At 38.8% G+C, this 144,179-nt stretch overlaps 11 protein-coding genes across 16 annotated transcripts in view; 4 read left to right on the top strand and 7 right to left on the bottom strand.

Moving 5' to 3' along the window:
- LOC141605170 (uncharacterized) overlaps positions 1 to 5,476 on the top strand; it is a 7,762-nt gene extending 2,286 nt beyond the window's left edge. For 3 of the 6 annotated variants that reach the window (XM_074423840.1, XM_074423841.1, XM_074423842.1), the window contains 4 exons: positions 1,627 to 1,684; positions 2,047 to 2,178; positions 3,139 to 3,257; positions 4,994 to 5,476. In XM_074423840.1, the coding sequence (XP_074279941.1) occupies positions 2,076 to 2,178; positions 3,139 to 3,257; positions 4,994 to 5,107 (336 nt within the window). In that variant the 5' untranslated portion in view covers positions 1,627 to 1,684; positions 2,047 to 2,075 and the 3' untranslated portion in view covers positions 5,108 to 5,476. Of the gene's footprint in view, positions 1 to 23; positions 62 to 1,626; positions 1,685 to 2,046; positions 2,179 to 3,138; positions 3,258 to 4,993 lie in introns of those variants that run through there. The other 3 variants (XM_074423845.1, XM_074423843.1, XM_074423844.1) reach the window with 3 other exon arrangements.
- A 323-nt stretch (positions 5,477 to 5,799) lies between these two features.
- Positions 5,800 to 10,578, bottom strand: LOC141605169 (cytochrome P450 CYP82D47-like). Its single transcript, XM_074423839.1, has 2 exons — positions 9,502 to 10,578; positions 5,800 to 6,575 (listed from the first exon to the last, which is right to left on the bottom strand). The coding sequence occupies exons 1-2, from the start codon at positions 10,432 to 10,434 to the stop codon at positions 5,949 to 5,951; spliced, it is 1,560 nt and encodes a 519-aa protein (XP_074279940.1). The 5' UTR covers positions 10,435 to 10,578; the 3' UTR covers positions 5,800 to 5,948.
- An 18,521-nt stretch (positions 10,579 to 29,099) lies between these two features.
- Positions 29,100 to 30,461, bottom strand: LOC141607115 (uncharacterized). The gene is made up of 2 exons (XM_074426473.1): positions 29,979 to 30,461; positions 29,100 to 29,660 (listed from the first exon to the last, which is right to left on the bottom strand). Exons 1-2 carry the CDS (start codon positions 30,459 to 30,461, stop codon positions 29,100 to 29,102), a joined length of 1,044 nt encoding a protein of 347 aa, XP_074282574.1.
- A 9,591-nt stretch (positions 30,462 to 40,052) lies between these two features.
- LOC141605161 (calcium-dependent lipid-binding protein-like) lies at positions 40,053 to 46,647 on the top strand. The gene is made up of 12 exons (XM_074423831.1): positions 40,053 to 40,208; positions 40,309 to 40,437; positions 41,667 to 41,768; positions 42,033 to 42,083; positions 42,864 to 42,984; positions 43,229 to 43,350; positions 43,491 to 43,589; positions 43,683 to 43,763; positions 44,223 to 44,305; positions 44,402 to 44,627; positions 44,896 to 45,060; positions 46,040 to 46,647. The coding sequence occupies exons 2-12, from the start codon at positions 40,333 to 40,335 to the stop codon at positions 46,331 to 46,333; spliced, it is 1,449 nt and encodes a 482-aa protein (XP_074279932.1). The 5' UTR covers positions 40,053 to 40,208; positions 40,309 to 40,332; the 3' UTR covers positions 46,334 to 46,647.
- Positions 46,648 to 55,307: 8,660 nt separating this feature from the next.
- LOC141605168 (uncharacterized) lies at positions 55,308 to 62,556 on the top strand. The gene is made up of 5 exons (XM_074423838.1): positions 55,308 to 55,683; positions 57,260 to 57,311; positions 58,041 to 60,732; positions 60,896 to 61,051; positions 61,901 to 62,556. Exons 2-3 carry the CDS (start codon positions 57,293 to 57,295, stop codon positions 60,701 to 60,703), a joined length of 2,682 nt encoding a protein of 893 aa, XP_074279939.1. The 5' UTR covers positions 55,308 to 55,683; positions 57,260 to 57,292; the 3' UTR covers positions 60,704 to 60,732; positions 60,896 to 61,051; positions 61,901 to 62,556.
- A 5,995-nt stretch (positions 62,557 to 68,551) lies between these two features.
- LOC141605167 (early light-induced protein 2, chloroplastic-like) lies at positions 68,552 to 69,584 on the top strand. Its single transcript, XM_074423837.1, has 2 exons — positions 68,552 to 68,882; positions 68,983 to 69,584. Exons 1-2 carry the CDS (start codon positions 68,652 to 68,654, stop codon positions 69,325 to 69,327), a joined length of 576 nt encoding a protein of 191 aa, XP_074279938.1. The 5' UTR covers positions 68,552 to 68,651; the 3' UTR covers positions 69,328 to 69,584.
- A 12,774-nt stretch (positions 69,585 to 82,358) lies between these two features.
- On the bottom strand, positions 82,359 to 85,444 carry LOC141605166 (1-aminocyclopropane-1-carboxylate oxidase homolog 4-like). The gene is made up of 3 exons (XM_074423836.1): positions 84,808 to 85,444; positions 83,318 to 83,639; positions 82,359 to 82,747 (listed from the first exon to the last, which is right to left on the bottom strand). Exons 1-3 carry the CDS (start codon positions 85,332 to 85,334, stop codon positions 82,487 to 82,489), a joined length of 1,110 nt encoding a protein of 369 aa, XP_074279937.1. The 5' UTR covers positions 85,335 to 85,444; the 3' UTR covers positions 82,359 to 82,486.
- Positions 85,445 to 86,701: 1,257 nt separating this feature from the next.
- On the bottom strand, positions 86,702 to 88,921 carry LOC141605165 (1-aminocyclopropane-1-carboxylate oxidase homolog 4-like). Its single transcript, XM_074423835.1, has 3 exons — positions 88,304 to 88,921; positions 87,196 to 87,517; positions 86,702 to 87,103 (listed from the first exon to the last, which is right to left on the bottom strand). Exons 1-3 carry the CDS (start codon positions 88,828 to 88,830, stop codon positions 86,846 to 86,848), a joined length of 1,107 nt encoding a protein of 368 aa, XP_074279936.1. The 5' UTR covers positions 88,831 to 88,921; the 3' UTR covers positions 86,702 to 86,845.
- Positions 88,922 to 108,530: 19,609 nt separating this feature from the next.
- On the bottom strand, positions 108,531 to 115,154 carry LOC141605164 (uracil phosphoribosyltransferase). The gene is made up of 11 exons (XM_074423834.1): positions 114,672 to 115,154; positions 113,324 to 113,402; positions 112,802 to 112,860; positions 112,603 to 112,680; positions 110,924 to 111,005; positions 110,358 to 110,406; positions 110,122 to 110,183; positions 109,209 to 109,276; positions 109,067 to 109,122; positions 108,926 to 108,973; positions 108,531 to 108,808 (listed from the first exon to the last, which is right to left on the bottom strand). Exons 1-11 carry the CDS (start codon positions 114,936 to 114,938, stop codon positions 108,757 to 108,759), a joined length of 900 nt encoding a protein of 299 aa, XP_074279935.1. The 5' UTR covers positions 114,939 to 115,154; the 3' UTR covers positions 108,531 to 108,756.
- Positions 115,155 to 116,765: 1,611 nt separating this feature from the next.
- LOC141607114 (uncharacterized) lies at positions 116,766 to 117,923 on the bottom strand. Its single transcript, XM_074426472.1, has 2 exons — positions 117,691 to 117,923; positions 116,766 to 117,303 (listed from the first exon to the last, which is right to left on the bottom strand). The coding sequence occupies exons 1-2, from the start codon at positions 117,921 to 117,923 to the stop codon at positions 116,766 to 116,768; spliced, it is 771 nt and encodes a 256-aa protein (XP_074282573.1).
- Positions 117,924 to 122,663: 4,740 nt separating this feature from the next.
- LOC141605160 (lysophospholipid acyltransferase LPEAT2-like) lies at positions 122,664 to 131,493 on the bottom strand. The gene is made up of 14 exons (XM_074423830.1): positions 130,895 to 131,493; positions 128,742 to 128,922; positions 128,479 to 128,538; positions 127,286 to 127,449; positions 127,130 to 127,193; positions 126,364 to 126,432; positions 125,514 to 125,609; positions 124,977 to 125,021; positions 124,804 to 124,874; positions 124,646 to 124,712; positions 124,061 to 124,108; positions 123,791 to 123,901; positions 123,638 to 123,685; positions 122,664 to 123,049 (listed from the first exon to the last, which is right to left on the bottom strand). The coding sequence occupies exons 1-14, from the start codon at positions 131,347 to 131,349 to the stop codon at positions 122,873 to 122,875; spliced, it is 1,656 nt and encodes a 551-aa protein (XP_074279931.1). The 5' UTR covers positions 131,350 to 131,493; the 3' UTR covers positions 122,664 to 122,872.
- Between the last annotated feature and the right edge of the window lie 12,686 nt (positions 131,494 to 144,179).

Raw genomic sequence — 144,179 nt, 5'->3', positions numbered from 1 at the left:
CCGTGCAACTTTGCACGGGTTCTAAACTAGTCAAGGCATCAAGCAATACCCATTTTTTCAGGTTTCGCATTTTCTATCTGATTTCATGATTTTTCATCCATTTTACTGAATTTTGTACAAACCCTTTTGTAACTGCCTCTTGATCTGCAAAACCCATGTCTTGAATTTCCTTGAAAGTTGCTATTCTGATTGAATTTGATGGAAATGTGATTAATTGAGAAGTTAGGGTTGATATTTAGGTGATTATTATGCTTAGGTTTCGTTGTGCATTGGGGGTGAAAATGTGAAATTAGGAATTGGGTATATAATTTAGCAATAGAAAAAAACTTGGGTGAGAACTTTCATGTGATAAATTTTGAGTTGAAGAGGTGAGATATTGAAAGTTTAGGTTTAAAGCTCGCGCTTTGATCTTTAAAACCTCATGATTTACAAAATGTTGATAGCAATTGGTATTTCAATGTATGCGCCATTATGGATGACTCCCTCCGTCTCGGTCATTTGTTTACCTATTCCATTTTGGTATGTCAGTCAATTGTTAACCTTTTATTTTGGGAATGCCTTTGATGGGCAATTTGATCCCTCACCCTCGATTTGGTCCACTTGTCATCCAATAATTGACCCTCTCCTTTTTTCTTGGTCTTAGTTCCAAAACCAAAGGTAAACAAATGACCGGGACAGATGGAGTATATGGTTGAATTTTGGTGTGTTAAAATTAGAATGCTGTTGTGATCCTCTGCGACTTCTGCGAGTTTGAGGTACCTGATACTTGCAGACTTGCACTTGGGTGAGCTAGAGATCCCATTTTTCACTGAATTGACATTGGCACCATTGCTCGCACATTCAGGCCAATTTCATTTCCATCAGTTGTGCTTGTATTATCCATTATGCTTAGATCAAACCTATGATTTTTTTGAGTCCTTGTGACGGATGTTATGGTAATCTCTCTAACTGTTTGGGATCCCTGGGAGGGTCAAGGATTCACACAGTTTTACCTTTTACTATGTCGGGTAGTAGAGGATTTGATTCAGGAGGAAAAAATATTTTAGTGGAAATCGTTAGGGTTAAATACTATGTGTCCAGATGCTCAGATGACTGCTATGAGTAGGCGTGAAGATGCATTTTTCGATTTGGTAAAAAATACTACGCATATTGCAAGTTTGTAGTCATCAAGATTTTGATTTCCGTAGGCTTATTGCTTTACCTATACATTACTTATGACTGAGTCTTAGAGTCACCAAGATGTTGATTTCCTTGAGCCTGTTGTTTTACCAGCTAATTTAACACACATGTAAGTAAATGCTTTAGCTTTAAATGTCATAACCATGTCCGAGTGTTGGAACGGTGGGACACTGTTACAAGCGGTAACTATAAAATTTTATGTAGCAGACTAGCAGTAGCACTCGGCATGATAAGAGGAACAATTTCATAAAACCGTCAGTCAGTGAAAAAAATGGGTATATTACTGCACTCATGGGTCCAACTAGTTTTTGAAAATAGGTGCAATTAAAAAAATTGAAAAGTAGAAGTGTGAGACTTAAAAAAAGAAAAAGAAAATCAGACCTCCATATTTCACAAACTTTCTCATTTCATAAACCCTTCTCATTTCACAAACCCTTCTCATTTCAGCTGCACGCGGGCGACCACCACGTGAAGATCTGTTCGTGAATCCCTGTAATTTCCACCGGTAAGAACCCTATTTTTGAACTTAACATCGTTTTTTAAGTAATTGTTGTAGAATTTGTTTTAATAGTTTCCAGATAATTCAATTGGTGTTTAATTTACTACCCTTGATTCCAATTATTAGCATCTGTTGATGGGTAATGGTTTGAAATTATGAAGTAATAGCATTCTGTTGGTGGATTTAAGATTTATACTATTCCAGTTTTGCTGACAGTGGGATATTAATTCCCATATATCTATGTTGCACCTATGATGGCAGTTAATGCAACACTATGCGTATTCATCAAATCACTACTATTCCTTGATCAATCTTTATTTTATTTTTCCACTCGTCTACGTGTTTATGCTAACACACTCTACAATTAGAATAAATCCAAAAGAAGAGATCAGAAAGTATGGCGACGATGACTGACACTGATGAAGGAGGATACTCTACAACGCAGCCACGCCCACGATTATCATGCACCCCTTGCTTTGACGCCCTCTGGTTTTGCTACTGTATTTTTTCACTCTCCCTCTTTTTTTTTTTTTTTTTTTTTTTTTTTTTTTTTTTTTTCCTGAAGAAATTTCCCCTAATTTTTGACATATACTCCTATGAATCAACAATTATGACATTTTGATTGCTACTCTATATGTTCTATTTCATGTATCGATAGATGATTTGGGCGGAAGTGCGGAACATTGCTGCAAAATTTGATTACATGAAAGTTCATTATTCATTTCTTCATTTTTCTTATTTTTTTTATGTTTTTTCATTGTAGCGTTCCTACACATTTGTAAATTTAAGCTGCCATATTTGAAGTTGTTATATTCCAAGTTAAATTTTTCCTGCTAATTGCTTGATCGTCATTAATTATTGAACTCGTTTAAAGGATTGAAGATAGTTATGTGAATTGAACTCGATGCTGTTTCCGACGAATCTATATAGTAGTTCTACTGCCGAAATCCATGTTCTTGGTGGTTATTTGATATCTTTAATGAGTGTGTTTCTGGGAGAAGTTCCTATGGCCGAAAATAGGTATTTTTTTTTTCCCGAATTAGCTTGGTAGGGAGTAGTTGTTTAAAGCTCTTTCTAAAGAAATGCATCGACTAAGTAATGGCTTCGTGAATTCCAGATGTTGGAAATATATAGATCCCCTTAAAAAGGGTTAAACAGATGTTGAAATGAATTACATTTCGCTCATGTCACAAGAATAATCATCATGTTCAGTGAAGGGCCATGTAGAGAACATTTTAGCATTTAAACTATTAGACTGTGTAAGAGAAACATCTAGCTACGTAATTCCCCAGCCCCCTCCTGAATGTAAATGTGTTTTTCTTAGATTCATCTTTCTACCATAAGTATCGATTATCGATATAACTCTTACATTTCAGTATTTCACATATCTATGCTAAGTTTATCTGGAAGCCACTTCTTTCACTTTTCTGTTCAAAGATTGTTTGTGTCTGTTTTTGCAGCCCCAGTTCATCAACTGCAACAATATTATCGGCTTGGTGTTCTTGATAATTGCTCCCAGAAGTGGAGTAGTCTATATGACTGCTTAAAGTTAAAAACTAAGAGTTCTTCGGAGCAACAGGTTTGTCTATAAAATATTTTTCCTATTTACCTATGTCTCACAGTCTGAAAGTAATGTTTTGCACTCTTTGACCATATCCACTGCGATTTTTTTCTCCGTATGTTTGGTCGTTATCTACAACATGTTAGAGGCTTCAAGCCTAACAGTTCACTTGGCTTCGTATGATTTCTTGTCCTTGAACTCCTCAAGGGGATCAGAAGTACGGAGTAGTTCTTTTTGAGAAGGAACCACCTGTTTCAGGTTGCACCATGATCAAAGCATTGCTAAAAGCCTAAAATGTTGCATTTGAAAAAGGGGGATACTTCTGAATTCACAGTTTATATCTGATCAGTTTTAACCTTGTAAAGCTCATATGGGTGATTAGTTTAAAAAACGCACCTATAGCTCGAGTGTCGGTGAGAGACTACCTAAAATGTCTAGGCGCGCCTTGTAGAGAAGGCGTAATTACTAATTAGCGAGGAACAAACTATGAAATTTCCATATTTTGTTCACTTTTGGGTATTTTATATGCCTTTCTCTTTCCAACATTATCCCAAACTTTTACTCCTTGACATTTTCCCTCTTTTACACCAAATTTTATTTTGAAGAAACAAGTCTCTTGTATGATGTAATTTGCGCGGTGTATACTAAGAAATTGGCTGGATTGTCATGGCAAAATAAGATTTGTTTATATATCTACATATTTAGTCTGCCCTCATCTGCATACACTTGAGTTCATGAGTTTCTGTGCTAGATTGGATATGTATGAGATTAAGAGCTTGTTTGTATAAGGGGATTTGGAGGGATGAGAGGGAGGGGGAAATATACAAAATCCCTAGTTTGAATAACAAATGGTTAAGGAGGAAACTTAGGGGGAGGGATTTGGAGGGATCTGTTTTCCCTCCTCCAAGCCTAATCAAAATCCCTCCAACATAGGAGAGATTTCCTCCATTCTCCGGACCTTCCCTTCCTTTCCCTCCACTTTTGTTATCCAAAAACACCCCAAGGGAATACATTCGTAAAAGAAGTACTATATTAAAGTCAAGATATAATTTTGGTGCTTTTTTTGGGTTTAAAACTATCACCTTAATTTTGTGTTAAGTGCATTTGCCTACAATTCCTGCTGCTAAGATATGAAAGAGTAGAACCTATATGATGGTTTTCAAACTTTCTCTGTGGTACCACAGCCCGGTCTTTATATCTGCCCCATATTAAACACGATGCCTAATTATCATATCCTCAGGTTGCCCCTTGTACTCTTTTGTTGATTGGTGAGAACTTAGATTCCCGTAAACTTATGCTAAAAAAGTCCTGTGAAATCAAAATCATATTTTGTACTTGCTGTCGAACTTTATATTTATAGAAAAAGATCTTATGTTTCCTATTTTCATCATGGGTTACACGAGACACCCCCTCTATTTTTCAACTCAGAGGTAAGACTATCTTAGGTTTTTCATCATGGGTTACACGAGACACCCCCTCTATTTTTCATCATGGGTTACACGAGACACCCCCTCTATTTAAGCATTCGACCACCATCTTACCTCGCTATAGATTGGAGCACCTTTGAGGCATTGGGGTTATGCTGTTTTTGGTGGGAAGGGTGAGATTGTTTGAAGTATTTAGGTTTTCATTTTACTACTAGATTTTGCTTTTGTAAACAATTGTTTGGTTCAGCGACTACATTGTGGAATTTACATTATTTAATACTTCCATAGTTACGGTCTGTTGTATAAGAATTACATGTGGTTTTGCAGGAAATCTTGAAAGCTCGAGAGAGTGAAAAACACCATATATGGTCTTTCCGAACACCTGAAGAATCAGCTGCTCAGTGGCAAGAGTGGTATGAACATTTGGATAACCCCGAGTAACTAACTCTGCTTTCCAGTGCTTCTCAATTCTCATCATCTGCTTCCAAGTAAGAAAAGTTTTCGGGGACAGATTTTTTTTTTTTTTTTTAATATGTTTCTTCATCCGACAAGACACCACATCGGACACATACATAGCTCAGAGCAGAGGCAAATCCTCATAGGGCCGATAGGGGGTCGAAATAATGTTTCTAATGAATTTAGTCATTTGTTATGCGTTTAAGGTTTACGACTTTACGCTGAATTTGCTTATTAGCGTTAGGATTATACATCATCCTGTATTCGGAAAGTGACCTAGATTGTTTTATTTTTTGTCTTGTAACCAATGATATTGAATATCGTGGCATATCGATTGTGGAATTGATTGTCGCACTCTGATCTTAGTCATGTTACCATAAATGTGGCCGATGCTACATCTAAACCTTCTACTCCTTTTGGCAGTGACCGTGATGTGGTATCTCAGCCTATTCAATACCACATCTCAAATTATCTTAGGAGTAAAACTTCGTTGTCGCTGTCGTTGTTGGCTGGTTTCCTAGTTTGTCTGTTGTTTCTTTTGACTTCGTAGTCATAAGAGACGATAGCTTGCTTAGCATGTATCATGGGATCCTTCACTATTTATTTTTTGCGATCATTTGTTCGTTATGTACAGTTGAACCCGAGCTTGTTGGGAAACCTTTCAAATGATCACAAAATATACGAATCTGGTTTATTGAATAAACGGAGTATCTACTTTTGTTTCCTAAAAGTATATTACACATAATGCGAAAATACAAGAACGGACTTTTCTTATACGTTTATACGTCACATATAATCTCGACGAAACTAGCAACATAAACAATAGTTAATTAGCATATAATTTAGACAATAAGCTTGGTTTAATGAGAACAGTAATCGGATTAGTCTTCACATTTGTTAATCCAAAGCTCTCACTCATATCAATTGGTGCACCATTAGGACTCACATACTCGAATCCATGCAACACACTGGCTAAGGTTAAGTGCACCACTCGTAGTCCAAACGATATCCCAGGACACATTCTTCTACCCGCCCCAAAAGGGAACAACTCAAAATGTTGTCCTTTAACATCAATATCTTTGTGAGTAGTCAAGAACCTCTCGGGTAGAAACGCTGACGGATCTTCCCAGTATTTCGGATCTGTGAATATCTTTGACAAGTTCACGATAAGTTGTGTGCCTCTTTTGATGTGGTAACCCTTGATTGTGCAGTCCTCGATGAATTCTCGAGGACCCATTAGTGGGGCGGGTGGGTATAGTCTTAAAGTTTCTTTTACAATTGCTTGGAGGAATTTGAGCTTAGGAATGTCATCCTCACAAACTTGTCTTTCTTTCCCAACTATTAAATTTAGCTCTTCTTTAGCCTTTTTTAAAGCTTGAGGGTTGTTCATAAGCAATGAGAATGCCCATGTTAATGACACTGTACTTGTATCAGTTCCTCCTGCAATCATCATCTAAACAAAGTGATTTTATAAGTTGGTATCATTTTGGAAAGTCAACAAATCTTTGACTTGGGAGTACCCATTTTTTAATTGTTATTGTTTTGTTTGCAATCTCAAACTATTTATTGGTTTAATTCATAGTATTAGACTGAAACTATTTTTTTATATAGAAATTAGAACACTATCCAAATCTTTGACTTGGGAGTACCCATTTTTTAATTGTTATTGTTTTGTTTGCAATCTCAAACTATTTATTGGTTTAATTCATAGTATTAGACTGAAACTATTTTTTTATATAGAAATTAGAACACTATCCAATATTTGCCATTTTACATAAAATTAGTTTTGGTACCTGACTTCGCCCCAGCTACTTTAATTTATCTTTTAAATTTGTTTTATTTGAAATAAAATTGCTTTGACTTGCCTAATTCATGTATTTTGTAATACTCCCTCCATTATTTATTAGATGACGTCCTAGCATTTTTGTTTTTTTACTAAATAGTTGTCGTTTTAGGCTTTTGTTATAACAATATCTACAATTCCCAATGCTTGTGTACATGGAATCTCTCATTCAGCCAATGAAACGCAAGGGAAGAATAGGCAAGTGGTAAGTTTGCACAATTACACATGACCAAAGTGAATAAAGAAAGATTAAAAAATAGAATAAATGCATGTCTTGATTTATGTGAAACAATGTAGAACGTCATATAATAAGTAGTGGAGGGAGTACAATTTTGTATGCCATTTAGGCCTTATTCTTTTGGACTGAACTAAACTGAACTCAATGGAGTTGAATTGAACTCAATGGAGCTGAATTGAACTGAACTGAAGTAAGTTAGACCGTGTTTTTTTGGACTTAATTTCAGCTCATTTCAGTTCAGCTCAACTCTATTAAGTTCAGTTTATTAAGTCAGTTCAGTTCAGCTCTTCTCTTCACAAATTTAACTCTTACTTCAGTTAAGTTCTATTAAGTTCAATTCAGACAAGAGGGCCTTAATTTGTGAAGAGAAAAGCTGAACTGAACTAAACTGAGTGAAGCTGAATTGAATAAAGCTGAACTGAATTGAAATGAGCTGAAATCAAGTTCAAAAGAACAAGGCCTTAGACATGTCAAATTCCGACCCAACCTAACTCGTTTTTCCAAGGTCATGGCCTGGAATTTTCGACCAGGGACCCGAACCCAAAATGTACCGCAATTTTAAGGTCGAAACCTGGTCCGAATGGGTCGGCCCGTTGAATAAGGGTAAATCAAGAATTTTTTTGAACTATCAATATTTATATAGTATTATATTTGAAATAATAATTAAAAAATTAGGAGTATTATTTATAATCCTTAAAATTACAAATACAGATAAAAATTCAATTTATATAACTTTTATAACATTTATTAATAAAATAATTATTAGAAAAACTTTTTTTATAATTATGTCAATATAGTTAATGTAAATATTGAATATGATTAAAATATTAATTATAAATATGTTATTTTTTTAAAGTATTTTTTTGATTAAAAAATTGTAAAAAACGCGTTAGAAACTATTTTTTGATCTGTATTCTAACCCGACCCCGCCCCACCCCACTCGTCTGACAGGTCTACTAAGGAGTATGTATTCCGACTCTTATTCTCTCGCGTACACGTATTCGATACTCGACTCAGACATAGGTATGACACTTTGATAACTAATTTTATAAGCAACTAGCCATTGTATGTTGTATGTGTGTTGTTCATACAAATAATCTAATCTGACACTTAGCCTCTGTTCTTTTGGACTGAAATTGTCTGAACTGAACTTAATGAAGCTTAACTAAACTGAACTGAACTAAACTTAATGGAGCTGAACAGAACTGAGCTAAACTGAACTGAACTTATCTGAACTGAATTGAACAACAACAACAACAACAACAACAACAGACAAATTTGTGTGGTCAAAAATCAACTACATGTAGGGTCATGTATATTATGTGGTCCAAATTAATTTCCTTAATTCTTGGGCCAAAAAGAAAAGGGAATAACATATGAAATTGGAGGGAGTATAATAATATTATTCATTAATAATAATAATAATAATAATAATAATAATAATAATAATAATAATAATATATTAATATAATATAATAATAATAATAATCTAATAAGATATATACAAAAAAGTAATATAATAATAAATATAGTAATAATAATAATAATAATATATTAATAATATAAATGATAACATTAATAATAATAATATAACATATTAATAATAATAACTAAAAATAAATAATATAATAATAATAAATAATAATAATAATAATAGGTCTAATATAATAAATTATTAATATAATAATAATAATAATAATAATAATAATATTAATATTAAATATAAATATAATAATATAAAAAATACAAATTAATTATTAATAAATATAATAATAATAACGGTTTTGATACATACAGCCCATAAGGCGGTATATAAGCATTAAATTTTATTAAAATTCTCTTATGTTTTCCATGTAAATTGGAATCTTACATGTTATTTACAATAAGTGGTAAGTTAGATTCTCTTGAAAGTTTAAATTAGCATTTAATTAGTATAATAAGTATTAAGTTAGATTCTCTTGAAAGTTTAAATTAGCTTTAATTACTAGGAAAATTTAATGCTTATATACAGCCCATAGGGCTGTATGTATCAAAACCGTAATAATAATTACAATCGTAAATAAATTAATATAATAATAATGATATCAATAAAAATATAAAATAAGAATAATAATATTAATGTTGAAATAAACTAATATGAACTGAAGTGAACTGAAAGGAGCTGACTGAACTGAACTAAGCTGAACTTATTAGAACTGAAATTAAGTCCAAAAAAACATGACCTTAATCATGTACCTATATCAAATATTTCTATTCTAAACGAGTATGAATAACATCAAGTTAAGATATAGGGCATACCAGACAAGTAGACTTGTTGATAGTATCAGCACTATAGTTGCAATCCTTAGTAGCATTATGGTCAAGAACTGAAAGCATGACATCCATAAAATCTTGACCTTCTTTACTTTTATTATTCTTTTCCTTGTGTTCTTTAAGCCATCCTTCAATTATGTCATCAAGATCTTTAAATACCCTTTTCATATCCTTCTCTTGTCCTCCCAAATCCAACCATCTCAAAAACGGGAGCGCGTCTCCGATCACAAAACTTCCCACATACTCGAAAAAACCCCTTACTGCTTTTTGAAATCGTAACCATTCGTCACTGTTTACATTCAATTGTTTGCCGGAAATAATCCTAAGCATTGTTTTCAACGCGAAGTCCCCAAATAATTGTTTCATATCGACTGTAACATATTCCGAACTATTCTTATTTTTATTCCACGTATCATACATATTTTTCGTTAATATATTAATTTCTGACTTCCAAACATACGAAAGCATGGACACTCGATAGTTCGAGAGTATCTCGAGCACAACTATTTTACGCATAGTTCGCCAATACGAGCCATAAGGGCTAAAACCGAAAATGGCATAATTATAAGACATTAACTCAGTTGCTATGGATTTTGGTCGTCCTGACGCGGCTTTATCATGTGTTAATAGACACTCCTTAGCCATTTCTGACGAGCTAATCACCACGACGTCTTGGACACCGAGATTTATAGTGAAAATCGGACCGTATTTATCAGCGAAGGTGCCTAAGACTTTGTGTGGCAATTTGGAGGGGTTTAATAGTGGAAGGTGACCGATTATTGGCCATGAACCTCCAGCTTTAGGTGGTTGTTTACATTTTGTAATTCGCTTGTAACGTATAATTAGTGTGAAGAAAATTATAAATGCAAAAGCTAAAAAAATTGAAAGGATTGAAGGGTCGTGCATAACGGATTCCATGGCTTATTTTTGTGGTGCTCTTTGTTTTTGATGCATGTATTTGGAGGACGCACTGTCCGTTTTATACTCTATCAAGCTACTAAGCTAGTAGACCTGGTCAATGGAAGAATTTTCGTGCTTAAATGGGGCGATTTAATAAAACACAAATAGTTCGCACTGTCCCTTTTTATCACTTAGCTTGGAGACGTGTAACCTTAGTGCTTTAAGAAGGACTTATAATGGATAATAGGCCCAAGTTTGAATCTTCCCACTTTCAGTAATGTACTTCTCTTGTAGTTTTGTATGAGTAGTTTTAGACTAAATTTATCTATAGACCGAATATGAGTCTTAACAACAGTAAAAAAAAAAAAAAAAAACTTGCTTTATCATTAAAACGTAACTCAGACTTTTTTATTTATTCCACTTTATCCCTCAAACCTATCAAAAGTATCAACAATTCAACAACAATAAATGGAGCTCACTTTTACACACACAATACACTATTCACGGGTCTTAGAGTGGGTCTTGCATTTCCAAGACTCACCATCAGACTTCTCAACAGTAGTATTAGCTTTATGCATAAATTCTACAAATCTCATGCAAGTCTAAGGCTCAAAGTGTTGTTCATACCAAGTTTGGTACCCGGTTAAACACAACCTTAACACCAAAAATTCTAGTAGCTAATGCCTAATAATCTAATATATACTTCCTCCATACCAGACCAATGGTAACATTTCTCTAATACGGTCGTACCACATCAATGGTAACATTTCTTATTTGCCCGCAACCAAATTATCCTTATACCCATTTGATATTTACACAAAATGTCATTACATATCCCACCTACCAACCCACAATTAAACCACAATTACATATTCCACCTATTTTTTTCCATTTTACCCTTATTTTTATCCTCTTTTCTTAAAAAAATCATTTTTTACCATATTATCATTGGTCTGATATGAAAAAAGTTTGTGGTTATCTTACCATTAGGTATTAGGTATTACTTATTAGGTATTTGTTACTTTGTTAGAGATTGTCCTTAGTTTGCTACTTTGCTCCTCTAGTTTATCACTGTTGGACTCACACATATGAATAAACTACACAAGCCTTATTTTTGCTTGGGCCTCGCCTCACTTTGTTACTAGAAAATCTCACCAAAGTTTTCAAAATTAATTATAAATTCAGGAGGGGTAATACTCGTTATTGGAATTTAAGTTTCGTCAGCATTAAATTTGTTATTGTGATTTATACTTTATACTAGAGGCGACAATTATTGACATGATCCGAAAACACGACACGAACCCGATACGAAGTTAGCGAGTTAGGGTTAAGACATTGTGACCCATTTAAGTAATTGGATTGACAAAACACGACACGAAACTTAAATGGGTCGGGTTAGGGTTGATGTCTTTTGGCACGAAGCTGACACGAATAACTCATTTATTTAAAATTGTCATAATATATTTGGGTTAAGTCGATAATTCAACAAAACAACTTAAAAATTAGCATTTTGATTCATCTTTTTTTGGGATAATAGGTTTATAAAGTGTAGTTTATTGTATTAGTTTATCGGGTTAAACGGGTTAAATATGACCTCCTTAAAGATAAATGAGTTAAACAAGTCGGGTTGGGTTATAGAAAAATTAGATTGGTCGGGTTAGGGTGGGTAGTGGTGACCCGTTTATATTGACACGAACAGGAACGCGACCCGACTTGATTGTTTAATATTGTAGCATCTTCCTTTGGTGTGAATGTTAATGGACTCGTAATGTAACACTACGGATTCTCTTTGGAGTCTACTCGACCGAGTAGAGCCTACTCGGCCGAGTAGTACTCTGGGTACGTGTTATTTTGGTTCTGCCGAGGAATACTCGGCCGAGTATAGTGAATACTCGACCGAGTATTGGACACTCGGCCGAGTATGCACTTACTCGACCGAGTGTCCGGTTTGGCGGAGTGTTATTTCGACGGTTCGATTAGGGAATGTTTAGGGTATTTTATACAACCGCGTCAGTTTCTAATATCATTTCCTAAGCATTATCATTTCTACGTTAACCTAATCACACCCAAATCATTCCCTAATCCTCCTCTTAAGCATTTCGTAGCGTCATTGTGTGGATAATCGTCGTGGTCTTTGCGTATAAGTTCTCGTTAATCGTTGGTAAGTTCTATCTTCATGATTATTTGTATTGTTGTGAGTTCTTTGTACATTTATATGAGAAGAAGGTTTTGAGAATTGTACAAAGTGTAATCGTGTTGCATGATCATTGTATAGGAGAAGACTTCGTAGAGGAGCCTTTTTGATTGTTCGTGTTTGCATCTTTTTGTTGTTGCTAAGGTAGGGTTTCCCTACTCGGTTCTCGTGCTTTACATGACTTGTTGTTGTAATTATCGTCGTCTATTGATCATCGTAGAATGAAGGTTTTTGTGGATTGTGTTGGTGTGAGGGGATTGAGATGACCGTAATGTCATGTGATTGTGATTGTGGTGGAGTCACTTGCGGGAGTGGCTTCACACCCTAGTTCGCCCTCCGTGGAACCCGCCACGGGAGGGGATGTGCACATTAAGGGACGGGGATCGTTGTCGCTCGTTGAGGAGCTGGACTAGGTGGGATCGGTGCGGTCACCCATCGGCGGCGAGGATTACCTGTTGCGATGGGTAATCTGGCGGGGCTACACACTTTAGTGTGTAGTCGGTTACTATGTGAGCTTGGGTGATTGGGAGTTGATGATGATCAGACGAATATTGCATTTGTTTGTCTTGTTATTTGCATAATACTGACCCCGTTGTTGTTTGTGGAATCTGCGGTGATCCATTCGGGGATGGTGAGCAGGCTTGACAGGTTTTGCTAGTGAGAGCTTGGGGATTATCTTGGGAGATTTGCCACCACGAGTCATAGCATCACCGTCTGAGTTTTAGCGAGTTTTCTTTTAATGTTAAGACTTTGAAGTTGTATTTCGTTAGACAGTATTTGGTTTTGGATATTGTAAACTTTGCATTTGACATTACTTTAATAATGATGCTCAATTCAGACGCTTTGGTATATACTAACCTCGGGAAACCGAGATGGTAACGCACTTTCATGGTAGGGTGGTCCTGGTAAGGCACCTTGGTATGAGGGGGTGTTACAAAGTGGTATCAGAGCCGAAGATTCCGGCACCTAAACAAATGAATTTAATGAACCTAGGGAGTCTAAATAAAATAAACCCGGGGAGAGTTGTTTGGAGCTACCGCAAAGACTCGGGAGACGTCCCGGAGTCGCACATTGGCCCTTACTAACTCGAGCCGGTAACATGGGGGGGGGGGGAGTGTGAGGTGAACTAGGCTTTGTCTGTGCACGTATGTGAAGATACATGTTGGTAAAAGTCGATAGTTGCATATATGTGTGATGAAGTTCTTAACTGTTGTGATGGGAAGGAGTAGTAGATGAAACGGGTTGTGATTTCAACGTTGGATTTAGCATAGGTGCAAATTGGATGCTGATATGGTTACAATATGGTGTTAAAGTTTTAATATATGCATTGCATGCTGACGTGATTATAACATGGTTTTAAGTCCTTAAGTATTTGCTGCGGGAATAATGAGCATGATAGGGGAATCGTAATCTATAAATCTGTTTATAGCGTAACTCGGCCGAGCAGGGCAGGTACTCGACCGAGTATGGAGTACTCGGCCGAGTAGCCAAAAACTCGACCGAGTGTTGTTTGATGGAAAGTAGCATTTGCTACTGTTTGTGATAACTCGACCGAGTATGAGTGTATACTCGACCGAGTAGCGTCCACTCGGCCGAGTGTTGTTGCACTCGACCGAGTGTTCTTTTTGTGTTTTGACGTTTGTCTCTGGAGTCGATACTCAACCGAGTATCTGGGAGGGTACTCGACCGAGTTATCTTTACTCGACCGAGTATGATGTATACTCGGCCGAGTGCTCTTATGGCGGAAGGGTGTTAAATTTTGAGCATGTGTTTACGTTTCTTTCATTCTTATCGGCTCACCAAAATGCCGCCCAAAAGAACTCCGCGCAGATCCAAGCTTCGAGAGATGACTCTTGATGAGGTTGCTCGCATGATTGAGCAACAAGAGGCTCTCCTTGAAGCTCTCAAAAATGTGGGAAAAGGAAACGAGAAGACGATGGATGCAACCCAGCTTAGCATCAACATTGCTCGTTTCCACCCTCCCACATATGACGGGGTAGGTGAACCAAAGCTGCTCGAGAAGTGGCACCGTGAGATTGAAGCTCTCATGGAAATGGTTAAGTGCCCCGAGGACATGATTGTTGAGCAGGTAGTGTACTACCTAAGAGGAGAAGCTGCAGTTTGGTGGCAGAACGTCAAGGATGATGCTAGAGCTTACTACCAGGCGGAAGGGGCTATTCCGTGGTCCTGCAGGTTGAAGAGTGCTATGAGAGAGAGCGGTTTGTGCCGGAGCATATCCGACACAAGATGAGATCCGACTTTGATTCTTTCACCATGTCCGAGGAGATGATGAGTCACGATTACTATCATCGTTTTTGGAGCTATCTCGTTATGTGGAAGATATGCGGCTCGGGCAAAGAGGTTTGGCTCTCCGCTTTGAGAGGGGTTTGTCTGCTAAGATCGTGAGTCGTATGCCGGCTGGGGTTGCTACTGACCTCAAGGAAGTGTATCTGAGGGCGGGTCAAGCTGAGAGAATGGTGGATCTCTCAAGGGAGATCGAGGAGAGGATCTACGAAAAGAGGAAGGCCGATAGCGGGAACAACAATCACCAACCAACAAGAAAGGGAATTTCAATCATGCCAAGGCTTTCTCTAGTGGAGCTGGTTTCTCTGGAGGTTCTCGTGGTTGGGGAAAGAATGGAGGTCGGGCTGTAAGTGACAACACCAACCTTACGTGTTTCAACTGTGGTGGGATAGGCCACAAAAGGCGGGAATGCACGAGTTACAAGAAGAATGGTTCAGAGCTCGATCGGAAATTTCTCTCGGGGCCGACTCGAGTTTTGCTAGCAACCGACCGGGAGGTTCATAGGGCAATAGAGGTGGACGGGGGTAACCGGGCGGTTACAACCGCGATGGTGGTGGATCTTATCGCGCCGAATAACGGTGTCACCCAGGATTCGGCGCCTAAGCCAAGTACCTCCAATGCTTGATTCGGGGTGGAGGACGGAAGAATAGTGGAAAGCTCTTCATGATGGATAAGCAGGAAGCACAAGATGATGCTCATGTAGTTACCGGTACCTTTCTTGTTAATAATGTACCGTCCTTTGTTTTGTTTGATTGGGGCTACACATTCTTTTGTGTCTAAAGGTCATGTTTGTGTCTATGGGTTTGGGAAAGTTTGAGGTTGTAAAAGATGATGTGTTCATACCTTTGGGGAGTCTCGTGTCGTGTCTCAAGTTATATAAGGGTATATCTATGGTGATTGGAGGGGTAGATTTACCAAGAGACCTGTTAGAGTTTCCTAAGGATGGGTTTGAGGTGATTGTCGGGATGGATTGGCTAGGTAGGTATGATGCCAGGATAGATTGTAGACAAAAGAGAGTGTCTTTAAAGGGTCCCAAGGGTGCTAGGGTGTCCTATAGAGGGTTTGTGGTAAAGCCTAAGTGTAGGTTTATAGCAGTTATGACTTTAAAGTCATGTTTAAGGAAGAAGTGTCCCTTAATTCTTTGTCATGTGAGAGATCACCGAGTAGAGCCGCCGACAACTTCTGAGATTTCCGTGGTGAAAGAATTCGAAGATGTCTTTCCTGAGGAAATACCGAGTTTGCCTCCCAAGAGGGATGTCGATTTCAGCGTGGAGCTTAAGCAGGGAACGGGTCCTATATCTAAAGCACCTTATCGTATGGCACCTAAAGAGTTGGCTGAGTTGAAGAAGCAGATACATGAGTTGTTAGACAAGGGTTATATCAGGCCTAGCGTGTCACCGTGGGGAGCCCCAGTTCTTTTTGTAAAGAAGAAAGATGGGAGTATGAGATCGTGCATTGATTACGAGAGAGCTTAATCGGGTTACTGATGAAGAATAAGTATCCGTTGCCGAGGATTGATGATTTGTTCGATCGCTAAGTGGAGTGGTGTGTTCTAAGATTGATCTCGAGGTCGGGGTATCATCAACTGAGGATAGCGGATGAGGATATTCCTAAAACAGCGTTTCGATCTCGTTATGGTCACTACGAGTACGTAGTGATGCCTTTTGGGTTGACCAATGCACCAGCAGCTTTTATGGATTTGATGAACCGGATCTTCACACCATTTTTGGATAGGTTTGTGGTTGTTTTCATCGACGATATCCTAGTGTATTCTAAGACTAAGGAAGAGCACGAAGAGCACTTGAGGATAGTTCTGCAGACTTTGAGAGAAAATCAGCTCTATGCCAAGTTATCCAAGTGTGAGTTCTGGTTAGAGGAAGTGGCTTTTCTGGGCCATGTAATATCCAAGAAGGGGGTATCTGTGGATCCTAGTAAGATTGAGGCCGTTACCAAGTGGGAATCACCGAAGAATGTTGCTGAGATTCGGAGTTTCTTAGGCCTTGCCGGCTACTACAGGAGATTTGTGAAAGATTTCTCTACCATAGCACGGCCTATGACATCCTTGATGAGGAAGGAAGTCAGATTTGTTTGGGATGAGAGTTGTGAAACGGCGTTTCAGACCTTAAAAGAACGCTTGACCACAGCTCCTATCCTAGCCTTGCCAGAGGGTTGTGAGAACTTTGAGGTCTATACCGACGCTTCAAAGAACGGTGCAGGTTGTGTCTTGATGCGGGGAGGGAGAGTGATAGCTTATGCTTCGAGGCGATTGAAGCAATATGAGGAGAACTACCCTACTCATGATTTGGAGTCTGGGTGCGATTGTGTTCGCTCTTAAGATTTGGAGGCACTACCTTTATGGCGCAACTTTTAAGGTGTTCTCTGATCATAAGAGTCTAAAGTATATCTACACTCAGAAGGAGCTTAACATGCGACAGAGGCGGTGGATGGAGCTGATTGGAGATTATGATATGGAGATCATCTATCACGAGGGTAAAGCTAATGTTGTCGCAGATGCATTGAGTAGGAAGAGCGTTCATTCGCTATGTACATCTATGTCCTTGCTGAAGTTGAGAGATGAGATGTCTAGATTGGGAATCTTTATGATTCGAGAGGGGAATACCATCGGGGATTTGACGATCGAGCCAGAGTTGTATGAAAACATCAAAAGTAAGCAAGAGCTTGATCCTAAGATCCAGGAGTGGAAGTCAAAGGTAGAGAGTGGAGCAGCTTCCAGGTTCTCTATACATCCAGATGGGAGTGTTCGTTTTGATGGGAGATGGTGTGTTCTGACGATGCGAGTTAAGGAGAATGATCTTGTCGAGGCTCATTGCACTCCTTATTCGATTCACCGGGTGGTGACAAGCTTTTGAGAGACCTTAAGAAGACTTTTTGGTGGCCGAACATAAAGAGAGATGTAGCTGAGTTTGTGGCTAGATGTTTGACCTGCCAAAGGGTCAAAGGTGAACAAAGGAGACCCCAAGGTAAGATTCAGTCTTTGACAGTGCCCGAGTGAAAGTGGGAGTCGATCTCCATGGACTTTATTGTGGGGTTACCTAGGTCACAACAAGGTAACAACATGATTTGGGTGATTGTGGATCGGTTAACCAAATCAGCCCATTTCGTCCCCATGAAGGATACTTGGTCTAAGATGCAGCTGGCATTGGGTTACGGAAAGCATGTGGTTCGGTTACATGGTATTCCGAAAGATATCGTTTCTGATCGTGATGCGAGGTTCATATCAAAGTTTTGGCAAGAACTGCAAGAGTTGATGGGTACAACGTTGAAAATGAGTACTGACTTTTCATCCGCAACCGATGGTCGACGTAACGGACCATCAAGACCTTAGAAGACATGCTAAGGGCATGTGTTATGGACTTTGGGGGCAGTTGGGAAGACAGACTTGATTTGGTCGAGTTTTCATACAATAATAGTTATCATACAAGCATTGGGATGGCACCTTTTGAAGCTTTGTATGGCCGAAAATGCCGAAGTCCAGTTTGTTGGGATGATAGTTCCGAGGCAGTGGTTTTAGGGCCACAATTGGTTCAAGATATGGTTGAGCAAATCCAGTTGATTCGCCAAAAGATGAGAGCGACTCAAGATCGCGGAAGAGCTACGCCGACTTACACCGCAGGGACATTGAGTTCGCGGTAGGTGACAAGGTGCTTTTGAAAGTGTCACCTATGCGAGGTGTTATGAGGTTTGGGAAAAAGGGTAAACTAAGCCAAAAGTTTATAGGTCCTTATGAAATTCTGGACCGTGTTGGCGAGGTAGCCTACAGGCTAGCTTTACCACCAGCTTTGGATAGAGTGCACAATGTTTTTCATGTGTCTCAACTCCGGAAATATGTGAGTGATCCGTCGCACATCCTCGAGATGGAGAACATCGAGCTTGATGAATCCTTGTCCTATGCCGAGATTCCTAAGGAGATTCTTGATCGCAAGGTTCGTAAGACCCGGAATGGTGAGACGGTCTTACTCAAGGTCCTTTGGTCTAATCATAATGTGGAGGAAGCCACATGGGAACCTGAGGAAGCTATGCGAGAACGTTTTCCTAACCTTTTTGATCAGGTATGTTTGGTTACGGGGACGTAACCGTTGTCTTTTAGGGGGGGTAGGAGATGGTCGCGATGGTGTTTGTTGTGTTTTCTTTGTTTGGTTCGAGTCGGGAGATGAGTTTGGGGTAACTTGTTGTGATGCTTGTATAGTTCCTTGGAGTTGTCTCATATAATTGTTATAGTCTTGTGACGTAGTGTTGTGCTTGCTTGTGTAGTAGAGTGTGAACTTCGGGACGAAGTTCTTTTTAGGGGGAAAGATTGTAACACTACGGATTCTCTTTGGAGTCTACTCGACCGAGTAGAGCCTACTCGGCCGAGTAGTACTCTGGGTACGTGTTATTTTGGTTCTGCCGAGGAATACTCGGCCGAGTATAGTGAATACTCGACCGAGTATTGGACACTCGGCCGAGTATGCACTTACTCGACCGAGTGTCCGGTTTGGCGGAGTGTTATTTCGACGGTTCGATTAGGGAATGTTTAGGGTATTTTATACAACCGCGTCAGTTTCTAATATCATTTCCTAAGCATTATCATTTCTACGTTAACCTAATCACACCCAAATCATTCCCTAATCCTCCTCTTAAGCATTTCGTAGCGTCATTGTGTGGATAATTGTCGTGGTCTTTGCGTATAAGTTCTCGTTGCACTGTTGGTAAGTTCCATCTTCATGATTATTTGTATTGTTGTGAGTTACTGTACATTTATATGAGAAGAAGGTTTTGAGAATTGTACAAAGTGTAATCGTGTTGCATGATCATTGTATAGGAGAAGACTTCGTAGAGGAGCCTTTTTAATTGTTCGTGTTGCATATCATTGTTGTTGCTAAGGTAGGGTTTCCCTACTCAGTTTAATGTGCTTTACATGACTTGTTGTTGTAATTATCGTCGTCTATTGATCATCGTAGAATGAAGGTTTTTGTGACTGTGTTGGTGTGAGGGGATTGAGATGACTGTAATGTCATGTGATTGTGATTGTGGTGGAGTCACTTGCGGGAGTGGCTTCACACCCTAGTTCGCCCTCCGTGGAACCCGCCACGGGAGGGGATGTGCACATTAAGGGACAGGGATCGTTGTCGCTCGTTGAGGAGCTGGACTAGGTGGGATCGGCTGCGGTCACCCACTGGCGGCGAGGATTACCTGTTGCGATGGGTAATCTGGCAGGGCTACACACTTTAGTGTGTAGTCGGTTACTATGTGAGCTTGGGTGATTGGGAGTTGATGATGATCAGACGAATATTGCATTTGTTTGTCTTGTTATTTGCATAATACTGACCCCGTTGTTGTTTGTGGAATCTGCGGTGATCCATTCGGGGATGGTGAGCAGGCTTGACAGGTTTTGCTAGTGAGAGCTTGGGGATTATCTTGGGAGATTTGCCACCACGAGTCATAGCATCACCGTCTGAGTTTTAGCGAGTTTTCTTTTAATGTTAAGACTTTGAAGTTGTATTTCGTTAGACAGTATTTGGTTTTGGATATTGTAAACTTTGCATTTTACATTACTTTAATAATGATGCTCAATTCAGACGCTTTGGTATATACTAACCTCGGGAAACCGAGATGGTAACGCACTTTCATGGTAGGGTGGTCCTGGTAAGGCACCTTGGTATGAGGGGGTGTTACACGTAACTCTTACAAATAAAAAAAATAGAATATTATAAAAGTTTAATTTATACTCTGTAAGAGATTGCCCTAATAAATACTTTAGTATCTAAGGGGGCGTTTGGTTAAAGAAAGGGAAAGAGAAATGAAATTAGAAAGGGTAAGATGGGGAAAGGTAAGGAATTACCTACAACTTAACTAGTTGTTTGGTTACATTAAGAAAATAAAGTGTGGTGGGTTGTGGTTTGTTTTGGTGTGCGGGTGGTGGTTTAGGTGGGTGGATGTAGTGGTGGTGGTGGTGGTGGTGGGGCGGTGGTGGTGGTGGGGCGGTGGTGGTGGTGGTGATGGCGTCATGTTGGTTGTGGCGGTGGTGTTGTGGTGGTGGTTTATTTGGGGTGGCTGTGGTTTTGGTGGTGGTGGTGGTGGTGGTGGTGGTGGTGATGTCTTAATGGTGACTAGTGTAGTGGGAGTTGTAAGTGTGGTGGTAGGTAAATAATGTGGTTGAAGGGGTAACAAGGTAATGAAATCTTGTACCTTGGGGGGTGGAGGGTAAGGAATTAGATGGATTGAGGGGTAAGGGAGAAAATTTCATTCTCTTTGTTTGTGTCAAACAAACACTAACAAAGAAAATCAATTACTTTGTTTCCCTTTTCCCTTTCCCTTTCTTATAAACTTTCAACCAGACGCCCCCTAAATGTGTATATATTTCTTTAAAAAAGTTATATGGATATTTAGTCACAACATTAACCTACTTTTTTGACTTTTTACTAATTATTATGTCGTAGTTTATTACCATGGTATATTGGTATGGTCATGGTCATTAACTTTAAAATCACAAACACAATTTAGCCTTATTAAAATTTACGATTGTGAGATTTTTTTTTATTCGATGAGAGATTTTTTTTTTAAGGTAAGAAAACTAGGTTGATCCTCTAGGATATGATCAACCTATCTCATCTTTTCGAATGAGGGAGGTAAATTAAAGCCACCGGCTATCAAACCACCTCGAAAGAGTTGGACATGAATGTCCAATAGAAACCATGAAGTCAGCAACCTTATTGGCTTCACGAAAGCAGTATTTAATTATCACTTCATCGAAAAAATGAAGGTCTAATTTCACATCCTTGATAATATTAGAAATTTCCCAAGGATTTTGCCAAGTACCTCGGATTGAGTTAATAACACATAAATTATCACCCTCTACAATTAACTTTGAGATTCCTAAGTATTTAGCTACTAAAATACTTCGATGAGAGAATTAGTGGGCTTTCAACATCTCTAATCGAGAAAATTCTTCATGCTAGATAACATCACGTTACTGTTACTACCCTCTCGATCACGATATAATATTTTGTTTTATACGAAGTTTATACTATGAAAAATCAATGCAAGTCATAGGATCACGATATATACTCCTCCATTTAACTCCACACTACGCATTTGCTATTTCACGTTTGTTAACGCTTATTTTACGTGGTAAATATCTTTAGTTACGTATTTGCAAAAATTATATTCCCTCTTATTTACGGTAAACTTCCCATTTTGACACACAATTTAAGAAAACACACTACCCACTATATAAATAAATTTAGACCACACAAATACACTATCCACCATACAATTAAATTTGGACCACATAAACACTAACAAAAAAAGGAAATAAGGAAGTTATTGTGAATAGACGGAAAAAGAAATAAGGAAGTTTATATTGAATAGGAGGGAGTAAAAGTTAGATATTTTTACTCATAAAGACGCATCAAACAAGATCTTACATGAATATATATATTTTCACTTACGTATTGAGAGAAAATCGAAATTAAGTCTCACTTGTGAATATTGTACTCCCTCCCATTCATCGTAATCTTCCCATTTTATTTTGGCACAATACTTTAGGAAAAATATTAAAATAAGAGTAAAAGGGTTGTGTGGGTTGGTGATAGGAGAGAGAGATGAATTATTAGTAGTTAAATAAAGAATTGTGGGGCCAAAACATAAAGGAAAGTAATAAAATAAGAGTAAAAGAGTTGTGTGGGGTTTGGTTATAGGAGAGGAATGAATAAAATAAGAGTAAAAGTTTCTAAAAATAGAAAGGGGAACATTAGTTGAATAATCCGTTTCGGGAAAGAGGGAACATTATAGTGACTGGGAGGGAGTATAAAATAGAAACAGTAGGTCTCCCTTGTGACGGGTCGGATCTTGCGACGGGTATTATGTGAGTGGAAATGAGTAGAGGGGACAAGGTGGGCACCCACCCCATGTGCTCCTTCTCTCACCCTTATGGGTTTTTTGTGAGACGATATGGTACCCGTCACAAGTTTGTGACGGATACCCTCCGTCATAAGGGTGAATTTGTGAAATAGAAATATATAGTGTTAGAGTTGAATTGAGGGACTACTACCTTAAATTCTTCACAAATTCTTGTTTCAGACGGACATTTTTTGTCTTATTTATCAGACGGATAAAATGTTGGCATTTTTAAAGAAAACTAGTTTTTATACCCGTGCAATGCACGAGATCATTTATTTTTTTTTTCTACTTTATACTTTCTGTTGTCGGGTAATCGATAAAGAAAGCGGAAATATTCCATGCCAATTTCAACATAAACATCTATTAACTGTGCAATAAGTCTCCCTTGTGACGGGTCAAATATCACCCATATGGGTAGATAAGACGAAAATTAAAGTGTCGAGGGAATTACAAATGATTTGTCTTATCCACCCATGTGGGTTTTACTTGAGCCGTCACAAGCTTATGAGGGATATCGGCCGTCACAAATAAGAATGTGTTAACTGTATAGTACCTCCGTATCTTATACTCCGGTACTCCCTCCACTTTTCTATTTTCACCCCATTTCCCTTTTTGGCAAATTATCTATTTTCACCCCATTTCTCTTCTTTCCTTATTTGGACTACCTTTTTCATTCTTTAATCATTCTTTTCACCCTAATTACATCTCTATTATTACTTTTTCATTCTTTAATCATTCTTTTCACTCCACTTACAACTCTTTTATTACTTTTTCATTCTTTAATTATTATTTTTAATATGCGTGTAGAAAGAAATGGGTGAAAAAAAAAAGTGGAGGGAGTGATTTTTTGTAACTTGAGCTTAGAGAGTGATTTTTAAATATTGAAATGCAAAATGTATAATTCTTTTTTTTATTCAAATGAGTGTACTATATCCTGGAGAGAATTGAATCTCAATTTCGTGGTTGAGATAAGAGAGCTCTTAAGTTTATTTTAGTGTTCCGTTAGCCTCATTTATTTGTAATAAATAAGACCGAGAGAGTATTAATTAATGAATTTAAACATCCTTCTTACAAAAGGTAAGGGATAAATACGGTTTCATTTACCTCGCTAAATCCAGGTTTTTTATGCATGATGTGGAGTGTATCATAAGATGAGATAGTCAAGTTTAGTGAAGTTTAGTGAAGTAAGAAATGCAGAATTGAAAGTAAATAAATGAACATTAAAATAAACGGTTTTTCTATCCTATGCCCACTAGGATAGGAATTGGACAAATTGTGTTTCAAGTTATTACACCGCCTGGTAGTTGAACGTGTATGAGAGGATAGTTGAAATCAATCTTTTAATATTTCATCTTCACAAAGACTTTGGAAAGACGGTCTCTCAATAATATTATTGAAAGACCTCTCACACCTCTCCCTCATGATGGGGTGAGCAAGTTAGAGTTTTGTCATTTCCCTTTTATGTATCTCACTAAATTAGTGAAAGACGGTCTCTCACACTCACAAGACTTACTGATTTATTTGCACAAAATCTCATTTGTGATCCGTCACAAGCTTATGACAGATATTATTTCCTCTAACAAAATACCTTTAGAGAAGTGAGTGGGGAAGCACATGGGAGTGCCCCACCTTGTCGTCTCTCCCTTTTTGTGAGAGGTCACAAACTTGTGACGGGATTAGCCTGTCACAAGCAAGACGCTTTGATTTATTTGATAGGCGGCCTAAGCTTGTTGTATATTTCTATTTAAGCATTTTACTGGAACTCCATTCAGAGAGCTTTCCTACGTTTATTATATTCGGCCAACATTGCCTTGGACTTATGTCTAAAAATTTCATCTATGATTGGTCGACCAACATCGGCTTTGGTCTAAGTCTAAAAATTCAACTAAAATTTGTCCGATAAAATGACTTGTCAAATACTACTTACAAAAGATAAAAAGATAGCAAATGATTGCATTAAGGAATTGCATAACTTTTTTGTCCTTTATCTTTCCATGAATGTTCATATAATAATTTGGGTTATTTCATTGCTTTATCTTAGCAATCCATGTGAGCCCAAATGCTTGTTAACTCCTGAAGTTAAATCAAGAAATAATATTTAAACGTGAGATAAGATTTACGGGGAGAGGGACAATAGAATTGAAATAAATGTAGTATTTTATAAGCATCATCATACACTATAAGCTCTCTATGAAACGTGTGAAACTTGGTATCTCTACAGAAATAATAGACTAAAAAATTCTAAAAATCCAAAAATATAGCAAAAATACAAAACTGTAATTCAACAATATCTTATCATTATAATACATTTCCTAAAAAAAAACACATTATCATACACGGAGTAGAAATGTAACAAATTTAGTGCCTCTATGAATCATTCTGGAGTTTTTAGTATCACACAAATTATTGAAATAAGAACAATTTACCATAATATATTTTACAATAATGTGCAGACTGATCATCCCATGCAACCACTTTCAGCTTTATGAGAACCACGTATGATGCTAATAGGTTAGTATGGAGTATATGACAAAAACACAACATTACGATTGTTGCACGATGATTAATCTCACAACTATGCATGTAAGGGGTTTAAATACTACCCGGTAGTTAAAAAATGACTAAATACTTATTATCCTATTTAATGTAAAATATTTATTTGCAATTTATTTGTAAGGAAGATGAAGAGTAAGAAAAGTTACATAAATTAATGGAAAAGAAAATGGACCGCCATGATTACATGAAAGAGAATAGTTAATTGCATTCATACTGGTTAATTGAGAATTAAGTTGCAGCGGGTAAGCGACCCTTAACATTTTGATTTACAGACAGTGCGGAGTTTTTCTGAAGTTGTGCAATTTAAGTGTGCAACGTGGCACATCATTAGCTTAGAATTTCTTGCAATGTGGCGTTTTAAGAATTTCCTCAACATGTCTTTTTATAGTATTTTATTGATGTGGCATTGCGTTAATCAGACGTGGCATTTTACAATCACACGTGGCTTTGTTGACGTGGACTTTATGAGCCATTTTAGTTTAGGCTTTTAATAGTATTTTATAGATTTAACCAATTAATTCACAAAATGTTATGACTAGATGTGTCATTTTTTACCCTGAAAATGATGTGAACAATAATGGTAACATGTTATCAAAAAATAACAACATTTTATTGTAAAAATGATGACATGTTACCCGTCTTATTTCAGACCAAAAACAATGGTCTTAAGAAAAACGGACCGTAAATTCTTAGCCTTACCTGGTGGGCTATAGACTTGTAGTGTAGTACCAGTACCACATCACATTTGCAGCGTTAGCACTTAGTAGGACGAATTTTCTAAACCTTTTACAATCACAAATTCCCATTTCACATTGCCAATTTCCTCTAAAGGCTACAACTGAGTTTTTTATATTTTTCTTCTGTCCCGGTTATTTATTGTCCTTTTTTATATTAGGGTGTCTCACTGAGTTGTTGTCCTTTCTATTTTAAAAATACATTTAATGAATAATTTGATCATTCACACTTAATTTGTTCCGCATGTCCTTTAGTAATTGACCCATTTCTCTTTGTTTGGTATTTGTGCCAAAATCAAAGGACAACAATTGACCGGGACAGAAGGAGTACTATTTGTTTTTTTGAAACCCAACTGGGTACATTCATTAACTAGAAATAACAAGTCGATCAACGACCTCAGGCAGTTTATCGACCCAAACAATTCTACCAGAACCTACAGGCGCCACATGTGCTAACTCATGAGCCACCGAATTGTTTCGTCTACTACTAAAAGACCAAAAAACAGAAGAAAAAGAAACACAAAACCGTAAAATATCGTTTATAATGAAAGAAAACAAACTACGTCCTGTCTACGTTGCCTCAAAGCTTCAATCACTTGCGAGCAATCACTTTCCACAATTATACGATCATGGCCTTTGTCCACCGCTACCTCGAGTCCTTCAAGGATTGCCACTGCTTCCGCCACATGAACCTCCCAAACCTCCCTCCGACTATGCGCCATTCCCCAAAGCACCTTTCCCTCACTATCTTGGCATACGGCACCAATACCGACACCCACACCATCTTTCACCCCCGCATCAACATTAAGCTTCACCCAACCCATATCAGGAGCCCGCCATCCATCCACCCGCACCCCATCGACCAACTGCTGCCCTCCACTCCTCTGAGCCCACACCATCGACTCCCCTTCAATCTCCTCCACAACCCGCTGCACTCTCCTTACCACATCGGCCACCTCAACCCGTCCTCCCTAAAAAATGACCCGGTTTCTCGCCTCCCAAACCGCCCAACACACAACCGTCATTAACCCATACTCCCTCTTCCCCAACCCACGCCAACACCCCTCCACCCAATCTCACACCGAGATATCCCCCACCCCCTCTTCCCCCAGCAGCTCCACCTCCTCCCACACACCCCTTGTAATCCCACAATCCCGAAACAAATGAAGACTCGACTCAATTTGACATTGACACAACGGACACAAGACATCATCTTGACCGACTCGATTATATAAATTTACCTTTGTAGCTAAAGCGTCGTTGCACAATTGCCAAAAGAAAAGCTTGATCCGAGGCCACACTTGGACCTTCCACAAATTGTTTCATAGTCATTTGCTCTTCTCCCAACTCGACGTCTCCATCTCTCAACATCCTCCCCCACAAGCAACTTGTATGCAGACCGTACAGTATATTCACCATCCCGCTCCAAACTCCAGTACCACGAGTCCTCATACCCCTGACGACCCAACCGAATATTAGAAACCCGCTCCTGTTCGAAAGGCAACAAGCATTCCTCCAATTTTTCCACATCCTAAGCACGGCCATCACTCGTCATCAACTCGGCCACCGTCATTTCCTCCCTTCCCTCAACCCTCGGTGATAAAACATTTCCGGTTTGGGTGCCCCCTATCCAAGCATCCCGCCACACCAACGTTCCTAAGCCATTCCCAATGCATCGTCGCAAGCCCCGTATCACTACCTCACGAGCCCCTAGAATCCCGCTCCAAGTGTAGCTCGGATTGTTACCACACCCCGCGGTCAAGAAATCACCCTCCCCGTAGTACTTCCCACGCATAAGACGAGCCCACAAACACTCCGGCTCCATCAACAGACGCCAAGCTTGCTTCCCCAAAAGATCACGGTTCAAAGCATCAAAATCCCGAAACCCCATGCCCCCCATACATTTCGGGGTACACATTCTTTTCCACGACACCCATGAGATTTTCCTCTTCTTTCCCTCCTCTTGGCCCCACCAAAACCTCGACACAATCGCTCTAAGTTCGTCACAAAAAGAAGCAAGGAGTTTAAACACACTCATCACATAGGTAGGGAGTGAATTGGCTACCGCCTTTATAAGAACCTCCTTACCCGCCCTAGACAAAATTTTCTCGCACCACCCTTGCAAGCGTTTATAAAGTTTATTGCATACTATATCCGTAATTGGCTTCTTTGACCGACCCGCCACAGTTGGTAAACCAAGATTACGTTCTTGCTCCTCCACGGTATTCACCCCCAGCCTCGCCGCGATACGACTCTTCCTCTCATCCGACACCCCACGGCTAAACGACACCGTCGTTTTATCCAAATTTACCTTCTGCCCCGAAGCCAACTCATAGCGACCAAGAATGTTACTTACCTCAGCTGCCTCCTCCTCGCTCGCCTTAATGAAAAAAATGCTATCATCGGCAAATAATAAATGCAATATAACCGAAGCATGTGACGCAACCCGTAACCCATGGAGTGAGCCAGCTACAATCGCCCTTCGCATCAAGTTAGACAAGACCTCCGCACATAAAATAAATAAATATGGAGAAAGCGGATCACCTTGTCTCAAACCACGAGCCGGCTGGAACACATCCTTCACATTACCATTAATAAGAACAGCTGAAGAAACCATCGTAACACACGTCATAACCCTATCCACCCACTCCCCATGAAAACCCATGACTCGCAGCAGCTGCTCCAAAAAGTCTCATTCGACCCGATCGTAAGCCTCTGTCATATCTAACTTAACCGCCATATGCCCCTCCTTATGCCTCGAATTCTTCATAAAATGAAACAGCTCGAACGCAATAAGAACATTATCCGTAATTAAACTTCCGGGTGTAAACGCACTTTGATTCTCCGACACAATATTATTCAAAAACAATTTGAGCCGGTTTGCCAAGATTTTCGAAATCAGCTTATACACCACATTACATAAACTAATAGGCCTGAAATCACGAATTTTGTCGGGCGCCTTCTTCTTCGGGATCAAGACAATATGAGTATGATTAAGACCATTTAGCATAGGTGCTCCATTCAACACGCCCAAAACCGTACTCGTCACCCAACGGACCCACAATATGCCAATATGTCTGATAGAAAAGGCAATTCATACCATCCGGTCCAGGAGCCTTAAGAGGGTGCATTTGATTTAGCGCTTCAAGAACCTCCTCCTCGCTATAATTCCGTGACAACAACAGATTCATTTCTTCCGTAACCCGCCCCTCCATGCCCTCGAAAACCCCATGAAAATCACGCTGAGAAGAGGCCGTAAATAGCTCAGTAAAGTAGTCCGTCGCAACTCGTGATACAACTTCATCCCCACTCCTAACCACGCTCCCATCATCCACTAGCTTACTGATATAATTTTTTGCCTTTCTCTGCCCCGCTTGTTTGTGGAAAAAGCTCGTGTTCTTATCCTCGTCTTTGAGCCAAAGGGCACGCGATCTTTGCCTCCAAAATTGCTCCTCCTGTCGGCACAAATCAGCGACTTCCTTTACCAATTTCCGCCTCTTTAGAACCTCCTCTATAGAACGGCCACCCTCATTCAGTCTCGCAATTTGACTACGCTTCGACGCAATGGACCACAATTTTTCCAATGCTCACACACTTCCAGGCATGTAATTCCGTCGCACTCTCATTTAAGGCTTCCACAAGATCAATGCCCCCACGTTCAAAGCCCCTCAACACCGCATCCTCACACCCCTCGGCCCCCACCCAAATTTGCTCGAATCTAAACCTCTTCGTCTGCTGCCCCACACTATCCCTCCTATCCAAAACCAACTTCAAAGGAGAATGGTCCGACCACTCCCGCTCCAAGTGCCTTAGCCGAGCATAAGGGAACTTCTCCAGCCACTCGTTATTGCCCATAGCTCGATCAATTCTACTCTGTTGTTATCATCCCCCGCTTGCCCATTATCCCAAGTGAAAGCATATCCCTCATAACGGACATCAACCAAGCCACACTCATCAGCTGCTTCCCTAAAATTGTTCATTTGCCATTGAGCTCCTTGCCCTCGTCTCATCTCATTAGCATATAAAATTTTATTGTAGTCCCCGATGCACATCCAAGGTAACGTGGATTGTCTCCCCAAAACCCGTAAGAGCTCCCATGAAAGGTGACGATCCGCAACCATAGGCCACCCATAGAAACCAGTAACCCGCCAGTCCCCATTCTCATCCCTGATAATAAAATCCATATGATGGACCGAAGAAGAAACAAACTCACATTTAATCTCCTTGTTCCACCAAAACGCGAGCCCTTCGGACCTGCCCACGTTATCAACTGCCATATCAAAATAACAATCGAACTTCGCAAGAACAGTCCGCATTTCACGACCACTGAGTTTCGTCTCGCACAGAAAAACCATGGTCGGGGCCTCCCGTCGTAACAAGTGACGGAGCGCACCAACTGCATCGGTGTAACACCCCCGCACACCAGAACGCCTTACCAAGGACCATTCCAGTATATGACGGTGTCACCATCTCGGTTTCCCGAGGAGGTAGATCAAATTAGACAATACAAGAACTATATTATATCATTAGAATATCTGTTACAATACCATTCTATTCAAGGTCCCTAAAACTAAAGTTCAATTACAACACTTGTGATTCTACATCTCTAGACCAGTGGCGTGATGACTCGATCCCTCCAATCCCCGCAGCAGTGATCAACAATACCTGCTAAACCAACTGCTCACCATCCCCGAATGGATCACCGCAGATACCACAAAACAACACGGGGTCAGTACTGACTAATCAAATATAAGATAAGACAATAAAGTAAACAGCTGATCATCCACCATCTCAACCTTACCGCATCGCACCATAACCGACTACACCGCGAAGGATGTAGCCCTGCCAGGTTACCCATCGCAACAGGTAACCCTCGCCACCAGTGGGTGACCGCAGTCCATTCCCACCTAGTCCAGCTCATCAACGAGCGACTAACACTCCCTGTCCCTTAATGTGCACATCCCCTCCCGTGGCAGGTTCCACGGAGGGCGAACTAGGGTGTGAAGCCACTCCCGCAAGTGACTCCACCACAATCACACCCTCAGCATCACAGCTGTCACACCACCACGACATCATCACCCCCAACAACCATACTCCGATGATCAGTAGACAAACACAAATTACAATACAATCATAATCTCAAATCAATTAACAGTAGACTGAGTAGGGAGACCCTACCTCATCGCAAAGCATGAAAGACTTCCATCTACAGCCACGCACGACTCCAATAAGCACCCTAACAATGATAACCATATCCTATTACACGACTATACTCAAAGAATCATTCAAAAGGGCACAAGGCAGCAACTTACCTAACCTTGCACATCGGTGGCGACATAGACAACCACCACCCACGTCCTCCTTGCTCCGCGAATCCCGACATTCCCATGGTAGGGGTTTAGGCTAATCCCTTTAAGGTATGAGGCTATGGAGTGATAGAGTAGGGAGATGGTCTAGGGTTAGAGAAAGAGAAACTGTCGAGGAAATGAGAAAATAGAAATGAATCTCGCGAACTCGCATTTATAATAACGCGTTGACAGCAGCCATACTCGGTCGAGTATAGGAATACTCGGCCGAGTAGACTCCACTCGGTCGAGTATTGGTGATACTCGGCCGAGTGGCCTCAGCTAGGTCGAGTAACTAACCTATACGTCTCCTATTACCAGTCTGATCCCTCACCCAATCATTCCTAAGGTTTGTTTGGTCAACAAGGTCGGTCAACAACGCTCCTACAAATCCTGGGTGTTACAATCTTCCCCCCTTAAAAGAACTTCGTCCCCGAAGTTCAGCCCGTACGACACTCCCCGCAAGATTACGTACCAAGACCTTAACCACCTTCACAAAGGTACACAAATTCACACTATCCATACATTACCATCAGCCATCTTATTCAACAACAATCGCTTATCACCGCTACCTTTCCAAACAATGCTACTCACAACTTACACATATACATACGGAGATTAGCGAAATTCCTATGCCTTATTTTGCCAAACCTGGCACCACTATTATCGACCCTAAGACACGTATGCAACCCATCCTCAAAACAGTATTCAACCCTATACTTACACAAGTATGCAATTTCAACACTTTACACAATGTAAGAAAACCATACACAAATGTAAACTACCACGTTCCGTACGCTTATATTAAATATACAAATGCAAAGCGATACACCCTTGTAAAGTACATAAGTACACAATCACCACATTCCGAACACGTATACCAATTATCATCAACTGAATCGAATCTTCATATTACTTGACACCCTTGCGCCATATAATTTTCATATTAATTGAATACAACATAGATGCGGCTTAAAGAAACATAATTGTAATCCAGTAATTCCGAATGTGAACACACCTAACATACATATGATTCCCAATATTTCATAAACTTAAATACTTACACATAAATAAAATACATATTTCATAAATAAAATACTTATCATAAAAATTGAGTTGAGACATCCGTGTATATTATAATCTTCATATTACCCGAATACAACATAGCTACCGCTTCAAGGAAACATGAACATAAATTCCGAATGTTAACTACATACATGTGATTCCAAAGTCATAGGTATAAACACATATTTTACATAATTAAATACTTAATTCCGCGACATTACTCTTCCCTCCTTAAAGGAACTTCGTCCCCGAAGTTCACTACCAACCAAAGCTAATACGTAGTATATCTCCCTTTATGACATCGCACACTTATGACTTATAAAGACCGAGACATTTCGGCACCCCACTACAGTATAACGACTCAATATAATTAATGAGAGTCTTATGCGTAACTCGTTGAGGCATTTATCACTGCAATAAAATATATACCCATATAAAAATTATTACCATTACTACACTGGCTGCGTATGGTGCTACCTTTCACATAATTTAATGATTCGAGTCTTCCTCCCCTAACCACTTAAGTTCCCGACAACCAAGCAATGTCATAAAACGAAACATTCTCAATCACGTATCCGTGATACAACTATCATTCATCTATGCGGCATGTTATAGTATAAAATAACAAAATAAGATATGAACCACTCTCTCATACAGTTATCATATAACCTTCACCTGTGCCTTCTGTTACATCAACATTCGGCCGAGTATGGAGGCTACTCGCTCGAGTAAACAATACTCGGTCGAGTATATTTGTATACTCGGCCGAGTGAGCTCTACTCGGTCGAGTACTGCTTATACTCGGCCGAGTTTCATAACCAGAGAGCGTTTTAATCGACATTACTTAGAGTATTCACAATCAACCTGCACAAAATTCTTCGCAGCAATATCAAGCACAACAAACTCCTACCACAGTCGACATTCAACACATTTGCCTACGATATTTAAGTAACTAACGGCCTTATGGCCAAATACAGTCATCCAACGAGAGATACCAAATTCCGAAAGCCACATCCAAAGAAGAAGCAATAAATCCGACACAACAAAACAAGTCCATCACTACTAAATAAGTCTAACATCCAAGAAATCAACTAAATAGTCTAACAACCTAAGATCAAAGAACGAGGACCCTCCTCCATGTCATCACCACCACTGCGCGCTGAAGTACCGCACTGAACTCCCCGCACTGGAAAACTGCTGCTGCCGAGTAGTCCCCTCCCGGTGATCGCCGGAGTTGGCTCCCACGGTCTGCGAGGTAGCCAAACTCGGTCTCCTCCGGAGGTCTCCGAAACTCGGGTCCACCCCATAATCGTGGAACACTCCCGTATCCACTCCCGGTCCTCTCCACCATACAGTGTGCCAAATCGGTCCCGATGCCCCGATTAAGGGTCATCTCGTGTAGGTTGCGGAGCACCAAAGTAGAAGAGATCCGCTCACCGGCCTCATGAGGCCGCATCCTAGGGTCATGCACCGTAGGGTATGCGAGTGAAATCGATAAGGGTGGTAAGGGTAGGAGTCGGGGGGCGAGTAAGAGGGCTCGACACAACCGGGTCTACCCTAGGCCGCCTAACTCCACGACGCTCCCTAGGTGGGGGAGGTGTGCCGCCGCCCCTCATGTACGGTGATGAGGCTCGGGTAAGTCCGGGAGAATCCGTGGGTCAATCGGGTAAGGCGGGGCTCGGGTCTAGGAATGCCACAAGGCTCCCACTCGGCCAAATGATCAACAACGGGGAGATGAGCGGGTCGGAAGCACCATCCACATAGTACCTCTCACCCTCCAAGCATACGACCCATCATCCATCTTCCTCAACCATCGGTTCGACGCCCGATCTTGGGCGTCCATGGTGGGTACAACCTCAACATACTCATTCCCCTCGGGAGGTGGGGCCTCAAAGTCGGTCGGTCGGCCGAGCTAGGCGGGTCACTATGGCCCCGCAAGCAATGAATCGGGTCTCTCGATCGTGCCACGCGCTCCGGACTAGAGCACACTATACCAGGAGCACCTTTGTAGTAAAACGGTTTCGGCGGTGGAGGTTAAGGTAAGACATAAGGAGCATGACTTCGTGAGAATTGAGCTTACTCACGTCCTCTCTCGAGTACAACAAACAGGTCATCATCCTTAGAAACATACGAAGGGACACGTCTTTGAATGTCATTAATCAACATGGCACCGACGCTAGGGGCGGGTCCGCCGGTCAAATACGGAAGGTGCGAGGTGCGCCACTGTTCTTGGCCACGTCACTAAGGTAGTCATCATCCTCGGCCTCTAAACCAAAAATGGTCACCAACTCGTCAAGGGTAAGCTCATGATCCTCATTCATGAGACGAAAAGAGACGGTCTTGCCCTTCCTATCATACACAAAAGAGCTCAAAAACTCTAAGGTTAAGTGGGGGTAGGATTTCTTTCTCAAGTGATACAACCCCTCCATGCCCAAAATCTTGAAAATGTGAACTATGTCCTCCTTAACCCCCAGAGTCTCAAGGTACTAGGGTTGACACAACGGGTGGGGCGAAAAGGACGGTGCATAAGAGCCACGAAAGCCTTACGATGATCGAAGTTAGCAAAAATTACCGATGGATGTGCCTCCACCGGCGGTACAACCGGTCCACTGCTACATTGCCCAGCCTCTAGTTGGACATTCGCGCGAGGTCTCTTGTTGGGTAAACCTCTAGTTTTCACCATACTACAAGAAAATCATTTTTAACAAAGGATTGACACTTGAAAGTTCTTAGCACAAAAGACGGTCTGTTTTACTTGTAGCACGATTTTAGAATGAGGTTTCTAAGATAACTATCAGAAAATCACCAACTACTTTACAATTCATATGGTTCCAAGTTTTCAAATTCTTCAAATCAAAGGATACTCATCAACAGTAAGGGAAATTTCGTTTTTGCTAACCCTAGAATTCAGAAATTGAATTTTACCTCATGAAATTAATCAACCAAAATATACACAAGTTCTATATGTGGTCAAATTCGAAAATCAATACGTTTAAGACAGAATTTCGATTGTTTTTTAACAAGAAATTGAAATATAGCATGCTAATACACAAAGTCTTTGAAAACAATTAAGGAATTTGAGTTTAAATCTTACCTTAAACTGATTTAGGGCAATTAAGAACAAGTGTGATTTTACCCAAGAGCTTGAGAAAGGATGAGTATGGAGTTTTAGAGAGAAGGAAAGGTGAAGATGGGAGGCGGAAATAAGAAAGAAAAACACGAAATTAGGGTTTTTGTATAACCCGCAAATGGCCTGCTACAGCAATACTCGGTCGAGTGTTGGGAATACTCGGCCGAGTGTTCACTACTCGGTCGAGTATTCAGTATACTCGGCCGAGTGTACACTGCTCGGTCGAGTACCTTTCTTACTCGATCGAGTTTTGAAGAACAGAAGCGATTATTATTTTCACATTACAGACACACGGGTATTGTAACTTGGTACTCGGCCGAGTATGATCCACTCGGTCGAGTTTTCCGAAAACGAATAAGGAGTAGTAACTTTTCGTTATTCCTGCAAGATTAAACAATATCGTTCGGAGTTCCGGACATCCGACTCGTCACTATTAACGCTGATTTCTACCACATTAACACACATCACATAACATCCATCATCGGAACAATCATCATTCCTACCTTTATTCCTCCCTTTCCCCACAACTATCTTATTCTATCTTTATATCATACTAACAAACTAACTACAGTACCTGCAAAGTCTAACTCTTATGTCACACCATCGTTAATTCCGCTAAACACCAGACATGTCCCATAATCATATTTGTAACATAGTAATTCAACACATAACACATTCATCGTGAAACAAATTGATTAATTTGTCATTGATCACACATTGCAATAATTCTATATTCACTTCCACTTTTCCACACATATATCTAACACATACCACTCTAATAATAGATACGCACATAATAGATGCACACAACATACATCACCTAGCAATCCACGACTTACACTAGCTACCCTTTTTCCGTGTCTGGCTTAAGTCCGATGGGGCCATGATTTTGAAATGAGGGCGCCTACTCACCCAAAATCTAGCATCGGCTGGGGCTCCCAACGTACATACACCAGGTTCATTTTAATTGACACCCTATGTTCATTAATTTCGTTAGTTCAGGTTCCAAAACCTGGCTCTGATACGACTTTGTAACACCCCCGCACACCAGAACGCCTTACCAAGGACCATTCCAGTATATGACGGTGTCACCATCTCGGTTTCCCGAGGAGGTAGATCAAATTAGACAATACAAGAACTATATTATATCATTAGAATATCTGTTACAATACCATTCTATTCAAGGTCCCTAAAACTAAAGTTCAATTACAACACTTGTGATTCTACATCTCTAGACCAGTGGCGTGATGACTCGATCCCTCCAATCCCCGCAGCAGTGATCAACAATACCTGCTAAACCAACTGCTCACCATCCCCGAATGGATCACCGCAGATACCACAAAACAACACGGGGTCAGTACTGACTAATCAAATATAAGATAAGACAATAAAGTAAACAGCTGATCATCCACCATCTCAACCTTACCGCATCGCACCATAACCGACTACACCGCGAAGGATGTAGCCCTGCCAGGTTACCCATCGCAACAGGTAACCCTCGCCGCCAGTGGGTGACCGCAGTCCATTCCCACCTAGTCCAGCTCATCAACGAGCGACTAACACTCCCTGTCCCTTAATTTGCACATCCCCTCCCGTGGCGGGTTCCACGGAGGGCGAACTAGGGTGTGAAGCCACTCCCGCAAGTGACTCCACCACAATCACACCCTCAGTATCACAGCTGTCACACCACCACGACATCATCACCCCCAACAACCATACTCCGATGATCAGTAGACAAACACAAATTACAATACAATCATAATCTCAAATCAATTAACAGTAGACTGAGTAGGGAGACCCTACCTCATCGCAAAGCATGAAAGACTTCCATCTACAGCCACGCACGACTCCAATAAGCACCCTAACAATGATAACCATATCCTATTACACGACTATACTCAAAGAATCATTCAAAAGGGCACAAGGCAGCAACTTATCTAACCTTGCACATCGGTGGCGACATAGACAACCACCACCCACGTCCTCCTTGCTCCGCGAATCCCGACATTCCCATGGTAGGGGTTTAGGCTAATCCCTTTAAGGTATGAGGCTATGGAGTGATAGAGTAGGGAGATGGTCTAGGGTTAGAGAAAGAGAAACTGTCGAGGAAATGAGAAAATAGAAATGAATCTCGCGAACTCGCATTTATAATAATGCATCGACAGCAGCCATACTCGGTCGAGTATAGGAATACTCGGCCGAGTAGACTCCACTCGGTCGAGTATTGGTGATACTCGGCCGAGTGGCCTCAGCTAGGTCGAGTAACTAACCTATACGTCTCCTATTACCAGTCTGATCCCTCACCCAATCATTCCTAAGGTCTGTTTGGTCAACAAGGTCGGTCAACAACGCTCCTACAAATCCTGGGTGTTACAATCGGGGTGGCCCAATCGTCGACAGTTAAGACCGAGGATACTCATTGGGCCCGGCGGGGTTGAGCTCCCTCAACCTCCGCCTCAGGTACAATGACGCCCCCGTCTTTAGAAACTTTCGTTTTCTTTCCTCCCTCCACCACAACCCCCTCGTCCTCCCTGCTCCTCTTCCCTCCTACCGTGACCAGCTTTTCCACCGTCCTTCCACCTCTAGCCTCCCCCACCTTCCTCACCCAAGTCCTCGTAGCTCCCTGTCCACTACTTCCCCCACACTTCAGACCACTCTCCTCTCTAACAATCTGCCCCCCGTACCCCCTGAACAGTTTGAGCATTTTGCTCAAACTCCCTAGCACTCCCCTCCTCCATTAACTCCACACCTCCTACACCCTTCTCCCCAGAGCCATCGACCCCATCTAGAGCCTCAACCCTCCCTTGAACTTCCCCTACGCCAGCCTGATCACTTCCCACCCCCTCCACAGGACCTCCCCCCCTCCCTTCGTCTTTCCTCTTCCTCATCTTAAAGCTCACAGCAATATGTTGTAATTTATCTATGATCTTCGCCACACCAGCTTCTTCTTCACTTCTGCGAACCTCATCGAAAATCGGTTGTAAAGCTCGAGCAGCTTTCCCAGTACCCTTCTTTACTGTCTTCGTAATTCTCCATGGGGATGCCCTTAACCATCCACCAAATTGTAGCTCCTCCTCATCATAAGGCCCCTCCTCACAATCTTTCTCACCATGTCCTAGCCTCCCACAGTCATAGCAAAAAGTCGGTAACCTCTCGTATTTAACATCAAAAGACACCTCGTTCCCAGTTGGCATCAAAATAGAAATCGTTTTCTTCAATGGCACGCGAACATCATGAAGAACCCGAACCCTAATCGCCCTATCCATTTCTGGATTTGGCCCAAGTTCCATATTGATATACGTCCCCAACATCGTCCATATCCTCCTGACATTGCCTTCGTTTTTCCTCCCCGAAATTGGTAAATCATAAACCCTCGCCCACAGTGGTAATTGAAAAAGAGGAATGTCAGTTAACTTACCCGTCGTCGTTGGCTCATTGAAACACCAGACAAATTTATCAAAATGCCATGGTTGATTCTCTAAAACCTTCTCCTTATCCCGCATAGTTCCGAACCAAAAGACGAACAACTTCTCCTTCGCATCAATGACATTTCCAATAATAGGCTTCAACGGGTTCCATAACTTAATCATCGTCTCAATAGCCGCCTTCACATTGATCGATTTCTGTGCCCAAATTCGCCCAACTAGCATGAGTTGTCCCCTTGCTTCTTCCTCCTCCGTCCCTTCATCCCATTGAAACGTATCTGCAATCCTTCGGTCCTCAGCAGCCATAACTCCCTTCCCCTTGTCCTTCGATGTCGCCATCAGAACACGCTAACCCTAATGACCAGTGCAAACGACGCAAAAACGAAACAACGACACGACACAACAAACGAGACACGACGCTGCCACGCTCACGTAAACGCGAGAGAAGCCTCAAGACACGAGGAGAGAACCAAGACCTAAACCTAGACCTAGACCGAGCCCTAGAAGAGAAACCCTAGAAAGTTTATTTCAAGACCTGAAGGAGTACTATTTTTATGGTTAGATGTAACTATTTTTAAATAATACGGAGTAATATTTTGGTAAATTGGTCATATTACCATATATACGAAAATTCGTGTACTTAAAACCATAGTATATCGTATCATATCCGTATGTACCGTCTTAAATGAGAACAAGTAGCAACTCTCCGACACGTTTTTTTTTTCACAAATTCTCATTGAAGACATGACATATCCGTCACAAGCTGAAGACGGATACCATTTTACCTCACAATGTACCCACTTTTTCTCTCTCTGCAACACTATTCATGTGGTCCCTTTTCTCCACTAACCCATTTTGTTACCATTTTATCTCACAAAATATCCGTCACAAATGGTAATCCGTCACAAGGGAGACCAATTGTTTTTTTTTTTTTGCTGCATCTCTGGAGTCTGGACTAGGTCTGTCCGAATCCCCGAATACGGGACCGTCATTTTCAATGCTGATTGAAAAATAAAAAGAAACCGTCTCTTTGCTGTCAAACTCTTCAAACAGTTTACGTTACGTTGATTCCTTGCTCTTGATCGAAACACACATCTGTCACTTACCCATTTCAAATTGTCCCTTTCTTCTATCTGGGTACCCCTTATTTTTTCAATTTGACGCGTGTCTTCCTTAAATTTGATCATTTTTTGCATATTTTTATTGTTTTTACTTTACAGTTTTCAAAAAATTTCAGGTAAAATTTGAAGTTCAAGTAAAAATGGGGTTAATGTCGGGAGTTATGCTTGGAATAATTTCTGGGTTTGTGTTAATGGCGGGTTGGAATCGTATGATGCAGTATAGAAGTACTAAACGTGCCACCAAGGTTTCTCTTTTACTTCATTTTATTCTGTAAATTTTGCTTTTTTAAGTTCTGGGTTTTGTGATGCTAGTATTGTTTTGATTCCTTTTTGCTTAATTATTCGAAAGTGGATAGCGGAACCAGGATTTGAAGTTAGGGGTATGAGGTTGAAACATTTCAGCGAGGGCGAAGTACTAATGTAATAGTAGAAAAAAGATCATAAATTTGAAGTAAAAACTTTTATTTTCTCATTGTTCCTGAGTCAATAGCGGAACCAGGATTTGACGTTAGCGAGCACGGGGTGAAAATAAAGTAGGTAGAAAAAGATCATAAATTTGAATTAAAAACGTCAATTTTGGGGGCAACCGTCCCTGCTAGCCCCTGCCTGGTTCTGCCACTCTTTCACAAATGAATAAAAATATAAAAAACATATGAGACAGAGGGAGTATGGATTTAAGGATAATTGTTCAAATCTGTTGCTTTTACACTCTAAGGCCTAATAGGGTTTATGACTTCAGAGTTTAGGTGTGTTTATGGGAATTGTGATCCACTTGAAGGTGTGATGACAGTGTGGATTGTTTTCGCGTGTATTAGAATTTGATTAGGTTATTGTATGTATGGTGGTGCAATGGGGTTTTGATTTTTGTGTAATGTGACTCGATTAACTTTGATGAAGGAAATACCCAGGTCTTGATTCTTGAATACACTGTGGGGTGATGGGTGTTACATTACGAAGGGTTTATTGTTGTTTTGCTTTGAGATAGGAGTAGCATATTAAGTATAGAATGCCTTTCTGGAATTTGAAATTTGATCGTAGAAACAGCAGATATCGTAGATTTGTAGTAGAACAGTTAGGTCATACTTTAGCTTTTAGACTTTGTTGCCTGATATTTGCTTTCTCGTGCTAAAGCCTATGTTACTGAAACTCGGTTGACTGTATCAGTTGTGGGTATCTAAGTGTCATCTGAAAAGAAACAAAGGAAATTGAAGTGTCGGAGTAACATAAGTTGAAGCTACTTAATTTTGTATATAAGCTATTCTGTGTAAGTTGTTTATTTCTGTGCATGGAGCTTGACAGCTTGTAGATAATTTCGGTGCAATTTGAGGTTGAAAAGTCACAGTAATGCTTTTCTCATTAGAATAACAAGCATCAACAGAAGTTAGTATTACTGGTGTTTGAGATAAGAATTTCCTGATTATTGGCTGGATTATATGCATTTTCTAGTCATATACCGACTATATTCATCATGCAGGCAGCTGATTTGAAGGTCCTTGCATCCCTTGGCAGAGAGGAGTTGAGGAAAATTTGCGGCGATAGTTTCCCTGAGTGGATATCCTTTCCAGTCTACGAACAGGTTTTTACTATTTCTCGCCTTTTTGTTTTTCTTTTTTACTCTGAATAATGGATGTAAAATTGTAAACCTAAGTTTTGCCACATTTGGTTCGTTTAATGATCCTCCAAGATTCGGTTTTCCATTAAATAACTGGTAACCATAGTAATCTGAAAAATGTTTCCACCAGCCTGAATGGATGTAGAAATTATTTACCATCAGAGAAGCGCATAAATTCTGTTGTACTTGATAATCTGAATTCTGATCTATTCTTGTCCCTTCATTCAGGTGAAATGGCTTAACAAGCTGCTGAGCAAGTTATGGCCGTATATTGCTGATGTAAGTTTCTTGTTGAAGCATGCATTACAATTTTCCAGTCATTATCCATGTTGAAAATGAATGTCTTTCTGTGGAGTGAGAACATTCGCAAAAATTCCATTTTATGTAATTTGACATTTTTATTCTTGCATGTTTTGAATTGGTTTGACAATGATGTTTTGAAGCGTACTGTGGAGATTCAGAGAAAAATCCTTGCATCTGTGAAATGAAGTTCTTCGTTGATGTACTGGACACGTGTTCCACCATTTATAAAGTAGATAAAATTTAATGGTGTGGACTTGACCAAATACCTTAATAAATTGACTCTACTAATGTAATGAGTAGAGTCAATTTACTATTAACGATGTCATTGCAAACCAGAGGTAACTTTGATATACTTGAGTCTCAGACCCATCAGTGAGTAGATTAACTTGGCCACAAGCGCCGAACATGTCAATCTTAAAAACCTATAAAAGACGATGTCAACTCTACAGTTTAACATAAGAAGTATGGTCTTACATCTTAGCCCGGATGATTATCAATCTACTCTCAGCACAGGCTTTTACCGTATGAGTGCATGACCTTTCATGAGTTAATACTCATTATTCCTTTCACTCTTGACTCTTGAACCTAGTAATTTGCCATAAAAAACTGTTCGTGTATGAATACTCGAGACTTGCATGTTATTCAAACCATGTTATTTGCCAGTTTTTGTTCAGCATCTTCAATCTCCCCTTTTGTTAGAGGCATACTGCTTAACACCACTTGTTATCTCTGTTGCATTTGAATCAAAAATTTTAGGCTGCAGAGTTGGTAATTCGGGAATCTGTTGAGCCTCTTCTGGAGGACTATCGGGCTCCTGGAATCACGTCACTGAAATTCAACAAACTCACTCTTGGCACTGTTCCACCTAAGATTGAGGGTATGCATCGACTAATTTACCCCCTTAATTTAATTGTCCGCGGGTATGCATGATTGCTACTGTATGATGTCTTGAATTTTGTATATCTGTTATTTCTGCTGAAGGAATAATTCTTGTGTGTGGATTACCCTCGTCAGAGGCCTCAGAACCACTCAGTGGCCGTGTGCTTGTTTAAGCTCATCTACTGCATTAGTACTTATTTTTTGTTGTTATTTTTACGTTGGCATTAACATAACCACTGCAGGAGTCCGTGTCCAGAGCCTCCAGAAAAGTCAGGTAATAATGGATATGGATCTTCGATGGGGTGGTGACCCCAATATCATTTTGGGTGTTCAAGCTGCAGGTTTTGCTTCAATACCCATTCAGGTTCGCATATTGATTTGTCTCTTTGTTTTAGTTAACCCAAGTTTGTGTTATAGTTCATTGTTAATATCTTTTTAGTGTTTGTTCACGCACGTGAACTTCGATGTATGTGTAATTTTTTGAGACTTGGCTGGTGTCTGCAGTTAAAAGATCTTCAAGTTTTCACTATCGTCCGTGTTATATTCCAACTTACTGAAGAAATTCCTTGCATCTCTGCTGTTGTGGTCGCTCTACTTGCTGATGTACATTTACCTTTCTATTCTTTTTTCCTTTATTTTGTCGCAGCTCTCTCTTTTTTAAATGTGTGATTATAACAGTGTTTTTTCTATGACCAGCCAAGCCCTCGGATTGATTATACTCTAAAAGCAGTTGGTGGAAGCTTGACAGCTCTTCCTGGCATCTCTGACATGATTGACGTAAGCAATTTCTATAGTTTGATCCTTTTGTGACATTTGGACATTTGTTTATGATTCTCTCACCCGGAAACAAGTTTTAGACTCAGTTACGGATCCAGAGTTTAGTGGAAAAAATCTCACACTCATAATATAGCGTTAATAGGGAGACACTTTTAACCAAGCGTCTGAACTCTGAAATTTAAGTTTTGATCTACATTGGAGGACACTGTTCTGATCATGGTATTAGATATCGCCAATTGGTTCTGTAGGTTACAAGGATCGCATTTAACGACCGAGATATCATTAATTGGTTCTGAAATTGTCTCAAACCGAGATTTAATGCCATGGTCCAAACTCGCGGGTTAAAGTCGTTGGTGGCTTAGTAGAATCTAGACGTCGTTGTGCAAACCACTGATTATGTTCCTGAGCTTTATGTAGTTTTTTTTTTTTTTTTTTTTTTTTTTTTTTGCCATTTTGCAGGACACGGTTGATACAATTGTGAATGACACTCTTAAATGGCCTCACAGGATTGTTGTCCCTATTGGTACCTCCGTTGATACAAGGTATCTCTAATTCGTTTTCCTTAGCATCAACGCACAATTTCCAAATGTTTCACTCTATTTAGGTCACAATTGCTAATTTATCTTTTTATTGTGCAGTGACTTGGAGCTTAAACCTCAAGGCAAATTGACCGTCACAGTTGTGAAAGCTAATGATTTAAAGAACAAAGAGATATTTGGAAAGTCAGATCCTTATACTGTCATATATATCAGACCACTTTTCAAGGTAAAAACAAAGGTCGTCGAGGATAATCTGAACCCAATTTGGAATGAAACGTTTCATGTGATCGCAGAGGATAAGGAGACACAGTCACTCATCATTGAGGTTTGGATTGTTTTATCTCCATCTTTTGTTTCTTACATAATACATAGTAATAGAGGAAACAAATGATGGTTTCAACATAAAAATGGTGACAATCAGATATTCCATCTTCGACATTTTTCTTTTTGAGCCTTCAAATAAATTCACCCCATTTTTATTTTGGCTAAAAGACTTTTTTCCGAGTTTGATCCCAGTGCACAGTTGGTGAAGGCAAGAGGCCTGTCATAATTTGATTAAAAAAAATGTTTTGTTAATTCTTTGCTTGTTGCAGGTCTGTGACAAGGATATTGGGCAGGACAAGGAACTGGGATTCGCAAAATTGCCTTTAATAGATTTGGTTCCCGATACTCCTACAGAAATCGAACTGAGATTGACCCCATTACTCGATATGTCTAAGACCAAGGACAAGAAGGATAGAGGAACTATTACACTCCAGGTGCCACAACTTTCTCTAAATATCCTCTTGTAAAGTTCCATTTGTGTTTATTGTTTTTGAAGCTAACGATTGAGTTTCCTAAGATTTATCTAGCTCCTGCCTTCTGACATGGATGTTATCTGATAAGTAAATGTCTAGATGCATATACCATCTAAGTAAATGTCTAGATACAAGCGTAACTTTCCTACCGCATGGCCATTTTCCGACTTCTTTCCCGCCTGCCTTCTTCCCTTTAGAGAGTTAAGAGTAGATAACTAGGTAGTATTAGTTTCTCCTGATTCTTCATACTGTACTAGACAATGAGTGATTTGACTTTTAGAGTTGCACTAATTGTTTTGGCACAAATTCTCATTATAGACGGGAGATATCCGTCTATATTTATAGACGGGCCAAATATCCACCCACTTTAAGCATAAGACAAGCAATAAGTTGCATGGTGGGGCCCAAAAATGTCACCACTTTAAGCATATTTGACCCGTCTTTCACTTTAAACGGATATATCCGTCTATAATGAGACTAATTGTTGTTTTGGAGGCGTGATTAATGGAGGTAACTCTCACGAGGGCCGAGGGGTGTCCAATTTGACACCATAGAGGATTTGTCGTTGGTTTTAAGCAACTTTGCCTCTTGATATCTTGATGATCAATATAACAACATTACCTAACTGTTACAATGCCTCCACCGATGACACGCTAAAAGAGATGAATGTAAGCAGCCCACTTCTATCCCGGTTTTTTTAACACAGAATTGTTTTTTTGGATAACCATAATGAGAAGTATGTTGTAAATTGCATTATATGATTGTTAATTCACAACTTAATATAATGTGCACCAATTTAGTGGATCATTTGTTTTATTTCATTATAATCAAGTAATCAACCACATAAAACCGAGTCATAACGTTATGCTCGGTATCAAATAATTCAGTAGAGTCAATCTTGTTGAAGTACTGAAGAGGCTATCTTGGATTAATCCTGTAGGTGGTTTATCATCCATTCAACAAAGAAGAACAAAATGCTGCCTTGGAAGCAGAGAAGAGAAGTGTCGAGGAGAAAAAGAAGATGAAAGAAGCGGGCTTGATCGGGAGCACTGTGGATGCACTTGATGGAGCTGCATCACTAGTTGGCTCAGGAGTCGGAATGGTTGGGTCAGGCCTCGGTGCTATGGGAAGTGGTATTAGTAAATTCATGGGTCGGACCATTACCGGCCATTCCACCTCAAGGCGAAGTGGATCCAGCACTCCTGTCCACCCTGTCCCAGAGAATGATGCATAAACAATCACCCCAGTGAAGTTTGTACAGAGACCGACCGATAGAGCCCATGTAGTACTTTCATGCCTTCGCCCCCCAGTTGAAATTTTCGAAGTTTTTAGTTAAATTTTCCAAAAAAAATTCGAGTGGTACTTATATCATTACTCATCATCCCCCCCAAAATTTTTCGCCCCCCTAATCTCAAATCCTGGCTCCGCCACTGTGTATACACTTTAGGGGTAATTTTTTTCCACTGCGTTTATGAATTTTTCCGATACTACCCCTTACAATTTGACCCTAGCTAGTTGGCACTTTACAATGGATATGGTAATTCAGAAAGCAGTACCATTTTCAGTTACGATAAATGAGGTGTATACGCTATTTATGAACCATTTTTGCCATATTAACAACAAAGAAGTCAAGGGGACTAGCAGCGATGTTCGCCTAACTCCCACCCGGCCACACCTCTCCCTCCCCCGGACAATGAAAATTTGAAACTTTTGGTCCAAATTTTCAATGTTCTTTCTTCATTTATCTTATGGCATTATTAGTTCGTTCAGTCTGGAATTTTTTATCCCCCAATTATTTTCACACCGCCACTGTTAAATAAAACCGCCTTAATAAATTAGTAGAAGGGAGCATTAAATACAGAATTCCCCACCAAGAAAAATGAACCTAATGCGTACAAACATTAAAGAGTGATTGTCATCTTATTCATCTATATTTGATTACTATTTCAGCTGCACCTTGCTGTCATATTGAAATTTGTAGGGGCTGTGCCCCTTGTTTGGACCAAACAAAAAATCAGTTGGTTTGATGCAATAAGACGAGATTTTGTTAAACAAGTTACCAAAAACTGTAAGTCTGTAACACTGACTGTACCATTGTGGTGCATTTAACTATAAAATAGTTACATATGCTCGTCTGAAACTTTAGATGAAAAATGACCGTCTGAAACAAGAATTTGTGAACAAAAATATCTTCATAAAATCTTCTATTAACTCCAACTACCTAACAAACAAATCATTTGAGCCAGTCTAGATCATAGGTTAGAGATCTGATTGAAATATGAACTTGGTCTTAAGACTTGATTGAAAGCTCGTCGAGTTAAATAATTTGAAGTTTAGAATTGATTCGAATAAAAAGCTTGAGCTTTTTTCGGCTTGGTTATATTTATCGGTTTCTTTGTCATTTGACGGTAATAAGAAGCCCCGACAAATTTTTGAGTCGGAATTTTCTTGAGTTCGTGTGCTGTTTTTAATGGGTAATGCTAAATACAACTCACTAGGTTGTATTTAAACATTAAATACCTTCTAATTTGGGTATTAATTTAGGAATTAAGAACTAAATTACACATTAACCGATACAATTAATGCATATATTAAGAATTTATTTCCTCTTTTGGTTTCTTAAATACAACCCAGTGGGTATCATTACCCATTTTTAATTGGGTGAAATTTCGCTATAAATGGAATTGAGATTAGCTTAATCGAGCTTCATTTTTAACTTTTGAAATATACTTAGGATTCAGTTCAACTCATTTACCCTTCGCACTTTATATAGAGCCCGTGTACACGCTACCCTCGTCCTAATCATTTATTTACATTTCATTAAAATAATTTTTACAAAGAATTAAAAAAGGTAAACAAACAATTGGAACGAGAAGTAGACAATATACTACTACTATATTTATTGAGGTGGGTTATCACTTGAACAAATGATCATGTGTGGATTATTAATACTTGCCTTAACAAAAACATAAAAAATCAGTACACACTAGTACACTACCTAAGTACCTAGTCTCTCCCTCACTTCACTTAGTTTTTTCAGCATGTCATCCCGGCAACTCCCACCACCTGCGCTGCCGCCACATTACCACCACCACCGCCACCACGTAAAACAGAGCCTAATAGCGCCACTCGTGGCGACAGGATTATCATTCACTCTCATCCTCATCATTGCCTTCCTATACCGCAAGCTCACACTCAACCACACCTCTGAAGCCCCAAGTGGCGAAACTAAGGAGACTAGCAGGGACCGTCACCCCTAAAGCAATCACGATTTTGAAACTTCTAGTAAAAATTTTGATTATTTTTCGACCACTAAATACAAATCTTTATTCTACCGGCACTGTGTTACGGAGGTTGACGATAAGGAGCTTCTACAGTTCATATGTAATAGAAGCTTCTGAACTATTAAGTGTGCTGAGCTCGGAGGCTCTGATTCATATGTTTTTTTTTTTTTTTTTTTTTTTTTTGTAATGTATGCTTTAATCAAACGTAAAGAATTAGATGAATCGGAGGAGAAATTAAGTACGGTAGCTTATAATGTCGGGTTATTTGATCTTTTAGATTACCTGGTTTTATTTTGTGGATGACCATTTTCAATAGTTATCATCATCTGCATAAGTAGCATAAGAGATCAATAATGCAAGGAGATTGTAGATCAAGGAATTACGTTAATACGGAGTACAATGTTTACTTCATAATTTAACTTGATCGACCCTCTAATTTAACTTGTTCAGTTCATTTCATTTACAATAAGTTTGTTTTAATACTCCTATATATGGGAAATATTTTAACCAAGAATAATATATCAATACATTTCTAAATAAAAGTCTATATTTATTCATGGAAAATGAGATAGCGACACCAGGTGTTACCGAATTTCGGTAACACCATGGACATTTTAGTAATTTTTCCATTATTTTCATTTCCCTCCATAAGAACTTAAAATTCAAATTAGTCTTTTAATAAAGGGTAATATAGGAATATTTCAATACAATTACATCCCGAAAAAGCTTCGATGATATCTTGTTCACCATTTTCAAAAGATTGTTAAACTGGATGCATCAAAGAATGATATAGGGCTGGTCTAAAGCAATAACATAGCTTCATTAATTCCTATTTCTAAACCTGTTTGACTGCAAATTAATCAAATAATCAAGATAGTTATCAATTTCAAAATTTTTACGTTGAAAAAGACGGCTTGATGGCATCTTGGTGAAGTCCATAAATTGGAGATTGATTGCGGTAATGCCTACGAGAAGATGTATGATACTATGATTTTGTATTTTGATGATAGAAAATGTTTGATTTAATTCAGAGAAGATGAATATAAAAAATTACACTTCTATCCTTCTACAATTGGCACAAAATGAAAACGGATTCTGAGTTTTATTTAATTTTTTATTATATTTAATTAGGGTGTTACTGAAAGTCGGTAATACCCGGTGTCGCCCTAGCACTACCCTTTATTCATAAATATGAAAGGATCAAAGGTCACTATTTTATTTGTAAAATAATGGAGTGTTTAGTAACCATTTTCATCGTATCAGTTACTTTACAAAAGTAAATAAACTCTTATAACATTCATAAACAAGAACAAATCTAGGTGTACACCTGCATCTTGGTGTCGGGAATTTATTATTCTTATAAAAAAAAATCATAAACATAATGCTTACGTCCTCTATTACAAATTCACAATAATTTGTGTAATATTTCTTATTTTGGTGTATAAGTGATTTTTATAAATTCTTATTATAAATATGTATATTTGTCCTCCTCATACTATAATTGGTACTTGTGATTTTCTTGCTTATATTTGTCAAATGAGTTATCTCTAAATTATTAGATTTTTTTGCTAAAACAAATGTAGAATTAAAGTTTTTTTTTTAATGTTCTTTTTTTCTGGTCTTCCTTTTGTATTTTGTGACGGGTATATATCCGTCGCAAGCTTGCGATAAGTTAAGTATTACTTCCTTCATTTACCTATTTTCTTCCCATTTTCCATATATGACAATTTATCTATTTTCTTCCCATTTCTATTAGATAATATATGTGTGTTATATATTGGCCTCGTCCAAGGCCCGTTTATCTAAATGTAACCCTAGTCGTACTGTACTATATATTGCCATGAGAAGTAATGGAAGAGGCACGATATTGATTCGATATTCTTAACATGGTATCAGTGTCTTTTAAAATATCACAATTAAAATCTTAAAAAGTAAAACCCTAGCCGCCATGACCAACGGCGAGGGTCCGAGTTCGAAAATTGACGCCTCTTCCCCATACTATCTCGGTCCTCAAGACCGTCCTGGTGATTCCATTACGCCAATTCGACTTACCCTAAATAACTTTGATGATTGGGTACACGACGTGAGTGTCGCCCTCAAATCTCGTCGAAAGTTCGTTTTCGTTAATGGTACCATTAACGAACCCAAGCCCCCATGTACGGCGGATGATTGGGAAACTATTCATGCCATGCTTGTCTCGTGGCTGACACATACTATTTCTACTGAGGTACGTGCTCTTCTTCCGAAATACAAAGATGCCAAACGATTATGGGATGACCTCCATGAACGATTTGGTGTCGTCGATGGGTCTCGCATCCAGCAGCTCAAGGCCGCCCTTCGTGACTGCCGACAAACCGAGGAGATGTCGGTGGCCGTGTACTATGGGACCCTATGTCAATTATGGGACGATTTAGACACACACGAACCGATTATTACTTGTGATTGCTGTTCGAATTGTACCAGTGGTAAGCAACACACGGATCGTCGCGAGTCTGACCGTCTCCATCAATTTCTTCTTGGTCTTTTGCCAAGTAAATATTCTTCGCTTCGTTCTGTTATTCTCGCTCAAGTGCCTCTGCCAACTGTGGCTAGGGCTTTTAACATGATTTCACAGGAAGAAAGGGTACGGGGTCTCGATCAAGCGAAGGAACCCGTTACTGAAGTCTCAACGTTTAATGTTAAATCGCGGTTCGATGCTCGACAGCCGCCTAAAGACCCGTCTCAAATGACGAGAACAGAACGGCAGCAACTTCATTGCAGCCAATGTAATCGAAAAGGACACAACCGGAGCATGTGTTTTGACTTACTCGATGAAGTTCCGGACTGGTGGTACGAATTGAAAGGACTGAAGCCTCCGTCCACTCGTGGTGGTAAAACTAGTCGTGGCCGTGGGGGGGGCAGAGGGAACTCGTTTCGTTCCCGTGATGAAGGCGGCAGCAAGGGAGATGGTTCAACTACCTCCTCGGCTAATAATGCCGTCCCTGCTGCTACTAATGGAGAATCCTCGCAAAGCGCTTCCGCATCGTTAGTAAACGTATATGGTACTCCATCGCATACTCATTCGGGTAAGTGGTTAATCGATACGGGCTGCTCTTATCATGTCACAGGCAACCTCGCACTCTTGGCGGATGTGAAAAGTATACCAAGTCGTAGCGTGGGCTTACCTGATGGGTCGATTGTGCGAGCTTCTCAATTGGGTCGTGTGGCAGTGACATCCACATTGATCCTTGATTCTGTTTTATTTGTGCCAAAACTCCACTGCAATTTAATTTCCGCATCGCAATTATGTGATACTTTGAATTGCGAGCTCATTACTAATGCACATGTTTGTATTATACAGGACCGGGATACGAGGGAGACGATTGGCATGGGTGAAAGGCAAGATGGACTATACTACGTGCGCAAGGACAACGAGACAGTGGGTACAGCTGCAGTTGAGCCGTCTTTAAGCTTGTGGCACACTAGATTGGGTCATCCGTCTGAGAATGTTGTTAAATTACTTCCTTTCTTACGAACTAGCAAACAAACTTTATCAAAACCATGTGAGGTTTGTCATCGTGCTAAACACATTCGCAACAGTTTTTCTTTGAGCAATAATAAAAGTGTGCGTGCGTTTGAACTAGTTCATTGTGATTTATGGGGCCCATACGATGTTCCGTCTACGTCTGGTGCCCGGTATTTTTTGACCCTAGTCGATGATTTTTCGAGGGGGGTATGGTTATATCTGTTAAATGCAAAGACAGAGGTTTATCACAAATTTTTATCATTTATCGCACTCATAAAAAGACAGTTCTCAGCTGAAATTAAAATTGTGCGGAGTGACAATGGTACAGAATTTCATACTTTAAAACCATACTTTGCTGAACATGGAATCTTATTTCAATCCTCGTGTGTGGGTACCCCTCAACAAAATGGGAGAGTTGAGCGCAAGCATCAACATATATTAAATGTAGCACGGGCTTTACGATTTCAGGCAGGGTTGCCCATTCAATTTTGGGGCGAGTGTGCCTTAGCCGCGGCATTTGTCATTAACCGTACCCCATCCCGACTTTTAGATGGTTTAACCCCCTACGAAATCCTCTTTGAAAAATCACCCAATTATGAGATTTTACGTGTATTTGGGTCGCTTTGTTTTGCCCATAATCAACGATCCAAGGGTGACAAATTTGCCAGTCGGAGTCGGAAATGTGTCTTTATGGGTTACCCAGCTGGACAAAAGGGGTGGTACTTGTATGACCTTGAACGACGCGAGTTCTTTGTGTCTCGGGATGTAAAATTTTATGAGGAGCAATTCCCGTTTCTTGTGTCTAGCCGTGACCCTACATCCCTTTCTCCCCATTCGGATACGGTTGTTACTAATGATATTTATTGGGATGAGGAGCATGAAGAGCCAGCAACCGAAATTCACACACCACCCAGTACGCCCACCACAACCGCATCCCCACACCACTCGCCTGAAACCCCCAATACCGCAGCTGATGAAACGCCCATTGTCACGCCTCCACCAGTTCTGGGTCGAGGCCAACGTACGAAAATTCCCAACAAGTCCCTGCAAGATTATGTGACCCATTTCTCGGATGACGACAATGATGATAATAGTCCATCTCATGCCTCTCGCGTCCATGTGCCATCATCTCCCTCAGGTATCTCTTATCCTTTAGCTAATTATCTGTCTTGTGCAAAATTCTCGTCTCCCTATCGTTCATATTTGGCAGCTTTGATGACCCACACTGAGCCTCGGTCCTTTAAAGAGGCTGTCAAAGATGAAGGTTGGCGACAAGCTATGCAGTCGGAAATGCAGGCCCTTATTGATAATGATACTTGGACAATGACTACTCTTCCTCCGGGTAAGAAAGCTCTTGGGAGCAAATGGTTGTATAAAATCAAATACAAGTCGGATTCCTCTATTGAAAGATTAAAGGCCCGGTTGGTCGTATTTGGGAATCATCAAACCGAGGGGGTGGACTATGCTGAGACTTTTGCACCCGTAGCCAAAATGACGACGGTTCGCAGTTTTCTATCTGTTGCCTCTGCAAAGAAGTGGCATCTCCATCAGATGGATGTCCATAATGCCTTCCTCCATGGTGACTTGGAAGAAGAAGTTTATATGCGACTACCACCGGGGTTCAAATCCTCATCTCCTGGTCAAGTGTGTCGCCTAAAGAAATCGCTTTACGGACTCAAGCAAGCTCCTCGATGTTGGTTTGCAAAGCTTGGGTGTGCCCTTAAGCAGTACGGTTTTACTCAAAGCTATCATGATTATTCTCTATTTACATATGTGCGAGATTCGGTACGGTTGAATGTGTTGGTTTATGTCGATGATCTTATCATTTCCGGAAATGATTTGTCAGCGCTTGGAAAGTTTAAGGCTTACTTAAACAAGTGTTTTCATATGAAAGATTTGGGTGAATTGAAATACTGCTTGGGTCTCGAAGTGGCAAGAAATTCTGATGGCATTTTCGTGTGTCAGAGGAAATATGCATTGGATATTATCTCGGAAGCAGGTCTCCTCGGGTGTAAACCGGCTCCTACACCTATGGAGCAGCACCATCGTTTGGGAAGCTCAGATAGTCCCTCTCTCGTGAATCCCGAGCCTTATAGGCGCCTGGTTGGGCGTCTCGTGTACTTGGTGGTGACTCGGCCTGACATTGCATATGTCGTACACGTTCTCTCTCAGTTTATGAACGCACCACAGCAAGATCATTGGAATGCCGCGCTGCGTGTTGTTCGATTCCTGAAAGGCACACCCGGACAAGGTATTTTTCTACCCGTTAATTCTGATATGCAGCTCTCCGGTTGGTGTGATTCAGATTGGGCGAAATGTCCGCTTTCTCGTCGTTCAGTCACTGGTTGGTTTGTGTTCTTGGGCACGGCTCCTATTTCCTGGAAAACTAAAAAGCAACCCACGGTCTCTCTCTCGTCTGCAGAGGCCGAGTACCGTGCTCTTCGGGCACTCACGTGCGAACTTACATGGCTCAAAGGCTTACTTGGAGACTTGGGCGTGTCTCACTCGTCTCCTGTTCCAGTGCATAGTGACAGCAAGTCAGCTCTTCACATTGCGCAAAATCCTGTCTTCCATGAGCGTACCAAACATATAGAGATTGATTGTCATTATGTTCGGGACGCTATTCAGTCTGGGCTTATTGCTCCCTCGTTCGTTTCTACCAAGGTCCAGTTAGCCGATATTCTCACTAAGGCTCTTGGTATCTCTCAGTTTGTCTCCTTAGTTAGCAAGTTGGGCATATTAAATCCATATGCTCCGACTTGAGGGGGGGTATTAGATAATATATGTGTGTTATATATTGGCCTCGTCCAAGGCCCGTTTATCTAAATGTAACCCTAGTCGTACTGTACTATATATTGCCATGAGAAGTAATGGAAGAGGCACGATATTGATTCGATATTCTTAACAATTTCTCTTCTTTCCTCATTTGTCATTGCTTTTTTATTACTTTTTCATTCTTTAATCCCTCTTTCATTAATTTTTCATTACTTTTGTTACTTTTTCATTAATTTTTCATTTTTTAATCCATTTTCTTAATTGTTGTGCAAAAAAAATAAATGGGATGAAATTAGATAAATGGAGGGAGTATTTATTTGTGTAGATAAGAGCAAAAGCAGACAGTCTAGGGATAACAAACTGTTTTATCTTATCTAAAGCACATAACTAATAGTTAACCTGTCCCAAGTTTGTGACGAATAGGTAGACTTAGGGGTGTGAATGAGACGAGACAGCTCGCGAGCAACTCGAGATCGGCTCGATCAAAGCTCGCGAGCGGCTCGAACTTGTGTGATTGCATAAGATATTGGTCATATTTTATAAAATATTTTATCATGATTATATTTTTGTATCACACGTATCAAATGTCTCGCTGATTTGCCAAACATTTTTATATATAACTTTCGAACCTTATTATTGAAAATATCGGAACAAAAAAATAGAAAAAAAAACAATTTTATATAAGCTCGATTTGGGCTCGAGTTTGGCTCGAGCTCGCGTTAAAGTTCGCAAGTTTTATAACGAGCGCATTTTTTTCAGGCTCGGATAAGCTGGAGATCGGCTCGAACTTGAGTTTTGGTTCTTGACCACAAGCCAAGCAAGGCCAAGCTCGGGCTCGACTCGGCTCGTTAACACCCCTAGGTGGACTTGCTGATTTTGTTTTACAAAAGTTACTCTACCTGACCAGTGACCACAACTCCACAACCTGGCATCACCTCATCCGACATTCCGACAACCGATTTCCGCAACCGGCGGCTCACATAATTCCGGCGCCGCGCATCGTTCTTCCCCAAATTCTTAGTAAGTCATCGACCTTTCTTATCCAAATCCCCAGATTGCTAATTTCATTTTCTATTTGATAAATTCGATTGAGCAATAGCTTTCTTGTTTGGGTTGTGAATGTTAATTACTGTAGAAACCCTAGTTTCGAAATTTCCAATTGATTCCTTGTCTATGAATTGATAATTTCGGAATTCGCAATTTAAGAACCCTAATTTCAGGCTGTTTTACTAAATTCAAACTAGTCATAGGAGTATATTTTTAGATTGATGAAGAAAGACAGAAGTTGAGAACATTTTTGAAATCGGCGAAGGAAGCCGTATAAACCTTGTTCATCATCTTCGCCATTGTCCGAGTGAATCTCGTATAGCTCATAATGTAAATGAACAAAACTCCACTCTAATGTAGACTGAGGCGTTGAAGGTGATAATGAGTCTCCTTTGTTATCTTTTCGAGATGAACATTAATAGAACTTCACCGCTCTTGTTCTTTTTCTTTTAAGCATCTACAAAGTATCCTAGATACGGAGTAGTAAAAATTAGAGAGGTATCACCTCAAGAGTCAAGACATTGAGGGAATATTTGTTTAACTAGGAAGATTTTGAAATATGAGACTGTTCAATGAAATTGAGGGAATTGCTTAGAATATGTGTTAGAGGAATTAGATACGGAGTATGTGTTAGAGGAATTAGAGGAATTGCTTAGAGTACGTGTTTGAAATACAGATTATTTAAAAAAAAAGAAATTAGAGGAAAATTTGGTTGAACCAAAAGATGGGTTAGAGACAGATGACGGAGAATTGCTTTGAGTATGTGTTTGTTTCTTGTCAATTAGATATTTTCTGAGGGAATATTTGATTACCTATCTCATATGGTTTATATTTGGGTGGTATTTTTTCTTGTAATTGTGTTTTTTATACACTCAAATTGTTCAAAAATTTAATTTAAAAGAGAATAAATTAAGGTATGAACCAGACTCAGACCACTTAAAAAGAAGCTGGTCATATTGGCAGGCCAAATTGATTGTGCGACGGACACTTAAGATAGTATGGGCAAAGGTCTTCAGGTTTTCCCCAAGGTTAAACTCCGTGGTCGCGTCTATTCTTACGGTGGCTAAGAGAGTGAACTTTATTTAAAGATATAGATAAGTATATAGGTAACTAATTTCAAGACTTTACCTTAGGGAAAGTGATTTCGAAGGTTAAAATGAATTACAGGTTAGTTCTTTAAAATTACCTCTGTACTTCTCTAAATTCTTACTCCCATAGGACAATTAGTAGCAAAAACCCTAGAAAAATTGAACACGAAATTGAAAGAACAAAAATTAGATTACATTACACAGTAATCAAGAGCTGCAATTGTTGCCCAATTATTTGGTAATGCATTCCCCCAACTCAACTCCTTGCTCACACCGCTTTTATGCTCTTGGATTTTGTCTTATGCAACCAATTTAATCACCTTTATCTTCACTTGAATCCACTTTTGCACTTCAACTCTTGAATTTTGATGCAATTGTGACTGCGGTTTCTGCTTTGTGGAATTCTTTATTATATTTGTTTCGATTCGACTAACTTAATTGTTGATATTGTAATATTCAAGGTGGAGTAGCTGCTCACTAATTCAAAGGTGGCCATGATATGCCGTTCGCGAGGTACATAGGTTAAACTTTTGGCTCATTGTTGTATCATGGCTATGGCGTTTCTGATTCTTTATTGATTGTTCATTTCAGTGTGGCAAATAAAGTTTAAAGTAATGTCTATACTGTGAATCTATGATATTCAAAGATGATAGTATATAACTTATTTTTTGCAGCTACAATGCTACATTTTGTTCGCAGCGGCCTGTGTATGTGTGTGGTGTGGTGATGGTGAAGAAATTGAGCTTTAAATTACACAACTCGTGTATATATAAAATATACAATTGGTCTCCCTTAAGACGGACCATTTTGGTCTGAAACAATAAGATGGGGTTTTGTAACCATTTGACAGTCAAATGTGACCATTTTTGGAAAACAAGTTACCATAAGCTATAACACTGGCTCGACCATTGTGGTTACATTTGACCATAAAATGGTCACAAAATCCCGCCTTATTGTTTCAGACCAAAATGGCCATCTAAAACAAGAATTTGTGATAAATATATGAGAGCTTGCAAACCACTCACAGTCAGTCATCTGATGTGTTAACCAGGAAGGATAATTTTTAAGCCAAATTGCTGGCACAAGGGTCTGATACTGTGGTCTGAGACTTATGAGCTAATTGTTTAATTCATTCATGTTCTAACTGTTTAAGCCAACCCTTTTGGGCGAAATTGAGCTTATTTTCGAATTCGTCCATTGTCTATCTCTTTTGTTTTTAGTAATCTCATCTATGTTTTGCAGTTATTGTTCATTTGAAGCCCGGCGTATCCTATGTCACCTGGATGGAATTCACATCCTTGCATGGTGGACATCTTGAGGGAGGTAAAGATACGGTGTCTCCTACTTGCGATGGTCTAGGGAGCGCAAGAAGTGTGCTAGTTCAAAATAAAGGTTTAGAAGAAGTGTGCAGAATATTGGAGGCTGAGGCTTGGGGCCCATCCACAGAAAGAGCTTTACATGCACTTAATGAAAAGCCTGAGAAAAACCAAGTCATTGCTGTCTTGAAGAAGCTGAAAGATGTAAATATGGCCATAAAATATTTTCGGTGGATTGAAAAGAGCACTAACCAGGTGCATTGTCCTGAGGCTTATAATAGTCTCCTTCTGGGAATGGCTAAAAGCAAGAATTTTGATTATCTGGAAGAGATTTTGGAAGAAATGAGTTTAGCTGGTTTTGGTCCTTCAAATGATACATGTGTTGAGTTTGTATTATGCTGTGTTAAATCTCGGATGTTAAACGAGGCAGTGCGATTTATAGAAACCATGAGAAAGTTCAAGTTCAGGCCTGCCTTTTCAGCGTATACGACACTTATAGGCTCTCTCTCTACCGTTAACAAACCGGACCTAATGCTTCATCTCTTACAGCAAATGCAAGAAATAGGTTATGAAGTTAATGTGCATCTGTTCACTACTATCATACGAGGTTTTGCTCGTGAAGGGAGAGTTGATTCAGTTCTTTCTTTACTAGATGAGATGAGAAGCAATGGTTTTGTCCCAGATATAGTTCTCTACAATGTAAGTATTGATTGCTTTGGGAAGCTGGGAAAGGTAGATATGGCCTGGAAATTTTTTCATGAAATGAAAGCACAAGGTTTTATGCCAGATGACGTGACATATACCAGCATGATTGGAGTACTATGCAAAGCTCAAAGACTTGATGAAGCAGAAGAGCTTTTTAATCAGATGGAAGATGGCCGGGAAGTTCCTTGTGCTTATGCATATAACACAATGATAATGGGCTATGGCTCTGCCGGAAAGTTTAAAGAAGCGTACATGCTGCTTGAGAGGCAAAAGGAAAAAGGGTCTATACCCAATGTGATTGCGTATAACTGTATCTTAACTTGTCTTGGCAAGAAAGGCAACTTGGAAGAGGCACTTAAGTTATTTGATGAAATGAAGAAAGACGCGGCACCAAATCTTTTCACGTATAACATTCTTATTGACATGCTTTGCAGCGTGGGGAATGTTGATGCTGCTTTTAAGCTGCGAGACACCATGAAGGATGTTGGACTTTTCCCTCATGTAGCTACAGTAAATGTTATGATCAATCGTTTGTGTAAGGCTGGTAAACTTGATGAAGCTCTCACCATATTTCAAGAGTTGGATCACCAAGTCTGCACTCCTAATGCTAATACATTTTGTTCCTTAATAGATGGCCTAGGTCGCCATAGAAGAGTAGACGATGCGTACAAACTCTATGAGAAGATGTTGGACTTAGGTCATGTTCCGGATGTTGTGGCCTGTACAACTCTTATAAAGAGCTTTTTCAGTGTTGGTCGGCCAACAGATGGTCACAAGATTTACAAAGAAATGCTCCGAAGTGGCTGTTCTCCTGATCTGAGACTACTAAATACTTATATGGATTGTATCTTTAAAGCAGGTGAGGTGGACAAAGGGAGAGCATTGTTTGAGGAAATTAAGACAAAAGGATTCGTTCCAGATTTGCAGAGTTATTCTATATTGATTAACGGCCTTGTCAGGGCTGGGTTTGCACGTGAAACCTACAAGTTATATTACTTGATGAAGGAACAAGGTTTGGTTTTGGATACTCGTGCATACAACATTGTTATTGATGGATTCTGCAAGTCGGGCAAAGTGAACAAGGCGTACCAGTTGCTGGAGGAAATGAAAGTAAAAGGTGTTCCGTCTTCCGTTGTTACTTACGGAGCTGTAATAGATGGGCTAGCAAAGATTGACAGACTTGATGAAGCATATATGCTCTTTGAAGAAGCTAAATCAATAGGAATGAAGCTAAATGTTACCGTTTATAGCAGTCTTATTGATGGATTTGGCAAAGTTGGTAGAATCGATGAAGCATACCTCATTATGGAAGAAATGATGCAGAATGGATTGACACCTAATGTGTACACTTGGAATTGTCTTCTTAATGCACTGTGCAATGCCGAAGAAATCAATGAAGCCCTTGTCTGCTTTCAGTCAATGAAAGACTTGAAATGTGCTCCAAATGCTTTCACTTATAGTATTCTAATTGATGGTCTTTGTCGTGTTCGAAAGTTCAACAAGGCATTTGTATTTCTTCAAGAAATGAAGAAGCAAGGTGTGGAGCCAAATGCAGTGACCTACACTACCATGATATGTGGCCTAGCGAAAGCTGGTAATATATCCGAATCCTTCGCACTTTTCAAAAACTTCAAGGAAAAAGGAGGAAGACTGGATGCTGCCTGTTATAATTTCACTATTGAAGGGTTAAGCATTGGAAGTAGGGCTATGGAGGCATATACGCTTTTTGAAGAAGCTCGACAACAAGGATTCAGCATCTACTTGAAAACTTGTGTTGTTCTTTTAGATGCATTACATCGAGCCGAATGCCTTGAGCAAGCAGGTTTTGTGGGTGCCATTCTAAAGGAAACGGCAAAGGCACAACATGCTTCAAAGTCTTTTTGATCTGGATGTTGGTCGCTGAAAAGATTCATGTACGTTCTTGACCTTCAAACCGTTATATAAAAGTTGTTGCATTTTAACGGCGTATGTTTGCCTATATTGGGTTTTTTAATCTACCATTGTCATTTTAGGGTACTGCTTTAAAGCACACAAATCTCACTTATGTCTTTGTTTGGGTTCATCTTACTTTTTTAGAAAGCCCTGGAAAATGAAGTTTTATTAACTTCAATCTTGGAGTACAAGGTGTATATGCGGTTGACTGAGAAAAGTATTGGCAATTGCAAGCACTGAAAATTTCAGTTTTTGACATCTGGTGGAAGCATTACAGTTCTTCCTGGCATATCTGGACACGTAAGTATTTTTTTTTATTTTTTTATAATTGATCCTTTTGTGACATTTTGGACATTTGGTTATGATGCTCCGAGTCTCTGACTCAGAAACAAGGTTTATGCTTGAGACTTGGTTATAGAACCAGAGCTTAGCAGAAAAAAAAATCCCAAACTCATAATATAGTGTAATTGGTACACACACATCTAACTTAGGAGACTGTTCCGACCATGGTATTAAATATCGCTAATTGGTTTTGGAGGTTATTTGGACCGCGTTTATAGTGTCACGGCAGAGAATAGGACGTGAAGGTCGACTATGAGATTGAGTCTCAGGCTGAGATTCAATAATTCCCAGCTTCAGTTTGAATAAAGAAAGGATATCATTGCATAAGCCACTTTTTATGTTCTTGAATTTTATGTTGATATCAATTTTTTTTTTCTCGCCATGCGTCTTACAGGATACTGTTAATTCAATCATGAATGACACTCTTCTCACAGGATTGTTGTTGTACCTAATTCAATCATGAATCCCTCCTCCTTGGTATCAATGCAACCATTTTCAAATGTTTCTTTGTTTTTGCTCTTAGCTTTATTATTATTATTATTAGTGTAATTTTGAATTATTAACATCTTCACATATTCCAAACTAAATCGGTCGATTTGTGATCTTCCTTGTTATGCTGTTGTGGCAATCAAATCCTTATTATTAACGTTCACATTGGTTGACTAGGATAATTGTTTTCTCGGCATGTGTGTAAGTGTGTACAGTTTGTGCAACTAAATCGACTTAATCTGAAGAACAAGGAGTCTCATTTTGCCGTTTTTTTTTCTCTATTTATATCACGATTGCTAATTTACCTTTATTGTGCAGTGATTTGGAGCTTAAACCCCATGGCAAATTGGCCGTGACAGTTGTGAAAGCTAGTGATCTAAAGAACACCTATTGGTTGGGGGCCTAGGGCTAGGGCCAATTACGCGTCTTTTGTGTAATGTAGGTCGCCTACTGTATCAAGAATGCTGGGATCGAAGAAGACATCAATGGAGGCCCGTGTTATGCAAAAAGGCATCTAATGAAAAAAAAAAAAAAGAATGCCAGTCTATTTCAAGTTGATGACGACACATTTACGATAGGAAAGGAGATTAGAGTGCCACAAACTTGTTTAGTTTTATAAGAATCATGAAGCGTGATTCATCCACCTTCTTGAAAGTAGTTCCCTTAGATTGTATTTCCAGTTAGTCTGCAAATTGCTGAGGAGACTATTACTCACTCGAAGATGGAACTATTTGGCGGATGCTTATGTACGCCGGTTTTACGACAATTGAGCATGAGGTACGTTTTACAACAATTTTACATTTACGATAGGATATCTGTTTTTAAGTCGTTTAAAAACGATCACGCTGAATATAACATCTAGTGTAGTTCAACCACAACAATTGTATCGTCTTTACCGACATTTTCCCCATGAATTATCATGTTCATCAGGAATCTTTGCGCTGTAAAGAATTACGTAGCTCTTCGCCTCTTCACATCGTTATGAATGTGAGTATGTGACCAGCACTAACTGTCTAATTCCAAAATAATAATGCTGCATATATGAGCAGCACTACTGCACTAACTCCAGCAAAATATAATACTCTAGAATATTTGCTTAAAACCGCTTACTTAAGACCTCTCACAATTTCCTTCTATTTCCACATCTATTTTAATCAGGTCTGAAAACCGTCTTAAGATCCCTCTAATTACAAACCTTCTCACCCTCAGCTTCTTCATCTTCTTTTTTAAAAAAAAAAAACACTTGAAATACCATCAAAGAAGAAGAAATCAACAAAATGAACAAGTTAGAGATTTTTTCGACAATAATAATCGGCATGGTCATCTTCTGCGTTATTGGCATAAATGGTAAAGCAAAAAATATGTTTAGCGACCTTGATTTCAACATGGATAATAATGATGTTCCCACATTAAGTGTTACTGTTATTATCGACGAGCTCAGCGTAATGGAGGATCAGATAGCAGACATGGCTAGCCGCATTTGCCCTAGTTTATTCTCGAAAATGGATTTCAGCTCATCAGTAGTCGTTGCACTGCTTGAGATTTCTGCCAGGGAAACCAAGGGACCAATACTTAAGATCCCCGGCCCTTATATCTGCCCGGATGAGTCGGCTTGGCATGTGGTCGATTCCATTGTTAAAAACGGAGGTGTACCCGGGAAGGATACGTTCCAGATGGTAAAGGTTGTTGATTCAATTTCTAAACAACCGGTTTTCAAGTTAATGGCGTCATCCTGTTCCGCTATGAGTACCTCTGCAAATGCTCCCTGTACTTATAAAGATGTTGGCTTCTCAAGTATGAATATTTTCCATAAACCGATACTGATGCTTGATAACGGTCAGAAAGATTTCAAGCCTTTCCTCATCCAGATCAAGAAACCTTAATTGCCATATATTCCTATACGGAGTATATGGACAATCGACCATTTTTAACCATTATCGTTTTTTTTTTTTTTGAGTTTTATTATTTATTGTCGTTTCATACGATGAGTAACTTTGGTGAGTTACTCGTACGAATGAATAATTTTTCTATTGAACATTTTAATACATTGATATTTTGTTTGTCCATAACGAGTTAACGACCTATGCATACAAATTCCTTTGATTTTCCGACAATTTCAGATAATATTTCGTAATATTTGAATCTCGCCGCAAAATGTCTACTGAGAAATTAGCGATTAGAGTATAAGGAATCAAGGATGAAGAAAGCGAGGTATGATCACCCCACATGGCGTGGTTTTAGTAAAAAAAAATAAAAAATACCGTAACCAAATTATCATTTGCTTTCTGAGGCGGAAGTAGTTAGTTGAAGTGGTAAAAGTTCTCTTATCCCAACACTGGAAGTAGTTTGCTTAAAGTGGTAAAAACTCTCCTATTCCAACCTTGAAATTAGGGGTTCGATTCTCATCAGTAACATAGGTGCGCTTATTTGAATAAAAAAAAAGTATCAGGGTACCCATAAACTTAATGAAAACATCTTAAAATGAACGATAAGAGAAAATGAAAGATATGAGAGTATGGGGAGGAGAAGAGGAAATAAAGAATACATATATAAGAGGAGGATAGAGAAGGAGAAAGGGGAAAGAGAAGGAGGACTAGGAGGTTAAAGAAAAGAAGGTGGTTTAGGATGCGACGACGTTGAAGAGAAAATAGGGAGATAAAGAGAATGACAAAGTAGAAGGTGATGAAGGTTGGGGGAAAGGAGAAGGAAGAGGAAGAGTAAGGAGGGCTAAGGGGGGAAGAGCGATTAGTATGAGGAGGAAGAGAAGAAGATGTGATGTTTACGTTACTTCTCAAAGTACAATATAATACTAATATCTTATGTATTCCATTTAATTGTGTTCTTTAACAATTAACCATCTAAGCAAAAGTGTAGTTATGTGTAGTTATATTCGGATATTCATGCTCACAGCAAAGTTAATTACAAATTATTTATGAATGGTTGTAATTGTTTCCAATAGATTCAACCATCAAAATAATAAGAATTTTATTGTGATCGACAGTCAAAATGTACAGACAACTGAATCAGATCGTATATTCATGTTTCCAACAAAGTTAGAGACGAAATATTTATGAATGTGAACTTGTTTGCAATCGATTCGAACAAAAAAAATTATAGCGACAAGAATTTCATTGTGATCGTCAATCAAAATGTATAGAAACCAAACCAAATCAAGATTCGCTACTACGCATTTGAAAACGTAGAGTATTAAAATAACTTGGGGGATCACGCCGTCGTGCAACCAACTAGTAACGTATAAAACAAAACTATAAATCCTCTTTATTAATTTTGTGTCAAAAAAGAATTGAGAGTCTTTATAAATTGAAATCATTATATTTGCGATATAAAAATTATTTTCTTTAAAATACATTTCAGCACCTTACTAATTTTTTTGATTAATTTTCAATTTCAGTTTCACTTTTCTTAAAGTAAAGTACAACGACGAGAAAAATGTACAATTAATGAGATAACACTTTGTATAAGTAATTTATTAAAAATAAAAATCTATATGTATCATGCATTTATTGCACGAAGTCAAAACTAGTTAAAATAGACCAAATAAATAGGACAAACTTTTATTATTCGCTAAAATAGCGAAGATCTTGACAGAGACCCTTTATAAGTTCCCTAAAGCATCGTACGTAGAAATAAAAGAAAAATTTGAATATAATACTTTAAGAGATTAAAAGGATTATATGATGGTACAAAACTAGATGATGCAAAAGACTAATCTCGATCTATATTCTTGTCAGACTTTTGCCAAAAAAAAAGGGGAAACGTCACGGATGAGGCGGAATTTTTATCCTCGGTCCAATCGCAAGGAAAAAAAAATTATCATCCGTATATGTTATGTACATTGCAACCATATTTATCCATTTACCACAATTTACTAAGAATTGACACATTTTATTAATATTTTATCACAACTATTGGTAGTCCTATATGTATTTTGCCACGACTATGGTTATTATTCATCTTTTTCTTGGCCGGTTACTATCTATGTTCGCAAAATTTCTCTAAATGTTAATGTTAGTGTTTCTCGTTAGTTTATGTAAAAGTCAGAGTCTCTAATGATATATGGCTCGTAAGTTAGCTCCACTTTACAATTGTTTTTATCAAGCCTTTTTTTTCTTTTTTTTAGGGTTATTTGACAGTAATAATCCATACTATAGGTGATATTCTCAAAATAATCCGAACTACATTTAATCTCAAAATAAACCCTACTTTGAGTAGTCTATTCTCAAAATAGACTAAGCGACCGGTTACCTTTTAAATGGGTTACTTTGAATATTTTATTTTTTTTTCTTAATAATAATAAATTTCTGTATAATCCATCAGGAATCAGTCCATCACCTTCACCCATACCAGTCACCACCCACCACCATATCATCACCCACCCAACCACTCCAACTCGCCAGAAATTTTGGTCTCCGTCCCAAAAACGTTCTCCCACTAACATAATTTTGTCTCATGTAGTCGGAATCGACCCCACGCTAAAAAAAACACCATCGATTTCCCAGAAATTTTGCCTGGATTCGACAACCTCTGACCACCACAACTTTCCCATCCCTTTCGCAGCCACCTCACACCCTGCCACTTAACAAATTAAACTACAATAGTAAACTAACAACAATCAATTTGGTAGCTGCATTACAAATCAAAAGCAACATCAAGTGTAAACTGCAATAACCAATAGGAAAATGGATAAAAGAGTGAGAACAAAAGGGTTGAATTGCATCCAATAACCAACAAGAATCGTCCCATGAAGCTCGATTACATGGAGAGTTGCAAGAGATAAGACAAAAATGTCATCAGGCCACCATAAAGCTCTTAAAAAAGCAGCAATTTCCATGCCGATGTTTAGAAAAAGCATAAAGAGCTAGAGAAACTGATGCCCAAAACAAGACCCACAACATTGTTTATTTGTTTTCACCGGTGGTGTTTCTCTTCAAAGATTGGAAGTTTTGGGTCATTGTTGAAAAATTAGAAAAAGTGAGAAAAATAATAAATTATAACCGTAATAATGAAGACTAGTTGGAGCTTGTAGGTATGGCGTGATGGTGAGCTGGGTTGAGGGGTGATAGGTATGGCGTGGAAGTGAGCTGGGTTGAGGGTGGTAGGTGCGGCGTGGTGGTGAGCTGGGTTGAGGGTGGTACATAGACTGGTGGTGTTGTTCACAAGAGGACCTAGTGGAGGAAGAAGAAGAAAGCAGGCTTTAATAAAATGACTTGATAGTTTACCGGATTTTACAGGTAAAAAATGGCCCAAGTGCAGTATGGGAGAATGTGAGTAATAGTATGGTTTATTTTGAGTTAAATTGAAGTTTGGATTATTATGAGAAGATGGTCAATGTGATTTATTTACTCTCTCCTTCATCCCTTTCTTTAAGATTATTAGTCACATAATTTATATGTTAGATAATTTATGACAAAAAAATCCAAAGGTTATAAAGAAAGGGATTTATAAGAGAGTAAATAAATAATGTTTGATACGTGTAAAATAACTTTTAAAATATGTCAAATAGTAGACCTAATACTGTATTCTAATAGCATGGCGTAATTTAAATAATCAGCCATATAAAAAAGTAATGTAGTAATGATTTCTTTCCGACCCGTGAGAGAATTGGCAGCATTCAACCTGATTACTTAAACGGTGGCCAATTGTGCACTACTCCAACTTGTACCAATTGCTTTCATCAATCTCTTGGACCACTAAATTTTAGTTTGTGGCCACCAAACTTACCGTCACATTTTACACTCCAAGCCTCACATGGTTCGATTCCGTGAAAAATGTAATTTTGTTATACTTAATAGCTGCTTAATTATAAGATCGTGTTCGAATCTAATCCTAACTAAATGCTAAATTGAAAACATTTTGTGTAAATAAGACCAACCAGATAACTTTAGCAATGTTATATTATAAATTTACATATATTAGAGAAATATTTATAATAAATCTGAAAAATGTTTACAACCAAGACAATAAAAGTGTACTAATAATTCGTAAATTATATTATTATTAAGTGTAATGAAGTTAAGTTACCACTACCACCCATTTGTGCTTTATTAGTTCTTGATACACATCACATAAGTATACTAATAATTTGTAAACTATATTATTATTATCAAGTATAATGAAGTTGAGTTAGACTAGCACCTAATTGCGCTTTATTAGCTACTAATACACATCACATCTTTTACCTAAGCGGCTAAGCTCAATGTAAATATAGTTAAAAACGGTTGCAAATGATCTCAACCTGATCGACGAACCCTTAGAATTAATATGTTTGGTCAAAACTAGGCTTGAGCCTGGTCAAACCAAGCTCAACCCCGCGCTTAACCAATGTAGTTTAATTTGATCCTCAACAAGGCTATGATCAAAAATTCATTTGGGCTCGGTTTAGTTTTTTTGTAATATGAATATTTTTTAAATTATAGTTATTTTGAGTTATACTTGTATAGTTGTGCTTAGCCTGAGTTAATTAAAGCTCAAAATGCCGAGTTAATTTTGAGTCCATCGAAGCTCGAGCTTAGAATAGCTCAAACACACCCTTAGGCCCTGTTCTTTTGGACTGAAACGGATCTGATCTGAACTGAACTGAACTTATAGGATCTGAACTGAACTGAACTTATAGGATCTGAACTAAACTTATAAGATCTGATCTAAACTAAACTGAACTTATAGAATCTGAAGTAAACTTAAGTTAAGTGTCTTTAAGTCCAAAAGAACAGGGCCTTGATCCTTAAAGTGAGTCGAATGTAGGGAAATAACTCTACTTAACGTACCATGACTTCACTAATTCAAACATTGAAAGACAATTTTTGGCCACAAGTGTATAACGAACACGTCGAGCATAGTAGTAAGAATGCATGTGATACCACATACAACGTTAGTGAAGAACGTGTAGCCATAACATCCGTCTAAACATTGCACCCTTCCTCCTATAAATACGATGCTTCATTAGCTTTTAATACTCATCAAATTAAATATTTGTGCCCTACTTTACATCTTCAATAATAATAAATACAATTGTTCTTCTTTTGTGATTATTATTCCAACAATTAAAACAATGGCAATGCAAATGCAATCTCTACTAGTTAGCCCATCAGTTGGTAGCTTTGGTCATGGCTCTAGGTCTAAGGTGGTTAGTTCGTTTGGGCTTGTGCCTTGGAGTGGACGCCAAGTCGGGTTTCGAGTAAGGTGCTTAGCTGAGGATAATGGTCCCCAAGCCGAGTCAAAGATTGAGTCACCTTCGTCATCCATGCCCAATCCCACCCCGGCTCCCAAGCCTTTACCAAAGGTAAATACCAATTAAGTATAAATTGTAATGCGACTGAGTGCGCGCTTTGATTGACCAAAAAAAAAAAAAAAAAACTAATCCATTATGTTGCACTAATCAGGTAAGCACAAAATTCGGAGATTTATTGGCCTTCGGCGGGCCAGCACCCGAGAGAATCAACGGGAGACTAGCCATGATCGGGTTTGTAGCGGCAGTAGCCGTGGAGCTATCCAGCGGCACGGATCTATTAAACCAGATATCCAACGGTGGAGGACAATGGTTTTTAGGAACCAGCATCCTGCTGTCAGTAGCATCACTTGTGCCACTCTTTAAAGGAAAGAGGGCCGAGGCGAAGACCGACGGGTTAATGAATTCTGATGCCGAGATTTGGAACGGTCGTTTCGCTATGTTGGGTCTTGTTGCCTTGGCTTTCACCGAGTATGTTAAGGGTGGTGCCCTTATTTAAACGGTGCACATTTACCGAGCCCAAGGAATTAGTACCTTGGGCTCGGTCACACCTGGCTTTTATTGCCAAGACATTATGAAGATGTAATTGGTTAACAGTTACGGATCAAGTTACAAGTATTAATTTGTTGTATAGCATGACTAAGTAGGGTATTCACCAAATTTATCATGTGTGGAAGCATGTCTGAATGTTTTTGTATAGAAAAAAAATGATATCTTGTTATTATTCAATCAAAGATTTTACTTGAGATTGTTTTAGTAACTCCTTTTATCCGAGTCAATAATTTACACTTACTTTATTTCTGCCCTCACAATATAAAATAAATAGAAACTATTCACTGGTATAAGGGAACTAACTAGTACTCCCTCCTATTCTAGATAAACCTCTCTATTCATGGGGGCACTAGAATTAAGGAGATGGATTAAAATAAGGTAAAGTATTGTAGTGAAGTTATGTAATTGGAGAGAGAAAAGGTATTATGGGGTATTATTGTGGGTTGGATGATTAAAATAAGTATTGTTGTGAAATAGGTTGACTAAAATAAGTATTGTTGTGGGATTAGGTGGGGTATTGTTGGGGGGTGATGTGATTAAAATAAGTATAAAAATTTACTAAATAAGGAAATATGGAAGATATTGTGAATAGATGGAAAAGGAAATAAGGAAGGTTATGTAGAATAGTAGGGAGTAACTAGAGTCAACCTGAGTCCACCCGAGTCAACCCGAGTCTCGAATGTCAAAAATAATGCCATGAATGACTTTATCATGCCATTTGCATTAAAATGACACTAATTAGAGTCAAAATTGACATCAGGCCAATAGCCGACTCCAAATTCAAATCCCGACTTAACACGGATCAAACCCGGGTCAAGCACAAAATGCCTACCCCATAACACCCAAAAATCATCTTAGTAGATGCCCATATTGTTATACGACATATTTTATAAATACCAAAAATCAAACTAACAAAACAATAGATAGGGGAAAGGCCACGTCCAAATTGAGAAGGACAAGACAACCCATTGAGGCACTAGGTGGCTCGCGCCTCTTTAGGCGTCCTCCTTAGCCTCCAAGCAAACTCAACCGACCTACCACCCCACATTTCTCTATAAATACCTATCTACACACCATAATCCTTACACGAGAGTCCGCCCCCTCACATCTCCCTTAAACTTCTATACTCGACTTCTTAAGTCAAAAAATCGACACGTGTTTTCGACCTACCGACCGAAAACACAAGCCTTACAAATTTTGTTTGGTACCGTCGCCGTGCATTCGATCGACCCATTCGACCAACTCAACATTAATCGACATGTTTTCAGAAAAAGGGATTATGTGACGGGCAATCAGTCACAAATCCGTCTATGTGACGGATAGTCCGTCACAATCCCGTGTTTTCAGATTTCCATATGTCACGGTTTACCCGTCACAAAAAAAGATACATGTGACGGACTATCCGTCACAAGTCCGTACTGAATTACTGTTTATGTGACGGACAACCCGCCTCAGGTACTTTTTATGTGATGGGTAATCATCACATTCCTTGGCGTCCTTGATTTTATTAACGCGCCATTATTATGCGACGGTATGTGAGGGATAGTCCGTCGCAATAGATTGTCCGTCACAAGTCCATCACAAACCCGTGTTTCGGAATTTTTATCCATCCTTACTCTTCTGTCACTGATCCGCTATATCCATGTAGTGTAATACACTAACATTTTTGTTCTGGGACTTTCGAATCGCGAAAACCGTGTATTATATGCTTCAATTTGAGCTGTTCGGGAAGTTGACCTATTCGGTTTCAGCCCCAAATAACAACTTTTAATCCATTGTTCCTCAATATACGATTTTTGCACGAGTGTCCTATATTTCTTACCGAAATCCTCAAACGTACTCTGTTGCTCCTGGAAATTTTTGTGGCTAATTTTCTGACCAAGGGAACCATCCGGTGATTTACGGACATTTTTGTTCCGAGGGCCTGGAATCTCAAAAACCGTGTATAATACTCCCTTTGGACATCAATTTTCTTCCTATTTTTCTATTATATATGAGGAATATTTTATTGAAATGGGATGAAAACAGAAAGTCAAAGAAAGTACAGTTCAATTTCCGGTTCAGGGAGGTCGTTTCGGGGCACTTTTCGTAGTCAGTCATATGAGTCATAACAACTGGGAGCACCCTTCACTCGGATTTCCTACCACATGTCCGAGTTCGCTTCGGGATTTGACCTATTCGATTTCAGCTTCAAATAAAAACTTTTAATCCATTGTTCCTCATTATCCGATTTTCGCACGAGTGTCATTTATCGCTCACACGCACCCTCAAACGTCCTCTGTTGCATCTGAAAATTTGTTTGGCCACACTTTCACACCCGAGGAACCATTCGTGTGATATACCGACATTTTTGTTCCGGGACCCTCGAATCGCGAAAACTGTTTATTATACAATTCAATTTGAGCTGTTCAGGAGTTTGTACGGGTCACGTTTCTTTTTCTAACACATATCCGAGATCGCTTCGGGAGTTAGCCTATTTGATTTTCGCCCCAAATAAAACCTACTAATCCATTGTTTCTTATTATCCTATTTACGCATGAGTGTCGTTTATCGCTTACTGGCATCCTCAAACAACGTTCGTTGCTCCTAAAATTTATGTATCCGCTTTTTCTGACTCGAGGAACCATCCGTGTGATTTAGGGACATTTTTGTTCCGGGACCCTGGAATCTCAAAAACCGTGTATTATACACTTCAATTTAAGCTGTTCAGGAGGTTGTACCGGGGCACGTTTTGTTTTCAATCTGATTTCCTACCACATGTCCGAGTTCGCTTCAAAAGTTGACCTATTCGTTTCAGCCACAAATAACAACTTTTAATTCATTGTTCCCCATTATCCGATTTTTTACAAATGTAGTTTATCGCTCATCGGCACCCTCAAACGTCCTGTGTTGCACCTCAAAATTTGTTTAGCCACTCTATCGGACCAAGGAACCATCTGTGTGCTTTGCGGACATTTTTGTTCCGGGATCCTTAAATCTCGAAAAGCGTGTATTATAAGTTGAGTCTTGGATTTTCAAGACTCAACTTAAAACTTTCTCAAGGTTAGAGTTGATTATTGGTAGTCTTGAGTGAGTCTTGTTTCAAAATTTACCAAAGTTGTGTCTCAAAACTACCAATAATCTTACCCTAAGGGTATGATTATTGGTAAGACTTACCAAAGACTTAAGACTCTGCCATATTAGTTTTTCACTAACTTTTATTATTTCTTTATTGTTCAGATCGGCCACGCAACTCAGACGACATACATTATCAGTCAGATTCACCTCAGACTCTAATTTTCCATTTCACTTCTTTTTTTTTTTACAAATTTAAAAAAGAAAAGAATAAAAAGAAATTACACATGTAATACATTCTTTGGATAATTTCGTTTAACAGTGGGGTCAAAACTCACCCAAAGTCTTAAGTTAAGTCTTAGAAATACTTAAGACTTTGTTAAGACTTTGGTAGATTATTGGTAATCTTGAGTAAATCTTATCTGAAGCTTTACTATAATCTTATTTAAGACTATCAATAATCTCTTACCCTAAGGTGATAAACTCATCTTAAAATAAAATTTGTGATGAAACCATATTTCAAATATTAATTATTATCATTACTAGATTTCGTGCCCGTGCGTTACACGGGTTACTAAATATTGTTTTATTTTTAGGTGAACTTGTGAAAAATGTAAGCTCTTAAGTGTGAACATTATTATTATTTGATTGAATCAAACTTCAAGAATACTTTTAATAACTTAAATAAGTGAAAATTAGACCAATTGTTCTAAGACATCAGGTCACTTAAGCTTTATTTCTAGGATATCAGTTTTAATCAATGGCTTAATGTGATTAATCTAAAAGAATCCCTCTCAACTTGTGAAAAATGTTAATTTTTACATGTGAAAATGTATATTTGGAATTAACTTATTAGCTTAAAATAGAATCTAATGTACTCTGAGAAAAAATTAATTTAATTAATACTGCTGGTAGGATATGAAATTAAGAATCTCAAGTTCTCAACTTGATAAATTTAATAGACGTCAAATATGTTGTACAATCCTTAAAAAACATGCACTACTATATTTATTCTCTTGCTTACAAATTTCTTTAAAATAATGTTAATTAGTTTGAATGCCCGTGCGTTGCAACGGGGTAATTAACTTATTTATAATGCAAAAAAAAAACATATGGGTTTAATGTTTACATTTTATGTCTAATGATTTGTTTACATATTATTAAAATATCTCTTTTAAAAAAAATAAAAGATTAATATATACGTGGGTTAACTCTTATTTATAATCATATAATCACCCTACCTTATACTAATCTTTCGATGTGGTACAATTCTACTATTTATAAGTAATATATTCACCAAACTTGGATTATTTTTCTGATGTGGGACAATTCTACTATTTACACGTAGTATATCATCAAACCCGCATTGTTTTTATAATGTGGGAAAAATAACATACTCAGAATTACACCATCTTTTTTGCACTTAGTTCGAAATTCAACCAGATCCCGAATACCGAATACGGTTAATTGTTACTCATTATATTTAATAGTTATATTTAAATTTAATAATATGATCAAGTACTATCCATTAATATTTGTCGCTGTTTTTCTTCATTTCTTTTTATCATAATTGAGATACGGAAATTTCCCGTGGTACCCCTTAATTTTGTCAGATTTTTCATGTTACCCCTACTTTTAAGAATCTGCCTATGGTATCCTTGAAGTTCCATTTTTTTGCCCATGGTACCCCCTAATGTAAAGGATGTTAAATAGACGTTAAGTTTGATGGCGTGGCAAAAAAATAACAATTAAAAAATAATACCCCCTTTATTGTTTTATTGGTACGGATATCTCTCTCTTTTAAATGAAAATTTAATTAAGTATATCATTATAATATTGGAAATTTCTCATGGTAACCTTGAACTTTGATAGATTACACATGGTACCCCTAATTTTAAGTTTCTACAAATGGTACCCCTGTGTTCACCTTTTTCTTTCCCAAAATACCATTTGACAACTTCCGTCATAACGTCATTGCTCCTATGACTTTTGACCTCTTTTTCTTTTGTTATCTAGTACACAAACACTTCATCATCTAATTCTTAAATCCAAATTTTATTTAATAAACTAACATTTAATACCTAAATAACAAAACACAAATAGCATGGCATGCTCAATTACTCAAGTTACTCATAGGAGTAACGACGTTATAAAAAAAGTAAACACAAGGGTATTATATGTACAAACTTAAAATTAGGGGTATTATGTGTAATCTAACAAAATTCGAGGGTACCATGAAAAATTTCCGTTATAATATTGACCATTTTATCGATCTTTCTCCCACCTAAAAAAATGTTACAACTTTAAAAATTTAACATTTAATTCAAGATTATGTTTAAAGTCTCTTAAATAATAAGTATACTTTGAGAGATTCAATATATTTGGGGTGATACCTAAGTTCCAAGGATAAGTCCTATTTATAATCATGGAATCACCCTACCTTATGATAATCTTATGATGTGGGACAATTCAACTATTTATACGTAGTATATATTTATCACACCTACATTATTTTTCAATGTAAGACGAATAACATATTTAAAAGTACACCATATTTTTTGAACCTAATTCGAAATCCAACCCGATTTAATAATAAGCAAATACTACATTATCTATTAATATTCATATGTTTGTTTTTTATTTATTTTTATCATAATTAAAATATGTGCAAATGATATGAACCTATACTCTAATGATAGAATTTTTTTTAACACACTTCTAATTATATTATTTAAATGTAGTACATTTACCACACCTATATTATTTTTCAATGTGGGACATATAAAATCTATAGGTAGAAAATATACTGATATAAACTTTTAAGAGCTCTCCAAGATAATACTTAAGAGACTCAAAAGATTTTGGGTTGATGCCTAAGTTCCAAGTATGCCTCCTATTTATAATTATAGAATCAGCCACCTTATACTAATCTTTCGATATGAGACAATTCTACTATTTATATGTAGTATGTTCACCACACCTACTTATTTTTCAATGTGGGATAAAACATACTAAAAAGTACACAATTTTTCATATTAAGAAGTACAACATCTTTAATATGTGCAAATAATATGAAATTTATACTCTAATGATAGCATTTTTTACCACAAAGCTAAGCTAGTTATATTATTTTCATAATTTTTTAACGATATTTTTTTTGACAAATGAAATGTAAAAGTTTAATATTGACCGTTTTATCGATCTTTCTCCCACCTAAAAAAATGTTACAACTTTAAAAATTTAACATTTAATTCAAGATTATGTTTAAAGTCTCTTACATAATAAGTATACTTTGAGAGATTCAATATATTTGGGGTGATGCCTAAGTTCCAAGGATAAATCTTATTTATAATCATGGGATCACCACACCTTATGATAATCTTATGATGTGGGACAATTCAACTATTTATACGTAGTATATATTTATCACACCTACATTATTTTTCAATGTGAGACGAATAACATATTTAAAAGTACACCATATTTTTTGAACCTAATTCGAAATCCAACCCGATTTAATAATGAGAAAATACTATATTATCTATTAATATTCATATGTTTGTTTTTTATTTATTTTTATCATAATTAAAATATGTGCAAATGATATGAACCTATACTCTAATGATAGAATTTTTTTTATTTAAACGTAGTACATTTACCACACCTATATTATTTTTCAATGTGGGACATATAAAATCTATAGGTAGAAAATATAATGATATAAACTTTTAAGAGCTCTCCAAGACAATACTTAAGAGACTCAAAAGATTTTGGGTTGATGCCTAAGTTCCAAGTATGCCTCCTATTTATAATTATAGAATCAGCCACCTTATACTAATCTTTCGATGTGGGACAATTCTACTATTTATATGTAGTATGTTCACTACACCTACTTATTTTTCAATGTGGGACAAAATATACTAAAAAGTACACAATTTTTCATATTAAGAAGTACACCATCTTTAACATGTGCAAATAATATGAAATTTATACTCTAATGATAGCATTTTTTACCACAAAGCTAATTATATTATTTTCATAATTTTTTTAACGATATTTTTTTTGACAAATGAAATGTAAAAGTTTGATATAAAAATTGGAAATATCACTTGAGTATAATTTAGGAAATATGCATATTATAATAATTAAAAGATTCTCTACTTTATTTTTTACATCAAAAATTATACTTTCCTAAATTAATTTTGGATGATGTGGACGCTCTTAAATCGCTCGAAAAAACTCTCTTTTATATATATATATAGATATAGATGTGTAATATGGATATATTGTAGAATCCTTACAAACATACACTTCTACATTTGTGGTTTCATTTATCTTGTTAATATAGTTGTCCTACTTGTATTCTAATCCAATATAAACTGGTGGTTGTGGAAGCCTAACTTTCTCAAATACTTTTAAATAAACATATTCAAGTAATTATTATTATCCTTATTATTAATGTAATTTGGGGATTTCAAATAAGCAGACTAAACTACTAATTTATCTCTAATTAAACTCCATCTACATGCAATATAATAACTTTTTCTTAGTAAAAGAAAAATTCAAGATAATAACTAACGGGATTTAAATTAGGAACAACTCAAGAGGAGTTCAAATTGATTCATTATAATAACTTGAGCAATATTTTACCCGTCGCAAGCTTGCGACGGATATGCCCGTCACAAATAAAAATTTGTAAACTTTTTGAAATCAGTCATTTATATTGAGAAGTATACGAAATGCAAAAATATTACGTAGTTGTATAAAGAAGTACTTTGTCAACTATACCTACGTATCATGATGTTTCATTCCAATTAATTGAGTTAAGATTTCGGCTCATAATTTGTCAACTTACATAAATTTTGTACAATAATGTTTATATATATCATTAAGATCACCCTCTTAGATACTTGTTTTAAAATACTCTGTATACAATTACAATAAATTCATGCGCAGCCCTTCAAACATTCAACCAAAAATGAAGTGGTTTACCGACGTTACACACAAATACTTATGTAAAGCGTTTTATACAATTTTATCGTAAAATGAGAATCTTTAAGTAACCAAATTTATCCATTAATAGGGTTGTATTTTGACCCGCTTTACAACTATTATAGTGTAAAACCGCTTTACACAAATGCCAACTCTACGTGAAAATACATGCATGCCATTATTTTGGTATGAAGTTCATTTTTCATTGCCTCCACTATTTCACGTATCATAGAAATCATAGGTCATAGCAAAGTTCCATTAAAGTATCAATATTGTGCGCTAATCAGAGTAGAAACAATTAATTATGAGTTACTCCCCCGTCTCATTCATTTGATGATTAAATTGATGAATTCCAAGAAACAATGGTTGAACTAATGGAACTCTCAACCATGTAGGACGATTACCTTTTGTTAGATGCCTCATGCCTGAATTCCAAAACACAAATTTCCTGCCATATGCCTGATACAGTGTCGCCTAAAAACTTTGTTAGATGCATAGTATTCTTTACCTTTTGATGTTTTCGGGAAGATGATTATGTTCAGGGCTATAAAAAGAGAATCTATTTATTTTCATGGTACAAAAATACGATCTTGAACGTAGCCAAACCTGTAAAAAAAAAGCAGTATCAAGATGGCATAGATATACATTAAACGGGGTTCAGGCTTGCGGCAGAATAATTCGGATTAGCACCAGATCATGTAGGAATAATACTCATTACAAAAATAAACATGGCAAAAAATAAAAAAATATGACGCACAAAATTTTTAAACGTGGATGGCCTGTATATATAATGAATTGCATGACCCTAAGTTCCCTAACACTTTGGTTAGTTTAAGGAGTCGTAAACATGTCAACTTCGTTTAAATATAATAAATAATATGTTACTTTATCTTATAAAATTTTAATTTTATTTTAGTTTTAAGATAATATGTTTCTTTATCTTATGAAATTTTAATTATATTTTAATCTTAAGTGTTTTTAAATAGTTGGAGTCTCCCAGAGGGCCTGAAAAAAGCCTCTTTTATATAGATACTAGATTTAATGCCCGTGCGATGCACGAGCCTACTTGTAGTGTTCTATGGTGTGCATATGTAGTAAGAAAAAAGGTAAAAGGAGGGCAATCTTAAATTCTCGTAAAAGATTGTTAATTTTAGAACTTTTTCTTAGTTAAATAAGTCCATTTTTTTTGGGTTGAACGAAGCTGAACTGAGATGAATTGAGCTGACTAAATTGAAATTTGATGAGATGAATAAAGCTGAAATAAGCTCAATTGAACTAAAATAAGCTGAATTGAGCTAAGCTGAATTGAAGTGAGGTGAATTAAGCTAAATCAGAGGTGAAATTAAGCCGAAAAGAACATGGCCTAAAGATAAGTCCAATATCAAACATACTACCTAAAAATTTCAAATTTATGCATATATCATACTGATCGAGTTATTTTTCTTTGGCCACTGAAATAGTCATAACATTAATACAATTTTGATCATGTCGGAAGCTTTGTTAGAATATTTTCAGAAGCTTCCTTGATATCATGTTGATTTTGGCTTTTCATTGAAATAAATTAACAATTTATCTATTGGATGTTCTCTTCTTTATCTATACATCATTAATTATGGTATGAAAAGGTATCACATTCTAAATAGTTCATTTGTATTGGACAAAAAAAAAACATTCTTATTAAATCAATAAATCAAACTCTAACATACATGTATATTTCTTCAAGCATGGGATATTACTATATCTAATAGGCTTAGCTAAACATCATCAGTTCAAGTTAGCCGTATATACTACTATATCTAATAGGCTTAACTAAACTCTAACACACATGTAATCATGTATGTCTAAGAAACATAGTCAAATGTAAACTCTCAAATTCTATTTTTATTTCTATACCTTTACAAATTACAATTACTCATTCTCAAATATTTAAGTTTTGATAAAGTAAAATACTACCTCCGTCCCGGACATTTGTTAACATATATTGTTTTGGGCTTATCTCAGTCAATTATTTACCTTTCTATTTTAAACATATTTTTAATAATGTCAAGGAAGTACAATCGTCAAATAGTCAACAACATCCAACAGCTTAATTAACCGAGTCAAGCATTGACTCCTATATTCCCTCCTTTAGTTTCTCACATATTGACTAAGTTGTTTAAGGTATATTTAGTCACATGTAATCCTACTTTGTAGATTGTTGTTAGCTAGTAATTAGGCTTAGTTAACTTATTCTTAGGTGGTTATTTTTGTATAAATACTTAGCCTTTATAATCATCTTATACACATTTAATATTATTAACTCATATGTTTCATTATATGGTATCACGAGTCTAATACGATTCTCACGATCACCTACATATCGTTTCCCGAAATTCGAGTCTCTCTCTCTCACACACACACGCACACACCTGGTTTTCTTCGTTCTTTTTCTACCCGACCAATCGACAATGTCCTCCTCTCAACTTCAACTCGTAAATTGGTCCCCTCCTCTTTTATTAGTCTTTGTGCTAAAATCAAAGGTAAACAAATGCCAGGATAGAGGGAGTAGTTGACTAAACAGATAAAGAAGTTTAACTCAAGAATAACTGAGCATAAGTAAAAGCGTAAGCTTCTTATTAAAACGGAGAGTTAAATATTATACACTTACTTATATATACAAGTAAAATAAATTATCTGAGCATTGTTATACACCGGAATAACTCATGTCCTTAGTAATAATATTAACATTGAAATGGCACCAGCGATAATACTCAAATTCATTATCCTATGTCAATATCCTACCATATAAGACAAAAAAGAGAAGATCAGTATTCATTCATAATTCTGACTCAATATGCTTAACGTATTTGTTGAATTTGTATAATTCAAAATTGGAAAAAGCAATTATTGTTGCGAACAGAAAACGTATAAAAAAAATATACTCTGTATGTCTTTACGATAATGTGGAAGGGTGCTATAAAGATTTTTTTGTACATATCACGATATCAATATCGTCAATATAAACCATACCTGCTGTAAGAATAAATTATTTAAAGATCTTTCATCCATGAATTTGACCATCTCATATGCTCAATTTACATTGTACCTGAAATTTCCACCCAAATTATTAGTACGGAAGATGATAACTTTATATAAATGGTTAAAAAATACTTGTTATACATGATGCTATACAAAAATTAATATATACATATACACAATCTATAAAGAAGAAAAAGGGGAGTAGTCGAAGCTAGCAATTAAGAAGAAATCATAAAATCTGAATCTTGCGCGTGTGTCATATGTGTATATATAGTCTTACAATGCTCAACTACAAAGTTTGAATCTAGTTGAACTTCTTGTTTATTTATTTTTTTTGGCACATTCGTCTTGCTTTTTTATTTATTGTTATTATTAAGTTTCGTAGTTTACCTGTGACTAGAGGTGATTATGGGCCGGGCCAATGCGGGCTTGGGCCGGGCCTTTTTAACAAAAGCGGCTCATTTGTGTGGGCCGAGCCGGGTCGTGCCAGATGCATGGGCTTATTTAACAAGCCCAAACCCGTCCCTTATGGGCTAATGCGGGCTTTTGGGCCTAAATGGACTTTTTCAGGCCCTAAAATTTACGACTTATCCTAAGAAATAATTAGCGTAATACCTTCAGTTACAACTTTTAAAACATACATAATGTATAAAATTGCACAAAATATGATAAAATGCATATGAATTGCTCTCTAAAATAAAATAATGACAAAAATCGCCACTTTATAATGCTTAATCATGCATTCTTAGATATGATTTATGTTATGTATAAATTGTTTTATAAATCTAAAAAAATATACTTGAGTTTGTAAAGAGTTGAGTATAACTTTAACGCTACTTTAATATGTTTTATTAGAAAAAATATTTATTATTAATAAATATGGGCCGGGCCGGGCCAAAATTTGGGCCAAACGCTTAGCCTAAACCCGGCCCCAAAATATTTTCGGCCTTTTTAGGTCGGCCCATGGGCTTTTTTGGGCCAAAACTAAAGGCCCAAGCCCTTCAAAAAACCGGGCCGGGTAGGGCCAATGGGCTTGGGCCATTTGATCAGCTCTACCTGGGACATTGTTTTTATCTTATTTCAATTATTTATCTATAACTAAATATAAAATAATTAAGATAGTTCGTAAAAGTGGGAGACTCTATAATCGCTCGAAAAAAGCTTCCTTTAATAATATAAATAGATATTGATTATCCATATGGTTGTCTTTGCTATAAACTAAGGTTCTCATTATTGAAACCGTCTAAATTAAATTGAAATATAAACAGAATTGAAATGTTGAGCATATTCTCGAAGATCTAGACTGTTGTATTTACCATTGGATATAATCTGGCCCCAATTCTTATTTCAGACCAAGGGTATCCGTCTTATTAATAAGACGGATACCATATTCTCTCACAAAATACCCATTTAGGGTGAGTGGAGAAGCACATGGAGGGTTCCACCTTTGTCCCCTCTACCCATTTCCTCTCACACAACTACCCGTCTTAAAATCCGACCCGTTTTAAGCAAGACTTACTCATAATCTGGATGCATAAGAAAGATGAGCTCTGATCAGATACTGACTGATACTCTGTACTCAACTATCTAAGAAAATCAAGAACAGTGAAGTAGAAATGAGTAGCCTCTAATTAGCAAAACCCTGAATAATAACTTCCCGTAAGGCGAATTATTCAAACATTAAGCAGACAAAAGTCACCTGAAGCAAGTCGCCAACGTTGACGACAAGGGCACCAGGAATCGGTTTTTAAACTAATTTTCGATATCCATGGCCAGGTTTTGGGTAGCTGGCGTCCGTTTTAGATAATACTCCCTCTAATCCAGTCTTCCCATTTGACTTCTCACGGTCTCCAAAACAACACCTTAACCATAATTTTCTCTATTTGTAGAGAATTAGTGATTCGAGTGCAAGGATGAAGAAAAGTATGGTACAAAATCACTGTAACCAAATGAGTACATACACGGTAGCAAGTTACATATCTTACAGTGCAGGTATATGAACTCAAACCAAAGATTACACCCTTGTTGATTCTTCAACCAATTTATCCTTCACTTTTTAAGCGGAAATAGTTTACTAAGGACTTGCCATCCAGTTCCTTTGTAAAGAACCTGTTGAGGAATTCTGTGATTGTAAATTCCTGGTAAAGTGCAGGCTCTTCGGGTGATACTAACTCAGGTAAAGGTCCATATGTGTGTTCCCTAGAGCCCGGGTTGAAAAACACAGCAATTGAGACCCGTGGTTCTTGTAAGGGATTGGCGTATACTCGATGATCTACACTGGTGTATTTACCATTGGACAGAATCTGGATGCAGAAGAACGAAAAGCAGTGATAAGAAGATCGAAAAATAGCATAATATGAGTTCACCTTTAATGATACAGAGATACAAGAGACTAAACTATTTTTGTAACAAGTTTCGACATTCAGTATATTATACGCTTCATTAGTTCACCATAAAAAATCAAGAACCCTATGTAATGAAAGATTGTTGTTTAATTAACAGACATTAACCGGTGGCCACAAATAAGCAACAAGACTGACTGTATCTTGAGTATCTTGTGATTAACAATAACTTGAACAATTATGACTTTAAACGACCTGAACAGACTCTTGCCGGTAAATGACATGATAAAACCGTACTTGATATGACCGGGAAAAGCTCAATCCGTACTTGACATGAATGACCTATTTGTCAAGTTTACTAGCAACAAATACAATGCAACCTAAAGGTCTATAGTACACTAAAGAGCAAATTCTACATAAAACCTTCCTGCAACATTTGTTGATAAGATGAGAAGACGTTTTAAGGTTCTAGGATGAGTGTTCAGCTTGAAACTCATTTTAGATCAGAAGACGGTCTTATACAAAACATACCTGAAGCAAATCGCCAACATTGATGACAAGGGCACCAGGAATAGGTTTCACATTGATCCAATTGTCGCCATGTTTAACCTGCAACCCGCCTACTTGATCTTGCAGGAGGATTGTGAAAACCCCCGGATCTGCGTGGGATGCAATCCCAACTGTCTTGTCAGGCTCCGGGCAATAAGGATAATAATGGCCTACCATGACACGATTTTCTAAACATGATAGCTCCTTTAACCTGTCAACACTTAATCCTAGTCCTTCTGAGAACAATCCCAACAGTAGCTCTCCTAGCTGCTCCACTTCCTTGTTCCACTCAACCACCTCTTCTCTGCCAAAGTCGGAATTGTGAACATCACCAAAAACTCATTTTCAGAGAGAGCTTATGTAATAAAATTTGCCCAAGACTATAATACAAAATTCACAAAGTAAAATTTAGCTTAGCTGGCAGTCCTGGGACACCAATTATCTACTCGCATTTAGTTAGAAGAATTCGATAATGGTGCGTGTGTAAGTGATGGACTTCACTATGTTACGGAAACTTAATTGGTTGAAAATGAATTGTCCAAACGTCATACTCTTGTTTATGTCAGAGTGACCGACATGGGTGTGACTGTGAGACAATATGAAAAAAAACGTCCAATATAGCACATTAACAATCAATCACTCCACACCAAACGAGAGACGTGCACGTATCAATAGAACTAATGATTTGGACAATTGAACCTAGTGGCGGAGCCAGGATTTCCCGTTAGGAGGGCGAAAAATTTCAGCAGGGGCAAACGTGAAATTTCATAAGATAAATTTGAAATTTTTTCGAAAATTTAACTAAAAACCTGGGGTTTTTCCATTTTCAGCAGGGACGACCGCCCGTGCTAGCCCCCTCGCTCTACCACTGATTTGAACCTAGAGAATTTGTAACACAATTTTCTAGGTCCGCTACTGGATGACACCATCGTCGTCCATCGACCAGCTTTGGTGGAGAATGATTTATCAAACGCCAATATAGACACGTGGTCAACACCAATTCTTGTTTAAAACTGTCTAACATCAATTCTTGTTTAAAACAGTCTTAATTTAAGACGGCTCTCTTATCCAATTAAACTAGAGGTGGAAATAAAAGGAGAATGTGACAGGTCTTAAGCTAAGACGGTCTTAAGCAACAACAAATCAGCAACTACATGGTCAAACGAGCACCAAAAATAAATTCAGAACTCTGATTATATAATTAAAAATAGTAAAAAGAAAGGTAAAATTAAACAATTGACTGGGAGAGAGGGAATACTAAGTACTCCTTATTCACTAAGTTCTTCCATTTTGGTAGAATTTAGTGGTACGGTGATATGTGGATGTAAATAAAAGTAAGGGAGAAAATGTGGGGTCATAAGTTGATAACCACAAATAATATACTAATAAGAAAAGTGGAAGATCTTTGTGAATTTGCCGTTTTAGGAATTGTGGAAGATCTAGGAGGGAGTAACAATTAAACCAAAGCGTACCTGCAAATTGCGGGTATAGCTTCAACATCGACGATGGAGGGGCCTAGCCTTATGGAAAGAGTATCCCTCCAACTAGCAGCCTTAGACACAAACAAATCCACGTTGGAAAAATAATTACATCCACTACCCATCCCTCTACTATAATACTCCCTTCGCACCTCCGCTGGTTGCTCGTGGAACGCCTTAATCGCGTCCACGAGACGGTGGAGGAGCGATACGGGAACACCATGGTTGACTATCTGGAAGAATCCGTACTTTTTAGAAGCTTCTCGAACCTTCTCTAACGCTTCTTCCCGCGGGGTCCCTAGTAAGTCGATCACGGGGATCGAGTCTGAGTCCGAGTCCGAGTTTAAATCGGGTATTGAGATTTGGTTTTCGGGTGGGTGATGGAAAATACGAGGGATTTGGGATATGCCTGAATCGACTAGACCTTTAACACCGAGTTTGGTTTCGTCGAATTCGTTGACTTCTTTTTGACGATCGTATGTTTGGGGATCATTTGGTTGTTGGTTGATGATTGTTGTCATGATTGTTGATTTGGGTTATTGGTCAAAAGAGAGATGCCGATCTCAAGACTTTTTTTCAAGTTTCAACCTTTGAACTTTTATTATACACCATCCCGATCAACAGTTATCATTATCCGGATATTTAAGAAATCGTGAAAGTGGTAATTTAGCCATTTAACTTTGTTCGATGGTGAAATTAGGCTCTTTAAGTTTCAATTGTAGCAATCAAAGCCCTTAACTTTAGTCAAAAGTGCAATTAAACCCCGTTGTTCGATTTTTCATGAAATTCCACCAAAATTCATTTTTATAATCCAATTAATTAAATATAAATTTAATTTTTATAGCCTTATAAATTTTATACAATCTATAATTATAATAAGTAGTATTTTTATAATTTTACAATTTTAGACAATTTATTATAAATGTAAGAATAATTGATCTAATTTTATCATATTTTTATTTTATTCATTATAAATGAATGTAAAAAAATAATTAACCTTATATAAACTAATAAAGTTAAAATTAGTAATTCTTATGTATAATTAGTTGTATAATATAAATATAAAATGTATTTTTATTGAGATTTAAGTGAAAAATAAAAATTGGGGTTGAATTTCACTTTTTGTTAAAGTTATGGGACTTAATTGCTACAATTGAAAGTTAAGGGGCCCAGTTTCACCATTGAACAAAGTTAAGGGGCAAATTACCACTTTCGCGTTTAAGAAATGGATTTTAAACATTGATAACTGTAACTATTGACTTTTTTTTATTTTTTTAAGAAATGGATTTTAAACATTGATAACTGTAACTATTGACTTTTTTTTATTTTTTTATTTTTTTGAGGGAATACTATAACTATTGATTGGAAATAATATTTTAAACATTGATAATCATCATTATCGATTATCCATATGATATGATTGCTTTGCTAAAAAGTAAGGTTCTCGTTATTGAAAGCGTCTAAATTGAATTGAAATAAATTGAACAGAATTAAAATGGTAAGCCGAATTGCACGAATCTGAATTGAATTGAATTGAACTTAATCATATAATTGCACTGAGTGTGGGGTTGCCGTCTAGAGTTATAGCCTTTATAATTGGGCTTTTAGGATCCTTTTAAAATGTTTGAGTGAAAATAATTTAACATTTAGCAGAGGCTCCTTTGGTCACAAATTATCCCTTGTAGCCAGTAGTCCGGTACGATGTAGACGATATAAAAGCTTAGCTAGATAAAACGATTTCAAATATTAATAAAAGACATATTTCTTTGATTTTTCGAATAATTTCAGTTAATGTTTAGTAGGTTTTGAATCTCACCGGCGATACCTTGTCTCCTCTTCCTCCACCTCTGGATCGATGTGTGACAAATTAAAGACTCGAGTGCAAGGATAAGGTAAACGAGTACATACATACATGAGTTACATATAACTATAACCAAATGAGTACATACACAATTTACATATAAATGTATGTAAAATGCAGCTATAGAAACTCAAATCAAAGATTACACCTGTTTATTCATCAACCTATTTATCACTCGCTTTTTAAGCGAAAGAAGTTGACTAAGGACTTACCATCCAGCTCCTTTGTGAAGAACCTTGTGAGGAATTCAGAGAGTTTAAACTCCTGGTACAGCGCAGGCTCTTCCGGTGATACCAACTCAGGTAAAGGTCCATATGTATCTTCCCTATTGCCCGGGTTGAAGAACACAGCAATGGAAACTCGCGGGTCTTGCAAAGGGTTAGCGTATACTCGATGATCTACACTGTTGTATTTACCATTGGATATAATCTGGATACATAAGAAAGACGAGCTCTAATCAAACACACTGTACTAAACAATTCAATTTCAACTTGACCAGCTTGTGCCTGTAAGGCGGTTACCTGAAGTAAGTCGCCAACATTGATGACAAGGGCACCAGGAATCGGTTTGACATCAACCCATTTGTCTTCATGCTTAACCTGCAGACCACCTACTTGATCCTGCAGGAGCGCTGTGAAAATAACCGGATCTGCGTGGGATGTGATCCCGACTGTCTTCTCAGGCTCCGGGCAGTGCGGATAGTAGTGGCCGACCATAACTCGGGATTCTAAACATGATAGTTCCTTCAATCTGTCAATACTTGTTCCTAGTCCTTCTGAAAACAATCCCAACAGTAGTTCTCCTAGCTGCTTCACTTCTTTGTCCCACTCAAGTATCTCATTCCTACCAACACAAATACTTGTTTAAAACTACGTTACACTTATATATTGTAAAACGGATCCTGTAATTAGTGTAAAATCGTCTTAGAGAAGACTAATAAGCTAATGGAGTAAAATTCGCGAAGACTATAATCCCAAATTTAAGCTTCATTAGCATACAATTATTTACTCAAAGTTAGTTATTACAAGTATGAGACCCGTTTCCGGTAGTGTTATTATTATGGCACATATTAGCCATACTTCATCAAATTGTCCACATGTGACACACTGACACGACACGACATGTCGACATCAATTAATCAAACCAGAAACGTGCACATATAGTGCACCGTCGGTAGGAAAAATAAATCTAATTAAGCGAAAAAAAAATATATGGAATTCCTAACACTATCGTCTCTATTAGGGGGATTCAAACTTTAGACTTATTGTCCACATGTGACACACTGACACGACATCAATTAATCAAACCAGAAACGTGCACGGTCGGTTAGAAAAATAAATCTAATTAAGTGAACAAAAATAAATATATGGAATTCCTAACACTATCGTCTCTATTAGGAGGATTCAAACTTTGAACCTATTATCTTGTCCATAATACATCCATTTTAACCATTAGGCTAAGACATTTAAGGTACGAGAGATGCAATTTGTATCGTAACATAATAATTCTTGTGCTATTAGGACATGTGTTGTGAATTGTGAGGACTAATAATAAAGTGTTAAATAATTGAAATTAAGTATAAAAGTGAAAATAATACTCGAAAAACTAAAAATTAAATTAAAATGGCACCTGCAAATTGCAGGAATAGCTTCGACGTCGATAATAGACGGGCCAAGCCTCATTTGAAGAGTATCCCTCCAACTAGCAGCCTTAGAAACAAACAAATCCACATTCGAAAAATAATTACACCCAGTACTCGTCCCTCTATCATAATACTCCTTTCGCACCTCTGCCGGCTGCTCGTGGAACGCCTTGATGGCGTCCACGAGACGGCGGAGGAGCGAAACAGGGACACCATGGTTAACTATCTGGAAGAACCCGTACTTTGTACAAGCTTCTTTAACCTTCTCCACTGCCTCTTCCCGTGGAGTCCCCAGAAGGTCGATCACGGGAATTGGGTCTGAGTCTGAGTCTGAGTTTAAGTCGGGGACCGGGATTCGGTTTTCGGGTGGGTGGTGGAAAATGCGAGGGAGTTCGGTTATGCCTGAGTCGACGAGGCCTTTAACGCCGAGTTTGGTTTCTTCGAATTCGTGAACTTCTTTTTTACGGTCGTAAGTTTGGTGGTCTTGTGGTGGTTGGTTCATGATTGTTGTCATGGTTGGCTTCTGTTCAAAAACAGAGATTTTGTTTTGAGGATGTGTGGTTCATTTCGAAGTACCGAACATTATTATAGTTTTTCAACTGGCCCTACATCCAAATTCTAAGATTGCGAAAGGATAGGATTTAGAAACCAAAACGTAAAGAAATTATTGAGACACCTGAAAATTATTTTTCATTTAATAATAATAATAATAATAATAATAATAATAATAATAATAATAATAATAATAATAATAATAAGGCTGCATGGCAGAAACATTTACAGGACCGACATTGTCATGATGGTGCGTTGGACCTTACACGTCAGACTCTTACTGATAGTTGACTGTTTATTCCAATGCCAAGAGTTCTTTGAGACGGATGGGGCTCTGGTTGTGTGGGGTGTGTTTTAAAACCCGTACTACTCGAGCTAGATGTCGGCATAGTCGGGGTGATATTGTGATGCATCCGGAGTGTGTTGATGGCCTCTACACCTTTCATATTTATGGTATTCCGAGACCTTTGGCTCCTTCTACTTCGGTTTCTTCTGATGATAGTGTTGAGCTTGTTCAGTGGTTTATATCTTCGCTTGATCGTTTATTGTCGTTAGGCCTTCGCACCGTGAAATCTATTCCTCCTAAGTGTCGTCTTGGGTTTGCTCGGGCTTTGAAAGGGGCCATGGATGATGTGGCTGATTCCCCTAGTGATCTCTCCCGCTGGGTTCGTTTGCTTGTTCTACCACTTTGTTTGCTTAAGACTTTCGCTCCTCGGAGTAATCATGAGTGTCGGACTTCTATTCGGCGTCAGCATCAGGAGGAGAGTACTGCCAGGGCTATCCTTGCTTGGAGAGTACCTGGGGGGGTTGCAGTTGTTGCAGGAGTGTTTCGATGAGGGTCCTTCTTCATTTACTGTGGATAAGGATCTGGATTTGAGTGAGCTTAACCTCCGCCAATGTCGGCGGAAGATTTGTGATGACCACTATACTGCTGCTGTCCGGGTGCTTTCTTCCTCTGGGGTCTCCCCCTACTCCGATGCCACTCTTGTGGCCTTGCGTGAGAAGCATCTTATCGCCCCGCCTCCTTCATTGCCTCCTTTGTCTGGGGATCATCCTCTGGTTGCCTCTTTGACGGTGGTTTTGGATATGATTCGTAGCTTCCCACGCGGTACTTCTTGTGGGCGAGATGGTTTTCGTGCCCAGCACCTTATGGACTGTTTGAGTGGCGTTGCTGTGGCTATTTCTGATGATTTGATCACTTCTATTACTAGGGTGGTTAATCTTTTTCTTGAGGGCCGGTGTCCTCTTCCTCTGGGTGAGTACATTGTCAGCGCCCCTCTCACGCCACTTGTTAAACCGGGTGGTGGGGTTCGTCCTATTGCTGTTGGCACGGTCTGGAGATGGCTTGTCTCTAAGGTTGGTGCTTTTATGGTTGGTCCTTCTTTATCTTCTTATTTTGATGGGCTTCAGTTTGGGGTGGGTGTGTCCGGTGGAGGAAAGGCTATCTTGCATGCCTTGAACCGGCTCATTGAGGCTCGGGGTGCTGAGGTGGGGCTTTCTATGTTGCTGGTTGATTTCTAGAATGCGTTCAACCTTATTGATCGTGCGACCAAGCTTCAGGAGGTCTGCCGTCGTTGCCCAGTTCTTTCCCATTGGGTGGAGTTTTGTTATTCCAGCCCTGCCCGTCTTTTTTATGAGGAGTACTGCTTGTGGTCTTGTCAGGGTGTTCAGCAGGGTGATCCGTTGGGCCCTTTGCTTTTCGCTTTGGTTTTGCATCCCTTAGTATGCAAGATCCGGGACACTTTTGACCTCACTATGCAGACGTGGTACTTAGATGATGGCGCCATTATGGGTGATACTTTGGAGGTGGGGAAGGTCTTGGATTTGATTATGGTGGATGGCCCTCGTTTTGGTCTCCATCTTAATGTCTCCAAGACGGAGGTCTTTTGGCCTGTTGAGGATTCTCAGAGTCGGCTTCCTGGGGTTTTCCCCCCATCTATTTCTCGGCCATTGCGTGGTGTTATAGTTTTGGGTGGACCTGTCAGTACTTGTCCTGGTTTTGGCAGTGAGATTGTGGCGAAGAGAGTAACTAAGACCATTGAGCTAATGGACTTGGTTGCGAGGATTGAGGACCCGCAATGTGAGTTGCTTCTACTTCGAGCTTGTACTGGTATTTCTAAGCTCTATTTATCACTTCGTACTTGCTCCCCTAATGTTTTTGGGTCAGTCCATCTTCTTTTTGATGTCGCTTTTCGTTCCAGCTTGGAACGTATTGTCACCACGTCTGGGCCGAGTTTTGGGGATTGGCAGTGGCGCCTTGCTACATTCCCTTTTCATCTTGGTGGTCTTGGTGTCTATGCGGTGGGAGATGTTTTATTTTATACTTTTATTGCGTCCCGTTTGCAGTCTGCTGGTTTGCAGGCTAAGCTACTCGGCCCTTCTGGTATTGTAGCTGCTGGCCCTACTTTTGATGATGTCGCGCGGGTGTTTACTGCGACTACAGGCTCTGGTATCTTAGGTAACTCTAGTGAAATTGTTGTCCCCAAACTTATGAAGAAATTGGCAGACATTTATTTCGCGACGGTTGTTGCTGCCTCAGAGTCTGTTTTCTCTTTGACACCATGTCAGCTTGCTTTATGGCAGTCTCAGCAGGGTTCTCACTCCTCTGATTGGTTACGTGTGGTTCCTATCTCGGGGTTGGATCAGACTATGAACGGGAGGACTTACCGTAATGTGTTTGGGTATCGTCTGGGTGTTCCGTTATTCACGGTATCTAGACCCTGTCCTGTTTGCTCTCGGGTTTTTGCTGAGGATGTTTTTGGGGACTACACTGTTTCTTGTACTGGTACTGTGGGCGTTAAACATCGGCATAACCTCGTCCGGGACACTCTTTTCGACATCTGTTATAGATCTGGTATTATTGCGGGAAAGAAGGTTGATATCGGTTTGGTTGATGGACATGGTGGCTCTCTTCGTCCTGCGGATTTGTTGCTTTATTCTTGGGACAGAAGGCGTGATGTGTGCGTTGACTTGACAGGGTCTTCTCCTTTGAATCAGACTGGGATGACGGATTTTGTGCCTGGCCGGGTTGTCGCTGAGGCTACTCAGCGTAAGTGTGCTAAGTACGGGGATTTGTGCGCGGCATCGGGTTATAGTTTCCTTACTTTCTCTTTCTCTTCTCTTGGGGAGCTGGGTTCGGATGTTGTTGCCTTACTCAAGCGGATCCAGAAATTCTCGATATCTCAGGATGCGGGGGCTCGGGTGACCGCTTACATTTTTACTAGACTTAGCTTTGCTGTTGCTAAGGGTGTGGGAGCCCAGATTGTCTCTCGGCTCCCCACCAATTTCATGTAAACTTTTATTTTTTTTCTTTTAATGAAAGCTGCGCGCATCCTTCTATAAAAAAAAATAATAATAATAATAATAATAAAATAATAATAATAATAATAATAATAATAATTGTTCCGGGTGTAATTCCAGAGCAGTTATTTGTCACCACCCGTGCTTGTAGAATGACGTCTTTTGTTAGCTCCTCCTTGCGGTCTCCTGAAACAATGAGCAAACTGAGGGCTCGGCTTTGGGCCGAGCGAACTCACTCCGACGCTCAAGTCAGTAAACTTAGAAAGATAAGTTGTTGTTACTTGGTGAAGTATATATTGTAGAGAGATAAGGAAGATGTTACCAGATGAATAGTGATTCTTAGGATAAATTGTGGATCCTCTACTCAATGAGAGTTGAGGAGTATTTATAGACTTTCACCTTTTGTCACGTAGTGGCTAGCAGGTGGAAAGACTGATCTACCCCTCGGCCGAGGGACCTATGGCAGGCCGGCGGGCCCTGTTGACTCACCGCCGAGGGGTCTTGGATATGAGTTCGCGGATGTGTGCCCGGCTGGCCGATTGCCCGGCCGGGACCCATCCGACAGCCGACAGCCTCGTCGGTTAGGGCCTGCCTAAGCCGTTTGACTTCTTTGTGGATATCTTTGACCTTGCTCAATATGTTGATCGGTCGGCGGGTGCAGAATATGCCCCATCAATTTGCCCCAGCGTAGTCTATGCCGTGGTATGGGCTCCGATGTACGTTTGAGCGTATATTCTGCGTAAGACGAAATTTTTCGCCCGCTTTTCTACCTCGGCGTGGCTCGCTTAGGCCGTACCATATCCCCCCTCCACATGGTTGTGTAATGGACATCCGATGTGGAAAAGGCAATGACGTTGGCCGAGACCGGGGTTGAGAGTCTTGAGACTGACCTCAGGTCGCCCGTTAAGGACGATCGCTAACGCGCGATGGCAAGCAAGCAACGAGGCATAGGGAGACGGGCGGTCGTCGCCAGGCTCACCCGGCGTCTCGGATAGTTTTAGCTGTTCGGGGGCCAATTATTAAGCCTTTCCTCCCTGCCATCTTTTGGCGCTTAACTGATATCTGTAACCTTTTGCCTTTCTTTTCCTTGTATTTTGTACAACCTTGGTAGGTTGTCTTTTGGCTTATCCTTATGGGGACGGCCGTCGTCCCGCATTTCTTGTAATTTGTTGAATATTTTTAATAAGAGCTCGTTTCTTTTGCCTCCGGCTTGGCCGAGGTCTTTACCCCATTTTTCCGAGTTGTCTTCTTGCGCTAGTAGTTGAGCATCTTAATCAAACGTTTTCACTTTGCCTCCGGCTTGGCCGAGGTCCTTTCTCGTCTTCGTGCCTGGGTTGTCTTCTTACGTTATTAATTGAGCGCCTCTTTTGTTTTCGCCTCGCCTGGCCGAGGCGTCTAGAGTGCGTATCTCAACCGTTTAACGTTCTAAGGAATGTTGATCGCTTTTTGCGAGTATCATTTGTGCCGGTAGTGATGCCGTGGCGTCTACCACTTGGAGTGATTTCTTGGGCGTCTACCTCTTGGGCGGCGCCGTAGCGTCTACTACTTGGGGTGACTGCGACGGCGCCGGCTTCTTGATGATGATCGCCGTGGCGTCTACCACTTGAGTGACTGCTGCGGCGTCTACCTCTTGGGGTGACGCCGTAGCGTCTACTACTTGGGGTGATCGCGACGGCGCTGCGTCTTGATGATGACTCGCCGTGGCGTCTACCACTTGGAGTGACTGCTGCGGCGTCTACCTCTTGGGGTGATTGCCGTAGCGTCTACTACTTGGGGTGATCGCGACGGCGCTGCGTCTTGATGATGATCGCCGTGGCGTCTACCACTTGGAGGATTTCGCTGCGGCGTCTACCTCTTGGGGTGATCGCCGTAGCGTCTACTACTTGGGGTGACGCGACGGCGCCGCTTCTTGATGATGATCGCCGCTCTTGTCGGTATGACAAAGTGTGTGAGCCGTGCACTGTTTCGATAGTGACTATTTGGGAAATGAACACTTTGATGGAGAACTTGGACGATTCCTCATTAGATATAAACATGTGTAGGGGTACCCACGATTGTCTTGGGCACCTCCGGCACTTTACAAGGTACTCTCTGAGATCGTCAGTGTTCTAACGGCTTATTAAAGGCACACCTTCCTAGTTAGCCGTCAGTTGCATCCATGAGGTCGCCCTCTTGTTGTAAGGATGGGCTTTTCCCCTTCTCTGACTTCTTTGCCGCTTTGAGGGATTGCATGTTGCATCCTCCGCGGATATTTGGACGTTGACCACCTCGTCCTTCTCGTCCTTGGAGACGAGCTTATGCGCTTCCCCCCCGGTCCGAGACATACATCGTGTCGGGGCCCGTATGGACATCATCTGCGTCGGCCTCGCTCGCAGTGACTCGGTGATAAGAACGTTGTAGGCGGACGAGCCGTCAATGACCACGAACTCGGCTAGGACATTCTTAGCCGCACTCCCTTCGCCGAACATCACCGTGATCGATTGACCCGGGGGGCACTAGGCCGGCCCCGGAGAAGCCGACGGTGGGTGGTGCAAGGGCTTAGGTCCTTGACTTTCAGCACCGAGGTTGAGGAAGCATTCCCCGAACATGATGTTCGTGTAGGCGCTGTGTCAATCGGGCACCTCTTGACCAGGTGGTTGGATATGTCCAAGTGGACTATGAGTGGGTCATTTGTGAGGGGCGATGACCCCCTCGTAGTCCTTCTTTCCGATAGTTATATCGGGGATGTTGGAAGCGGGGACCGCTGTTTTGGGCACAATGTTGATAGCCTGATACAGCTCGTTCAGGTGCCGTTTGTGCCCATGAGCGGACCCACCATTCTCGTTGCCCCGATGACAACATGGATCACTCCTATCCGTTCAAAGACGGATTTCTTATTTGATCCGCCGGCCTCAGTCTTTTGGCCTTTGGCAACATACTTGCCGAGGCTCCCCTTCCGGATTAGCTCTTCAATGGCATTCTTCGATGCCGGCGAGTTGTCGATAAGGTGACCGGTGTGGCCGTGGTACTCACGATCGGCTCGTGTCACCGTCTCCCTTCGGCTTGGGGGCCTTTCCCATTTTCGGCCCTCGCCCTTGATCGGGCGAAGACCTCGGCGGCAGATACAACCAGGGGGGTGTGATCACTGCACCGCCTTTGGTGGTACGTCCCGAACTCCCCGCGCCCGCCGAGCTCGCTTCCCGGGCAGATCTATCGACCGTGACCTATTATTGTCACGACGTCTTTCATCGGGTTGTCCTCCGGTGGCTCTTCTTCTCGAGTGCCCGACCTCGCCGTGGCCGACCCAGTCTTGTGATAGTCCTCTACCTTGATGGCTTGGTCGGCCATCTTCCTGGCGGCGTCTAAGCCCAGGCCTCCGGACTTGATGAGCTCGTTTTTAAGTCTCCCCTTGGGAGGCCTTTCATCGCCGCAAGGCCGCCGGCTCGGGATTAATCTCTCGAATCTCTTTGAACCTTGGCATCGAACCTCTTCACATAGCTTCAGAGACTCGCCCCCTCCCCGCCTAATAGTTAAGAGGTCCGATGTCTCCACGGCCCTCCTCTTATTGCAAGAGTATTGGGCTAGGAAGGCGTCCCTTAGGTCGGCGTAATAAAGATACCGAGCCGTCGGGCAGCCCTTTGTACCAACTCGAGCCATCCCATGCAAGGTCGTTGGGAAGACTCGGCACGGACTTCATCGGGTTGTTCCCACACCGACATGTACGACTCAAAGGCCTCGGCATGGTCGGTGGGGTCGCTATCCCCTTTGTATGTGAACGCCGGCAATTTTAGTTTGGTTGGCACGGCGGTGTCAAGGACATAGGCACTGAGGGGATGTCTGACCACGTGTCGAATGACACGCGGCGACCGGCTCCTCGCGTTCCTAGTCCGGCTCCTCTCCTAGTACTGGGTGGGGCTTCTCCTCCGACTATGGTAAGTCGGGCTTCTCCTCCGACTCTGACGAGTCGGACTTCTTTCACTCCTCTGAGGCAGGCCTCGTCGGTGCCGCGGCGACGCTGTCCTCCCGCGGGTGCGGGAAGGACTTAGGTCCACCACCGGCACGCTGGGCTCCTCCGGTGTCTTGACGGGGCCAGCTTCTTCCAGTGCTCCATTCAAGTCTCTTGGAGTCACGTTCTGGGCCCTGGTCTCCTGGACGGGTTCCGCCGCTCTTGTCGGTGTGACAGTGTGAGCCGACGTACTACTAATGAGGTCCAGGAGTAGCTTCAGTTTCGCTACATCAACCACATGTCCCATGATGGTGACCTGGTTGGCGGGCAGCGGCATATCTGGTATTATTGGCATCCCGTACTCCGCCGAGTTACCCGGTAGGTGGAGGCTCGCGCAACTCCCGAGTTGTGGACGGTATCATCTTGGCAGAACTCGGTTTCGTCAGTTACGAATACCTCTGTTGTTTTGACATCTTCTTAGCTTTTTGGGTGGGTTTTTGTTTTTTTTTTGTTTGGGAATGAATGTGACTAGCTTCTAGTATCTTTCCCCACAGACGGCGCCAATTGTTCCGGGTGTAATTCCAGAGCAGTTATTTGTCACCACCCGTGCTTGTAGAATGACGTCTTTTGTTAGCTCCTCCTTGCGGTCTCCTGAAACAATGAGCAAACTGAGGGCTCGGCTTTGGGCCGAGCGAACTCACTCCGACGCTCAAGTCGGTAAACTTAAAAAGATAAGTTGTTGTTACTTGGTGAAGTATATATTGTAGAGAGATAAGGAAGATATTACCAGATGAATAGTGATTCTTAGGTTAAATTGTGGATCCTCTACTCAATGAGAGTTGAGGAGTATTTATAGACTTTCACCTTTTGTCACGTAGTGGCCAAGTGGCCAAGTGGCTAGCAGGTGGAAAGACTGATCTACCCCTCGGCCGAGGGACCTATGGCAGGCCGACGGGCCCTGTTGACTCACCGCCGAGGGGTCTTGGATATGAGTTCGCGGATGTGTGCCCGCCGATCGATTGCCCCCGGGACCGGACCCATCCGACGGTAAGCCGACAGCCTCGTTGTTAGGGCCGCCTAAGCCGTTTGACTTCTTTGTGGATATCTTTGACCTTGCTCAATATGTTGTTGGTCGTGGTGGTCTGAGAATATGCCCCATCAATAATAATAATAATAATAATAATAATAATAATAATAATAATAATAATAATAATAATAATAATAATAATAATAATAATAATAATAATAATAATAATAATAATAATAATAATAATAATAATAATAATAATAATAATAATAATAATAATAATAATAATAATAATAATAATAATAATAATAATAATAATAATAATAAGATGGTGACACCGGTGGTTACTCAGATTGAGCGACATAGAGATATTATTGTAATTTACTTATATACTCCCTTATATTCTCCATTTTGTTCCCTTTTGTTGTGGGCACAAGAATTTAGGAGAGGAATAAAATATGAATTGTAAGTTGGGTGGGGTTCGGTGATAGGAGAGAGTAATGAAAAATTAGGAATTAAATAAAGACTTGTGAGTTAGGTGGGGTTTGGTGATAGGAGAGAGTAATGAATAAATAAGAATTAAATAAAGACTTGTGAGTTAGGTGGGGTTTGGTGATGGGAGAGAGTAATGAATAAAATAAGAGTAAAAGTTTCCAAAAAAAAGAAAGGGGAAGAAAACCTGAATAATCCGTTTAAGGAAATAGGGAAGAAAATGGTGAATAGGAGGGAGTATTTTGTTTTCCCTCTATCAAAATTTAAATTTCAAATTAGGTAGTGTTAAAGGGTAGTTTAGAAACTTAACATTAACCAGTTAGTTTAGCAATAATGATAATAGTAAATTTTAAAAAAAAAATTGAAAGATTTCATTTGATAATTGTGTGCATTAATGGTGGAAGTGTGGAACAATATATGTTCACCGATCACCAGTGATCTTCCATGGCCTTTGATCATGGTTCAACTTTTATAAATTAATAATAAATGATTCACAAAGAATATCATATAAATCAATTTTTATTAAGGTACTTACGTGAAGTAGTGGAGGAAATTTCTGTAAGGTATTTGTCGTTTTAGGTTTGAAAATAAAATTCTCTTTTCTTTTCTTTTTTTGTTTTTGTTATTTGAGGAATATTAAGATATGGTTGTTATGACTTATGATATGTATTTGTATAATATTAGATATATTTTATTTTGTTTTATTAATATTATAGATTGTGAATTACGGTTTTATCGATATTGGCGCAAAAACGAAAACTATTTTTAAATTTTTATTTTTTTTTTTTATTTTTTTTTCTTAGGGTGTTACCGAAACTCGGTAACACCCGGTGTCGCCCTAACACTTCCCATAATATATGTCGTACAAGAATTGCAACAAAAATCTAATTAACTGATTACAAATTTGTAAAAAAACAAACAAGACATATTCTTCCTAAAACCAAAATCGTTATTAAATAAAAGCGCTTCTGCATACCACCGTCTAAAATATCGATGTTTCTTCATACAACCAACTGCGAGGGGATCCATAAATCTGATAAAGTTTTGAAAGAGATTAATCTTATCCGATCTCACAAATCGCACGCAATAATCCAATGACTACAGATAAGAACATTAATTTTCCACAAGAATACCTCTCAAATAGAAGGATGAATCTCACACAAGATAAGCACAAAACTCACACAAAGGTTAGGATAAATCTCCAATAAAGAAGCAACAAATGATTGAAACACCTAAATAATAAAAGCGTAAAAATTGATCAGCACAAAGGAGGTCGAAATAAAGTTAAGTTTACAGAGGTGATCCAGGAGTCACGAGTCTTTTCGTTTTTCCTTTTCTTTACTTAAATCCAACTCTTAGTGATAATGGAATTTAAAGATACACTATATTTATGACCCGTGAAATTACGGGTTTATCTGTTTTAATTTTGATATTTTTATCGTATTGTTAATATTTGTTCGAACAATTAGTTGTTGCTCTATTTAAAAATATACAGTATTGAAATACATAGAAATTAGTTAGTTAATATCTTATTTCATTGACAACTTTGTTTTATTTTTTTAAATTGAATCCTACAAGTGACAATGTGGCAGCTACTAATTTTGAAAAACTTGACAACGGAGCAATGACAAAGACGACTCATTATATATACGTGTGTTTTACTCCGTAATATAATAAAGTGAGTTTTTAAAATATTAAAAGTTGAAACCATCCGTATATAATAAATTCTGTATGGAAAAATCTTCAATGACGCCTTATAAGGTTGTAAACTCAATACCTCAATATAGTCATCTCCAAATTATTTCCAGACCTCTCCATCAACCCTCCCATAGAAATATCTTTGAAGTCTTATCACCACGTGCATGCTTCAAATATTATCTACATCCAAAAAATATTTATTTTATCGATAGAAAAATATTAGATACGATTCAACGGTATGGTCAGTATCTACTCCATGTATTACAAATTAAATTTTCATTTCAATTGCTCAATATCCAAAAAATTATATTCCCTAAATTCGAATTCCAAAAGGTTCATAAAATTTTTTAAGTTCCTTATTACTATTTCAATAATTTGATCCCATCTCATGTTATACTTATGTCCACGATCCTATATAAAAATAAAATATAAAATAATTTATTCCGGTTCTGAAAAAAAAAACACATAAACTTAAAAATATACGGATTATAATTTAGACACCATACTATTTAATATTTATCTGAAGGTTCACTTTCGTTTCCTTTTAGTACACTTCCTTTTAGTACATGCCTTGATAATCAATACATATATATATAAAGTAGAAACTTTTCGAGCGATATTAGAGAGTCCAACTTTTTTAGAATTCTTATATATAAATCCTAATAAGTGTATATCTAGCTTTTTCCTCTTAATAATTTATGAGAAAATTATCCTAATCGAGGTAGATCTAATAATTTATGAGAAAATAATCCTACTAGAAGTAGATCAATTATTTATGAGAAAAATAATACTAATAGAAGTAGATCTAATAATTTAATTATTATTCTTACTAAAATAATAATAGGAAAATAACTTTATAAAGAATATTTATTTTAGAAATATTTATAACGCAAAAAGTTCATATAATAAGTATAAAAGTATTACAATTGCATATTTTATAAACATACAATTACTAATTGTGAGAAAAAAACAAAAGAGAGCCTAATTTTTTACAAATATAAAATATTCTCCAAAATCTAAGGGGGTGTTTGGTTCACGCGTGGGTATGGGTTTGAAATCGGGAATCATACCTGGGTGGTATCGGTTTGGAACTTGATATCTCATACCTTGTGTTTGGTTGAATTTTGGGGGTATGGAGTTAGAAATCAATCAAAGCTAAAAAATCTTCAAAATACAATATTTTAATAATAATTTGGATACTATTAAATCATGTATATAAAATTTAATCAAATAAATATATAAAAGGATTTTTTTACAATTGTTTATATCACTTTTAAATATTTCTAATTTGATACCATGGGTATCAATCTCATACCCACCTATTATTTGTACATATATAATTAGTAATTTGAAGCCATTTTCTTAAAATTGAAACTCTTTTTTGAAAATTTGTTCATTTTGTTATTATAAATAAAGAGTAGAATAATAATGTAAGATAATGATACTTGATTTTATTGATAGACAAAATTTCAAATAAACAAAAATGAGTTATAATTTTAATAAAATTAATCTAAAACTATTTAATCGAGTTTAACAGTAGTATCCTATTCCCTCCAATCCACACAAAACTCTTCATTTGCTTTTTGGAGGTTAAACTTTGAAAAGTTGATCATTAATTCACTCAAAAATACCACATCTACAAAATTAGATGTCGTATTATATATTTCGCATGAAGTTCATAGGGAACAAACAGTCTTAATGGTAGATAGTCAAAAACAAATTTATTATTTAGAGATCTAACAAAATCCTCCAAATAGTTTACATATATAATTGAGATATATGTTGTTTTGCGTACCACCATTCAACATTTACACTGTCGTATGCTTACAAAATGGAATATATTGGTAGATGTTGTAAGTTAATCTAATTTGTGAACCTTATAAAAGTCAGTCTCAGTTATCATGTGTTCATTTTAAGGAATTAAACCACATTTTTGGAAATGACGTTTTAAATTGACTAAAATCGGTGGTGCGTACAACAATAAAAATAGGTAACTACATAACATAATTTACGTAAACCAAAAAGAGTAGCTTTTATGTTAAATGAACCGATGATCCATCAATAATCAACTAAATCAACCCAATAGTTTTGTGTGTTCCTATTTTCAACATAGTTAGGCCCCTTTTTTTATCAACTTAATAGAATTCTACTACCAAACCATGACAATGTAAATTAAACCAACGTTTGCAATCTGTTGTTCAACAAATTCTTAGAACATTCAACATGCATATTGTAAAAAGATGATCCTAATGGAAGCCTCATACATTCTATGTAATAGAATCACTTATATTTTTTTTACTGATGTTTAAGGACTACTAATTTGATTGGAATTCAGTATGATTTGATTTTACGATAAATATATAGACCAAAACACTCTTAATTGTAGATAATCAAGGTAAACTTATGCTATAAGAGATCTAACATTTTCTCTAAACACACTAAATATAGAAAATTATGATACATGTTGTTTTATGTAACACCATTTAGTTTTATGTAATTGTTATAGGTTAAAATAATTTGTAAAACTCATAAAGGTCTGTCTCAATTATTAAGAGCGGTTTATTTGGTAAGCTGCACTATGTTTATGGAGATAATGTTTTGTATTTAATTAAAAATCAGTGATGCTTATAACAATAATGAAAAAACTAAGTACATACTCTTACAATGTTACTTGATGTTTTACAACTGAAATGATAACTACTAAATGACAAAACTTCTATGATAAAAGCACTAATAGTTCATTGATGATCAACTATACCAAGCACGAACTTTTATTTATCAATGATTTAAACATAATTGAACTTTTTTTAATCAACTATAGAATATATTTATACAGATGATCCTAATAGTAGCCCCGTGCATCGCACGGACTTTTCAACTAGTAGTTTATATGAAATGAAAAAGAAAAATATATGTTAGAGATGTTTATACTCATGAATACAAAAATACAAATTCAAATAGGTTGATCGGGAAAGCATAATAGTTAAATTGCACAACAATATACGCTTAATAACAAATTTAAAGAAATATTATAAGATCTCCATTTTGAGATCAACGATCATTTTATAATGGTTAAAAAAGTATAAACTATTTAAAAAAATAAAGTACATTTTATATAAAAACAATCAAAAGGTGGGAGTAGGAGAAAACTTAAATTGGAAGAGGAAATGACATAATTAAAATGATTAATTATTGTCATGATAGTTCAAAAAGTAAATTGTGATATTTTAAAGATTTTTCATTCAATTATTTGTACTTATTTATTTACCATTAATTATGAGAGTAGGTTTTTTTTTTTGGGATATTCTACGGTGTACTCCTAAGCTTTTTGGCTTTCTATGTTATACCCCTCCTTTTTTTTTATATATTCTACATTATACCTCTAAACTTTTTACTTATTTCTCCATCATGACCTCGTTGAACTCTCAATTAACTTTATCACTATTGAACAACCGTATTTTGAACTTTATTCGGACTCATTAATGTTGTATCACCATCCTATATGAGAAGTATCACAAATCACTTTTGATAAGCACAAGCTACTATTAAAAACATCCGTTATGATTCATGATACGATAATGGAGATTTGATCAATTTTTAGTTAGATTCATCGTATTGTATTTGGTGGGTTAATGCCTTAATGGGTAATTCGGCGAAGTAATAAGTAAATGGGTAGGTTATCGAGTAATTGAAATGATAAATAGATGGTTTAATAGGTCAATTAAGAAGTTAAATTAGCAAAGACAATAATTAAGGTCATGGTATATACTAGTGTATAGAATTCAGGGGTACACCATAGAATTTCAAAAATTTAGGGATATAACATAGAAAACCGAAAAACTCGAGAGTACACCGTAGAATATCTCTTTTTTTTAGGAAATTATGAGAGTAAGTTTTATGTATTATTTCTGTTTTGACAAAAAAATACATAAACTTAAAAACATACGAAGTAGAATTTAGAAATCATACTATTTAATATTTACCCGAAGGTTCACTTTCGCTTCCTTTTATTACATGCTTTGATAATAGCTCATATAAAATGAAAAAGAAAAATATATGTAGAGATGATTATACTCGTTAATACAAAAATACAAATTCAAATAGGTTGATCAAGAAAGTATAATAGTAAAATTACACCACAATATATGTTTAATAACAAATTAAAAGAAATATTATAAGACTTCTATTTTGAGATCAACAATCATCCATTACTTATCAGTTTCTACCTTACGTTTTTTTACCTTTAATTTTACCTCAGTTTCGTGCCTTTTGTATTTCTTCCCTCTTCAGATTACCAACGTGATGGTTTGCCTTATCTGCATTCACATACGTTTCATGGTGCTTTAAAGTTATATAAAAAATACATTGACCAAAAGATAAAACATTAACCTGACAAAACTTGACAAACGAATAAAAACACTGTCACATGTAAGTCACTTAAATTAAACCAATTGGAAAACATGACTTCAAATATAAAGCAAACGATTCATAAAAGCAACAACATAACAAATTAAAATATACTTTATTGGACACAACAACAACAACAACAACAACAACAACAACAACAACAACAACAACAACAACAACAACAACAACAACAACAACAACAACAACAACAACAACAACAACAACAACAACAACAACAACAACAACAACAACAACAACAACAACAACAACAACAACAACAACAACAACAACAACAACAACAACAACAACAACAACAACAACAACAACAACAACAACAACAACAACAACAACAACAACAACAACAACAACAACAACAACAACAACAACAACAACAACAACAACAACAACAACAACAACAACAACAACAACAACAACAACAACAACAACAACAACAACAACAACAACAACAACAACAACAACAACAACAACAACAACAACAACAACAACAACAACAACAACAACAACAACAACAACAACAACAACAACAACAACAACAACAACAACAACAACAACAACAACAACAACAACAACAATAATCACAATAATCGACAATAATACTCAATATACTCAACATAATCAAATAAATAAATTAAACCATAAAATAAAATCCACAACTTAGAAACTCATGACAAATGGGTATATATTAAATAAATAATATGGTATTATTAAATTAGATAATTGATTGCCGAGGACCTTAAGAGATGAATTAAATAGGACAAAATGTTAATGAAAATTATGGGTGTTGAGTAATATAAGGGGTTTTAATAAAATTATTAACATATTATATTACAAAAATTAATTAAATAGGAAAAACTTTTAATTAATTTGGTGTGTGTTAAGTATTATGAAGAGTTTTAATCAATTTATTACCATATTTAATTAAAAAAAATATGAAAATATTAATAATGGTGGGTGCTCAGTAATATGAAGAGATTTAATTAATTTATTAATAGGTTTTATTACAAAATTTTTAAAAATAATAAATTAAATAGGAAAATGTTAATAATGGTGAGTGTTTAGTAATATGAAGAGGCTTAATTAATTTCTTAACATGTTTTATTACAAAAAAATCAATTAAAATTTCAATTTCAATTATAAATTATGAAATTTATTAACATGTTTTATTACAACAATTTCAATTAAAATGTCAATAATAATTATAAATTATGAAATTTGATGTAAATTTATAAGGTTTATATAAATTTTGGAAGACAATATATTTAATATATAAAATTAATTTAAGAATAATGATAATATCCTTTCATATTATAGATATAAGTGAATTAAATTAATTTATAGATAAATGATTTAAATTAATGTCATGTAATAACAAATTGATAATCCATGTCACATTAAAAATATGCAACATCACATTTAAATATGTCATGTCACATTAAGTTTTAATTTAGGTGGCTTTTTGGATCCTACATAACTTTGTCTACGTAGCATTTATTTGTCATTTTAGAATAGCCTTTTAATTATATTGTATAAATTACATAATCATATCCACAATCATGGTCAATCAAAGGATTCTCTCAATCAAACAAATCAAGAAATCAAGCATATCTAATCATGCATATTTGTTTGTATATTTGTGTTATTTGATACCTTAATTAGTCCTCCAATTATGGAGAATATCACTGCTAATTGATAGCCATAATTGTAGTATATACTCTTGTAAACTAGTATATAAACCCTTATAACATATTGTTTAATATATGCAAATTATTAACAACTTCTTTACATGGTATTAGGAATCACACCGATCCTCATGCTCTTTCTTCTTCATATACCCGCTGCTAATCTCTTTTTAGGTACATCCTTGGCTTTTAATAACACCCTCATTCCCAATGTCGATGAACCATCCAACCTTTTACTCTTCATTCACTTTGCTAATTGCACTCAACTCACCCCAACCACCTATCGTTCATGGTGCTTAGCTTCCAAATAACCCGTTTCCTTAAGGTTTTGGCCTCTTTGCCTATCTTAATGGAACCTGCCCCTTACATACCACCCCAAACCATCACGCCGTCCTCCACTGAAGCCAAACCTAGGCCTCTGAAACACCCAAATTCGTATCCAACCAAGCCTACAACATTTGGCTCTGTCGAGACCAGTTAATTCTAGGCGCTCTACTAGGAACACTCCATGGAACCGTTGCTCACAGTATCTTCGGAGCCAATACCTCACACAATGTCTGGCAACTTCTTACCAACATGTATGCAAGCCCCTCTCGAGGGCATATCCTTCAAATCAAAGACCGGCTCAATAACATTTCTCCCGGTGACAACCATTAACGATTATATGTTATCGATCAAATCTTGCACAGACCAATTCGTCAAACTCGGAAAACCTATGGATTCCGAGGACATTTGCCTTTGAACGGAGTTGGGCCAGTAGATCTGTGCAAGATGTGATCGATAACATATAATCGGTAATGGTTTTGCCACTGAGAGAAATGTTATTGAGTCGGCCTTTGATTTGAAGGATATGTCCTCCAGAGGGGTTTGCATACGTGTTGGCAAGAAGGTGCCAAGCATTGTGTGAGGTATTGGCTCCGAGGATAATGGGAGCAACAGTTTCATGGATTGTTCATGCTGGAGCGCCTATGATTAAGTAGTGTTACGGAACCAAGTGTTGTACACCAGGTTGAATATAGGTTTGGGTGTTTCGGTGGGCTTGGCTTCAGTTAGGTATGGCGTGATGGTTTGGGGTGGTAAGGGGCAGGTTCCATCAAGATAGGTAAAGAGGCCAAAACTTTGAATGAGACGAGTTATTTGGAAGCGCCATGATCAATTGGTGGTTGGTGTGTATTGAGTGTAATTAGCAAAGTGAATGGAGAGTAAAGGTTTGGATGGTTCATCAACATTGGGAATCAAGGTGTTATTGGAAGCCATGGGTGTACCGAAAAAGAGATTTCACCACGGAGATATGTAGAAGAAAGAGTATGAGGATTTGATTCTTGACACCATGTAAAGAAGTTGTTAATTGTATATATTAAACAATATGTTACACGAGTATATATATACTAGATTACAAGAATATATACTACAATTATAGCTATCAATTAGCAATGATATTCTCCATAATTGGAGGACTAATTAAGGTATCAAATAACAGAAATATACAAACAAATACGCATGATTAGATAAGTTTGATTCCTTGATTTGTTTGATTGAGAGAACCCTTGGATTTCTGGTTATGAAGATGATTATGTAATATATCTTTAACAGGGTTCAACAAACTTTGAGTACTTAATGAAATTTATATCGGTTTAGAACTCGACTCTTGTAACAAGCTGTTAGTCCGGTTTTAAATATCAAGAATCAAAACTGTTCTATTTTTTTATGAATTGTTTTATATATCACATTTTATGATATGTGATTTGTTCATTATATCAAGAATATTTATTTTATGAACAAATTTATTTATAATCCGTATATATACCAAGTGCTTAGCATATTTTACTTATTTGTTCTTGAAAACTGTTACGTAGCTAGATAAAACAAAACAAAAAACTCCTTTACAATATGTAAAGATGATACGGAATAATGTGTGATGAGGTAGTGTGAGGCTGTGAGCTTGAAACGAGCCAAGTTCATAGAATAAACTTTTTTTGTGAATAACTCAACAACACCTTATGATCAATTGATCATTATACTACCACATGGTTGGTCGATTTTGACCCTGATCTTTTGAGCTGAACTAAAATGAAACGAAATGAACTAAAGTGAGTTGAACGGAACCGAACTGAATGGAAATTTGCTGAAATAAATTAAACTGAAATAAATTGAGCTAAATCAGAACCGAAATTAAACCAAAAAGAACGGGATAGTCATTTCATGAAACCTTGCCCTACCATGTTTCCTACAACGATAGATGTCAAGGAAAAAAGGACGTGTTGCTTCAATGTTTTTCACTAAAACTATCCTACACATCCAAGAAACATCTCAAGCATCGTAAAATGTAAGGTTTCAAACTCAAATTTTCATATTGATGTACAACTAATATCGTATTTCATCCATTCAATTCTACTCTACCACTTTCTATTTTGCACACTATTCATAAGTTAACATTCAATTTCATTTTTCTTCCAATACATAAGTGAAAATATATTCATTTGGATGACTGGATCTTGTTTGATTCGTCTATACGAATATATTAAAAATATTTTACTTTTATAATTTTTGCAAATACGTAGCTAATGACATTTACCCCATAAAACGTGCGTTGACAAATGTGAAAAAACAAAGTAGTAGAGTGGAGTTGAATGCAGGAAGTACTAAATTAGCTTAAATGGGTCATCATCGATAAATGGAGTACACGACTAACACGAGTATCGTAGTCCACAAATCGAGTCTAGTACGAAATTTGTAGCCATGTGGGTGATTGGGTTCTAATTTTCAAAATGGTTGATTTATGTAAAAACACAAATTGGAGTTTTCTGGGATTAGCTTTGCGTGCAGAACTTTCCTGTATGTGCTTGTTTTATCTTCACGGACTTTTTGTCATTAGTTTTGTACCGAAGTTCTACGCTTCCAGAAAGCCAGAAATTTTGATTGTCTTTCACTAGTGTTTGATTTGCCAACTACTTGCTTGTCATAATATGAATTGGACATTTTTTTCAGCACAAGGAATAATTTAGTTCATCCATAATTTATTTTCATTCCAATCAATCAATTACATTACGATCAATACTACGTGTGTAAATAGAAATGTAAATAGAGATTTAGCCACTTTTTAGACAAAACAATTAAAATTCGCATGACATTTTTACTAGCCTTTTGAAAACAAAGCTCATCCAAAATCTCAATATATCGGTCTAAGGTGATTAGGTAATTCTTACCGTATGCCTCTGGGAACCAATCCAACAAAAAAATAACCCCAAAAAATGCATCAAGAACAAAACTATCCTAAACCATTTTGCTTCTTAGGCTACCACAGTTCATGAACTTTAGTTTCGATGAAAGAAACCAGTATCATGTACCATAGCTTCGATCTCCTGCATCCCCCAGTCCGGGAAGAATGAACCTGATATCAAGCATTCAATACAGTTTTGTAAATAGTTTGATGAAATAAAGACTACCAAATATAAAAAAAGGTGTTAGGATGTAGTTTTGGTAACCATAGCCATAATATAATGCATACCCCTTCTCATTGACGATCTCATCAATGGTTCCTGTGTATACGTGAAGCCTGAAAGGAAGTGCGTGAATAATTAGGCCAACACTATAAACATCTAGGAGTAAGTATCAATCTGCAATAGGGCTAGAAAGCCATCGTTCATACCCAGGACACTTTTCACTGAGCTTTTGGAGTGCTGGTGGAGCCGCAACTGCTGATATCTGCTCATGGTTGGTTTTAAAGACATAAGAATCAACATGTAGTCGACATAATAAACCAAGTGCACAATCAACCACATTGAACTTACCACTTTTATTTGCTTGTTTCCGACACCGCGCTCCTTAATTAGTTCGATGGCTTTAATTATTGTTCCACCTGAATTTTAAATCACGGAAAAAGAATAAAATTATTATCAATATAAAGAGTTAAACAAGAAATGGACAAAGAAGAATTGTGTTTTATAACCGTATGCCCATATGGTAGACCATAATGCAAAACACAGTGAGAACGGGTATAATGCATAGAACTAAGAATTCACTGAGGAGACACACAAGCACACATAGGAAAAACCTATACTTGGTAAATGAAGGAAGCAAGGGTAACTAAGTAAGTAACTAACTATGCGATCTCAACTTATAACCACATCTCATGGAGAACGTAAAAACTCGTTTCTATGTCCATTTTCAATAACATACTCTAACACACTACTAGAACAAAAAAAAAAAGATAGGAAACTCGTCGCATATTTCATTATGGATAGCTGTGTGGATGGTAATGCTCAATCACTCGTGCCATTGCAGCTCAGCTGTATCGAATATCAACATGATGCACTGTAATAAGCAACTAACAATGAAAATCAATAGGGCAAGGCAGCAAAACGCGTCTTCAAATGGCATGGCAATGAGGCAGACAATGTGATTTCAGAATCAACTGGAAGTTTGCCTCCACTTATTTTGTAACATTGGTATATCGATTTTTGCTTTGGCTGGTTTATTTATTGATGTTAAGTTTTATGTTGTTATAAAGGGGAAGGTAATCAAGACGCTCACCCATTAGCACCCTATCACACTTTACCCTGATGGTTTACTTGACCATGCCATATTATATAATCAATAAAATTGCCCTTTTGATCAATAAAATTGGACTCTTCCGTAATAAAGACAATGAGAACCAATCAAAAGTTCCAAGAGGCTCAATCAGAACAAGTGCAGATGTCAAACCTGTTGCCAGCATTGGGTCAACAACTAATACACGAGCTCCTTCAGGAAACTTATCGGGTAACCTGGACCATGAGAAAGCAAAGCCAGAGAGGAGTGATGAATAAAGTTAGTCTTATACAGTTTTCCACTACCAATGATCAGAAGTAATAGATTGAATTTCTCTACTCCAGTGGTGGTGTCCACACGACCGAACTTGAAGAAAGATATCATTGAATGTTTAAAGAATGAAGTCTTACTTATTCAAATAAACAGTGGGTTGAAGTGTCTCCTCATCTCTGCTGAGCCCTAAACATAAGACACTAAATCCTTAATTACTAATGTAAGGATAAAAAAAACATCACTCCATTGTCTCAATGGTTCCCGCTTGTGTTGCAACTGGATGGTCAGATGTGCGAATTCAACTCGGTGCTGAAAATTATTTCTGGGTGACCCATAGTAATATACTAATATTGCATCATTAAATGCAAAACTCTGCTAGAGATTAGCGAGTCATTTTTTTTTTACTTCATCATATTCAACAAGGAGGAATACGTGTCTCATTGGAATTTGGAAATGGACACAACATACTGTATAACTTAGAGAACAATATATGAATTGCCAAGATGTAACATACTAACATACGTAATACAAATCCTCGGTTTGGCAAACTATAGAAAACTGATGTTACGGTCTATTGCATGGTATGGGACATGAGTCCCACATCGGTCATATGAAAGGAGGGGGTGCTTGATGTGGGGTTGGCTTTCCCACCCTTTAGGCTAGCTTTAGGGGATGGGTTCTCCTATGATATCACCCGACATACCTAAATGATAGGTGTTTGTCGCTGGCAGAATACTGGCCGCATGCTCTGCAAGTGCAAGACCAGCTCTCAGAATTGGTATGACCTACATGACATTGGAAAAGCATGGTTGTAAGTAACAGATCAGACGTAAACCCAAAACTGATGATTCCTTCTCATTTACTTTCAACTAATCCCCTGCCTAACAGTAAAAGGAAAACCCTTTAACTCCTAAGCCCCCAAATGTGGAATATACTTCACCAGTTAGGTGTTTTCTTACTCCCCATAAAAAATAATTTATTTTCTTTTTCTTTGAGTAAAAAAGAAATAGATTGATTTCCTTGTTTTCTTTGAGACTCTGTAACCATTGCAGCTCAAGAATTTAAAATGCAATCAGTAGTGATCCCGGCGACAACTGCAATTTGCAGTAGCATAATATGGCAAGGTGGGGCAGATGATGTCATCATTTGTCACATTTTTTTGCAGTCTACTACATATCAACATAGGATTGGCCGTGTTGGCCAACAGCCAAGTATATGTCGTATTGGTCAAATATCGGCCTAAATACCAGCAGTATCGGTCTCTGATCTCAATATTCAATACGGCCCATCTTTGAAAGGTCCTTCAATTATAATAATATGGCAAGGTGGGGCAGATGATGTCATAATTTGTCACATTTTTTTGCAGTCTATTACATATCAACATAGGATCGGCCATGTTGGCCAACAGCCAAGTTCATGTCGTATTGGTTAAATATCGGCCTAAATACCAACAGTATCGGTCACTGGTCTCAATATTGGATACGGCCATCTTTGAAAGGTCCTTCAATTATCGCAAAACATTAGCGCAGAAGTCCTTCATTTATCATTCGACAATAGGAATACCATGCATCAGATCATGGCTGTTGCATGCAAGTATAAATTTCTGAAAGTTTTACCTACCTAGATTAAAATACTTCCATTAGAAGTATTTGTTATATCAGTTTCATAATTTAGGATTTCTCCTTGAACTACACTACTACTTATGTGAAATATTGAGGATATGTCAGTATCCTTTTCATATCCGTGCCACCTTTTCTATTGTCGTATTCAAGGATTTCTGCAATGCCACCAAATGCTTAGTTTACCGTAGAGTCCTGACTCCTCGCCAACCCACAAGAAAAACACTCAACTCTCTTACGTGTTTGAGCAAGGAGTTGAGTATTTAGAACTCATTACTAGTAAATATCGCCCAAAAAAAAAGGAATGGAACTTTATGATGGTAATTTGCCTTCAGTTAAGCTATTGATTTTAGAAAGATAAACTTAATATCATCTCGACACCTGTCAGCGCCTGCTAAGCCGCTCAGGCATCACTAATAAGACCAAAGATCTAAGTAAACCATATAAATTTGCCACACAAAAAGCATCCGGAAACAATATTATTCAGAACTAGTGCAACAGATGGTTACCAGATTCATAATATGATCTACTCGAATTAAAAATACAGAAACGTGAATCGCTCAAATAGAGCCTCCTCCTTCTGTAAAATTATAACCAAACGCCATAATTCTATGTAATTTGGATTCATAATTTGTACAAACCGATCTGCATTAAAGAATCCAGGTGCAATTTACAACTCTGTATATTAGTATGAAAAACACATCGTGTAGTCTTGTACAAAGAGGTAATACAATGAAGACAAAGAAATAAATAATGAACTCACCGCCACAGGCTCTCTGGGATCGATAAATTCAACTTTGGAGACAGCCAGAGGAGTCCGGATTTCTCCTGCAATAGTTGGCTGAAAGCAGAAAAGAACAGAAAATAAGAAAATAAGATGAGGTGATAAAGGATCAATCTTACATGCATAGTCATCGGTTATCTTTTGAAATGTTGAATTACAACTGTTCTGAAAAGCTTACCAACCATTCCCTTGAAGCTTCATACATAAGCAGCCTCCCCAACTCACCCATTGCATTCTCTAGAAAAAAAAAAAAACACAAACTAATATGAGGGACAGTCGTACAAGTGAGATAAACCCATTAACCTTATAACTGAACGCCGAATACATAACTACTTGGGTTAGTCTCACGTGTAAAACCGCTTGACTCACTGGAAAAACAAAAAAAAAGGCAATCATGATGACGATGAATAAATGACATGTTAAGCTAAATGTGTACGCTGCTAGAGAGAAAAACATAGACCTAACTAGACCTACCTCAAAACCCTTAAACAGATGAAATTTTGACCACAAGTTTATATTCCCAACCGTAACTGATATGAACTGAAATCACACCGGCTCGAATTGCAGTTAAATCGCATGCGTAAGTTGTATCAAGATCATCAAAGAGCAATGACTAATCATGAAAATCAGATTAAGAACTAGAATTCCACAGCAAAAAACTACCAGTTTCAAAGAATACATAAAAATTAAACAAACATACTGAAAACAGGACAGGGAGTCTCCTCATTCCTCAAAACCGAAACCCAATGCTTGATCAGAGGATGTGGGGGTACAAAAACCTGCAAGAACCAAACTTTGAAACAATCTAACAAGTGCCATTTGAAATCAAAGCCTAAATAAATGCATCAAACGAATTCTCATTCAGAATAGGCTATTTTCTTCAAAAACCCATCAATCAGTCGGCAAGAACCAAACTTTCAAACAATCTAACAAGTACCCATTTAAAATCAAAGCCATATTCTCTCAAAAAAATTCAAAGCCCGATAAATGCACCAAACAAATTCTAATAGGAGAACACAATTGGCTAATTTCTTCAGAAACCCCGAAATCAAGCTGCAATAATCAAACTTTCAAACAATCAAATATCCAATAAATGCACCCAAAAAATCTCATTCACTATTAGCTACTTTCTTCAAAAAACCGAAATCAAGCTGCTAGAACAAACCTTTCCCCCAATCTAACAAGTACCAATTTGTTATCAAAACCTAATAGGTAGTAATTGCAACAAACCAATTCGCATACACAATTGGCTAATTTCTTCATAACCCCATCAATAAAACTGCAAGAACCGAACTTTTAAACAATCTAACAAGTGACCATTTGAAATCAAAGCTTTGTAAATGCGCCAACTAAATTGTCATACACATTTGGCAAATGTCTTCAAAACCCATCAATCAGAATGCATGAACCAAACTTTCAAACAATCTACCAAGTGCCGGCTCGAAATCAAAGCCTAATAAATGCACTAAACAAATTCTCATACACAATTGGCTAATTTCTCAAAACACCATCAATCAAACCGCAACAACCAAACTTTCAAACAATCTAAAACAAATGCCCAATTGAAATCAAGCTTTATAAATGCACCTAATCAATTCTAATACACAGTTGACTAATTTCTTCAAAACCCATCAATCAAACTGCAAAAACCAAACTTTCAAACAATCTAACAAATGCCCATTCGAAATCGAAGCGTAATATATTCACCAAACAAAATTTCATACACAATTAGCTAATTTCTTCAAAAACCATCAAATCAAACTGCAAGAAACAAACTTTCAGACAATCTAACAACTGCCCATTTCAAATCAAAACTTAATAAATCCACATAATACATTCTCAAAAACAATTGACTAATTTCTCCAAAAACCCATCAATCAAACTGCAGGAATCAAACTTTCAGACAATCTAACAACTGCCCATTTCAAATCAAAACTTAATAATCCACAAACTACATTCACAAACACAATTGACTAATTTGTTCAAAAATCCATGAATTCAAAACCCAGAAAACAATGAAATTAAAGTAATCGAGAGAGTGAAATTACAAGCATTCTGTCGTCAGACATGAGGGGTTTTGGCTGAGTAGTAGCAGTACACTTGACTGCGTAACGCCGGGGTTTAATAGTAATTAACTTATTATTATAATTATAATTATAATTATTACAATTATTAATATTATTATTATTATTATTATTATTGTTGTTGTAATTAAAGTGACATGTTTGGATGGAAAATTGGCGGCGGTGAGGGAAAGTGAGGGTAGTAGTAGTAGTAGGAGTAAAAGAAGGAAATCTGAGCAATTTTAATTCCATCTTAATAAGGAAGTATATAATTTGAGAATTGAAATGTAAATAATTAATTTCTTGGATGGTAATTCAAACACAAAAAAGCTCAAAATTAATCCAAATTATTATTATTATTATTTGGGATTTGGGAGAGTTAGGGAAGGAGTGTGCAGTGCAATCCACAAAGGAAAATGGCACCAATTATCTATCCTCCACACCATTCAGTCATGCACCAAGCCACCAACAGTATCACACTGTGCTACCAGATAAAATGTTATTTTACGCACACAAACTCCCTCAATTTCATTCGATTCTATACATTTGCTTTTTGGGCACTATTCATAACCACAAATTCTCATTATAGACGGACACTATCCGTCTATACGTATAGACGGATACCACTTCCCCTCACAAAATACCCATTTGCCATAAAGTCTTAAGAAGCGCGTGGGAAGTCCTGTCCCCCCTGCCCATTTTATTAGAGGTCTTTACCCGTCTATTCGCCCCACCCGTCTATACCAAGACGTATTGATTCATAACTGGGAAGAATTTTCGATATAACTTCTAATACTCCCTCTTATTCTAAATAACTCCCCCCTTTGGAGGGGGCACAAGAATTAAGGAATGAAGTATTATATGGTAAAGTATTTGTGTGGGAGTAGGAGATTGGAGACAGGGAAGGTATTGTGTGATTAAAATAAGTATTGTTGTGGGGTAAGGTGATTAAAATAAGATAAAGTATGAGTATTGTGGGGTATTGTTGTTGGGTGAGGTGATTAAAATAAATATAAAAGTTTGACAAATAAGGAAATAGGGAAAGTATTGTGAATTGACGAAAAAGGAAATAGGGAGGGTTATTTAGAATAGGAGGAAGTATGTAGCATAAAAGATAATCGTGTGAAATCTTGCTTAAATTGTCTTACCGAATACATCGTGAATATCAAAAAAAATTTAATTTTTATTAATATGTAAGTATGTAACTAAAGATATGAATAAAAGAAAACAAGTATTGATATACGTGTATAAAGTAAATGTGTAGAATTGAATGAAAGGTAGGAAGTATAATATTGACCCGATCCTAATGACTCGACGCAAATAACGAAAAATGTTCCTGAAAATTGATCGATATCCAAAATGATTTGTTTTGAAATAACTCAACTTAAAATGATCCAATAGTGCTTGAAAAGATCTGAAACGATTATCTTTGAAATAAAATCCTTTATAGCCGTAAAAACTTGACCTCAAAAGACTTAATATATGCACAATCAAAACCGAATAACCGTCTTAAAATGACCTTGCCAAACGCCCAAACCGAACAACCGTCTTAAAAATGACCTTGTCCCTAAAAAATTCGGATGAACCTTGCCACCTTGGTAGGTAGTGAAGTATTCTGATTTGAACTTTTTTACAATTCTAGCTGTATTTTAGAGTGGGTATTTTATTTCTAAGACTACAAAATTTCTTTTCATTTATTACCATCCAAATTATACCAAAATTGTCGACTTTTTTTCATTCCTAAATTATTTTGATGACTTTAATTTGTTCAGTTTGTGTTGTATTTAAAGTAATTGTTGTTACGAGTACTTGTTAACAGTAGATACCTAGTATATGCAGGTTCTCCAATCCACCCAGTGATGATAGGACTGAAACATGATTGGTGTTTGTGAATCGCCTTACCTTCCATGAACCTCGATCAATGCGATACTCGAATGGTAAAAATAATATTCCCTCATCTACACACCCATTTTCACCCCATTTCATTAAAATATACCTCATATATAATAGAGAAATGGGGTGAAAACTTATGGTGGAGAGAGTATCACATTTTTTTGAGGGGAAAACCCCCAAATGGGATTACTTTATTAAAGATAAATCAAACAAAGCAGCCGATTTCGCCGAAGGCGGTAAAACATTCGACCACACAACCCTACTAGAAATCTTAGGTATCGCATGAGCGAGAGCATGAGCAACGCAATTGTTCACACGATTAGAATACGACCATGAAACTGATTGAAAAACATTAAAAATAACTAAAATATCCTCTAAAACTTGTGCAAAGATACTCCTCCCAGTGCGCTTCTCCTTAAGAGCATCAATGACCTGTAGACAGTCGTTTTCCACCACCACCTCACGCACACCTCTACTGACCGCCTCTTGCAACCCGTCTAAAACCGCAACAGCCTCTGCAAACACTGGCTCCCATTCCACCTCTCGGGCAATAGAAAGACCCCATAACACCGCTCCATAACTATCCCTGCAAACAACCCCCGTTCCTGCCCCCTCTCCTTCTTTTACACCAGCATCGACATTTAACTTGACCTTTCCCTCCGGCGCTGGACACCACCCATCATTCCCTCCTTCCCTTACCCTTCCAGCCTTCCTCCCACCCCGCCTGACACCACACCGTCCCCTTCATGAATCACATCATCAGTCCGCCGCACCACACGAGCCGGGTCCACCACAGCACCTTCAAAGACCACTTTATTGCGATGTTCCTAGATAGCCCAGCATCCCACCATAAACTTCCCATAATCCCCGAGCATCCATCTCCCTCCACCTGTGTTCAATCCACTCCCTCACTCCACATTGCACCTCCTCCTCCTCCTCCTCCTCCCCTTCCAAATACAGCCCTTCCCAAACCCACTTGGCCACCCCGCAATCTCGAAAAAGGTGAAGACACGACTCAGAACAAGAAGAACAAAAATAGCATAAAGAAGACTCACCTCTAACTCGGGATACAATGTTATCCGTTGTTGCCAGCGCTTCACTACACAGTTACCAGAAGAAGAGCTTTACACGAGGCCATAACGGGATTTTCCAGAGCCGATTCCAAAGCCACCTTTCTCTCTCCCACACCGATGCACCACCGTCCACCTCCCTCGCCCCTTCCAACATCGCATAGGCCGACTTGACAGAATACTCCCCATCCTTTTCCAACCCCCAGTACCAAGTGTCATCACCCTCATTCGGACTCAGCCGGATGCTCAAAACCCTCTCCCTTTCGAAAGGCATAAAAAATTGCTCGAGCTTCAATGTATCTCACCTCCTCCCATCCGGCTCCATCAAATCTGACACCAACATGTTTGCATTGGCCTCACTACACGGAGATATGACTCTCCCCGTTTGTGTCCCAGGAATCCAAGCCTGCCCCCACACCCTCGTACTACTCCCATCCCCAATCCGACGCCGAATGCCCTTCTCAAACCCGCCCTTAGCCTCCAAAATCCCCCACCATGTATAGCTTGGGTTATTACCCAATATATATCGCTGTCATAAAATCGCTCTGAGGGTAATACTTAGCCTTCATCACCCGAGGCCATAAGCAATTTGTGTCTGTAGCTGATAAGTCCATTTTATATAGAGTTTAACTCCCTATTTTATCTCGGTTTTATAGTATTATTGCACTTGTATTAGTGTTTTTTGTGAGTTAATCCCGTGTTCTAGGCATTTTGCGTGTATTCGTTTTATTTTGTAGAAAATGAAGCTTTTAGTAGCTCATTCCCGTCATTTTAGCAATCACCAAAGTTCACGGAGCTAGTAGAAGCAAGACTTGACCATAGAGAGGCTCTTATGGAAGAAATGGGAACTCAAGCAAGATGAAACTAACTAATGTTAGTGGACAAATAAAATATGAAGCCCAAAAATGAAGTAATGAAGTGAAACCCAAAGTAAAGGAGATTATAACAAACTTAGGATGCTCTTAGGATGCTCTTAAAATATTCACTAGGCATTAAACCGGGTGATTAAAGAGGAATTAAGAAACAAACATTGGATCCTCTATGCAATTAATCGAGCAATTAAGTGAATAAACCCGGATCACCTCGTCCCCGATCGGGGTTGACTGCTTCTTTGACTTTTACGTTTCCTACTTCATTTCCTATATAAAGGATGTTGCATTCCGTCATTTACAACATTTTTCCATTACGTTCTAGTTCACAAAATCCTCTAAATTTCAGATTAGTTTTAGTCATTGGGTTAGTTTAGATTAGTTTAGTTTTTATGTTGTTTACATTTCCTTTAAACATTTCAAGTTATAATTCAATTTCCATTACAAGTTATTTACATTTCATTACCTGTTCTTCATTTGCAAGTTCTTCCATTATTAAGGTAATTTCATTTCTTGCATTACTTTAATTTTTCATTTGTCGGTAGATAATTTACATTATGCCCGAGTAATTTCCTCAGTCTAGGGATTAAGGAAGCCATGCTAAATAACTAAACACAATTGTTAAAATGAGATGTCACGATATCAAATAATAGTTTCTATAACATGTTTGCATTGTATTGTTTAATCTTTGGTTATTGGCCGTAATCGTGGATTAAGTTTGTTAATTCCTTCTATAAGTCGAGAGGCACGGAATCAAATTAGATTAAACATGCTATAGTAGAACGACCTAGCCATATCGAGAGATCGTTAGAACCCGGTCTATGGTCGACGCTAATATCGAGAGGTGGGTGTCTAAAGGCCTAAACTATTTATCATTATCAATGCATTTCTAAATTAACATGACTAATTAGTAATTTGCATGTGTGACCCGACTTCCCTAGACGCCTTCTTTTTTTATTGTTTTCATTTTATTTGCATAACCAACCAACCAACCAACAACCGATAAGCCGACCTCGATAGAATTCAATCCATAACAACTTGTTTAGCAAACTCCTGTCTCCTTGTGGTTCGACCCCTATTACTACATTTATTTGTGTTTAGGGAATTTATCTTTGATTAGGTGTGCGATAGTCTATCAGTAGCCAACCTCCATACTTGCTTACCCAATAGCGCAAGGTTAAAATTACTAAAACCGCGAAACCCCAGCCCGAGGGAGTATCACATTTGGAATTAGCACATCATTTGCATTAAAACAACGAGTGCTGATTTTCATCGACGACGTTTTAGTAACTATCGACGACGTTTTCATTCCAAAAGACGAACACGCCCCTTGCTCCCTCACACTACTTTCTCTCTCTAAACAATTTTCTCTCAAATTCCTGTAAAAACAAATTAAATAAAAAAAACCAACAACATCAATTAAGAACATCAATTAGCATGTTCTTTCAACTTTCATTTCGATCTCCCATATCCATTAAACAAATAAAAAATGTTAGAAAATAATCCACATCGAATAGAAAACGTAAAAAATTTAAAAAAATCGGCAAATAAAGGCAATAAACACGATTTTTTTTTTAAAAAAAAAAAATTAAACGAACCATGGACGAAATGTTGAGATTCAACAATCGGCCATGGACCAAACGTGGAGATTCAACGTTTGACCATGGGCGAATGTTGAATCTCAACGTTAGACCATAGATCAAACGAAAAGATTCATCGTTCACCATGGCATCAACGTTGAATACAAACGTTCAATTTTTTTTTTTTTTTTTTTTTTTTTTTTACTATGGACGAAATGTTGAGATTCAACAATCGACCATGGACCAAACGTGGAGATTCAACGTTTGACCATGGCCGAATGTTGAATCTCAACGTTTAATCATGGTCAAACGTTGAATACCAACGTTCAAATTTATTTATTTATTTTTTTTAAAAAAAAAAAATTGAACCATGGTCAAACGTTGAGTTCCAACGTTGCACCATGGCTAACAACAATAAACAACATATAATCGACAAAAGATAAATAATTGAAACATTCAAAATTCCGGGTGAAATCGAAAACGAAATACATGAATTAAAACTAACTACTAACTACTAGTATTAAAGCCCTCTATTAAAGTTATACAATTTAGTTTTACAATAAAATCCCTTATTTACTAAATGAATAGGCGATTCTACGTTTTTTCCCGCCTAAAATATTAACTCCTATTTGGGCTTTTGATTTTTGCATTCTACTATGGGCCAAGTCTAACGTAAAAAATGATTGCCAAAAAATATGTATAACGTCCCTCTATTGGCTAAATCTATATCATATCAACTCTTGCCCAAAAATAACGTAAAAATTGATTGCCAAAAATAAGTAGAAAATCCTCAATCATTGCCAAAAAATAAGTATACCGCCAATCATTGCTATAATTATCTCATTAATTAAAGATACGGAGTATATTATTAACATGGCCAAATATGCAAGCTCATAAGACAATCATTGCTATAATTAAATCTTCTATTTACTAAAAGAATAGGTGAATTCATAAATTTTCTCTCCAAAAACCATCTTTTTAAATAAGGAAGCTATTTATTTAATTGTTTTCACCAAATAAATAAATTAGTAATTATAATGTATTTCATTAAAATTAATCTTTTTACCAAATTATATAATTTTCACTAAACACTAAACTATAATATTTTAATTAAAATATATATAATTTAAAACTATAAAATATTATATCTTTTATTGATGCTATTATTTAAGAATGATTTGACTCATATTTTGTATTAACAAAACTCTAAATCATTTTGATTACTTTCATGACAAAAAAATTTGAGATAATTTATAAAATTGGAATTATCAGCTTTGTGGTATAAAAAATACTTTTAAAAAAAATACAATTCAGCACATTACTCAATTCTCTTGGATTAATTTTCAGTTTTAATTTTTTTTTCTCAAAACAAAATACAATAATGAGAAAAATGAACAATTAATGAGATGCCACTATTATTTTACAGTTCAATTTTACTCAATTTTCTTGAATAACTTTACAGTTCAATTTTTTTTCCATATCAAAATATAATGACGTGAAATATTAAAAGTTAATGAGGTTTTAATGTAGCATTATTAAGTAATACAAAATAAAATCTTTATAAATACCGCGCATTTATTGCGCGGGATCTAAACTAGTTAATTACTAAGCTAATTTAAGCAAAACAAAAACAAAAGATTTGGACGACGGTTGGTGGCGTGGTGGTGGCGGCGTGGGAGTGGTGGTGGCAGCGTGGCAGTGATGGCGGCGTGAGATGGTGGTGGAAGGTTTGGGTGTTGAGTATTTTGAGTTTTTTCAATTAGAGAGGAAATGGAAGTGTTAGTGAGATGTGGGGGACGTTATCATCTTTTGGAATGAAAACGTCGTCGATGTTTACTAAAACGTCGTCGATGTTTACAAATCGGGTAAAACAACAATATGAGTCGTAATCGACTGACCGAAAACCGGGTTCAAAACTAAACCCGAGGCCCAAAACCGTCAAGACCCATCTCAAAATCTCACAAGTGTCCCAAGTTCAATGCAATATTGCGTAGCATCTTTTCAAACAGTTTCCAAATTTCCACCATAATTTTGTGGCGACTCCTTCAATCAGTACCTCAATTCGTACCCTACATCAATGCTGATTCTGCATTTTTTTGTCTTTCAAATCTCTTTTGCTTAGTATAGAGAGGAGATGAGAGATAACCGGCGAGGTAAAATGACCCCGTCACACACGTTTCGGCGTCAACCACCACAGTCGAATGCACGAGCGGGTGGCATGCCCACACTGACTACTATTTTTGTTTTAGTGTGTTCGTAAATGGATGAATAAAGGTTTTTTTTTTGTTAAATAAATCAGTGAGTCAGGAGGGCAGTATAATAGTACTACAATACACATTCTCATTATAGACGAGATATATACCTATACACCTAGGCCATAAGATATCAGTCGTGGTCACTAGGCTAAATTTTTTTCGATAAGAGCGAAAATATGGAAAAGATGAGTAAATATGAAAACATATAATTAGAAAAAGGCAGTAAGAGTATAAGACCGACTTTATCACCTAAGTCTTAACATAAGACCCGGAATAAAGTTTATTATAGCTATTCGAAAGTCTTAAGTTATTGTTCCCCTATGTTAATTGTTGTTCCGAAAAACACAACTTTTACCCCAATGTACTACATGCAATTCATACTATACAATATTGATCTTGTGCCCCTTTTCACCAAAGAAAAAAGAAGGTTTATATATCAAGGTTTTTGAGTCGCAACTGGATATATATATATACAGGGGCACAAAAGCCACATTATCAAACAAGGGGGATTATACGACCTCAACAAATAATCTCCTCTAGCTCTAGCAGTCCGTTGCTAGTATGCGAAAACTCATCTTGTAGAAGAGGAGAAAACAGAGCGATGAGTAGAGGGTTCTTCCTTAAACATTTTAAGAAGTCGTGCTTCCTGACTCTACCATCACCATCCACATCCAACATATTGAACAACACAATCACCTGAAATTTACATGAACGGGAACAAAGATACAAGGTCAAAGTCAAAGAAACCGAGCATGTGTGTTTTAGGTATGCTACTATGGTGTACTGTCGAAGTATTGAGCTTTGGCTATTTTATGGGGAAGAACAGCGGTTTTGCCTTAAAAGCTTATTTCCACCAGACGCTCTGAGTGTGCAGAGTTGGAAATAGGTATGCAAGGTAGTATGCATGCCCGGGTAACAGGTTTGTAGAGCACTCGAAGCAGTGACGTAGCCACATATAGAGTAGTGGGGTCTTACAATTAATGTTTTTTTATCACTTTGGGATTAAGGCTCTGATGTTGGGATGATTCATGTCAGCCGACCCCAAATCATTTTGGGATTAAAGCTCTGATGTTGTTGTTGTTGAACGTTTTTTATCATTAATATTTGTCTGTTTTGAAAATTTTGTCTTTTAAGACCCCGTAATAAGAAATGAATAACATTACATTAGAATAGACCCCATAGGTAAACGATTCTGGCTCCGCCACTGAGTCTCGAAGTAAAGAATAATATTTAGCATATAATATGAGAAGAAGCGAGAAGGAAAGGACGGGAGAAAGATCTTACGTCACTATCACTGGCGTCTGGGATAGCCTCTCTGATTGCATCTCCAAACTGCATAACATGCGTAAGGATACAAGTTCAGACATGTTTTGATTTACAGTTTTGACACACTCGAGAAGGCACGTGACAAAAAGACAGAAGGGGGTAAAAAAAGACCTTTTCCCTAGAAACATATTCATGACTATCATCACTGCATTTGATAAATGAAAATTCACAAGCGCGTTGGAACAACGGCTGGTTCATAACACGAGTCGATGCTATTAGGAACTGCAGGCATGAAAAGAGACAACAATAGAAGACAATGCATTAGTACGAGTATAAGAGCAACTGTAGGATGGAATCTAGAATCTAGATACTATAGGACCATGCGCTGAGCTCAACGAAGCCCAACCATTAATATGCTGAAATACTGAAATGTGACTATACCTGTTTGAAATTGATCTTTCCCTTCTCAGAGAAAACAAATGCAACAATCTGCATGCCAAACGCACGTCAATCAGTAGTCAATCTACTGCTAGGCTCACCATCTAAGGCGCAATTACACAGTTCACAATCACTGCAACAAGTCTTAATCCTCAAATGATTTGGAATTGGCTAGCATGAATCATCGTTCGAAATAGTCATAAATAATGAAAAGAAATATAAAGAAAGAAAAATGCGATAAATACTTAAGTAGGCAACATACAATTAAATAATGAGGTCGTAAAAATGTGTTGGCAAAAGAGATTTAAAAGAATTTGAAAAATAACTAAATAGAAACAATGCTGCCTCAAATACTAATAATGATGAATAAATAAATAAAAGAATGAACTAATTAAGAATAAAGAAAATTACAATGAATATGCAAACAAAGTGTGAGGCAGCACAACACCAAGCACGTGCGTTGCGCATTTAAAGGTTATGCCTAATGAGGGGTCATGCGAAACTCAATAGCATTCCCAGAAAAAAGGTATACTGGAAGTGAAAGGCTGCCTGTGGAACTAAGAATCATTCACAAATCTATGATAATACCTTCTCGGATAAATCACAACGCTTCAACTTCAATGAACCTACAAAATCGTCGATGTTTACACAGCCACTGCACAAAAACACAGACCTCTGAGTAAAAGACAAGCTTACACTAAAAAGAAAGACCCAATAACGTGAAAAGAAAGATAATTAAACATTACTTGTTGTCTGGATTCATGGATAAAAACTTCTCCAAGAACTCCAAAGCCTCCGTAGTACTAATGCGGTAAGGCTGCGGAAACGGAAATAAATAAATAAAACAAGCACAATAATTATGGGAAAGAAAACCCAAAAGCCCACAGTAATAACAAGTTTGTATTTTAAATATACTTACCAAGTCTGCGTGTGCCAGTTCAGCCATAAATCTTGACGGGTTTTCCTGTAATTAGCAAAGGAGATGTCTCTTCATTAATATGGCGAATATTGCAGTAAGTGGATTATACATCTGATGTACTACATCAGATGATATAGTTTTTGAGCATTAAGATAAAGTTTTTGAGTTTTGTTTTAAAAATTATGAGTTTTATTAGAAAGTTTTTGAGTTGAACCTTTTCAACATAAAACTAAAAAAATTACAATATAACTCAAAAACATTATACATAAGCTCAGAAAATTTTGAGTTTTGACGTCAAAAAACTAACATGTAACTTTTAAACTTTATAAAGCTCGAAAAAAATACACAAAAACTCAAATATATATGGAGTCTGATGTAATACATCCGATGTATAATCCTTTTTCTCCGAATACTGGTATAAAAACATTCATATACACCTCAAACGACACCATTACTGTTACTTAAGGATTATTCTCAGCATAGAAGGCAAGGCATATAACTAAAGAGAACATTCATGGCGAATAAGATATTGCTGACCTTCTTCATTTCCACAGCTTTATTAAGAAGCAACATGTCCCCGTAACCGTAAGAAGTTTGCACGACATTTAATGCAGTAGCCATAGCGTTGGCAGTCTGCACATATTCAGTGAGTGAGTTAAGTGATCAGCATTAACAGTGATTAATGAACCAACCCTGTATTCACAACTAGAACATAAAAGCTAAGCAAGCAAACCAGGAGGTCCGTAATACATAACAGAAAATAAAAAAAATAGCACGCATTAAATCACTTCAATCCCTATAAAGAGACCTCTGCTCCAAGCAGGGTAGATGGAGTCGGACGAATGCAACACAATAACAGTGAGGTTACATCCAACTGATGCTTACTCCATGAATGAAGAAAGCAAATTGGGCTAATCTGATTTAGTCCATTATATCCCAAAGCCAAAAAAAAAAAAAAAAAAAAAAAAAAAAAAAAAAAACTAGGCAGCGAGTCGAATGTTTCATGATATGCTGGATAAGCAAGAGACAGATGGAATAAAATAATGGCCGCAACACCAATTCGTAATAAGTTATTAACATTGTAAAATTACGCGACTTTGCAGCTTAAAACGATTAAAACAGTAGCTTCACACTTCCCACGATTATTTCGAAGTCCAAAGAAACAATAGACATGATTTTGATGATTAATTGATTCCTTTTCCTATAAAGGCTAGTGCAAATCCGGAGGCACATGCCGCACATCTTAGTGTGGAAGCCTAAGAACGCCATTATAGATTTGCAGAAGAAAGTACAGAAAGAAGCTGATGTGTTAGGCCGTGCAAGATTATTCCACACAATGTTTATTCTCAGGTTATATAACTTGTATTGCCAACCAAAATAGACTCACCCTTTCAGCAAAATCAGCCGCATTTTCTTTCTGACTCCGCAGAGGTGGTATTACAGGAAGATATTCCACCTGCCCAAATGAAGATATTGTAACATAACAATGAATCGCAGCATCAGATTCCAAATGCACAATTACAACATCAAATCAGTACTCAAGCTTTTGTAATACAAAGCTTATTCAAATGAAGTGAAAAGCTGCAAAAAAGACGAAAGATCCTTCACTTCCAACCTCAGTCCCGTTGCAAGGTTCTAACAATAATCTATTATGCTGATAAATCCATCATACAATTATAGATACAGTTCCCAAGCTGTGGGTGTCAAAAATTTCTTATCCTTAAGAAGGAAATTCGAATTTTTAACTCCACTGATAGCGTTGCGTGAGATCCAGAGGACAAATATTGATGAACATGCGTTGGCATTTTATTGATTAGTTTTAGTCTTTAGACAGATGGGTTATAGTTTTATGCCTCACGTTTGCTTTTTATCAACGGCCCATGTGAGCTAATGAATTTTTGCTGATTAAACACTAGCTTCAAATCAAGCATTCATCGGTTAACTCGGATATACTTCAACAGAGTAACCAATAAAGGGGGTGCTTGTCGCTTTCCCTTAACTACATATTTTTTTTCCTTCCACTTCAGTACAATGTTATCAATGGAGTACTTTTAGAAAGTCTTATTTTTAAGCTCACATAGCATCAAGTGGAAGCTGAAGATGAGAGCAAAAGAATATCACCGAATATACATTCTTAGAAGGAAAAGGGGTACCTCCATAAAATTGTGAAACTGGGTGAACATCCGAAACATCAGCCTTCCGAGGGAAATATTACCCCTTGTTGATATGAACACACAAATTTAGAGATCAAGAACACATAAGTAGTAACATATTAAAGATAATATACATCTATACAAGGCATGACTTACCAAGATTGGTCAAAGTGCACATATGGATAACGGACAATAACTGGTTGGATTGGATAACCAGCTACGAACGCTCCCATTTGAAAAGAAAGAAGGAATTTCCCGTTGGTTGTGGTTCCCTCTGGAAATAATAAGACTCGAGGAAATCTATTGCATGAAGCCATTCTCTGTATACACGTCCTTGAAAGAACAAATCTGTATCAGGTGGCTTACAGTTGATATAAAATAGCTGTTTATAAAACTTAACCTGGTCAACTAAGCACTGTACTGGTTCGTCAGGGATTAGCATTGATGAATTTAGGACTAAAATTTGGCTAGTAATTCTATTTGTCCTCACATCTAATAAAGAAAGATGTAATATCTGAGAACAAGGCTAAGCATGTCACAAGTATATTACTAAGAGAGTGACAGGTAAATAAGCAAAAATACTATCACAACTTCACCACATGACTCTCCTGCGGAAGACATTAATTTGCAAGGAGGCAGGTAAATAAACATACATACACGACTAGGAGGGTGACTACAATAGCCAATAGGGGTTTTATTTGCATTGCCAGGGTAAAATAATTCATTGTTGAACTTTACTCTCAACATAGACCAACTTTGTCACACGCCCTATACACGTTCGTACTGAAACAGAAGACACAACAGTGGCAAATGAAATTGTTAAAAGCAATGAGACGAACAGAACACTCCTTGAAGTGTGCTGCATTTACAGGCTACAACTTACCGTGCAAGAACTACCCCACAATTTTCTTACGGAAGACTTACATGCCATAACCCACAACTATTTACAAAAAAAAAACAGAGAGGAACGGGAGTTACGGTACAAAGAATATTATGAGTTTCGAAAAACTTGAGTGCCAAGAGAACCACAATTGCATCTTCCAGAACTATGTTTAGCAATTTAAGGAAAAAGAAACATGAGAAACTATGTCTGCTGAGATCGAATACTCTGGTACAACTTTCGAGCTACAGAGCATGTTACTTTATCACTTCACCTAGGCAGCGTGTCCAAAACGACATGCCACTTAGGCACTTCATCTTAAACCAAAGATGTGAAACCTTTTTATAACATAGGCATGTCGGACACTTGACAGTTGACATTGTGTTGCATTGAACACTCACACTCGAGTGACTTAGCTTTCAAGTGAAGTTTTGATTTAATAAATGAAAAAACAGCCAGAGCCCCATACCTTTATCTCAGTAATAGCATTTTTTCTTGATGCAGGTGAAAACCTATTGACATATATAACCTGCAAACAATTACAAGGAAGTTGAAGAATCATTATCTATATGCAGCTAGCATATAAATGGAAGTCTCCCACCTAGAGCCTTTTCTATAAGATGAAGACTATTCTAGTAGAACAAACAAACGGAAATATCAACCAGAATCCATTTTCAAAACAAAAGGTAATTTGAAAGACCATGGTAAAAACGGGTCAGTAGAGTATCATACCTGCATGGCTCTGATAATAGTCCCAACAAAGGGAATTGAATCATGGGAGTCGGATGAAACAATTGAGGGGAACAACTCGTAAAAATAGAAAATTGGATCAATGTATGATACATGGTTTGATACGACAATAGGAGCTATTTCTCTCGACACCGGACGACCTTTTCGTTTTATCCACTGATATCTGTAAAAGAAGGATTCAATATTCAGGGAGTAAATAACTGAATTTGGCAGGAACTAAAGAAGATTAGAAAGGTTGAAAAGACAGAGTAAACATTCATACTAGAGTTGATCAATTGCAGGTCAGCCCATTTACCCGGCCTTTTTGGACTGCTAAGTCAGCGAGTTTTGGCTCAAAAATATACTAGAAAAATGGAAATCAAGCCCGCTAAAATAAATGGGCGGGTTTAGACTAAATTTCACACTAAGAAGATTGCCCTATGCCTGACATGGCAAGACAAAGGAAAAAAAGAGGTCCGAATATAGTCAAAATTCCTTTCCCAGGATATATCAAAACCTACTCAAAATTGCACCAGCGAACAAATTAACTTTATGACACTTCGCAAACAATTTGAACATTATTCTGAGAGTGCTAAGTACGTAAGAGTTAAGACCACAATTAATTGGTTCTTTCGGGAACATGTGATTACTATGGCACAAAACCTCTTTCATTTTACAATGGTCTTGAGACTCCTGAATCTTGACCACGTTGATGAATACAAAAGTGGATATATTATTCAAGCATGAAAAATCTATTAATAACTAGCCTACAAATTCATACCTTTGCGATAGTTTACTATTGAGGGCTATAAGGAGAACTCCTTCCGCCCCGGTAATTTGTTTACCTTTGGATGACAAGTAGACTAAATTGTATTTGTATTCAAGTCGGTGGCCATTTGAGACACCAAAAAATGAGGTAAACAAATGAGGAGGACGAAGGGAGTATTATGCATTTTCATTTCCATGCATCCACTACCCCAAACTCTACATAACATCTTTGGTCAAATAGGACTCCCCTAATCAAAATCAAACACTTTAACAAGCAAATCTCCGGACTTTGTTCCCTAGATTAAGGTCCAACATCAATTAACATCTTGGATCTTTATGCCACATCTTAAAAAAAAAAAAAAAGAATCTATCGCGTTCTATAAAAAAAACGTCTTTTCCTTAACATACTATATCAAACTCTGATAAAATAATTAAAAATACACCATTCCCTATAACTTTTCTCACCGAGTAGGACTCCTATAACCAAAATCAGCCACCTTAAAGAAGCAAAACTTCCAGGCTTTGTGCCCTAGATTGAGTTTCAACATCAATCTACATCAGTGGTCATTATGTCTCCTCATTTTTTTAATAAAAAATACCAGTTCTACAACTTAGATATACCAAGCTCTCATACATGATGCCCATCCAAAGAACTGAGGTCACAAAACTAGTCAAAACAGAAAGCTTGAATTTTTCACACAATAAACGCTCCTGAAAAGCTTCAAATGCATACTATCACAAAATTGAAGGTCCGGGTTTTTGCATAAACAATTCCCACCACCATAAATCGTGTAGCTCATGCAGTGAACCTAGGTTTCAAAGTCACCAACATCACAGTCCTTAGACCTTCATACCAAAAGAACCCAAGCTGAATCTTTCACACAAACAACATGCTAGATATTTCGCCTTTTCATATCTACACAAAACTGAATAAACCAAACTCCAGAAGTTTTAAAAAAAAAATCTTTATCGCGAACACAGTACACAAAAAATTCAGCTAGCTCAACTGGTCAACTTAGATTCAAAACTCATCTATTCTACATAATACTTCTTCATAGTTCACCCCTCCAAGAAAAACTATTGGAGTTGAAATCTTCCACACAAAAACAACATTCAGTCAATTCTGACCCTCGTATATATATATAAACAGAAATTTGAAAATAATCATAAGATTAATCAAGGGAATTCCGATAGCTTAACTAGTCATCCTAAGTTCAATTCGTTCAAACAGAAACAAAAAGCCACCCAATTCTCAAATTCATATACTCCATCCCTCCCAATCATTTGTTTATCTTAGATTAAAATACCGTTCACACAGAATAAAAAGGTAAACAATTAACTGGGACGGGAATATAAAACTCGAAAGAATAAAAAGATGAGATGTTTACCCAAAGGAAAAGAGAATACAGCGAGCCGAAAACCGGGTAACCCACATAAGACGAGAGCGCCATCTAGGCATAGGATTATGCCTATCTTTCCAACCATAAAGAGCAAGTTTAGTAGCAATATAACCTACTAACAAACACAATCCAAATAAAATTAACCTAATTAATGCAATTGGTAAACAAATTACAATCTTAAACCACTCATAAACTCCTTCAATTGTAGGAGTATGATTTCTGAAAGGATCAGCAGTTGATAATGAACTGGGTTTAACACAAAATTCATCAATACCCAGAAATAAATAAGGGTTTTGATGATCAATTTGGGGGTTTTCTGAGGTGGGTTCTTGAATGGTTATAGTATGATCATGATTATGATGAGTAGAATTAGAGTTAGAGGGGATTTGGTGAATTGGGGATAACAATGGAGTTGAGAGAGTATGATGTTGTTGTTCTGCCATTGGAGAAAGCTTCCAAGTTTGGAGGAAGGAGAGAACGCAGGAGAGATTTTTGGGAGTTTGTAGTGAAATACGGTAGAACGGACACGTAGTGACGAGAGATTCCGACAAAAGACTATTGGTTGAAAAGGAGACTTCACACTTCCCAATTTCCCATATAACTATAAGTGTCGGGCCATGCCGGGTAATGTCAGCTAGCTAAATTGATAATATGATAACTAGTGATATTTATAAGAGCATCTCCAATGGTTGAGAAAAAGAACTTGCTTGCAATTTTAAGAAATTGTAAGTTAGTAGCTCAACCATTAGAGTAGTCCAAATAGATTGGCTTTGCTCAAAAAAAATTGAGCTAGTAGCTCCATAGAGCTACTTGCTTAAATAGACCCACAAAAAGAACATATCCAATAACAAAATAGTGGTCTCATTTATAGTGTTTTTGTTCCGGTCGTAATTCCGGAGCAGGATTGTGACCACTTAAGCTTGTTGAATGATGTCGTTGCTCGTCTCTTCCTTTCACTCTCTCCTGTAAAGATGAACAAACTGAGGGCTCGGCTTGGTACCGAGCGTACTCACTCCGACGCTCAAGTCAGTAAACTTAAAGAGATAAGTTGTGTGTTAACTTGGCAAAGTATATTGTAGAGAGATAAGGGAGTTTATACCAGATTTTCCAGTTAGTTTCTCAATGAGAGGTGATGAGTATTTATAGACTTTCACCTTTTGTCACGTAGTGGCCAAGTGGCTAGCAGGTGAAAAGACTATCTTACCCTCGGCCGAGGGACCCATGACAGGCCGGCAGGCCTGGTTGACTCCATGCCGAGGGGACTGGATGTGAGTACGCGGATATGCCTCTTGGTCGGCTAGTTGCCGAGCCGAGACCCAGTGTGCCGTAAGGCAGGCTTTGTCGGTTAAGGGTCATTAATATGTTGACTTTCTTTGTCTTTTATCTTTGATCTTGCTCAATATGTTGACTCGGTCAGCGGGTGCAGAATATGTCCATCAATTTGCCCCCAGCGTAGTCTATGCTGTGGTATGGACCTTCGATGCGTGTTGAGCGTATTCTGCGCATGTCGAACTTCTTCCTCGGCTTGGTCCTGTTCAGACCGTACCATATCCCCCCTCCACATGGTTGTGTAATGGACATCGAATGTGGAAAAGAAAATGGCGCTGGCCGAGACCAAGGTTGGGAATGCCGTGTGCTTTTGATTGCCCCCGGTATTTGTCAAGCTTGGTTGATCAGCTGGCCGTTGGCAAGTAAATACCAAGAAGCGTGTCGAAGAAGATGGGTCACTGTATGTCGATTGACATTCTGTGGCTGCATGCTTGACACGTGGCCTGGTGTTGATTGGTGGACGCTTCATGGGCTTTGCTCTGATTGTTCCACTGAATGGGCTTTGCTCTATAAATAGAGCAGTATGCCCCTCATTTTGACCTGCAAACTTCTTTTTCTCAAAAAATTTCCTCTCTCTAGTTTTTGAAGCGTTTTCTCTTTCTAATTTTCGAAACGTTACTCGGCGTAACACTTTCTTTCAAGGTAAACAAACAAATTCTTCCCCCAACTTTTATTTGTTAATTAATTGTTGCCACCATGTCTGCTGCTGATGCTCTGCCTAGTACCTCAACTCCGGGGGGCGAACCGTCGCGTCCCGATGAACAGGAGCCACTGGTTGTCACCCCGATAGGGTTCGGGGGTCGTAAGTCGCCTTCTCCTGAAATTGATGAGAAATTTTTGGAGGATTTTGATGATGATGATGAAAAGACCCAATCTGATTCAGAGAGGCCGCATTACTTGTGGCACGGCGAAGCCTGCTCGATTAAACCTGATCGCGTTTGGACGAGCAAGTTTGCATCTGTCTCCGGGCCTGAACTTTTTGAAGACCATTACTCCTTCGGCAGGGGGTATAGAATAATTGTCCCTGAGGGTGATCAGGCAGTCTGTTGCCCTCCCGAAGGTTGTATCGGCGTGTATATTAGACATCTGGAGTATGGGCTCCGATTTCCTCTTAATGAACACGTCGCGACCATAATCAAAGTCATGAATGTCGCCGTGGCACAACTGCATCCGTTGGCCATTAGGACGATTATCGGCTTCGTATGGTTTTGTCTTTTTAAAGGGGAGGCCCCAACGGTGAACCTTTTCCGCCGGCTCCACCATCTTCGGCAATCTACCCTAGGCGGCACGGGGTGGTACAGCGTGCAGACCGAGCCGGGTTACGTGACCGTCTCCAAGCTGACATCCTGCAAAGACTGGAAGGGGCGGTGGGTATATGTCGAGGTTCCGGAGGACTATCCACTGCCCCGGTCCTTCCAGCGTCGCGTCAATTTGCGGTGTGAGAGTCAGGGGGAGCATGAAAGATATGTTTCCCGTAATAAGATTAAGATGGACGCCAAGAAGGTCTATCTTAAGGACGACGAAGTGCGGGCAATGAGCCTGTTCGAGGCTGAGAGGGATGGCACGCCGAAGGGATGGATGCCTCCGACGCAGATCGTCCTTCAAGACGAGCCGCTTTGTCACGTCGGCCTCATACCGGCCCTCAGCCAGGGTGAGTAGGGTCGGTATGAGGCCCTCCTTTGCTTTTATGCTTCTGTATTTGAGCCTTGGTTTACTTCTTTTGCTTAACTGTTGACTTTGTTTCTTGCAGATCGATTTGGCCGGGATCTCTCTGTCTCCATCCTAAACAAGTTGGGACTTGACCAGGACGGGAGAGTTGTCGAGCTGCACCCTAAGGCCGCGCCGCGTGATCGCAGACAGGCCCCGTACGAACTCATGGAGCAGGCGTTGAAGGCAATGGATGTGGGGGCGACTCAAGCAGAGATTGGCGGTAACGTGCCGCGCCGGAGACCAAAAACAACGTCTACGGCGGCTACGACGTCAACCCCCACTCGATCTCCAATCCCCGTAGTCCAAAAGGATAAGGTGGTCGTCAATGTTGACGAGGACGTCACCGTTATGGAGGGTCCTCCTCCTTCAAACAAGAGGAAAGAAACAACGTCTGCTGCTGCTGCTGTTACCGAGGCAGGGAAAGAGGAGGGATCAACCGGCCCTCAATCCAAGAAAGCCAGGACTGGTACGGATCTAACCCATGGCTCGGATTTAGCAGGTTCCTTATGCATTCCTGATGACAGGCTTTCTGATATGTCGATAAATGTTGACATGGACGCTTTGTCTGGGTTTTTTATAGATCAGCTGTCGCCAGCCGTTGTTCTCACCGAACGGCAATTGGAGAAGCAGCCTGTGCAGACGGGCGACAAAAATGCCGCCGCCGACTCCTCGTCCGAGAAGGTTTCCTCCGTTCAGCTCAGGGCGGACGGCATAAGGTTGGCCAAAAGGCTGGTGAAGTGGGCTGAACTAGCCGGCACTCATCTTATCGAGCAAGAAAAGCTCGTGGCTCAAACTGCCCCTACGCTCGAACGGCTTAGGCTTGAGCTTGCCGCTTCTAGGAAGGAGGCCGAGAGGACAAAGAAGGACTTCCTGGCCACCATGAAGGACTTCCTCGCTGAGCGAAAGCTTAAGGAGGACGCCGAGAAGGTGGTCCTGGCCGAGAGAGCCAAGGTTGAGTCTGCGTTGGCTGATGCCGCTAAGCTGCGGGAGGAGAGGAACAAGCTTGAGGGTGGTTACAAGGCCATGGTTGAGCAGAGGGAAAGATGGAAGTCCCTGCATTTGGCCGAGGCGAATGAGCATAAGGGCACAAAGGCTATCCTTGCTCAGAGGGAGAAGGATATTGAGATGCTGAAAACCGTCGTCATCCCTGAAATGTGTGCCCGGTACCGGGACCAAGCTGAAGATGCTACCAGGGATGCAATTAAAGAGCTCCTTCCTGAAGGCACCTTTCCGTGGCAAGATTTTGACAGGCTTCTGGATGAGAAGGCGTCTGCTGCGGAGGCCAAGACCGCGGCCGAGGCGAAGGCTGCTCAGGAAGCTGCGGCCAAGGCGACCCATGATGATAAGGTGAAGGAGGCTAGAGAGGAGGCTGAGAGGGCAAAGGCAAGTGAAGCTGCCAAGTCGTCCTCTGGGCCGCCCACCGTTGGTGATCTTGCTCTCGCTGCCGGTGGCGAGCAAAGAATAAGCATAGGGAGACGGGCGGTCGTCATCGATTCACCGGCCCTTCGGATGCCTTCACTGTTCGGGGGCCAACTATTGAGCCTTTCCTCCCTGCCATCCTTTTGGCGCTTCATGTCTTAATGTTGTAATCTTTTGTTGTTCCTTCTTTTTTGTTAAACTTTGGTAGGTTGTGTTTAGGCTATCCCTATGGGGACGGCCGTCGACTTGATTTTGTCTCACTTGTAAACATTTTTTTTTAATAAAGTTTGTTTATTTGCCCTCGGCTTGGCCGAGGCTTTGATCTCATCCTCCATTCAGTTGTCTTCTTACGTTTTTTTAAACATATTGAGCGCTTTTTCGTTTTACCTTCGGCTTGGCCGAGGCAGTTAGATTGCGTATCTCAACTGTACTTAAACGTTTTTAGCATATTGGTCGTGTCCTTTGCTGCACCTGAACAGGCCGAGGTAGCAAGGTTCACGTTTCCCAATTTGCTTAGCAACATGTTGGCATGTCGGTCGCTTCCTCCTCCACTCCCGGCTTTGGCCGAGGCGGTCAGATTTGCGCTTCCCAACTGCTGTTGTAAACATGTTATCATATCGGTCGTTTCCCCGTCACTCTCGGCTTTGGCCGAGGCAATCGTGGTTACGGCTCGACTGCATTCGTATCTATAGACATATTGATCGCTTCCTCTGCCACTCCCGGATTGGCCGGGGGCAGTCAGATTTGCGTTTCTCAACTGTACTTATACGTTCTTAAGCATGTTGGTCGCTTTCGCGAGTATCAACTGCATTTGTAGTGACTGTCCGGCTTCGGTCGTGGCGTCTACTAGTGACTGCCCGGCTTTGGCCGTGGCGTCTACTTTGGTACGACTACGGAGGGGACAAGCATTTCGATGGAAAACTTGGATCACTCTTCATAAGATATAATCACGCGTTGGGGTGCTCACAACGGTCTCGGACACCTCTGCCGCTATACGAAATACTTCCTAAGGTTGTCTGTGTTCCCAGTGGCTCATTAGAGGCACACCCTCCATGTCTGTCAGCCGGTATGTCCCCGGCCTCATTTCTTCAATCACCCTGTAGGGTCCCTCCCAGTTGGCCGTCATTTTACCATGGATGTTTCCATTGTTGGTCGCGGCCGACTTTCTCAGGACTAGATCTCCTACTCTTAAGTCCCTTTTGTGTACCCTACGGTTGTATGCTCTTCTCATTCAGTTTTGATATACTGCCAAGTTGAGTCGTGCCGTATCTCGACTTTCTTCGACCAGGTCTAGGGAGGCTCTCAGGCCTTCTTCATTCTCGGCTGGGTTAAAGGTCTGCGTTCTGAATGTCGGCACCGCTGCTTCAATTGGCAGGACGGCCTCAGACCCATAGACTAGGTAGAATGGACTGTACCCTGTTGCTTCTTTCTTCGTGGTTCGAAGGGACCACAGGACACCGGGTAGTTCATCAGCCCATCTTCCCTTTAGATCTTCAACCTTCTTCTTCAACCCGTTCAGTATTGTTTTATTAGCTGCTTCCGCCTGTCCGTTGCTCTGAGGGTGGCAGACGGAGGAGTATGCAAATTTGATACCGAGCTCTTCCAACCAATTCATCACCATGTCGCTCCAAAACTCTCGGCCGTGGTCAAATACAATGACTTGGGGTAACCCAAAACGAGTTATGATGTTCTCCCAAATCACCTTTCTTACGGCCGCCGTGGTCTTGGCAGGTACCGCGACAGCCTCGACCCATTTGGTGGAGTAGTCAACGGCGACAATCAGGTACTTCCTTCCTCCGGAGGCCGTCGAAAATGGTACTAATAAATCCATCCCCCACTGTGCAAATGGTAGGGGACTAAGTACTGGTTGCAGGTCTCGGGAAGGCGCATGGATTACCGGAGCATGCATCTGACAATTCTTGCACTTCTTGGTTTTTGCCCTGGAATCTTTCAGCATGGTAGGCCAGAAGTAGCCGGCTCGGAGAGCTTTGTGGGCTAGCGTTCTCGCCCCCATGTGGTGTCCGCAGATGACTTCGTGAATCTCTGTCAGTATAAGCTCCGCGTCGACTGGGCCGACACATTTCAAGAGTGGTCTTATCACGGACCTTCTGTACAATTCTCCTTCGAACAACAAGTACCTTGCGGCGATCCTTCTTATCTTCTGAGACAGACTGCGGTCCTCCGGCAACTCTTTTGTCAGCTTGTATTTCATTATCGGAGTCATCCACGTCGTCTCGGCTTCGATGTCGTCCACCATGACGACGGTCTCAGTGATGCTTTTAGCATTTCTGATATCCACCAGCACGGTTCGACTAACATTTTTTATGCTTGAACTGACAAGTTTTGAGAGAGCGTCGGCTCGGTTGTTCTCAGACCTGGGGATGCACTGTATTTGGAAAGATTTCAATTTTGAGGTGTCAGCTTTTACCCTCTCCAAGTACCTTACCATCCCGTCGTCTCGAGTCTCATACTCTCCTCGGATTTGATTAGTCACTAAGAGCGAGTCTGTTTTCAACACAATATGCTCCGCCCCGGCAGCTCTAGCTAACTCGACTCCAGTTATCACCGCCTCATATTCGGATTCGTTATTTGAGGTCGAGAAGGTAAAATTCAAGGCGTACTCAAACTCGTCTCCGTTAGGGCTGATGATAAGGATACCGGCTCCTGAGCTGTTCGTCGTGGAGGACCCGTCGGTATACACTTCCCACACACCGGGATGTGATTCTTCTTGATATGTGCACTCGGCCAGGAAGTCTGCAAGCGCTTGCCCCTTTATCGAAGGCCTCGGCTTGTACTGGATGCCAAAGCCGGAGAGCTCCACCGCCCATTTGATAAGTCTGCCGGATTTTTCGAATTTTTCTAATGCTTTCTCCAATGGCTGGTCGGTTAAGACCGTTACGGAATGTGCGTCGAAGTAGGGTTTCAGCTTCCTTGCGGCAACGACGACGGCGAAGGCTGCCTTTTCGATTAGTGGGTAATTTCTTTCGGCGGCCAGCAGTTTATGGCTGATAAAGTAAATTGGGTGTTGCTGCTTATTTTCTTCCCTGACGATTACGGACAGACCGACCGTGGCCGAGGTAATCGCTAAGTATAGATATAGCGTCTCCCCGGCGTCGGCACTGGACAGGGGTCGGTAGTGTCGAAGGTGGGCTTTCAGTTGCCTGAAAGCCGTGCTCTATTCCTCCCCCCAGCTAAAGTTTTTATTCCCTTTCAGCACTTTGAAGAACGGAGTGCTCTTGTCGGCCGACCGAGAGATGAAGCGGGCAAGAGCCGCCATCCTTCCTGTCAGCATCATAACCTCTTTTCGATTTCTCGGCTCCGGTAGGTCTAGTATTGCTTGGATTTTCTCTGGATTGGCATCAATTCCCCTGGCGCTGACAAGCACGCCGAGGAACTTGCCGGCCCGGACACCGAAGTTGCATTTCTTTGGGTTAAGCTTCATTTCATATTTCCTTAGTGAACAAAATGTCTCGCTCAAATCGGCTAAGTGCTCGCTGTCAGACTTGCTTTTTACAATAGCATCGTCGATGTAAGCCTCGATGTTTCGCCCTTTTTTATTTTGGAACACTTTGTCCACCAGCCTAGTGTAAGTTGCGCCAGCGTTCTTCAAACCGAACGGAATCATTTTATACATGAATGTGCCGTGTATGGTGATGAATGCGCATTTAGGCATATCTTCTTCGGCCATAAATACCTGATGATACCCTGAGAAGGCGTCTAGAAGGCTTAGCATGGTGTAGCCTGCCGTGGCGTCAATTAAACTATCTATTCGAGGCAAGGGATAACAATCTTTAGGGCACGCTTTATTAAGATTGGTAAAATCAACACACATCCTCCACGCCCCTGACGATTTCCTCACCATTACAACATTTGCTAGCCACTCATGTTAAGTACAAGGCATGATAAAGCCCGCCGCTAGTAATTTGTCTACTTCAGCTTTGATGGCCTCATCCTTCTCGGCCGAGGAGTTCCTCATCTTCTGCTTGACCGGCAGAGCGGTGGAGAGTACGTTCAGCTTGTGAACGATCACCTCCCGGCTCACGCCTGGCATCTCGGCAGCTGAGTATGCGAAGACATCTTTGTTCTTCCTTAGCAGATCTAGGAGATCAGCTCTGAATTTTGGCTCCAGGTCGACACCGACAATTACGGTGCGCTCTGGGTCAATTTCCACTTCTTCGGTCTCGGCTCCTTCGACCATGCCGACGTTAGTGTTCATCGGATCGCCCTCCTGCTGCAAGGATGGGCTCTTCCCCTTCTCCGATTTCTTCGCCACTTTGAGGGATTGCATGTTGCACCCCCTGGCAGACACTTGGATATTGACTATTTCATCTCTCTCGTCCTTTGAGACGAGCTTTTGTGCTTCCCCCCGGTCCGAGACGTACATCAATGTCAGGGCCCGGATGGACATCACTGTATCGGCCTCGCTCAAAGTGACCCGGCCTATGAGAACATTGTAGGCGGACGAACCGTCGATAACCACGAACTCAGATAAAACATTTTTAGCCGCATCCGCTTGGCCGAACATCACCGGCGGATCCCGATTAACCCCGGGGGTACAGGCGGCCCCAGAGAAGCCGAATAGCGGGTTAGTGCAGGGGCTCAGGTCTCCAATATTCAGACCGAGATTAAGAAAGCACTCCCTGAACATGATGTTCGTGTAGGCGCCTGTGTCAATCAGGCACCTTTTGACCAAGTGGTTGGCTATTTCTAGGTGGACTACGAGCGGGTCGCTGTGCGGGGCGACGACTCATTCGTAGTCCTTCTTTCCGATGGTTATATCGGGGATGGTTATATCGGGGATCGCTGTTTTAGGCACAAAGTTGATGGCTTGGTATAACTCATTTAGGTGCCGTTTGTGCCCATTAGCTGACCCACCGTTCTCGTTTCCTCCGATGACAACCTGGATCACTCCCATCCGTTGGAATACTGATTTTCTATTCCCCCCATCGGCGCTTGCTCCTGGGCCTCCAGCTACATATTTGCTGAGGCTCCCCTTTCGGATTAGCTCTTCGATGGCGTTCCTTAGGTGTCGACAGTTGTCAGTTTTATGGCCGGTGTGGCCGTGGTACTCGCAAAGCGGCTTGTGTCACCGTCCCCCTCGCCTTGGGGGCCTTGCCCACTTCTCATCCATCATTCTTGCTTAGGGTAAAGACCTCGGCCGGAGAGGCGACCGGGGGGGGTGAGACCGCTGCACCGCTTCGGTTGTACGATCCCGAACTCCCCGGCGCCCGCCGAGTGTGTTTCCTATTAAATCTCTCGGGCCGTGATCTATTCCCGTCACGGCGTCCTTCATCTACGTTGTCCCGGCGGCTCTTCTCTCTCGGGTGCCCGGCTTCACCGTGGCCTACCCAGGTTTTGTGATAGTCCTCCACCTTTACGGCTCGGTCGGCCATCTTTCTCGCGGAGTCTAGGTTGAGGTCTTCGCACTTGATCGCTCGTTTTTGAACTCGCCTTTTGGGAGGCCTTTCATCGCCGCGAAGGCCGCGATTCGGTGTTCACTCACGGATCGCCGAACCTTAGCGTCGAATCTTTTCACGTAGCTTCGGAGGGACTCGTCCTCCCCCGGTCGGATAGTTAGGAGATCCGATGTTTCCACGACCCTTCTCTTGTTGCAAGCATCTTGGGCTATGAAATTGTCTCTCGTGTCGGCATAACAAAGATACCGAGCCATTAGGTAGCCCCTTGTACCAACTCGAGCCATGCCATGGAGGGTCGTTGGGAAGACTCGGCACCACACCTCATCAGTGCTCGCTCCCATACCGACATGTACGACTCGAAAGCCTCGGCATGGTCGGTCGGGTCGCTATCCCCTTTGTATGATAAGGGCGGCGGCTTCGACTTAGTCGGCACGGGGATCTCTAGGACATAGGTGCGAGGGGGGTCGATCACGTGTCGAATGACACGCGGCGATCGGCTCCTCGCAACCTTAGTCCGGCTTCTCTCCCTCTAGCGGGAAGGGCTTCTTGTCCGACTTTGGTGAGTCGGACTTCTTTTATTCCTTCGGGGCTGGCCTCGTTGTTGTTGCATGGCGACGCTGTCCTCCCGCGAGGGGAAGGACTCAGTGTCCGCCACCGGCACCACGGGCTCTGTCGGCGTCCTAGCATGCCCGACTCCTTGTATCGCTCCGGTCAAGTTGTTCGGAGTCACTTTATGGGCCCTGGTCACCTGTGGATGCGCTGCCGTCACCGTCGTCGTGACAGGGGTGATCGGCGTACTACCCATCAGGTCCAGGAATAGCTTCAATTTGGCCGCATCGACCACATGTCCCATGACGGTGACTTGGTCGGTAGGCGCGGTGTGTTTCGGCTCTTTCGGCATCCGAACATCACCGGCTCGGTGACTCGGCGGTGGGGGATCGCCGATCTGAGAGTGCATTTTAACGTGTCATCCTGGAAGAATGCGGTTCCTTCAATCACGATTTCTTGTTCTTTGTGACATCTTCTTAGCTCATTTGAATGATTTTTCTCTTTTTTTTTTTTTTTTTTTTTTTTTTTTTTTTTTTTGTAATGTAGGTGACTAGCTTTTAGTATCTTTCCCCACAGACGGCGCCAATTGTTCCGGTCGTAATTCCGGAGCAGGATTGTGACCACTTAAGCTTGTTGAATGATGTCGTTGCTCGTCTCTTCCTTTCACTCTCTCCTGTAAAGATGAACAAACTGAGGGCTCGGCTTGGTACCGAGCGTACTCACTCCGACGCTCAAGTCAGTAAACTTAAAGAGATAAGTTGTGTGTTAACTTGGCAAAGTATATTGTAGAGAGATAAGGGAGTTTATACCAGATTTTCCAGTTAGTTTCTTAATGAGAGGTGATGAGTATTTATAGACTTTCACCTTTTGTCACGTAGTGGCCAAGTGGCCAAGTGGCTAGCAGGTGGAAAGACTATCTTACCCTCGGCCGAGGGACCCATGATGCCTAGGCAGCTGGTTGACTCCATGCCGAGGGGATTTGGATGTGAGTACGCGGATATGCCTCTCGCATAGGCTAGTTGCCGAGCCGAGACCAGTGACAGCCGACGGGCTTTTTGCTAGGGTCATTAATATGTTGACTTGCTGTCTTTTATCTTTGACCTTGCTCAATATGTTGACTCGGTCAGCGGGTGCAGAATATGCCCCATCAGTTTTAATTTCATATTTAGAAATTTAAAATTGAATAAAAAAATAGGAGAGTGTGTTAGGTGGGTCACATCAAGCTAGTATGAAATCGGCTTCACCGTTGGAGTAAGTTGTAGCTTGAAATGATTGTAGCTCAAAAAAATGATGTGGCAAAGGTAAACTAGTACCAACTAGCTTACCATTGTAGATGCTCTAACCGGTTTTGGTATTCTACTAACCTGGTATCGGTGATTATGATTCCCTTTAGACCTATAAAAAAGAAATATAGGCATATTAATCATATTTTAGTTTAATAGTTAAAATGAGATGTTTTTAATATTTGAATATTAGGTTTTAATTTGGAAATTCTGTGTCTCTAAAGTGTAAAGTAAATTTTTTATTTTAGTTAATAAAATAAACATATGATGAGACAGTACAATTTTACGATTTGGTATTGATGGAAAAAAAGTTTTGGTCAAGCTCACGGTCAGATATATTACCAGTCTCTTTGAGGGCTTATAGTGGTGTTTACCACCCTACAAGTCGACCAGACAAATTCATCAAATTGGGTATATTTTTTTTGGGCAAAGATCATCTCCATTTCTTGTTAATTTCCTCCCATATTACAATATAATATTATACCTCTTTTTCTATTGCATTTTTCCTTTATTTATCGATTAAAAACATGGACCGTTAGATTGCCGTGAGATGAAATCTTGACCCTTGATAAGAAATGGACCCTCCATTTCTTTTAGGAAATGGAGAGAATCCTAATTGTATTTTTTTAGTCAAACATATGAAATTAATTTAAAAGGAATGAGTAACTATTAAACGATCCATATCAAACCCAAATTTTATCTGCATATGTAGTCCCCCAAGAGAGTTGACTTGCTAACTTGAAATTATCAAAGCGTGTAGACGGACACTATCCGTCTAAAGCTGTAAATGGATAGTAATTCTCTCACAAAATTCAAGTAAGAGGGCAAATGGGGGTATCTATTTCCCACCCACTTGTATTATCCATTCTTATTTTGTAAGAGTGACACTATCCGTTACAACTTTAGACGATTTGTGTGAAATTATAGACTAATTTTTTTGACAAAAATGTCAACACTAAAATATTCATGTGTATTAGTATGACATGGAGTATTTGTTTACTTACACAAATTCTCATTATAGACGGACACTATCCGTCTATACGTATAGACGGATACCATTTCTCCTCACAAAATACCCATTTGCCATAAAGTGGGATGCACATGTGGGGTGCCCCACCTTGTCCCCCTACCCATTTTATTAGAGGTCTTTACCCGTTTATACGCCCCACCCGTCTATACCAAGACCTATTGGTTTACTTAATTCAGGTCGGCGGTCAAGGACACTCCCAACTTATTTATCATAGTATTCGACAATTCGTGGCACAAAATGATGAAATAAGGTCTTTGTCTTGATGAGTTGATTCTAGTCCATGGCTCATGGGGTCGGCGTTACTTTATTTGATGTAAAGTATATACTCTATTCTAAAATAATTATGCTCTACTCTCGAGTCTCGACCACACAAGTGTTTCAAACCATAATAACTAATAAAACGAAAGTCGGATTGATCATCAATCAAAATGACTCGTATTAGATAGCTTAACTGATGAAATCATTGAGCAAGAAATTATCTTCTACTTGTATCAAACGTAAAGTATGATTTGACATCAAAAGCATCTACTCCGCAT

The sequence above is a fragment of the Silene latifolia genome, chromosome 10 (genome assembly GCF_048544455.1).
Source record: "Silene latifolia isolate original U9 population chromosome 10, ASM4854445v1, whole genome shotgun sequence".
In the NCBI taxonomy this organism is placed as follows: Eukaryota; Viridiplantae; Streptophyta; class Magnoliopsida; order Caryophyllales; family Caryophyllaceae; genus Silene; species Silene latifolia.
This window is presented reverse-complemented; position numbering and strand designations above follow the sequence as displayed.

What these genes read in the sequence shown, in the direction of transcription:
- LOC141605169 (XM_074423839.1), bottom strand. Translation starts at nt 10,434, where the DNA reads ATGGAATCCGTTATGCACGACCCTTCAATCCTTTCAATTTTTTTAGCT. An exon ending in TCAACAAGTCTACTTGTCTG is followed by an intron (nt 6,576 to 9,501) that starts GTATGCCCTATA and finishes CACTTTGTTTAG; the next exon opens with ATGATGATTGCAGGAGGAAC.
- LOC141607115 (XM_074426473.1), bottom strand. Translation starts at nt 30,461, where the DNA reads ATGGTTTTTCTGTGCGAGACGAAACTCAGTGGTCGTGAAATGCGGACT. An exon ending in CGGGGGATGATAACAACAGA is followed by an intron (nt 29,661 to 29,978) that starts GTAGAATTGATC and finishes ATTGCGTCGAAG; the next exon opens with CGTAGTCAAATTGCGAGACT.
- LOC141605161 (XM_074423831.1), top strand. Translation starts at nt 40,333, where the DNA reads ATGGGGTTAATGTCGGGAGTTATGCTTGGAATAATTTCTGGGTTTGTG. An exon ending in GTACTAAACGTGCCACCAAG is followed by an intron (nt 40,438 to 41,666) that starts GTTTCTCTTTTA and finishes TTCATCATGCAG; the next exon opens with GCAGCTGATTTGAAGGTCCT. An exon ending in GCATCTCTGACATGATTGAC is followed by an intron (nt 43,764 to 44,222) that starts GTAAGCAATTTC and finishes GCCATTTTGCAG; the next exon opens with GACACGGTTGATACAATTGT.
- LOC141605167 (XM_074423837.1), top strand. Translation starts at nt 68,652, where the DNA reads ATGGCAATGCAAATGCAATCTCTACTAGTTAGCCCATCAGTTGGTAGC. An exon ending in CTCCCAAGCCTTTACCAAAG is followed by an intron (nt 68,883 to 68,982) that starts GTAAATACCAAT and finishes TGCACTAATCAG; the next exon opens with GTAAGCACAAAATTCGGAGA.
- LOC141605166 (XM_074423836.1), bottom strand. Translation starts at nt 85,334, where the DNA reads ATGACAACAATCATCAACCAACAACCAAATGATCCCCAAACATACGAT. An exon ending in GCTATACCCGCAATTTGCAG is followed by an intron (nt 83,640 to 84,807) that starts GTACGCTTTGGT and finishes CGACTTTGGCAG; the next exon opens with AGAAGAGGTGGTTGAGTGGA. An exon ending in ATGTTGGCGATTTGCTTCAG is followed by an intron (nt 82,748 to 83,317) that starts GTATGTTTTGTA and finishes TTCTGCATCCAG; the next exon opens with ATTCTGTCCAATGGTAAATA.
- LOC141605165 (XM_074423835.1), bottom strand. Translation starts at nt 88,830, where the DNA reads ATGACAACAATCATGAACCAACCACCACAAGACCACCAAACTTACGAC. An exon ending in GCTATTCCTGCAATTTGCAG is followed by an intron (nt 87,518 to 88,303) that starts GTGCCATTTTAA and finishes TTGTGTTGGTAG; the next exon opens with GAATGAGATACTTGAGTGGG. An exon ending in ATGTTGGCGACTTACTTCAG is followed by an intron (nt 87,104 to 87,195) that starts GTAACCGCCTTA and finishes TTATGTATCCAG; the next exon opens with ATTATATCCAATGGTAAATA.
- LOC141605164 (XM_074423834.1), bottom strand. Translation starts at nt 114,938, where the DNA reads ATGGAATTAAAATTGCTCAGATTTCCTTCTTTTACTCCTACTACTACT. An exon ending in ATCCCAGAGAGCCTGTGGCG is followed by an intron (nt 111,006 to 112,602) that starts GTGAGTTCATTA and finishes AATGTCATGTAG; the next exon opens with GTCATACCAATTCTGAGAGC. An exon ending in GAGATCGTCAATGAGAAGGG is followed by an intron (nt 108,809 to 108,925) that starts GTATGCATTATA and finishes GCTTGATATCAG; the next exon opens with GTTCATTCTTCCCGGACTGG.
- LOC141607114 (XM_074426472.1), bottom strand. Translation starts at nt 117,923, where the DNA reads ATGCCTTTCGAAAGGGAGAGGGTTTTGAGCATCCGGCTGAGTCCGAAT. An exon ending in CGTGTAAAGCTCTTCTTCTG is followed by an intron (nt 117,304 to 117,690) that starts GTAACTGTGTAG and finishes GTGTGGTGTCAG; the next exon opens with GCGGGGTGGGAGGAAGGCTG.
- LOC141605160 (XM_074423830.1), bottom strand. Translation starts at nt 131,349, where the DNA reads ATGGCAGAACAACAACATCATACTCTCTCAACTCCATTGTTATCCCCA. An exon ending in AATATGTTTCTAGGGAAAAG is followed by an intron (nt 123,686 to 123,790) that starts GTCTTTTTTTAC and finishes CATGTTATGCAG; the next exon opens with TTTGGAGATGCAATCAGAGA. An exon ending in CAGACGCCAGTGATAGTGAC is followed by an intron (nt 123,050 to 123,637) that starts GTAAGATCTTTC and finishes TGTAAATTTCAG; the next exon opens with GTGATTGTGTTGTTCAATAT.